The sequence below is a fragment of the Leopardus geoffroyi genome, chromosome D3, assembly GCF_018350155.1.
Source record: "Leopardus geoffroyi isolate Oge1 chromosome D3, O.geoffroyi_Oge1_pat1.0, whole genome shotgun sequence".
Lineage (NCBI taxonomy): Eukaryota > Metazoa > Chordata > Mammalia > Carnivora > Felidae > Leopardus > Leopardus geoffroyi.
Genome location: NC_059339.1, coordinates 11673211 through 11814479, shown reverse-complemented (window position 1 = coordinate 11814479; position 141269 = coordinate 11673211). Strand labels below are relative to the sequence as shown.

The window sequence follows — 141269 nt, the reverse complement described above, 5'->3', positions numbered from 1 at the left end:
TTGCTTTGTAGCCAGTAACAACCTAGGCATGTACTCTATGTACCAGAGTCATTTCAATTAAGCCACAGATCCTCAGGCTGACAGAGAAGGCTCTGGAAGTCCGGAGCCAGGGATGGGGGACGAAGCAGACAGAAAACATGAAAGGAGAGGCGAGGAAGAGAGAACGTCCTGATTCCGCCTCGAGTTCCAGGAAAAGGGGACCCAGTGATTAAAGCAGCGGTTATAAGCAGCGTTCCCTAGAGAGGGAACGGATGATTACTTCTTAATAGCCACTCATGTCTCTAGAGTATTTGTTGCTGAAGAGGAAACAGCTGTGGCATTATGAGTGAAGCAACTCTGTGTCCCACAGAAGCTGGGACACATCTCGTTTCATGGGACGTCTGCAGAGCAGAAGCCAAGAAAGTGATTAGACTTTCAGCTTTTCATATAAACCACGAAGGGAAGGCATTCGGGGGGAAGGTCCTAGATTCGGGGGTTCTAATTTTCGGTTCAAAAGACAAGGTCATCAGCGATCAGACGGGCAGCTGGAAATGGATGACCTATTAAAAAAAAATCTGAAACATTTTCCCCTGTTGCTAATGATAGTAATAACTTTGATTCATAGAGCGCTCGCTCTTAAGCACTTTTAAACACGTTTTCCCCTTGTCTTCGCCGCGTAGCTCTCTGTGATGGATTAGTGGGTCCTTTCACCTGGGAAGAAACCAAAGCACAGCAAGGTTAAGTGACTCGCTCAAGGTCACACAGCCAGTACAAGGAAAAGCTTAGATTCAACCAGACTTTTTGTTGAACCCCAGACGCCATGTTAAGACCCGTGCCAGGAACCTTTCGGCCCCCGGGCAAAGCTGAGGGAACATACCAAACATTTTGCAAGACTGTCCTGGGAGCCTCAGAGATTCCAAACACCAAAGAAATGCCAGACAGAGCTTTTGGAACCAGACTGAGAAAGTTCTCTCTGTCCCTTTTCCTGGACGGGAGGCAAGAGAGGAGGCATGTTCGGGGAGTTGAAAGTTGGACTGTTCTGAAGCATGGACCCGGGCAAGTGCTGAGGGGTGGACGGAGACTGCCTGAGAGATACTGTCCCCCAAACCAGATGCTGTATGAGATACATGGCCAGAAGAAAGAGACACGCTCATTCAATAACTTGTTGGAGCCAGAACTTAACAGAGCAGCCAACATTTGCTGGGGAATCTGCGAGCCACGTCCGTATCAACATGCTAAGAAAACACTTGGCAGGCCGTCTCAAACTTTCGCTTCCCAGCAATACAGGGAAGAATTCTCAGGCTGCTATGTACAGTTGTGTAGGTCATGCACTGCACAAAGGAGATGCCGTTCGCAGCCCCGCCTTTACCCGTTTGTATTTATTACAACAGCTTTCCAGCAGGTGGCAGTAAAGCGTCTTGTTTTACTGAAATCGGGATATTATGACAAATTTCCAACAAGGAAGTAGGGTCGCTTGAGGAAGGTGTGCCTTTTTCTAATTTTGTAGAGGCACAGTGTGAGCCAGAGTGGCCCCGGCTGTGATCAGCCCTTCCCCTCACAGGTGGGTACACTGAGGTTCAGAGGGGTAGAGTCCCCGGCTTGGCCACAGAGGGAGGTAAAGTCAACTTAAACATAGGACCGGCTGTAGTCTGGGCATCAACCCCTGCATTCGGGAGGTTGGGAAACAGGCAACCCAACAAGATGGGGAGTTACTTCCTGGGACAGTCTTCTGGTCGTCTTCTGGAAAGGAATGGAAGCCTGGCCAAAGGGTAAACTCTACTTTGGGTCTATAAGCCTGCTACCAGAGGCAGCACCAACTCCCCCCCCCCCCCCCCCCCCCCATAAGAGATCTTCCAAAAACTCACTTAGGTGCTTCTTTGGGCTGCCCTTCATGTCAACCATGTCGTGCAGGGATGAGCTCTCATCATGCATCCCTGCGTCAGATTCGCAGGCCTGCCTTCCGGATTTGAAAATCTGTGCAAACCGAGGGACGCAGCCCATCTGGGTCATATAGCATCGCGGTTAAGGGAATGGGCTCCAGAGGCATCCAGATCCGGGCTGGACCTAACTTCTCCTGCGTAAAGCTGTCGTCGCCTTGAGCGAGCGCTTTATGCCCTCTGAGCCTCCGTTTCCACATCTGTAAAATGGGAGCGATAACAGTCCCTACCACAGGAAAAGCGGGATAATACGAGTGAAGCACACAGCTCCGTATCCCACGTACGAACGTTGGCTGGCGTTACTGTGAATCGTGCCTGGATCCGTCGCTTCGATCTCTATGTCGCATGGATCTCAGACCAGACCCTACAGTCCCGCACCCAGGTTTGCCCGTTCGGGGCGCTTTAACATGCTTTCTGATGGGGCGCCTGGGTGGCGCAGTCGGTTAAGCGTCCGACTTCAGCCAGGTCACGATCTCGCGGTCTGGGAGTTCGAGCCCCGCGTCGGGCTCTGGGCTGGTGGCTCGGAGCCTGGAGCCTGTTTCCGATTCTGTGTCTCCCTCTCTCTCTGCCCCTCCCGCGTTCATGCTCTGTCTCTCTCTGTCCCAAAAATAAATAAACGTTGAAAAAAAAAAAATAAAAAAAAAAAACAAAAACATGCTTTCTGAGTCGTCGGGGCTTCCTGGAAGGGTCTCTTGGTTGGGGACATGCTGTCATTCCTTTTTTTTTTTTTTTCCAGCCCCCTTTCTCTTCCGTCTGCAGCTGGACGTGGAGAAATTATTGGGGGAGGGGGCACTGAGATAATTTGTGCAGCTGTGGTTGCCTTGGGCTCCCTTATGGGGGGAGAAGATGGGGGGGGGGGAAGGGAGGAAAGAGGGAAGGTGGAAGAGAGAGAGGGTCAATCCAGAAACTTCCCTGAACCCCTAAATTTATTTTGCAAGCAAGGACTTTAATAATCCAAGCCCTGCAACCTCAGCTGAGAAAGTCTAACGCCACCTCATTCAGCACCTCGGTGACATTTGGAATTTAGAAGCCTGTCCTCTCCAGCCTGATGATGTCACCAGATGCAGACGATGGAATTTCCACACCCCCTCCCCCCCACCCCGGCCCTCTCCCCACCGAAAAGACGTTGGGGAACTTAACAATTTTTAACATTTATTATATAATTGTTATGATTATTACCACTCTAATTTATTTCCCTACTTAAAAACGTTCTGGCAACTGTAACTCATTTTAGGCCAGTCCTCGCAAACCAGGAGACCTTGGGTTATTTACAGAGAGAGAGAGAGAGAGCATTTAGCCAGGTGCACGAGTCTCAGATTTCCTCGAAACTACCGCACGGCCTCACTCAATAGAGAAATAAGCGAAGAACAGTCTGTGCATTATATCAATATTATGATAATGTGCACAGAACGCAGATCATAAGTGATTAATTCGGTCGTTTTCCAAGTGTGTCCCCCCCCGGGGGGTTTCGATCCCAACGAGCCCGTGAATGAACGCATGCACACACATCATCCCATCGTCCTAGGGCTCCGTGGAAAAACACCTCGATGCAAACGGGGTAGAGACAGTGAGAAAAGCAGCTTGTTCATTGTGGGCTCGGTCTTGTCTCTCACCTGCATGGGGGAAGGGGGAGAGAGAGGAGAGACTCTGGAGGCACAGAGCCAATAAAAATGGCCAAATCCATTTCAATATGACACACATGAAATGCTCTTGTGGGGGGAAGTTTCCGTCTGAGGTGGACCGGGAGTATTGGGTCTGAAAAGCCTCTGAACAGACAAAGAAATCGGACTCCTTCGTGGACAGTTAAAATACCAGCGGGTGTGTATTTTTGTATGAATTGAGCCATTGAATGCTTTATGTTCAGTAAAGGTGCTACCCTGTCATAATGATGATAATATGAAGGCGAGTTCACTCAGCATCCTTTGGGGGAGGATGTGGCTGTGTTTGGGACTTTTGCCTGGGGGCGGGGGTCCTACCGGCGTCTAGTGGGTTGAGACCAGGAGGCCGCTAAGAATCCTGCAACACACAGGACGACTCCCCACAGCAAAGAGTTATCCAGCCAGGGCGCCAGTGGTGCCGAGGTGGGGAAGCAGTGTGCTAGGGGCTCCGCGGGTCTGAACGCATTTCATATTGGCGACAATTCTTCAGGCCCAAGGGTGCTCCGTTTACAGATGGGGACATGGGGTTTGGAGACCTTCCAAGGGCCATCCGAGGTCGCTCAAGGACTTGCTGGAACCGAGAGGCACACTCAGGACACTTCCCTCCGGCCATGTGAGAAACCACCTGTCGGCCCGGGTCCCACCAAACCCGGTATGTGCATTTACACGTGTAGCCCGTGCACCGAGCAGATCCCGGAAGGACGTACCCCCGTCTATCAGTGCTTCTCTCTAGGTTCGGAAGAGAGGACGGGAGACTTTATACTTCGCTTCATTCGTATACGGTGCCTGTATCAATTCCACGATCGGAACCAAACGGTGACGTTCAAAAATACTATGCGTGAAGTCTGTGTAGCTGTGTGGGAGAGAATCTACTATTATTTGCTAAATGGAACAAACAGAATAACAAAATGTATCCACCAATGGCTACTCTTGGCTTTGGGAGAATGTGAGCTGGGGATATGAGCCTATCCACGCGGATGGAGGAAATTTTCGAGCTGGAAACCGCATCTCTGGCGTGAGCTAGGAAACAAACGTTTCCCCCTCTTGTCCACACTGTCTGTTAAATGGTACTCTAGACCCATAGGGGGTTTTAAGTGTTTATTTAGTTTTGAGAGAGAGGGACGGAGCAGGAGCAGGGAAGGGGCAGAGAGAGAGGGAGCCACAGAATCTGAAGCAGGTTCCAGGCTCCAAGCTGTCAGCACAGAACCCAAAGCGGGGCTCAAACCCACGAACCCTGAGATCATGACCTGAGCCAAACTCAGATGCTTAACCTACTGAGCCACCCAGGCACCCCTAATTATTTTTTTTAACATAAAAGAATGTATGTTTTCCTGATGGGTCTTCATAGCTTTTTATAGATTCTCAAAGAAAATCTCGAAGACGCTGACCACCCAAATAATTACTGCACCCAGCGAGTATGAAGCACTTAGTTTGTTCCAAGAGTTATGCCACATGCTTCACAGACATTAGCTCGCTTACTGTCTCAACAACCCTATGAGGTCCATACTATTTTTATTCCTATTTGACAGATAAGAGACACAGGCTCAGAGAGGGTAAGTCACTTCTCTAAGATCCACCGCAGCCGAGGCAGATTTTGAACCCAGATCCACCTGACTCTTAGGGCTTTAATCATGCACCTCGTTAAGTCAAGAAGCAGGGAGCCACGGGTGGCTCAGTTGGTTAAGCGACCGACTTTGGCTCAGGTCCTGATCTCACGGCTCATGCGTTCAAGCCCCGCGTCAAGCTCTGTGCTGACAGCTCAGAGCCTGGAACCTGCTTCGGATTCTGTGTCTCCCTCTCTCTCTGCCCCTCCCCTGCTTGTTCTCTCTCTCTCTCTCTCTCTCTCTCAAAAATAAATAAGCATTAAAAAATTAAAAAAAAAAAAAAGAGTTAAGCACAGGATTCAGTTATTCCTTAGGGCTCTTCGCAGTGTGACATTTTATTCTTTTCCAAGGCGGTCTTAGAAACACGCAGAATCATCACACTTAGGAGGTAGGGACTATCAGTGTGTGCATGGTCAGAAAAAGATGCAAATCTTGTCTCTTTCCTGCCAGGAACCGGGTGGAGAAACAATCCCGGGGGGTCCCTAAGGTGCCCACCTGGAGCTGGCAGTGGTAACAGAGCAAGGCAGCTTCTATCAGGTTAGAAGGAGGTGGGGAAGGAACTCAAAGAGTAAACAGTGGAGATGAGCATTTGGAACGGCTGTGGATATTTTAAAGCTGCTTTAAAAACACTAGCAAAACTCAAGGCAGCCTCGAAGTGTGAACCTGTAAATTAAGGCCAGGGTTGTAAATAGTGTGTTCCCTGTTGGCGAGACTCCTAATTAACCACAAGCCACCATCTCCTAAAGTTGGACCACGTCTTCTATGGTGGCTCCTTGAAGGGTGGAAGAGGGTGTTAAATATGTCGGTGTGGTGAGAGCGGATGGTGGGAAAGCCTTCAGCGGGTTATTAACCTGGAAAATCGTGACCAGCTCTGGTTATCCTGAGGCAGGGTGACCCCAAGGCAAAGCAGTAAGATGACTGAATTTGGATGTGGTGCCAGGACTAACATTTCACTACCGCAGATTTGGAGGGGAGGCACCAAAAAAAACTTCAGTAATCGAGATAAAGGGTCGTTTAATGCCATCTTTTTTTAAAAAATCAAAATTAATGGAAAGTAATCTATGATTTTATATTTTATTTGAATTGCAAATGAAAACAAGATCTGACAGGTCCAGGATTAAGGTGAGAAGTAAGGGCAGGGCCAGACCCTGATTTTGTTTAAAATCATTGCCGAAGAATTTAAAAGAAATCCCAGCCATCGTGCTATGTTACCCTTACATACTTCTGTGGGCATCTCTAAAGAACATGGACGTTTTTCTTACATAACTTCGACGCTATTATCACATTAACAGATTTTGTTTTTTCAGATTTTATTTTTTTAGGGGTGCCTGCGTGGCTCAGTCGGCTAAGCGTCGGACTTCGGCTCAGGTCATGATCTCACACTCTGTGAGTTCAAGCCTCGCGTCGGGCTCTGTGCCCACAGCTCCGAGCCTGGAGCCTGCTTCGGATTCTGTGCCTCCCTCTCTGTCTATGCTCCTCCCCCGCTCGTGCTCTGTCTCTCTCCCTCAAAAATAAATAAACGTTAAAAAACTTATTTTTAAGATTTTATTTTTTCTTGAGTAATCTCTACACCCAATGTGGGGCTCATACTCACAACCCTAAGATCAAGAGTCACATGCCTACTGACTAAGCCAGACAGGCACCCCCACGTTAACAAATTTAACAAAAATTCTTTACTATCATCTAATACAAATTTGAGAATCAAATTTGCCTGGTTGTCTTAAAAGAAGTCTTTTAGAGTTGTTTTGTTCTGATTAGGGTCCAAACAAAGCACACATTGACCCTTGGTTGATATATACCTTGGGTATCCTTCCTAGATACGTAGATATCTTTCCTAGATATATATACCTAGAGTACTCTCTGCCCAAGTCATTGACTCGTTGCAATAATAAGTCAGACAAGATAGACAAGGTCCCACATTCCTGATTTGTCTGGTTTTTTTTCCTGTGCATCATTTGGTTTCATTTACTTTCTCTGTTGATCTCCTGTTGTGCATTTCACTGAGTATTGCTTTCAGGTTTATTTTTTCTTTCGCTCTAACGACTTTGGAATCATTTTATTCTTCTAGTTTCCTCAGGTGGAAGCTTAGATTGTTGATATTAGATCTTTCTTCTGTTTTAATATATGCATTCAATGCTACAAATTTCCCTCTGAGCCTGCTTCCATTGCATCCCACACAGTTTGATAAATTCTGCTTAGATTTTCATTTAGTTGAAATATTTCTTAATTCCTCTTGAGACTCCTTTGACTCATGTGTTATTTAGAGGTGCTGTTTAATAGACTCTTAGATTAATCTATTGATCTATTAATGTGCTATTTAGAATGTGTTGTTTAATCTCCACGTATTTGGGGATTTTTCTAGCTATCTTTCTATTATTGATTCCATTGTGGTGTAAGAACATCGATCGTATGGTTTCTATTCTTTCATGCATGCTGAGGCATGTTTTATGGCACAGATTGTGATTTGTCTTCATGAATGTTCCATGTAAGGTTGAGAAGAATGTGTATTTCACTGCTGCTGGATAAAATAGCCTATAGATGTCAATTATATCCACTTGGTTGATGGTGTTGTTGAGTTCAGCTAAGTCCTTTAAGATTTTCTGCCTGCTGGATCTGATCGAGGGTGCTGAATTCTCCAACTGCAACAGTGGATTTGTCTATTTCTCCCTGCAGTTCTATCATTGTTTGCCTTATGTATTTGGAGTCTCTGTTGTTAGGTGCATACATGTTGGGGATTGCTATGACTTTTTGGAGAATTGACCCCTTTATCATTATGTGATGCCCCTGTGGTGCTATTTAATTTGTTCTCCAGTCCCTTGTGTTCCTAGTAAATATGAGCTCTAGAGACTTGTAGTGGATACTGCCTTGGCCCTATTCCTGTCCTCTTGCCCATATCACTTTAGCATGAACTGGGAGTGCTGGCATTTCTGTGCCTGGAGGCTCTCTCAGCTACCAGAGTCCAGTGGCCAGAAGTGCTGGAGGTTCAAGCCCCCACCCTCAGGAATAGCCTGTAACCAAGGACTTACAGGAATTGCTATGTAAATACTCCAGCCGTGTCATCCTTTTGGTGGGATGACTCTGTGGGGCATAGTTTACCCTGACCCCATGGGCTGGAAGGTGGCAGAGCCCATGTTGAAACCCAACTTGACTTTACCTAATGCCTCTATTCTACTGCCTGCAAACCCAGATCAGCTTCCCTAGTCTAGGGATGAATTAGGACGCTTTCAGCACAAGTACCAAAGCCCAGACTGGTGCCAACAATGAAGGTGTTATTTCACCCAATGAGAAGTCCAAGGTAAGGTGGGTTTCAGGGCTGGTTGATCCAGCAGTGCTCCAAGGCCGTCAATGACTCAAATTCTTTCCTTCTCTTTGTTCTGCCATTCCCAGTGCGTGGAACTTGCCTTCAACAACTAGCTTTTGTGTTCCCAAGTTCTCAAGTCGTTGAGACCTGATGTGTCCAGAGGAAAGAAGGTGTTGGAGGCATCTTTCTCTATATCTCTTTCTTAGAAGTAAGGAGAATTTTCGAGAAGTTTCTCTTTCATGCTTCCTTGATTTGGCTGGGTTCAATGGGCCGGTTCTCACTTGGGGTCTCTCATGGAGATTGCAGTCAGAGGACCATTGGGGAGGTATCATTTGAGTGCCACTTGCCCTCAGTGTCCAAAATAGTTTCTTGCCTAGTACTCCGGTCAGGATCGGGGAAGAGCTGGAGATTGGTCAGGCAGCTCTCTCTCTCTCTCTCTGCACAGCCTCTCCATATGGCTCACTTGGGCTTCCCCACAGCATGGCGGTCCCAGGGAAATCAGACTTCACGCGGCAGCTGGCTTCCCCCGGAATAAGAGACGTGGTTGGGAGCTACAAGGATGCTTATGACCTAGGCCGTCCCCTCAAGTCACACAGCATCACTGTTGCTGTATCCTATCAGTCAAAATTAAGTCCCAGGGCCAGTCCAGGTTCAAGGAAAGAAGACAACATAAGGGCAATAAACCAGACCTTCCAGACTGGAAGGTCTGGTTTATTGGTGCGGGAGGCATCTTTGGAAACTAGCCCCCTCCCTCCCCAGAAAACTTCTGCTTATATGTCATTGGCCACAATTGTGCCACAGATCCGTCCTACGACCACCCATCAGTGGCAAGGACAATGGATTTGAGGGAAGCACCACGATGAGGGGTCAACATTATTGTATTAGGAGAAATCACCAGGGCAGGCTGACCCTCGCTTACTACTCCTCAGTGTTGTGAATTCGTTGTGGTTAGTTCTTACAATGATCCCTTCCCCCAAGGTCCAAACACCTCCTTATCTTCCCCAAGACAGAGCAGAGAGAATCAAGAGCTTAGCCCAGTTCCGGACTGTTGTCAATCCCCTGCTGTAAATCACGTGAAGGCCACAGCGAGGTTCTCTTCGGTGCTTTTTTATTTTTTTTTTATTTTTTTTTTAACTTTTATTTATTTTTGAGACAGAGAGAGACAGAGCATGAATGGGGAGGGTCAGAGAGAGGGAGACACAGAATCTGAAACAGGCTCCAGGCTCTGAGCTGTCAGCCCAGAGCCCGACGCGGGGCTCGAACTCACGGACCGCAAGATCATGACCTGAGCCGAAGTCGGCCGCTTAACCGACCGAGCCACCCAGGCGCCCCACTTCGGTGCTTTTTTAAAGTGCAAGGTGTCCTCTAAGTGGCATGGGCCAGCTGACCGTCAAGGACCATTTAAAGAAAATTTTTTAATGTTTATTTATTTTTGAGAGAGGGAGAGACTGAGTGTGAGCAGGGGAGGGGCAGAGAGAGAGAGAGACAGAATCTGAAGCAGGCTCCAGGCTCCGAGCTGTCAGCACAGAGCCCGACGTGGGGCTGGAACCCACGAACTGTGAGATCGTGACCTGAGCCGAAGCCGGACGCTCAGCTTCCTGAGCCACCCGGGCACCCCTGGCAAGGACTATTTAATAATTTGTTTGGTTCCTGGACCAGAAGTCAGAAGACCCCTTCTTAGCCACGTGATCTTAGCCAAGTGGCCCTGTCTTCATAAACAGTAATGATGAGGGCAATCGAATACACAGTCGTTGAGAAGTCTGAACGAGCTATTATCCAGAAAAATATGCAATGATATATAACCGGGAGCCACTCTTCAGAGAGGTGGCAGATAGTCTCACGGTCTGAGGGCGGGCGGTAGAATCAGCAGCCCAGGATTTGGGCTCTGCCCCTCCCTCGCCGTGTGTGTCCTCGGGCAAATGACACCACCCCGCTCATTCTCAGTTGCCTTATCTGTAAAAGGAAGGGGCGGGGTATGATGTTCGGATCTGTCTCACAGACCTGGGGGGAGTGCCGATGAGATAAGAGATGTGAAGGAGATTAGAAACCCATCAAATCCTCTGCTGATGGCAGTTGTCCCGCAAGAGGAAGCACCAGAGAGAAGCAGGGCTGTTTTTAAAAGGGCGTGCGATGGGGTTGCGGCAGATGTCTTAGGCTGGGTCCCCAGACGCGGAGCCTGAGACAAGGCTTTAAGTGCAAGCCGTTGATCTGGGAGGCGATCCCAGGAAAAGTTGCAGGGAGGGGAGGAGAGCGTGGTGGGGAGGGGAGAAAGTCAGTGCGGGGGGTTCGGAGTCCAGCGGGTTACTCCTATGAGCTCTGGAGCTCGTGGGAATCAGTGTAGACAACACTCCACAGAGGAGCCCGCCCCGGGGGCAAGAAAGCTACGGTATTATATACTGTGTTCCCTTGGTACTTGATTAAGAGCGCCCTGGGGGTGCGGTTGGGGCATGAATTCCCTGGCGATTCCAGTTTGCCTCTGAGCAGCCAGAGCAGACTCCGGAGGCAAGAGAAATCCTTCAGCCAAGAATTTCAGGTCCCGGTACTTGGAAATTCAACCAGCAAGCTGAAAATGAACACGGGAACACATACGAAGAGTGCCTCTGTACATAGATGACCACAGCGGCCTCTAAGATCTACCCTACTGGCAAGACAGTATAGAGAATGTAGCCATGGTCGGTTCCAAGGGTTGTCTACTGCTCAAGGGGTGTTATCTCGTTTTATCCTCACAACAACCTGCGAGGTTAAATAAGATAATGTGCAGAGAGTGTTTTGCCCAGGGTATGGCATGGGTAAGCGTTTAAATGCGATTAGACATTCTTCTTGTCGTCACGATCATTGCAAACGAAGGAGCTCTCACCTTCGTTTCCCCTGAGTGGGGAAACTCAGACTCTCTCCTCCCTGGTCATAGGTAACCCTTGAGGGGCCTCATTCAACATCTGACCTTCTTCATCCTTGAAAGGGGATCCTGACTGCTTCTCTCCTCTCTCCCTTTTCTCACTTTTCTCCTTTTTTTTTTTTTTAACACACATTCACACATACTAGACCCACCGCTAAGGGTCTCAGCTTTTTCTTTAGCAACATGTCTCATACTTGCCCCCTTTCTCCTTTGAATGGCTACATAGTATTCCTCCACAGGGATTAAACCCTGATCTATCTGACCAGGTCCCTACAGTTGGTTATTTAAAATGTTTCCAATTTTATCTTATTCTAAACAATGAATGCTGCAGTCACTCCGGGTGTAGATACATCCTTGTGCAAGTTTGCAGGCGTGTCTGGATAGGAAATTGCTGGGTCAGAGTTCATGTGTGCTTGTCATTGTGCTAGAACATTTGGATACTTTGAAGAAAATACAATCAAACTATTTTTTTTTTAACGTTTATTTATTTTTTAAATTTTTTTTTCAACGTTTATTTATTTTTGGGACAGAGAGAGACAGAGCATGAACGGGGGAGGGGCAGAGAGAGAGGGAGACACAGAATCAGAAACAGGCTCCAGGCTCTGAGCCATCAGCCCAGAGCCTGACGCGGGGCTCGAACTCCCGGACCGCGAGATCGTGACCTGGCTGAAGTCGGACGCTTAACCGACTGCGCCACCCAGGCGCCCCTAACGTTTATTTATTTTTGAGACAGAGAGAGACAGAGCATGAACGGGGGAGGGTCAGAGAGAGGGAGACACAGAACTGGAAGCAGGCTCCAGGCTCTGAGCCATCAGCCCAGAGCCTGACGCGGGGATCGAACTCACGGACTGTGAGATCGTGACCTGAGCTGAAGTCGGACGCTTCACCGACTGAGCCACCTAGGCGCCCCTCAAACTATTTTGTAAAACCTGTTTGTATTCCCTTTAGGATACTTGTGTATGTATGTATGTATGTATGTATATGAGAGAGAGAGAGAGACAGAAGGAGAGAGAGAGGGAAAGAGGGAGACAGAGAATATGGATGAATGATGTTTTACAACATCAGGGGTGTTAGGCATACCCCACTTTGCAGATGTATCATTGTTTATTTAAGCCGCCTTCGTTTTGGGAACGGTAAGCCTGCTTCCAACTTTTACAGAATTAAAAATCACCAGGGAATCGGGGCGCCTGGTTGGCTCAGTCGGTTAAGCATCTGACTTCAGCTCCGGTCATGATCTTGAGGTTCACAAGTTTGAGTCCCTTGTCGGGCTCTGTGCTGACAGCTCAGAGACTGGAGCCTGCTTCAGGTTCTGTGTCTCCCTCTCTCTCTGCCCTTCCCCGCTCACTCTCTCTCTCTCTCTCTCTCTCTCTCTCTCAAAAAGAAACAAACATAAGACATTTTAAAAATTAAGGACAAATAAATAAAAATCATCAGGGAATTAAAACTGCCTTGTGGCAAGTGAGAAAGCCATTGCCATTCGCGAGATTCAGTTGGAAATAGAACAATGAATCAGAATGCCTCTAAATCCGGCATTAAGGAGACCGAACAGGGGGAGAAAATCCCACGTACAGGGACTCGAGGTTTCATTTCTGTTTATTTTTAAATCAATAAAGTATGAGAGCCGCTTTCTGGTTCTTGTTTTTCCAGTAAGGACCCCCTGCTTTAGCTCACACCGTGCACATAAATTATTTATAAATTACATCCCCTGCTCCCAAAAATAAACACCGCTCCTCCAGAAATTTAGATAAATAAAACGTCATCTATTTATCAAATTGACTCTTCATGCCTAATAACCCGTGGCCTAGCTAAAGGAATTGTTATCTAACAGCCAGGTCAAAAGTGCGAGTCCAGACTTATTAATTCTAAGCCGAGCCAGGCCATTGATTAGCTCTGTTGAGGGAAGAGTGGGAGAGAGCGGCCCGTGGTCACTTCGGTTCTCTGGGTGTTCTCCCCTCGAAGATGATACCATGGTCGCTGGCCTCGGCTTGGGCGTTTAACAATGTTTGTGTAGTGCTCAGATAAAAGGCGCAGGGTGAGACTTAAGTGGTTGTTAAAATTGTCAGCCCCAAAGTCATCAGAATTCCGATTGATAACCCGCACTTACAGTGAGAGGAGAATTTGGGGTGTGTGTGTGTGTGTGTGTGTGTGTGTGTGTGTGTGTTTCTTTTTCTTTTCTTTTCTTTTTTTTTTTTTTTTTTAAGGAGGTTGATTTTTCCCTTTTCTTTTTTCTTTTTTCTTTTTTTTTTTAATTTTTTTTTTTCAACGTTTATTTATTTTTGGGACAGAGAGAGACAGAGCATGAACGGGGGAGGGGCAGAGAGAGAGGGAGACACAGAATCGGAAACAGGCTCCAGGCTCCGAGCCACCAGCCCAGAGCCCGACGCGGGGCTCGAACTCACGGACCGCGAGATCGTGACCTGGCTGAAGTCGGACGCTTAACCGACTGCGCCACCCAGGTGCCCCTCCCTTTTCAATGGCTGGGAAAATGCCCGAGTCCACTCGCACTTTGGGGAGCTGTTGTCACCAGCACCCTAGATTTTATTAATCTGTTGTTATTCCCTTCTTATGACAAGAACCAAGCCTCTGAGCTCGCAGAAGGGGCTCATAGACCGTCTGAACTGGAAGATTAGGAGAGGTAGGGTTCAGGAACACGGGGTCTCAGAGTGGCGTAGGGGCGTGGAAACTGAGGCCCAGGCGGGGCCCGTGAGTTGGGGTCAGCTCTAGGATCGGGACCTGGTTTCTTCACTCTTGGCCCATCGTTCTGGCCCTTGGCGGTTCCATCAGGGGCCCATTTCACAGATGGATTAACGGAGGAAGAGATAACCTCATAAAAATTCCAGGCAAGCATCCAGAATGCCCACTCTTTGCTCTGTATCACCTCTGCTCCTCAGAAACCTTGCAGCCTATTTCCATACTCCACCAGACCAAAGGTCAGTCTAGGGTTTACAACTTTCTGGCTACATAAGAGAGAGTTCTGGGCTATGGCTGGAGAGTGGCCTGAATCCCACATCACATCCCGGAGGCGGTAGGAGCCGTGACTCGGGGTCCGATCCTGCCGTCCCGGCTTCTTGGCTCTGTGGCCATGGGAAACGAATCTCCCTGGACCTCAGTTTCCTCATCCATAAAAGGGGGATAATAATGGTGCTTACCTTATCAAGTTGTGGGAATGAAGTTAAATAACCCGCGTCAAGTTAAATTACATGGATTCGATTTAAAAAATGTTAAAAGTCTATGCTTCGCACGGTGTTTGGCTCCCGGGGTGCCCTGAGTAAATGGGACCTGTTACCGTTAGGGTGGCTGTGGTTGTCATTGTTGTCGAAAGGTGTAAGCCTTTGGACAAGTCACAACTCTCCGTTCCCTGGTCAGGTCTACTGCCTCCTCGAAGGGACTGTTTGAGGATGAAATGAGTTAACACACACATTTCTCAACACCGCGTCTGACACCTAACAAAGCTGAAATAAATGGTAAGTGTAATATTTACCTAGGACATCTCCTATACTAAACACAAAATACACTTGACCTTAGCCAAAAGGCCGAGAAGCGATTATAATACACACAAAATAAACGGTGGTGATAATGTTTATGGCGACACGGCTTTGGGCAGCTTGCTTCTCTCCGCACGCGTCCGGATCTTCTAGAAGCGAGCAACAGTGATGCCTACGGCGGTGTTCTGATTGCGGGGAGCATGAGAGCGATCCGGTGTGACTGTGAAAATTGCACCGGTGCTGCAGCTCGGAGATTCTGATTCGGAAGTTTGGGGCGGGCCCTAGGAATCAATGCGGCCCACCCATCAGGTGACGGGATGCCAGATGCACACTTGGAGCCACGTGACAATAAAGGTGGGACCATTTTGCACAAAGAATAGGGATCACTATGTTTGTACCTCGAGTAGTTAACTGGCGGCCACATGTTCTAGGCACTAACTAGCCACGTAGAACGGGGGGGGGCTTACAGGCTGCCGTTCTGGCTGCTGAGCGAACGGGCTCCGTTTCTAGCCGTGAAAACTTCCCCCTTCTCTCGAACGAACGCCAGCCTGCGGGTTCCTGCAGCTAATGGGTGCGAACGTCTGTGTCTGGTGGTTCCTTTAAGGATGCCGGCAAGAGAGGGCAATAATTAACTTGCTTTAAAATGGCTCAATGCCTAGAACCTCAGCCCCTTTGTAATGGGACCTCTGCCCACCCCCCTCTCCCATTGCCCCCGGGTCTCAGTGGCCCGACTGTCAGAGCTTTCAAAGACCATTTGGAATTACTTAGCCCCAGGGTCATTGGGCCTCTCTCCAGCCCACTGAGATGTCCGACTTTGCCATTTTCCTGTTTCAGCTTTACCGGGTTTGTTCATTCATAATAGCAACCAAATGTCCCCCGGGCCTAAAAGGCCCTGGACACTCTCCTTGCCACGAGCCTCTCCTAGGTTAACTCCCGGCCTCTCAGAATAACCTCTTAGTGCAAACCCACCTAATTGACTTTGCCAGACTCTGCCCCTTCTCCAGTCCCTGCCGGGTCATCCTGGCCCGCTCATTACCGAAGCGCAAGTCTGAGTAGGCGGCTGCCTCCTGCTCCAGCCACGGCCCCGCTCAAGGTTAGCAGGGGGTAATTGGGTTTACGAACCCCCCCCCCCCCTCGAATCCGGAGTCCCGGCTGCCACGGGAAAGGAAGTTCTGGGGAAGTCCTCAAACAAGAGCCCCAGAGGAAAACTGAACTCGAACTACGTCTCTTTCTCGGTTGGCCACACTTAGGGAAAACATTGCATCCCTATCAACACAGAAAGTATCTTATTACGGAAAAACTTCAAACCTATGCAGAAATAGAAAGGACAGCATTATATAAACCACCATAATTGCATCAGGCAACTTCAGGCAGCCATTTGGAGGCACAAACTCTCCCAAACTCTGTAATCCTACCCCTCACTGTTAAACATCTTGAGGAACACACACCACCTTTGTGAAATCGAAGGGTAACTGACACATGCCGAACATTCTGTGTCAGGTGTACAATGTAACGACTTGAAATCTATCTACACACCGTCAGATGATCACCCCTGGTAAATCAGTTACCATCCGTCACCACAGGGAGTCACAAACGTTTTGTTCCCAGGGTAAGAAGTTCAAGATCTCCTCCTGCAACAGTTTGCCGACACGCAAACCAATGCTGTCGACTATATTCGCCGCGCTGCACAGAACATCCCCGTGACCTAATTTTTTTATATATATGCAACTGGAAGTTTGTACCGCTTGACCCGGTCACCATTTTACCCACACTCCACTCCCCGACCCTCTGGTAGCCACCAATCTGTCCTCCGTATTTATGAGTTTTGTTTTGTTTGCTTGTTTTGTTCTTCGATCGCACGTGTAAGTGCAATCGTCCATACGTCATCTTCTTAATGCCCGTGTAATTCACACACGCAGATGCACACACACAAAGAAGATGGAATCGTAAAGATACATACGACCCTACGTCTGTTTTTCTCACTGAAACTTGGATTTTTGGCAACTATGTGGTATTCTATCTATAGATACAACATGATTTTACCCAACTCCTGCTTTTGCACACCTAAGCTCTTAACTATTTTTGTCGTGACCTATTTCACTGCTATGGACAGTCTTTTTTTTATTGTTTTCAAGCTTTATTTTTGAGAGAGAGAGACAGTGAGCGAGCAGGGGAGGAACAGAGAAAGAGAGGGAGACTCTGAATCCGAAGCAGGCTCCAGGCTCCGAGCCGTCAGCACAGAGCCCGACGCGAGGCTCAAACCCATGAACCAGGAGATCATGACCTGAGCCAAAGTCGGACGTTCAACCGACTGAGCCACTCAGGCGCCCCTGCTACAGACATTCTTACAGATAGTTGCTCACATTTCTGGTTATTTCTTTAGAAAACATTTCTAGAAATGAAACAGCCATGCATGCACTTTTAAGGTAAACTACAAGCTGCCCACACCCCTCCAGTAGGGCTGTTTCAATTTACAGTCTCCCTCATATAGTGAAAGAGACTCACTGTTTCAGTTAGGATCAGCTCCCCAAAGCCCCTGAGTTGGAAGGCCCCAGAAGCTTGGCATGCATTTCTCATTATAATTCTCCCTCCCCCAAAAAGGGAGCTCCGAGGACGGAAGGAAAGAGGGAATGAGAAAGGGGATGGCTGGACAGGGAAGACAGGATGGCAGGTAGGTGGAGGCAGGAAGGTAAGAAGGGAGGGAGGAGGGAAGGAAGGAGGGAGAAAGGATCACACAGGGGCAGAGAAAGAGACAGTATGAATAAGAGGCCGTAGGGGCAGGAGAAGGCCAGGAGAAAGGGGACATCACTATTCTTTTGTTCCTTTTTCTTTTAGAGAGGCAGAGAGAGAGAGAGAGAGAGAGCATGAGCGGGATGCAGGGGCAGAGAGAGAGAGGGAGAGAGAATCTTAAGCAGGTTCCACGCTAAGTGCATAGAGCCCGATGCAGGGCTCGATCTCACAACCCTGGGATCACGACCTGAGCCGAAGTCCCGAGTCAGATGCTCAACCAACTGAGCCACCCAGGCGCCCCCAGGATGTCACTATGCTTGACCAGCGAGCTACAAACTGTGGGGCAGGAGACAGGGATGGGCAGACAAAAGCAAAGCTCATTACTAAAGGGACGGGGCGCCCGGGTGGTGGCTCAGTCGGTTGAGCGTCCGACTTCGGCTCAGGTCACGATCTCACGGTTCGTGGGTTCGAGCCCCCGCCTTGGGCTCTGTGCTGACAGCTCCGAGCCTGGAGCCTGCTTCGGATTCTGTGTCTCCCTCTCTCTGCGCCCCTCCCCCACTCACGCTCTGTCTCTCTCTCTCCTTCAAAAATAAACAAACATTAAAAAACAAATTTACAGATACTGAGGGTCCAGCAACTCTTCACCACGGTGTCACCCTTTGCCTTGTATTCTGGCCACTCCAGCTTCTCTGAATGGGTTCCAGGAAGGCACCGGCCCTTCCTGCCCTCCTGCCGCCTGGGGGACAGCCTGGAGGCGGGCAGCTGGGGCTGCACGGGTTTGTCAGGAAGATGCTCTGTGTTTATACACCCGGAAGAATGAAAACACAAACACCGTTTGGGAAAATAGCTTTGCACGGGCGATTTGAGCCAAAATGCAGACAAGGGGGATTTATAAAAAAAAAAAAAAGGAGATGGTGAGCGTGCTGGGGATGGGCGGGAGGAATGGAATGAACATGCTGAGGATGCCTTAAACTTGCCTGTTCCCAAGCGGGAAGGTCACATGGGAAGCCAGACCCAAAGAGGCAAGCCTTATCCCCCCGCCCTGCGCCTGTCGCCCTGCTGGTCTGAGGGCCCTTAGTCCCTCCACCCAAAACAGACAGTGGATATGGCTCTGCCCTGTCTCTCAGAGACCATTTAAGGCTTTGAAAATCTCCCGCTCTGAGATGCTAGTCCAGTGACACCCGCGTGCCAAGAGCGGATGAGCATATTTTGTTCCTGGGACATCTGCTATCTCCCACTGGAATGTCAGAGATGTCAGAGCGTTCCAGAACCTCCCTCCGGTCTCTCCATTGTCTCCCTCCCTCTCTCCTCCTCTCTCCCTCCCTCCATTTCTGTCCCTAAGCAGCTGAAATGACCCTGAGCAGAACTTGACCCTGCTCTGTCCCCCCAGGAAACCAGCCCCACCAGTGCCCTTTTCCGTCTGCTTGTTTGGAACATTCTCCTTTGATGTGCAGTGATTAGCGATCGGAAGCCCCTACTTTAAAAAAAAAAAACAAAAAACAAGACACGCACCCTCAAGTTAACCAGATAATAAAAATACGAAGGGAACAACAGTTGATACCGCGAGGTCCGTTCGCAGTTTACGAAAAGGAGGCAGAATAGAAAGAGGCAAAAACACACACGTGGGTATCAGCAGCTGGGAACGGGGGTATTAGTCGTTGATTTTTGCCTCATGTGCATTTATCTCTTAAAACCCAATTACGGGGGTGCCTGGGGGGTGCAGTCGGTGACGCACCCAACTCTTGATCTCAGCTCAGGTCATGATCTCAAGGTTCGTGGGTTCGAGCCCCACATGGGGCTCTGTGTTGGTGGTGCGGGGCCTGCTTGGGATTCTCTCTCTCCCTCTCTCTCTGCCCCTCCCCTGCTTATGCTCTTTCTCTCTCTCTCCGGATTAATAACCTTAAAAAAATAGGGGCGCCTGGGTGGCGCAGTCGGTTAAGCGTCCGACTTCAGCCAGGTCACGATCTCGCGGTCCGTGAGTTCGAGCCCCACGTCAGGCTCTGGGCTGATGGCTCAGAGCCTGGAGCCTGCTTCCGATTCTGTGTCTCCCTCTCTCTCTGCCCCTCCCCCGTTCATGCTCTGTCTCTCTCTGTCCCAAAAATAAATAAACGTTGAAAAAAAAAATTAAAAAAAAAAAAAAAATAACCTTAAAAAAATAAAATAAAAATCCATTTAGTGTTATTATTGTGATCCTAGTTATTATTTTAAAAGCCGGGGGGATCTGGTCCAAATCCTGCCCTGCCCACTAGCTGCGAGGATATGGGGTACGTGACCTCGGTAGTCCTTGGCTGTGAAATGGGGCGATTGTACTGACCGCCCGGCGGGAGTTGCTGCAAGGAACAGCAGGATGAGTCAGTGCGCCAAACTCTTAGCGCTGTGCGGCGCGTGTAGCCAATAAACGTTCGCCATCACCATCATCATCATCATTATCCTTAGTGTTAGTGTCTCCGGCTGTTATTCGGCCCCCAAAGAACCTGGCTGATGGTTGGTTTGTCTCCGGAAAGTCAGGGAGCCTCTCCAATATCACCAACTGGCCGTTCTTTGAAGTAGGGCCGCGTCGTCCGCGGGGGAGGGAAGGAGCCATGTGTTAAGGGCCTGAAGCATATACGTCTTCCTCCGCAGATCATTAGGCTCACGTTTGTCACATTTATTTTAAGGAAACTGGTAGGCAGAGGGTGGGTGAGGTTAATGGCTCTGTGGATCTGGGGCGGCCCTGTTCTCCAGATGGGGGGAGGCTCAGCAGAGCCTCGAGTGACCCCGGAGGCCTGGCTCAGGCCCCAGCCCCTAGGCCTGACCAAGCAGGAACCAGAGCCAGCCTGGAGCGGGGTGGCCGGGATCTAAGCTTTCACCCCTGGGACACGTGGCTAGCAGGACCCCCCGAATGGTCTGGCTGCAGTTTGTTACCAAACCGTGGGAAAGCACCAGGCTTTCTCCTACCCGGAGCGGGTCAGGAGGGACTCCTGAGCCACCCTGCCCAGACAAGGCGAGGGCCGTTCCTTCTGGAATTCTTTTCCGGCCTGAATAGCTCAGAGGGCTGGGGGGAGAAATGGTATGGGGCCTCCGGGGGGGGGGGGGGGGTCTGACTGCAGGTCTTTTAGGTGGCAGACGGCTCCCCAAGACAGAGCAGCGAGGGCATCTCTGCCTTCCATCGCCAACGTTCAGACTTCCCACACTTTTTATCCCAGACCTACTGTGCCGTGGTAGCTGGAAGGCCGTCTGGGGCTGGTTCTCCTACGGCCGTGTGACTCGGGGATGTCGCCTCACCTCTTCAAACCTCCAGCTATCCACGGGCACGACGAGGAAAGGAGCGGTTCCTACCTCACAGGCCTTTCTGAGGGATTCGAGCACAAAAGCACACCATAAATGCTAGCCACGCTAAAAAAAGCTAGTACTGAAATCAAGGCCAGCTTCTCGGTGAGGATGATGATTAATTTTTCAGACCACGTAAGAGCCAAGATTAGCCTTCTCCTGAGAATCTGTGCGTATCTCTTAAGCCCTCCGTTATCCGAAAGAGAAAACAAACCAATCCATTAAACGGTTTGCCTCGGCCCTCCCAGAAAATCATCAGGAACACACGGCGACCGTGGATAAACGGGTGGGAAACTCCTGGTGCGTAGACACAGGCGATATGCCCACTCGATGTTGATTTTCCGACCACCAAAAGATTCCTTTTTACGGACCTGCTGGAGTTCTGCGGATTAACAACTCCGGGCGGGGCGCTCAAGGCACTCGAGGCCCCCAGCCCGGCCAAGCTTCCCCAGGCCCGGAGAAGGTGTGATTTCAGACATAATGGTAAGGATGGGGAGGGGGGGGGGCGGGGGCGGAATGCAGGCCTGTGTGTGAGGTGATTGTAACCAGAAACACCTCGGCAGGCATCTCGCTGCTGTCCTGAGTGCTGCTGGCAGGCAGCCGGGCCCCCGGAGCCGGGAGCCGGCCAGAGGTGCCCCGGCTGGCCGCTCACCGCCCCTCCGGGGCCCGGCCCGGGTGATAGCTTATCGGGCGCACTCGGGGTGGGGGTGGGGGGGCGCCCAGCGCTACAACCGGAAACGCGGCTCAAGGCCAGTGGATGCCTGATGGAAAGGTTTGCGCCAGGGTGCGCGCAAGCCCGCGCTTAGGCTCCCGGTGCAGGCCTGCGTCCCTGCGCGACCAGGTAAGGCGGCAGGTGGGTGGGGAGCGATGTTCCCTATGGGCCTGGCGAAGGCTGGTATTTTATAAGAACCAGAGGGGTGGGAAGGGGGGGGGGGGGGGGGGGGGGAGGAAAGCAGAGAAGGCAGGGGTCAGGGCTTCAGGGCAGGGATGCGGTGGGGCGCACCCCAAGTTGTCGGTGAGGGGGTGCGACTGCGAGAGGTGTGTCTGACCCCTGATGCGCCTTGTCACCTTCCCACAGCGGGGCTCGACACTCCCGGCCTCCGGCCACACGTGGGTGCCCTCCGTTCCTCTGAGACGCCAGCATGCATATTGGGGCGTTTTGGGAGGGGGGCGAGCCTGTTGGGGTTGAGGGCCCGTAGTCAGAAGGTCGTTGTAGTACGTTAGAACATGAGGGGGATTTGGAGCCCGAAGCCCTGAGTTTGACTCCAGGCTTTCCAAGTTTTACTGTGCACTCTTGGGCCAGTAGCTTAACATCTCTGGGCCCAGCCTCCTCATCTTGCAGGGACGAATCCTAATAACAACTCGGCGGGCTGTCGGGCTTCAGTAAGGTGATAATTTGAAAGATCGTTTTAAAATAGAGCCTTATTTTGGGTGGTCTATTATGAGAAAGTTCTGGCACCGTCTAGAGAGAGTCAACCAGCAGCCGACTGGGATGTGCGTTTCCCCTGGAAGGGGACCCGCGTGGGATCGAACAGGTTGAAGCATGGCCTGCGTCTGCCCTGAGCAGGTGTCCCCGGTCCCAGGGAAAGACGTTTGGGAGGAAGAGCACCCGAGGCAGTGACCTGCAGACAGGGTTGCAGAGCCCAAGCCAAGAGTGTTTCCAAGGCCTTTCACTGCAGGGCCCCCAATGAGATGCTCACTGGGCCCTGGGAGATCGCGGCCAGATCCTGCCCCACCCCCCCAGCGGGGCCTCTCCAGGGCGCGCCCTCGAGCTGGTCCAGCCGTGCTCCCAGCGCTCTTACAGCTCACTGGGACAGCCGGGACCCGCGGGCAGACGCGCAGACAGACAGACGCCTCGGTGCCGGTGCCGGCCGGTCTCCGGGTGCGCCCGGGTCTGCGAATCAAAGGAGGAGCCTCCTCCGGTCACCCTCTCCCCCTGCTCTGCTCCGCTCACCCAGGAGCGCCTAGCGGTCTCGAACTAGTCAGCTCTGGTGGCCCTAGCCCCTTTCTCAGGCACCGGTCGGGGTTTACGCCCCATCTCCTCGCTTTAAGCAGGGGGCCTCCACCTATCCAGCAGGGACTCCGGAAAATTATATGCAAAATCGACTATTGAAGTGCGTTTTCCCTTCTTTGGTGCAGAGAAGAGCCTTCTTGTTATCATCGTCTCCGTAAGATCTGCATTGCCCCAAAGGCTACCAAGCCCTCTTCCCCACCAGGTCCTGGGGGCCTTATCCTTGGTGCAGGGTGGAACGTTCGGGTTGTGTGTTCTTCTCCTGCATCTACCTCGAGGTGGTTGACTGTGCAAGACAGCACGTCAGCGCGTACACATCTCAAAAAGGTTCCTTCCAAAAGCTTCAGGGGAAACTGAGGCCCAGAGGCCGAGACAGCCAGTTAGAGGCCGAGGGCAAAGCTCGGGTCCCTGGGCTCTGAATCTAACACTGGTGAGAATTCCCAAATATCGTGAGTCCAAAACGGGGCCCGAGGCAACCTCCAAAATGCCCTAGGTTAAGGTGGTGGTTACCCTTTAGTGACACACGCTGAGCCGGTCTGAAGGACAAACACTTGAATGGAGTGTGGACCTGCCAACGTGGGAAGGTAAAGGGCCTCGCTTGGCTCTTTGCTAAGTTAGTGGGGTTTTGGCCTTTTAGATGACAAGGTGTCCTCGGAGAAGCTGACGAAAACGATGGCTTTTCTCCACAAAAATTCACCAGCGTCCCCAGTTTTGCAAACAGCATCCAGTGCTCTGCAGGCCCTGGAGGGCCATCCACAGCAATCACGTGAAAGTCACTTCCCTTGGAAGGGAAGATCCAAAACCCAGGCAGAGGCTGGTTTGGGGAACGCCCCGGGGTACCACGTCCCCGAAGAGGCTTGTCCCCAGGAGTGTGGGCGATTCTCTTGCCCACACCTCCGCCATCATTGGTGTGGCCTCGCATCCGCAGCCAGGCTGCGGGGTAGCAGGGAGAAAAGTTCAAGTCTCCAGCCCAGGCTCCGCTGAAATGGTCCTTAACGCCCCAGCCCCTTCGGCCTCATTGTTTATCCATCTGAACGACGCCCCTTCCCCGGCCCACTCCCACCCCCACTTTTCCGAGGTCGACTATAAAAATAAACTATTTTTCCTTGTTAATAAATCTCCGCCCGGCGCCCTCTTTTAAAGAACTCAAAAAAAAAAAAAAAAAACAAAAAAAACCCACTGCGCCCCGCGCGAGCGAGCAGAGAGATTAATCTTGAAGCAGGATTTATGTGGCGCGGGCATCCTCAAACAATTGGAGTCATAAAGTGAAATGAGATTCGGAGGCGGGTGGGGGAGGGGGAGGACCTCGGGAACCACAAACACATTTGTGTAGCTAAACAATGTGGAAACTCTTAAAGACCCTTTTTCTGCAGACATCTTGCAGCAACGACGCTTCCCTGTCAGCCCGCGGGAAAGGGAGAGAGATATATTAACTGAAGACACAATCTAAAATTACTTAGGGGTTTTAAACATGCGGGCAATGGGGGCGGGGGCGCTGATAAACTGTTGTCCATATTTCCTTCTCTCGGTGTATTATTTCCAAGATATTTCACCCCCCCCCCCCCCCCCCCGTCACAGTGTCCCCTCCCTCCCCACTCCTTCTTTTCTCTCTCCATTCATTACGTTGACTAGCGTGCAGGGGCCGAAGCCTGGGGGGACTGGAGCCCAGCGGGGCAGGATCTTGGTTTGAGCCAACGCGTCCGGGCGCAATTGCGCCAGTGCGTAAAGACGCGGGTGGGGCGCACGGCGCGAAGGGGAACGCGCAGGGGCTTAGCTGGGTCACATCTGCCTCTGGGTGACCTTTCTCGGAGCCCTTTTCGTTGCTCTCTAGGCTCTTCGGGGCTTTAGAAATTCCAAGCCTTGGGCAGGAATTATGTGCGGCCCTGGGGAGGATGGCAGAAAGCCCTTTTCTTCTGCCCCGAGAGTTAGCGCTCGCGAACACACTAGCCCAAGACGTCAGGGGTCCCCGCCCTGATGTGTAAGTTTAGAGCTGGTTACAGCCTCCTTCAAACGTCTGGGCTTGGGTTTAGGCTGGCTGGACTCCCCGGGCTTGGGAGGACGCATAGAGTTGTCTTAAAAGTCTGGAGAAATGGGGAGCCCCGGGGCCGAGCGCTCATCGTACCCTAGATGTGGCATCTAGAGCAGCCCTCACACAGTCAGGACGACTGTTCGTCCCCGTGTGAACCGGGTGGTCGAGTTGATTAGCGTCGCGGTGCGCCTGGTTGCTCATCTGTAAAATGGGGATATAACGGTACCTATCCCTACCGATTGTTGGTCGAGTAGAAGAATATAAAGCTTGATGAAAAGCATAGGTGGTCCATGAGTTCCAGATGTTTTTATGGTTATCACTTATTATGACCGAGTTGTGAGAGCCTAGCAGGGGCCACAAGACGGCCCTGTTCCTCTACGGAGGGGACGCAGGCCACAGAGAGACACTCAGTGTCCCAGAGGGGATAAGGATACAGTGAAGATTGAAATCCCGATTTCTGGATCCATTCATTGGTTCGATAAATACTCCGTTGTTGTCAGGCTCCGTTCTGGGCCCTGGGGACCCAGCGGTGACCAGGACGGTCCTCTGCCCCGTGCAGCCCGCCCATCACTGGGAGAGGCCGAGGTTGAAACTAACAGCGCCTCGTTCTGGTGCCAAATTCTTGCCTGCGCGATTCCTTAACGCCTTTCTGGTCACAGCTGGGGCGTTGCAGACGGACCCCTGCCGCCAGGGGGGCACACAAATGCGGAGGACAAGGGTAAAAAAAAAAAAAGGGGGGGGGGCAACCACGGAGGACGCCACAGCGGCCGCCGCTCAGCGCCAGCCTACGACCAGCGACGCGGCCTCGTCCAGGCCGCCGGCTGCGGCTGTCGCCCTTGCGGGGCGGGCGGCCAGCAAAACATTTCCAAACGTGTCTGGACCCGATTCCGGAGTGTGAGGCAATCCCTCTGGCCCACGCTGCCGGCGGACCCTTTATTTAGGCGCGTTTCAGCCGGGCAGCGCCTCTTAGGTCATCTTTTCTGGGTCTGCGCGGGGAAATCGGCTGTGAGCGCACCCGGCGACCCTCCGCTCTGAGTGGCCCCCACGCCGGCTGTCCCCCCGCCCCCGCGCCGACAGCCAGGGATTTGCTTGGGGGCGGCGGCGGGGGCAGGGGCAGGGGCCATGCCGCCGGGGCGATGCGGCTCTCGGTGCCTGGCGAGTGTGGCCGTGGCCGAGGTGGAAATTCCAGCCCCAGCGCGCATCTTCAAATAAAACAAAACGGAAAAACCCTGCTAGACTTTTTACCAAAAATGCCACCTTGTTATAAATCCCCCCCATCGGATGTCGCTCGCCTTATCCGAGTGGAATTGTCACATTCTCCGGACGTTATATGGAATCGTTCAACATTTCCTGAATTTGCCAGCCGGCCCAAATCTGCTCCGATGGGGACAACTGTCCGGGTTGTATTAGCAGGGGTGAAATGTTCCACCCTCCAGCCTTGACTCTGAAGGATATACCGTCTCCTGAAATTTCCAGATACTTCTGGTGGTTTTTCCTTTGCCAAATGTCCCCATGCCCCCGGGCTTGGGATGGAGGGAGAAGAATGGGGTTTGGTGACGCAGGTGGTGCGGGGGGGGGGGGGGGGGACTGTCACCTTGGCCTCCTCTCCGAGGAGATGTTCTCACTTTCATAGCCTAGGGAAGAGCCTCAGATTCATCCCCAGGTTTCCCACCTGGAGGCACACACATCCCTCCTACTCGCCCACATACCCACAGAAATAGAAAATTAAAGCACTTCTATCAACCATCCAGATGCTCGATCTCTAAACTACCCCCCCTCCCGCCCTGCCAAAGATCCAGATAATTAAGTATACATGGGAGAGGGGAAGCTCAGCCCCAAATTTCTGGATCATTTTCCAGTTTTTTTCATCCGCATATTCTCCAGGAAAGTGTAGATACACGTTTTATCTCGAAAGGCAAACACAACACGATGAAACAAAAAATCCTGTATTTGTGTGTTCGGTTTGAACAGCCCTCTCCCGGTACTTAGCAGCTGCACAAGCCTCAAACCCAGCGGGGGCAGGGGACAGCCGGGACGGTCCGTTGGCCTGGGTTGGGGGACAATCCCGTTGACTTTTTCAGCTTCGGAAATGTCCGTCAGATCTCACCCTCTAGCGGATACCGCTCTGTGCCCGGACGCCAATTTCTGACCCTGGCATTTCCTGTAGGGCCGCTCCAGGGGAGAGGGTCCCTCTGGCATCTTGTGCTTGTGGCAGAGCCCGAGGGTGGGGGTTCAGGCTACACGTCCAAACGCCGGTGACAAAGCTTCCCCAGCAATTTGGGTATCAGCGTGTTTGGAAAGAAAGCCCGGCGGGGGCCGGGGGTTGGATTAATCCAGGCGGGCTGGGTCTGGATTCTTTCCCTGGCTTTCATTTCCCAGGGTATAGAGCTCCGCCTGGAAGCAGAAAAGTCTGAAAAGCGAGGTGGAAAAGTCCCCTCCTCCAGGAGCTGCTGGGAGACCTGGCTTGGCTATTGCCCTCTGGTCTTGGGGGACATTCTGGAGGGCGCAGTGACCCCTTGGCTTTTGCAATTGGAGGGAGGGGATGAATCGGGGTCCTGTGGCTGTATTCCCGTGAGGGCCCCTGCAACTTCGTGCAAAAAGGAGGTTAGGATTTGTGAAGGACTCATCCTCTGCTCTTTGGTCTCCCAAGGACGACTGTGGAACTGTACCTGAGTCACCGGCAAGGTCCTGGACCCCACTCACGTTCCCCAAAACTTTCCTTAGCTCATAGACCTCCTTCCTCTTGGAGAGGACATCCAGAGTTTTTATTACCTCGAACAATCCTCTCACTAAAACCTGTTCTCTACCATGGGTCCCCCACCTACCTTTGGACTCCGATTAAACGGGGATGCCTGGGGAGGGAGCGGGGTTGGGAATGTCGTTATCAAAATCAGAATCGTTCTGGAGTCCGAATGCCTGAGCTGAAACTCTCCCCTCACTTGCCCAGTGGCATTGGGCAAATTATCTAACCTCTCTGAACCCCCTCTTCCTCCTCTGCGAACCGTGATGATAACCATCCTTCCCTCATAGGGTGGTTAGGAGAAGAGAGGCAGGTCGGCACGAGTTCTCAGCCAGAGGGTTGTGGAGCGCAGGCAGCCACGGGGTGCTAATGCAATACATGTACATCCATGCGTCGTGGGTCTAGTCCAGAAAGGGCAGTGTGCATGTAGGATACCTTCCCGTGGAGCGGTGTGGGTAGATGTCCCCTTCTCACCCCTACTGCCAGTTTTCAGGCTCTGGGTTCCAATCCAAGCCCTGCCCCCTTTCTAGCTGGGTAACGCTGGGCAAATGTTTTCCCTCTCTGTACCTCTAGGGCGCAGAGGGAGAAAGGAGTCTGGCCTCCGGGGTCTTTGTGGGGATCAAATAAGCCGGTAGGTGCGCGGCACATAGCAGTGAGATTGAAAGATACAATATCACAGCACGTCGTAACAAACACATAAGCACAGCCTAACACAATATACACATCCTAATGGAAGGTAAACGCGGTATAATATCCGATATTACGATGTGTTATATTGTATTATAATTCTGGGCACACGTGTGCGCACTGGGAGGGACTGACTGCCTTAGCCAGGACGTGCTTCGCCACTGCAGTGCCCGTGGGGGACACAGGGGCTTGCTAACCCACTGTTTCCCCAGTGGTTGCCGACTGGGGTTTCGCAGCGCGCACGAGCCGCTGGCAAAAACGCGAGGACTTTCGCTTTCTCCCGGTGGCGCTGCCCCGGGCGGGTTGCACCCGGCCCGGGGAAGGTTTTAGGAGGCTCCCGGGCACTAGAAAGCCCAGGCAGGCTCCGGCGACTCCGTGGCGGCAGCCAGTTAACCCGCGGACACCTAGGAGACCGTGCGTCCGAGGAAACTCGTGACAGCGCAGCGCGGGGCGAGGGCAAAGGCGCGCCGCTCCTGGAGAACGTCGACCCCGCGGAGCTGGAAGCTTGGGCCAGGCAGAGGGAGGACCTGCAAACATCTACCCTCTCTTCTTTCCCTTCCGCACCAGAAGGCAGAGCCGGCAGGGAGAGGGCACGGTGGGAAGCAGGGCAGGTTTTCTTTTACGCGCTGCTTCTCAGGACTTAGGCGGTCCGGACGATGCGACGTCTACCTAACCGCCCAGAAACGATTTTTTGGAGCCCTTTCTTTGGCTCTGTAAAGGCACCACACACCAGCACGATCGTGTGCAGCGGTGGAAATCATTGGCGCGAACCCCAGCTCACTTGCACGCGGAACAACTTGCCCACTGAAGCATATGCACGGAGAGGTACTAGCTGCACCCCAAGTCGCTGGCACGTCGGCATTATTTGCACACCGATCATCGCTGGCATATGCTGTTTGCAGATCCCGAGCCACGCTTAATTTGCGCATAACCGTCTGCAGACCGGATCGTCTTTGCGCGCCCAGTTGTCTGCACGCGCTAGCGAGCGTACGCTTCATCGCACACACGCAAATTAGGGTGCATCGCCGCCATTGCACTTTCGCACGGCCCTAGACACGCACCCACACGCTCGGACCTCGGGGTGTTAACGAGGGGCACGAGGTTGAGATCTCCCATCTAATCGGGAAAGTTTCGGAGTTTAGAGGAGAAAACTCTCCCTCCAGTCCGTGTTGGGTCTTTTTCTTCGTTGTTCGTTTTTTTTTTTTTTTTTTTTTTTTTTTCCGGACAGAGGTCGGAAGCCAGACAATTTTCCCGCTAGGAGAGACGGCGGGACAAAGGCCAGCCGGTGGGTCCCCAGTTTTGAGTAGTTCAGTTACGGTTCCGGAGTTCCAGGCAGCGCTCGGAGCGCAGAGCTCTCGGCACGGCCTCCGCGCCTCCCCCGAGCCCCCGAGCCAGGTGGGGCCGGGAGGGAGACCCAGGGCCTGCGCTCAGAGGCCGGGGAGTTGTGTTTATTTTCCAGTTATTCTTGGCCGCCGTCCACGCGATTATTTGGAGCAGCGCAGGGACCTTCGGGGAGAGCTGGGGCCTTGGGGGGTGGGGTGGGGGTCCCTTTGCCAGGCCCCACGAGTTTTATGGCGCCGGAGCTCGGAGGGCGAAATTACAGGCGGAATCAAAATGTGTAAATTATAGGTTTGTGTTGTAAAGAGGCCTGAGCGCGCCCGCTGGAGAAAGGCGGTTGTGGGTTCCCGGCGGACCCGCGCCAGCGCCGCGCGCGCCTCTGCGCGCTGAGCTTTTGCCGGCTCCACCCCCAGGCGCGGGGAGCCTGGACCCCGGGGCGCGGGGACACAGGGCCGCCACGCAGGCCCCCGGGCTCCGGCCCGCACCGCGTGGCCTCCCCGGCCGGCCGGAGAGAGAGGCAGCAGGCCGACTCCCGGCCTCCGGCGCGCCAGGCTCGACGACCAGCAGTCAGGACCGCGGGAGCCGGGGCGCTGTCGCCCTCCTGCCGTCCCCGCCGCGCTGGCCTTTTAGCCGCAGCTCGCCAATTAGCTTTCGTCGGAAATGCCTTTATGTGCCCAGCCGCGAGCGGAGCGAAAGCTCATTGAAGAGTTTAGACGCGTGTGCCTTGGCGGGTCGCCGGAGCGCGTTGGAAAGAATTTCAGAAACATCGCCGTTCAAAGCTCTCCTGACTTAATTTTAAATTATTTGGCTTTTCCTGGGTTTCTTCTGCATTCCCTTCGCCGTCTTATCTCTTCTTTAACCCCCTTTCAAAAAAAATTTTCCCCTTACCTTCGCTTCCTTTCCCCTCTCCCCCTCCGGGCTGGCCTCCCGCCTGCCTGCCTCCCTGCCTGCCTTCCCTCCCTCCTGGATCCCGTCTTTCCCATTACATGTTCGATTTTCTTTCTTCTTTGTCTCCTTTTTCTCCTCACAGTTGCGGGATTTCAAAACCCCCTTCTTGAGGGCGTCTTTCCCCTTATTTATTTACACCATTTTGCATCCCTCCACGCTCCCTTGTTCCTTTCTACTTTGACTCTCTCCACTTCTTGGCCTAGGATGTGTTGCCATTGAACGTCAACGTTCTCCGTTACAGAAAACCAACTGCAGCCGGTCACACTGGCCTGAAGAAAACCAGAAAGGGGAGGAGAACATTTTAAGAACCTTCCAGAAGTCCTGCGTTGGGTTAGCACCAGCCCTTCCAGGACTGGGTGTGTTGGAGAGGCGGAGGGGCTGGAAGGTTACTAAGAGCTCAGATGTTCCATAGTCAGTGGGACTGTCCATTGGGATGGGTGACATACCCGTCTACCAGCTGTCCCTCCTATGTGTTACTACTGCCTGCCTGTGCATACCAGGCTCTGTCCCCGTCTGAGGCCCATTTGATTCCCACCTCCGTTCTGAGAGCCCAGGCGACCGCCTTGCCAATGGTTGGCGAGAATTTCAAGAAGGCAAAAAACCCATCCGATGTTAAAATCCTTCTCAGACCACCTAGCTCCCTTCCAGGATGACAGATGTCTATTTCCCAGCCCCACCACCCAGCCCACGCCTCCCCCTTCTCAACAGCTGTTCATCCATTGTTATATTTATTAGGTAAATATAAATCCCATAAATACACCTGCATGAAAAGCGTCATGTTCCATAATTTGCTGTTCAGAGCCACCAACATCCATCTTCCCGCCAGTCCCGGTCTTGGGTTTGACAAGGAGGGTCCACACTCTGGCCCCTTCTGCTAAGTGATGAGAATATTAACATCTGACCACGCTGCCCCCGTAAGTAGCCTCTACCCCATCTACCTTTCCAAAGCTTCCTTATTAATAAGAGGTCATTTCCTCCCCAGGCCTTAAACTCAGCCTGCAGTGCGGACCAGACGGGGAGAAAATGTTGACATCTCCCGGCTCTGTGGCGATACCTGGGTGATCATAGCCTCCTTCGGGGAGAGGCTGGCTGGGGACCCATGCTGGGGGCTTCTGGAAGCAGAGACACAGGTGCTTCTGTGTGGAGATCCCCGAGGGGACTTCAGGGACAGAAACACTGGTAGCCCCTTCACAGTTCATTTTCCCCCCGAGCACATGCTCTTTATGTCTGGCTTTCTGGAATGACCCAAGCAGCTGGCTGATGAGCCCTATTTCTTTCAGTCGTTCCTGCCTGGCTCTCTTAAAGCTCAGACACCATGAAGAAGATGGGTAAAGATGGAAATATGTAATTAACACACGGTGCTGGCGAGGGCGTGGGGAACAGGAAATCCCGGAAGCCAGGAGCAGGGAGAAGATAGATGGTTACAGCCAATACGGGGAGGGGGGATTTGATGTACCCGCCAAAACCGGGAGAGCACTATCCTTTGACTCAGCGACTCCTCCCCCCACCCCAGATGTTGCCCCTACAGATGTGATCCTACAACCCGCAAACTGCAAATGTGTAAAGATGTTCAATGTGGCACTTCTTTGATAGGAAAAAAAATTGATAGCTTGGTCCGTTTTAATGGGGTTCTGGTTAAATTAACTGTGGGGAAAGAACGCTGCACCCACTGAGCTCCACCCAGGCACGCCAGAAGTCATTTTTAAGTGAACTGGTAAAATACTAGAAAAAGGGTTGTTGTCCTCGTGGTTCTTTTCTTAGGACTCCCCCCTCCCCTGCCCGCCCCCCCCCCATGTCCCCCCATCACCCCCTTCTCTCTCCCAGCTTCAGCACAGCGATCAGCACCTGATGAACGCTCACTGTGGGCAGAGGTTGGGCCAAGCCCTTCCAAAAATATCTCATTTTATCCCCACATCGCTGTGCCAGAGAGGCCCCATCTTACAGGTGGTTAAACGGAGGCTCTAGGAACAAACTTCCTGCCCAGACTCCTGTACTTAGTAGGATGCTCTCCAACCCAGATCATCTGTTTCGGCAGCCTGATAGCTGCCATTGAATTGACCCCTATTTCAGCTTCCTCCTCCTCTTTCTGCTTTTTTTTTTTTTCCTTTTCCCAACCGCGGGAGCCCCTCTCCCACCCTTCATTTCCACCCTACCTCCCCACCACCATTCACAACGGGTAAATGAAAGAAGTGTTTGCAAGGGGACAGCTAAGTCCAGACCAAAGTGAGTCATCAGGCCCTGCTACACATCCAAAGACGATTGGCCAGGACACACGGTGGCAGATGGCACCGAGGTGGGCCTGACAGAGACCCAAGGGAGCCAGGCGTGCCCCTTAGCCGTTCACAGGAAACTCACCCGTGGTCTCCGTGCTTCCAAAGGATTTGGTCCCAAGCCTGCCCTTCTCCCCTGCAGTTCCCATAAATCCTAGCAGGCCTCCCTTCCCGGAGCCGGCGCTAAGCCCTGAAAGGTAATGGGGTGTGAGAATACGGCTTCGAAAATTGCTCGGTTAAGATCCGGATGTAGGGCTAGGATTCCTGTGGGGATCCCTTAAACATAGGAGCTAGGGCTGTTACCGACATTCCTCTTATCTGAGGATTGGGCTTCTGCAAGTAATGCCTTCAGACTTCAAATGCATTCCTTGGCTACCAGAGCAACGCCCCGGGAAGATACGAGGAATCCTAGTTTTTTGGCAGATGGGGCTGAGGCATGGCCAGGCCAGCGAATAGCTCTTGAGAAGCGAAGATGTCTAAGGCGCTGCGCGACCGTCCGAGATGCTGAGATGTGTGTTCCAGCCACATGTGCTTGTATATTGTAAAGATTCCACTTCCCATGTTTCCTTCTGGGCCCCTCCTGCCACAGTCCTTTTCCTTGTTCCCAGGCAGTTCCAGCTGTGGCCCCTTTCTTGTATATTTCCTGGACACAACCTATGCACCATTAACTTCTTCTGATTTGAATGGTTACCTTTGATATTCAACATATAGCCGTGGCCCGGTGGGTGAGAGCCCGGTGCCTGATCCACATCTGGAGCCGTGACTTTTTAGCTCTGTGTCCTTGGGCAACTTCCTTAACTTCTCTGGCTTGGTGTTCCCACCTTTACATTTTTTTTTTTTTTAATGTTTATTTATTTTTGAGAGACAGAGTGTGAGTGGGGGAGGGGCAGAGAGAGAGAGAGAGAGAGACACACACACAGAATCTGAAGCAGCCTCCAGGCGCTGAGCTGTCAGCACAGAGCCCAACTTGGGGCTCAAACCCACAAACTGTGAGATCATGACCTGAGCTGAAGTCGGAGGCTTAACTGACTGAGCCACCCAGGCGCCTCTTGGTTTTCCCATCTTTAACATGGGATTGATACTATTACCTGCCTTAAAGGTTTCCTATGAGGATCAAATGTGACAAAACATGTCAAGCATCTAGGATTTTGCCTGCCACCAAAAAAAAAAAAAAAAAAAAAAAAAAAAAAAAAAAAGGCAACAAAAAACCCACCATGCAATGAATATTAGTTTTTAACGTTAATTATTAATAGCTAAATAATAAATAATTATGCTCTGTTCCCTCCGTGTTGCTGTCCCTTCCTCCTTTACCAGTTCCTTTCGGATGGAGGTCGTGGTCTCTTAGCCCATTGCCAGAAAAATAACTGAGGAATGAAGTTTCTATGTAAGTTACGAATGTTACAAGCTGCAACATTTGAAAAAGGAGGAGGATGCTAAAATTCTGGAATCCTGACTTCCTCCTAATGGAGAGTCTTCGTCAGTGGTGTACAAAGTAGAATTCGGATTTCTGTTACTACTCCGTGTGTGTGTGTGTGTGTGTGTGTGTGTGTGTGTGTGTGATATCAGCGGCTGAGGCAAATGCCTGAACCCAGAATCTGGCCACTTTGAATGTGGGCAGACCTCAGTAAGGAAGGAAGTTTGCATTAAACTTGAAAATGTTTGTGGTCATATTAAAAAGTAGGGTGGCATTTACAAATTTAAGGCTGCCGCACAAATAGAAAAGATCTGTTGACTTTTGAAATGAATTCTTCTGGATAAAAATGCATTCCCTTTCCTAAGTGTGTTGGAGCACTGTTTACTTAAATTAATCCTATCTTTGCACAACATATTGGCGTGGCCTTGGAAGCAAGGGTTTCCTCTGCATTCCTTGGAGAGAACTTGCTGGCTGGCCAAGGAGGGGCGGCTGTGGTTTAGGGAGTGGCGGAAGGTCTCTGTACCTTATGGAGACAACCGCAAAGGCTGGGTTCTTCCCTGGAGGTGTGTTTTTTTGAAAACGACCTTATAATTCTTTGCAAAGATCATTATACAGTTGGATGGTAAATGATGCTTTTCTTTCTTTCTTTCTTTCCTTCTTTCTTTCTTTCCTTCTTTCTTTCATCATTAGTAAGTAAAATCTGTCCCTCTCCCCTGCCAGGAAAGAAGCCAAAAAAATAAGAGGGAAGCAAGCAAAATCATAAATATGCTGAGTCTGAGCTTTTCATAGAAACAGGAACAAAGACTTTGTGGGCCTTTTCTTCACGCTTGGAAAAAAAATTCTCACATACACAAAAGTACACTGATTATTATATCAAGTGTCTGTGTGCTTAACACCCAGAAAAAACAACAACAACAACAACAACAACAACACAGATTAACCTGTGGTCATACCTGCTGCAAAGCTTTTTGTAAATAGCAGAAGCAAAATATTATAAAGGTAAAGTGGTTTCCCCTTTTCTGATACCATACCTCCTGTCTCTTCCTCTCCTCAAATATAACCACTATCAGAATTTTGGCAAATATCTGCCGCCCAGTTTTATACTTTTATGAAAAACACACTTCTCTAGAAGTGATACAAAATATGAGTTTGTGGGGGTTTAAAACTTTTTTTATGTTTATTTATTTTGGGGGGGAGAGAGAGAGCGCGCGCGCGCGCGCGCACACACACACGCACGCACACACACAGGGGGCGGAGGGGGAGAGGGAGAGAGAGAATCCCAAGCAGGCTCTGCACTGTCATGGCAGAGCCTGACACAGGGCTCGATCTCACGCACCGTGAGATCTCACGACCTGAGCTGAAATCAAGAGTGGGACACTTAAAAGACTGAACCACCCAGGCGCCCCTGTGGCTTTTTTGTTTTTTAATTTGCATGAATCTTATGCTGTGTATGTAGTTCTACGATTTGCTCTTTTCCTCTCAACATCATCTTTCTAACAGTTGTGTTCAATTTGTTTTGATAAATAGATATAATTGCAAATATTATAAATACATTTCACTCATCCTGATTGCTACGCAGCAGTTTATTATATAATAATAATTGTAGCTAATGCATGCATAGCAATTTCCAGGTACCAAGCAGTCTATTTAATGAATTCAGTAAATGAAATTTTCTCTTAAGATGTATTTATTTTAGAGAGAGAGAGCAAGCAGGGAAGGGGCAGACGGAGGGCGGGGGGGGACAGAAGGTCCGAAGTGGGCCCTGTGCTGTCATCACAGAGCCCGACGCGGGGCTCGAACTCACACCCCGTGAGATCATGACCTGAGCTCAAGTGGGACGATCAACCAACTGAGCCAGCCAGGCGCCCCAATGAATTTTTTTTCCTTTTCAAATTTTTATTTAAATTCTTTAGTTAACATATGGTGGTTTCAGGAGTAGAATTCGGCGTCTTATCAGTTACATGTAACACCCAGTGCTCATCACAAGTGCCCTCCTTAATGCCCGTCACCCGTCTAGCCCATCCCCCACCCATTTCCCTCCATTAACCCTGTTTGTTCTCTCTTGTTAAGAGTCTCCTATGATTTGTTTCCCTCTCTGTTTTCATTAAGTGAACTTATTTAATGAATTCTCCCACCTATAGGTGCTATTGTTGCCTCCTCATTACTTAGAGAAGAAAACTGAGGCATCCAGATGGAGTGCCTTGGCTGACTCAGTTGGTAAAGCACGACCCTCGATCTCGGGGTCATGGGTTCAAGCCTCACATTGGGTGTAGAGATCACTTTAAAAAAAATCTCCAAAAAAACCAAACCAAAACAAAACAAAAAACAGGCATGCGGAATTAAGTAACCAGCCCAAGGTCACTTTCTCTGCTGACAGACATCTAGATTTTTCCCTGTTTTTTTTTCACCGTGATAAACAATGATACAGCGAACATCTTTGTGCCTGCTTCATCACGGATGCCGGTTAGTATTCTCTGGGCAAGAGTTTCCAGCAAGCAGATACCCCAAGGAATTGCTGACCCTGAGAGTAAATACGTTGCGGATTTTCACTAAACATTTGCGATGTCACATTGGCATGTGTGATCTTGGGCAACCTTCACCTTGCGGATCCTTGGTTTCTTCCTCTGTAAAATGGGTTTCCTCAGGGCTGGCTTATAAAGGCTGAGGCAGAGATGAAAAGGGATGTCCAGGGTTCAGCAGGTGGCAGACTGGCAACTGTTACAGTCACTAATAAGAACGTTGCTGTCGCATCGGGCTGTGGGCTATATGTTGGCCAGGTTCTAACCCAGGGTACATTTGCCAAAGTTGAACAGTGATCTTTAGGACCGAACTGGAAAACTCTTCTTGGTTGCGGTCTCATTTTAAAGGATTGAAAATAAGGAACAGGAACGTCTGTTAAATGTTTTATTTATTTATGTATCTATTTATTTATTTTGAGCATTTATTCATTTTTGAGAAAGAGAGACAGACTGCGAGCAGGGGAGGGGCAGAGAGAGAGAGAGAGAGAGAGAGAGGGAGGGAGACACAAAATCCGAAGCAGGTTCCAGGCGCTGAGCTGTCAGCAGCAGAGCCTGACGTGGGGCTCGAACTCACCAACTGTGAGGTCATGACCTGAGACAAAGTCGGAGGCTTCACTGATTGAGCCACCCAAGGGCGCCCCAAATGTTTATATCAAACCACACCAAACAACCCAGAGGGGGCACAATGAAGCAGAGACTCAAAGTACAGAACTGGGCCATCCCGGGCCAGCGGATGGCTGCTGTGTGACCTTAGGCAGACCACTCCACCTTTCTGTTTGTCTATTTCTCCAGATCTCAGGAAAAAATAATTCTGCTTTCTTGCCTTGCAACTTAAGGCTGCTATGAGCAAACATAGATGGGCAGGCGGGGGTGGTGGATTGAATGAATCCTTTTTGGATTATTGAAAATAAAAGATATCGGGAGTAGATTTGATTTTATTTACTTATTTATTTTAGAGAGAGAGAGAGAGGGAGGGGCAGAAGAAGGGGGAGAGAGAGAGAGAGAGAGAATCTTTTTTTAAAAAATATATTTATTTTTGAGAGAGAGAGAGAGAGAGAGCACGAGCGGGAAAAGGGCAGAGAGAGGGGGAGACACAGGATATGAAGCAAGCTTCATGAACCCATGGGGTTTGAACCCATGAACTGTGAGATTATGATCTGAGAGAGAGAGAGAGAGAGAGAGAGAGAGAGAGGATCTTAAGCAGGTTCCACGTCCAGCACAGAGCCCGATGCAGGTCCTGATCCCAAGACCCTGGGATCGCGAACTGAGCTGAAATCAAGAGTCGGATGCTAAACGACTAAGCCATCCAGGCATCCCTGGAGTATATTAAAGACATTATTTTCTGTACCTTAGGTTTGGCCGGGCCTCCAGAAGCCATTTTCCTGTTGCGTACGTATCTAGAACGTTTCAGAAAATGTTATCTTCACTTCTGAAATTCGTTTTCCTTAGGAGATAGAGAGAACACGTTAGATGAGTGTGCTATCGAGTTCTTTCTCATTGCCATACCAACCTCTGGCTCAGGAAAACGTTAAGGCTTTGTCTCCCCACTTACACCGAGGTGGCGGAAAGATGCTGGGGAGGAGAAGGCACCCAGACCGCAGCTCAGTCAGTTGTTTTGCCAACAATTGATGGAATTCAGTTAGTTTTCCAAACCAGGTGGCTGATGGAATTGAGTCCCTTGTCTTCCCGCCCCCCCCCCCCACCTCGTTGTGTTTAAGATTTCTCCAATCGGTTATCAGCTAAATTCAGCTTCTTTTTTATGTCAAAAATAGCTCACTGGTAGCTTGAGTAAAGCCAACTGGCACCTCTTCAAACTGGTTTGTCTGAGTCTTCCAGCCACAGGAAACGCTCCGGCCCTGTTCCTAGCTGGGACGGCATTGACGTTGGTTGGAGTGGGGCCATTTTCATTTGCTAATAAAGCCCCAGAAACCACGGTGAAGAAGCGGATGAAAGATCCTGGCTGCTGCTGGTTGCTGGGAAACGGTACAGCGCCCCCCCCCCGCCCCCCCGGGGGAAGGGAGAGGGTCAGAAGGAAACTCACCCAGAGGCAGAGGTGCTCTCCCAGCCAAGGGCGAGGAGTGTGCTGGCTCCCTTACTCCTCCAGGAGGATGGTGTGGGAAAAACAGGGCTGCAAAGAGACAGGGGGTGGGTGAGAGAGAGAGAGAGAGAGAGATCGAAAGCAAGGAGGACGAGGGAATGCAAATGTTTTCCTTGCGTAAATCAGCTGGGAGATGAATGGAGAATGGGTGTCCTTGAAACACAAATGACTCTGGGCGGGGGGCAGGGCGGGGCGGGGGTGGGTGGGGCATTACATAGGTGATTGTTATTGTTATTGTTATTGTGGTGGGTAGTTTTGGAGGATACAATTTCGCCCAGAACAGGCTTTTGCTTACTTGTTAAGAACCTCCCGGGCCAGGCACTGATGAGGCAATTGAGGCTCAGAGTGGTTTTAAGATATGTTTTACGGAGATGCGTGTATGGGTGTCCAGCTGACAGGGGGTGGCTCTGTGATGTGCTTGTATGAATTTGCAGATCAGGGAAGTCACTCCTTCCCAAAGTTCGGTCATTGTCAAACTCACTCGGGATTTTTGCCATTTTCAAGCACCGTCCGTTCCATTTTCTCTTTCTTTCTTTCTTTCTTCTTTCTTTCATCTCCACTTTTCTAAACCTGAATATCCACTTTGGTCTCATCCTAAGCAATCACGAGTTTGGTGGGTTGGTCTATTTTTTTCTCAATAATAATCATTTTTTAAAAACATTTTATATATTTTTGAGAGAGAGAGAGAGAGTGCAAGTGGGGGAGGGGCAGAGAGAGAGGGGGACAGAGGATCCAAAGCAGGCCCCCCCGCTGACAGCGGTGAGCCTGATGAGGCGCTCGAACCCGCGAACCACGAGATTATGACCTGGGATGACCCGTCAGATGCTCCACCGACTGAGCCACCCCGGCGCCTCTTGAATAATCATTAAAGTGAATATATAAGTATTAACCGTTTCTCCTGAAGTTCGTCTTTGTTGTACCTAAAGTCACGTCGAGAATGGCCACCAGACATTTTTGGGTCAGGGTGAAAAACCCACGGCTTGGTGACCGCCAGATCGGATTTAAACACCAGAGCTCACACTGAGCAGCTGTGTAACTTGGTTTGAGTTAGTGAGCCACTCTGAGCCTCAGTTTCCTCATCAGTAGAATGGGGCTAATAGTGCCATCCTTATGGGGCTATTGGGAAGGATGAAATGAGACAAGGCCTGTAAAGTGTGTGCACAGTGCCTGGCCTGCGAGGTCCTTAACATGTAAGTCAAAACCTGTTAGGGGCTACACTGTGTCCTCCAAAAATTCGTATGCTGGATTTCTAACCCCTGGTAGCTCAGAAGGTGCCTGGATTTGGAGAGAAGCCTTTTTTTTTTAATGTTTATTTCTTTTTGAAGGAGAGAGAGACAGAGCATGAGTTGGGGAGGGGCAGAGAGAGAGGGAGACACAGAGACACAGAATCGGAAACAGGCTCCAGGCTCTGAGCCGTCAGCATAGAGCCTGACGCAGGGCTCGAACTCATGAGCCAAAGTCGGAGGCTTAACCGACTGCACCGCCCCGGTGCCCCAGAGATAAGTCTTTCAAAGAGGTAATTCAGGTAAAATGAGATTATTCAGGTGGGCCCAGGGCGTGATGCCTGGTGCCCCGGAAGAAGAGGTTAGGACATAGGCACAAACACACGGACAGGGGCGACCCCACGACGACCAGGGAGAGGGAGACCATCCACAAGCCAAGGAGAGAGGACTCAGAATGAACCAAAGCTTGCCAACGCCTTGGCCTTGGCCTTCCAGCCTCCAGAGCTGTGGGAAAATAAACTTCTGCCGTTTCAGCCCTACAGTAGGTCGTTTGGGTGGCTCTGGCCTACGAGTCTCAAGCAGACAGCATACAAATGCACAGAATACAAATGGTCCCAGTGATTAGCCATCTACACGCATGGACCCAGGCTCTATTTCGATTCAAGGTGATGACGCAAACCACAAGAAATAATAGCGGAAACTAGAGTGAGGCTGCGCCTTCTTGGCACTTTCATCGGAATGCTGTCATCCAGGAATGTGGTTGTCGCACGAGGAGGGTGACTAAGCTCCAGGGATTGGAACCCCCTGTGATCTTTAGGTATAGATCCTAGGCCTCGGTGAACTGCAATCATTTTTCATCAGGGTGACGCGTTCTAAGGAGCTTCTGGCCCGGATTTACAGTTCGAGACTCAGTGTGTGTTGTCAGATGTTTCCAATGGTCTCACAGGCCCGCGGAAGGGATGCTCATCTAAGAATGTCTTTCCAGCTATTCTCTCTTGGTGCGCGTCACTCAGCCCCCACCTCACCACCGTATGCCCTTCCCGTCGCCGACGAGACTACTTATATGATTTAATGAAGTCCCAAAACGTTTACTGATGATTATCACGTACCAGTGTTAACACACGCCAGCCCCCACAAGCTAGGGTGTGCAGTTGGCAAGCTAGGGTATGCAGTTGGCGAACTAGGGTATGCAGTTGGCGAGCTAGGGTATGCAGTTGGCGAGCTAGGGTATGCAGTTGGCAAGCTAGGGTATGCAGTTGGCGTATACCTTTCCTCACCCAGGTGGATGCGTCCGGGCATGATCCCCTTGGAAACAGTCGCCAATGAAGGAGGGTGCACTTGGCCCCTTCAGGCCACGGTGAGATGAGAATTTGGATGGGAGGAGAGGTTGAGAAAAATCAGATGGCATTGTATTGTGACTGTCACCTGTCCGTTTTATTAGACCATCGTGAGACCATTAAGAGTGGGGGCTGGGTCTTACCCCCTGCTGTATACCTGTTGCCCAGCATGGAGCCCACAACAGAGTGGTCATACGATATAGCGTAGCAGTAATTGTCGGGACCCGTGTGATTCTCCACTCACTTCGCTTAATGGCTGGCATAAGCATACACATTTAAAAGGGGCGTACTTCATTGGCCCATTAAACTGGGAAGTTCGAGGGCATGTTGGTTTCAGGCAGATGTGGATCAAGGACCTCAGTAACGCGTCCGTGCTCAAATAGGTTTTGGTATCTCCAACGATGTATTCGTATGTACCTCTATTTACCTCTCCATGTGGGTAGATTCCACCCTTTCCTTTGAAAAGAAAGACCTGCAGGTTCCTTTCCAGACCGGCATTTGAGAGAGAGCTAGCGATGATGTGGTTGACACTGAGTTGTGCAAGCCCCCCAGTCGTTTGTGGCAGATCGGCATGACAATGAGCTTCTTGAGGACAGAGATGCTTAGGGATTTGGGTCACTGCTGTAACATCAGCTCCAAGAATAGTGCTGGACACACAGTAGACACTCAGCCAATATTTATTTAAATCACAAGCCCCTGGGGGGCCCTGGGGGGCTCAGTTGGTTAAGCACCCCACTCTGGATTTCGGTCCAGGTCATGATCTCACAGTTCGTGAGATCGAGTCCCACGTCGAGCTCCGAGCTAGCAGCGCAGAGGCTGCTTGGGATTCTCTCTCCCTCTCTCTGCCCCTGCCCCCCCCCAAATAAATAAATAAACATTAAAAAAAATTTTACAAGCCCCTGTTGGGTGGCCTTGGAGGTTGAGTTTAGAATAATGCGGGGTTAGAACTTTAAGTGAGTTCCAAGTACAGCTCAGATGTACATCTATGAAATGTCTTTTGGTGGGTCCAGAGAAACAGATGGAAAAGAAAACTCTCAGCCTTACACCTGTGGGACAACAACTGAGTGCCAACCTTTGAGCTAAAGGTGGGGAGGTGTTATGGAAAATAAATAAATTAATTAATTAAAAATGGGGGGGGTGTTAAAGAATAGCCATGAAGTAAGGCTTGGCAAATTCAGTCCCATAGACTCCTTGGTCTGATTCGCCACTTGGGATTTCGATTGTACCCAATTTTGTAGCAATCGTGCTCATCCGCGGTGCCAGGCACTCACAGCCTTACCTGTAACCCCTGCATTAGCCCTACAAGCGGGATATTCCCTGCTTCATCTCAGATAAAGTCGTGGAGGCTGAGGAACAACCTATTCAGTATCGGTTTTCTTTTCCTCTTCGAGGCCAGACCCCGTTGTTGTGGGTTAAGGGAAGCAGGTTTTCTCAGTTCTACACATGGACCACAGAGAGGAAGGACGGCAATTTTGTTACATCTGGTAGCCCTCTGTCAATGGTGTGTTAAGTGTTATACATGAATATCTTATTTAATCCACTTGGCAGTCCTGGAAGGGAGGTATTAGCGTGTCTATTTTGCAGAAGAGGAAACTGAGGCACAGAGAAGTTTAGTAACTTACCCGTGGTCACTCAAGTCGGCCTGTCTATGCTTTGGACCGTGGCACACGAATGCCTTTCACAGGGGATCTGACTACTGAGCCCTCTTGCAAACATGCTTTGGCATTAAGAGTCTCTTTCCCGCCCCTGCCGTCCCTCAACAAGCCCTTGGCCAGGAGGTCCTTGGGTTGTTTTCACATCAACCTCTTGCTATCCCTCTTCCTTAATGTCCATGAAAGGAGACATTAGGTAGTGCGTGGAAGCATTGCCATATTGGAGTCTAAAGCAATGTCCGCTGAATCCATGAGTGGTCACGTGAATGTGCCTTCCAGGCAACTGTCCAGGGCTACCGAGATGTGGAAATCGGGCTGTGGCTGGTGTGAGCGACTGACTCCCAGCTCGACCCTCTGGCCACCCAGCCCCATTTCAGATTTCCCCACCGTGAAGCGAGCCGCTTTGGCTCTCGGGCCACGCTTTGATCTGCCTTCATAATCCGGCGGCAGAAGAACCGTGAAGTCAGCTCCGAACAAGGCTGCCCCCTTCCTGCTTCTTAACCTCCTGGGGGCCTCTTGGTCTACTGGACCCCTCTACTGTTTGCTTTCTTTTTAGGGGTGTGGAAGAGGATAGAGCGCTTTGATAGAAATAAACAGAGACATTTAATATCTGGGGAAAAGAGGATGTTGTCCTTGTGACCTATGCAGGCTGCACAAACATCTTCTTTCGTTAAAATGTAAGTTGCTCCCAGCGCATTACGGATGTCTCACGGGAGATGGGTCAGCACAGATTCACTCACTGTCTCCTCATATAAATCGAGGCATGGGAATGGGGGGTGGGTGGGTGATAGAACAGCTCAACCGGGGCAGCATATAGCGGCGGTGTCATTAAACAGCACCTAGGTATCTCCGGGTGTTTGTTGAACCCACACCCTCGCTTTTGGGCTTTGACATTTTACACTCTCAGCTTGGGTCACCGCCCCTTTACAGACACTTCCTTTGGGAATGCTGCACGAGCTGATGTCTCGTCTGGAAGTCGCCTCCTTCCAAAGAAATGTGTCCAACTGTTCCCTCGAGACTGGAGTCGAGCGGCCTGCAACAAATTTTGGGTAATTTGCCCGGCGCAACAGGGCTCTGAGGATGAATGCCATAGTGGACGCGTACATAAGCTGTTCTGCAAAACTGAAATTGGAGGAAGCCTTAAGGGGGAAAAATGGGGCGACAGGAATCACTAACGATTATTGAGCATTCAGTGGGTTGAGGGAATGTAGGTGATATGTATTACTTAGCTGTGTGCAGGTGACACATATTTTTTAAATTTTATTGTTGGGGGGGAGGGGCAGGAAGAGAGAGAGAGAGAGAGAGAGAATCCCAAGATAGCTCCATGCTGTCAGTGCAGAGCCCTAGGTGGGGCTTGATCTCACAAACTGTGAGATCATGACCTGAGCTGAAATCAAGAGTCAGATGCTTAACTGACCGAGGCACCCTGGTGCCCCTGTAGGTGACACATAGTATTTAGATAGTCATTTAACTAGCTCCTTAATATGATAAGGTGAATCCTGAAATTACTTTTTTTCTAAAATTTTTTAAATGCTTATTTATTTTTGAGAGAGAGAGAAAGAGAGAGCGAGCGTGAGCGGGGGAGGGGCAGAGAGAGAGGGAGACACAGAATCCGAAGCAGGCTCCGGGTTCTGAGCTTGTCAGCACAGAACCCGACGAGGGGGGGGGGGCCCAAACCCACAAACCCTGAGATTGTGACCTTGGTTCCCCAACCCCCATTCGGATGCTTAACTGACAGCCACCCAGGAGGCCCTGGAGGGAAGTCTTTATGGTGGTAATTAAGTTAAAAGAGGTCATTAGGGCGGGCCCTAATGCAATATGACTGATATCCATACAAAAAGGGGAAATTTGGACACAGAAACACCACAGAAGGCAAACACCATTGCTGGCACCTTGATTTCAGAGGAGCCTCCAGAACTGGGAAATGATAAATTTCGGTTGTTTGAGCCACTCGGTCCGTGGTGCTTCGTTACAGGAGCCGTAGGAAACGAATCCAGCCTTGGAGAAGGGTCGAGGGCAGTGACTCCTTCAGGGACCACATGTGTGCCTTTGGTGGCCAGGGAGAGTCCAGGGTGACTCATTTCAAACTCCCGTCCCGAGAGCCAGCCAAAGAACACGCCTGATGAGGGTCGGGGTTCTCTCGGCTTGGAAAGACGGCCTTGCGTTTTTACTGGCGCTTCTGGGAGGAAATGCTGTACAAGACGGTTACCGGCATCCACGTGCGCATGGAAAGCGTCACAGAGACACGTCTGGGTATCTGCTCATTTTTCGTTGCTGGTTAAATATCAGACACTGATCGGGCCCAGTGACTGCACCAAAGTAATCACAACAGCTAACGTTTCCAGATCCCTCGCCTGGTGCTTTTCATCGAGGATCTCCCTAACCCCTCGCAACAATTCCATGAGGGGGACGCAATAATTATCCGCTTTTCACACGCGAGAAAACGGAGGCCCGGAGATGTCAGGGCAGTTGCCCCTCTGGGCAGGCTCTCGTCCGGTGGTGATCGCGGGCAGTAGGGTTCCACCCTCGCACCTGCCAGTGGGTAGAAATAGGCCTCCTCCCTGTCTTTCCGGCAAAAGCCCTCTGATTGGATAGAATTTGGACACGTGCCTGTTGCTGAACCAATCATTGTGGTTGACGGCTGGAAGATGCTGATTGGCCGCCTCTGGGGTAAGAGGCGTGAAGAAGGGGGTTATTTCCCAGAGAAATCCAAGGGCCTGGAGCCAGAGGAGGGGGATGCCGCTCTCTGTGGCCCAGCAAGCTGTGCTAGGGAGCACCTGCCATTGTTTTCCTCCCAAGCGGCTCACGGCTGCTGCCTCACTCAGCCCAGGTCTGTGTGTTTATTTATTTATTTTAAACGTTTATTTATTTTTGAGACAGAGAGAGACAGAGCAAGAACAGGGGAGGGGCAGAGAGAGAGGGAGACACAGAATCTGAAACAGGCTCCAGGCTCTGAGCGGTCAGCATAGAGCCCGACGCGGGGCTCGAACTCACGGACCGTGAGATCATGACCTGAGCCGAAGTCGGACGCTTAACCGACCGAGCCACCCAGGCGCCCCAGGTCTGTGTGTTTTTGATGAACCAGGAAGTTGGTTCGATCTCCACCTGGCCTTAAGGAATTCTCCCTCACTCTTTGTCCACACCAGTCTCCCTGCTTTGAAGCCAGAAGCGCCAATCTATTTCTGATGCTTTAAATAACCACCCCTGGGCGTTGAACCCGGGACCTGAAACTGTGCAGCCGGAACCTTAAAACTCCTTTCCTGGGCAAAAACGGGAAGGTGGGGATAGTCGGGGCTGGATTCAGATCGGGGCTGTGTATCAGGTACCTATTGCCACGATAAGGCCACGTAAGAAGGGAGCACCACGCCGGAGGCTTCTGTGACTCTGGGTTAGCTAGATGGGTGGTCTGCCGGGTGGGGCTGGCGCAGGTGTTTGTGGTCAGTGGCAGCCGACGAGGTGGCTTTCCTGGTCTGGGCTGGGTTGTCTTACTCATGTAGGGCCCCGGCTGGGACAGCTGGCTAACTTAGCGGTGCATCTCATCCTCCATCAGGCAAGCCCTGCCTTTGCACGGAGATGGCAGGGGGACAAGAGAGCAGAAACCCACAAGGTGTCCATTGTGTTGCTGTGCCATTGGCCTCAGCAGGTTGCAGAGGCCACGTCCGGAGCCAGTGCGGGAGGCAGCCATGCAAAGGTGTGAATACAGGACGGTGCGCTAAATTGGGTCATTAGGGGCACCTGGGTGGCTCAGTGGGTTGGGCGTCTGACTGCAGCTCGGGTCATGATCTCATGGGTTCGCGGGTTCGAGCCCCGTGTCGGGCTCTGGGCTGACAGCTCGGAGCCTGGAGCCTGCTTCGGATTCTGTGTCTCCCTCTCTCTCTGCCCCTCCCTCCCTCGCTCTCTCTGCAAAATAAACATTAAAAAAAAAAAAATATGTTGGGTCATTAAATGCAATCAAGCTTCCATAAGCTCCCAATCTCTTCTAGTTTCCTGATGAGGGGGCCCCCAGGAAGCAAGCATTGTACCCCAGCTATCCGAGAAATGGGACACCCTCAATCCCAACCCCAGGGCCCTGGTCTTCATCGACACCCAAACTAGGACCATAAAGCCAGAGGGTCCGGCTGCATCCAGTCTCTCGGCCGTTCACAGTGGACGTTTCTTCCTGTTCTGGGAGCTGGGGGATGAACAGAAGGGCTCTCTCCTAGGGGAACCGGGCCTGGAAGTCAATGGTTACGATGGGGGTCCTTAGCGGAGTTACAGGGGGTGCTGGAGTAGCACAGGGAGGGCCCCCGCCTCACGAATACTCAAGTCACCAAAGAACGACCGCTGTCTTTCCCCCCCCCTCCCCCCGGGGACTGAGGCCAGGGCTCTCTGGGCCCTTCAGGCCAGGCCCAGAGCCGTCCTTACCTCGTTCCCCTGCCCTGGCCCTGCGTCCTGTGCCCCAGAAACCTCGGTGTCCTCCAGACGTTTCTCTATATCATTTCTTTTTCCCTCATAACAACCACCGAGGCTGGTATTCTTATGAGACCCGTTGCACAGTCGGAGACACTGAGGCTGGGGGAGGCGAAGAGGCTTGCTCAGTTCACACGACTCCAAAGAGGCAGGGTCGGGACCTCTGGAGGCCTTTTCCACCCCAGATCTTTGCTGTCTCCTCAACTCCAGTCCCTGTTCCTCCTTGTTCTATAACACGAGAAAGTCCTTCTCCAGGAGCCCAAGAGAGAAATGGAGAGATGGGTCTGGAAACACGGGTCTGAGAGAAGCCCGGCATATGTTTCTTTTAAGTGGACGTTTCCCTCGGCTTCTTCACTCTGTCCCACGAGGACCCCGGCTCTCCTCCTCCCTGCCCCTGGGAGCCTCCCCACCCCCATCACCGCCCTGCCCTGAAAAACAGGAGGTCAGAGGGTGGGCGACCGGCCAGCAAGGTCAGCTAGAAACGGTTCTTTCTTTTCTGTCGGTGACGGCCCCGCACCCTGGCTACATAAATCCTTTCTTTTATTTTTATTATTATTATAGCCCAGGGTCTAGCATGGGCCGTAAACGGATTTAAGAGGCTGCTAGAGTATAGGATTTAATATATTTGGCATCATTAAATAGTGGCATAGCAAACCCACTTGGAGAAGTCCGGACCCCTCCCCCGACAGCATCCCTGGTCCCCATCTCCTCTCGCCCACCCCCTGATCCCACAAAAGTCCTCCTGACAGAGGTCTCCTGTGAGGCATCCCTCACTGAAGGGAAGGGCAGTGGGGAGCGGGGCAGAGGCCAGAAGGCAGGGAGGGTGTCTGCAGCCCCAGTGGGGAGGGCATTGGGGACCAATTAGGGACACTTGGGGAGACAGGACAAAGCTTTCTAGATAAGCCTGGTTTTTATCAGCCTATAAAAAGACCACTTTCACTCTACTGGCTCCTTCTCCAGGCTCCTGGGAACAGATAGAAGGGTGGACAAAAGGAAGGCCCAGAGGACAAGGGAGGGATGGGTCAGTGTGGGGGGCACTTGGAGCAGGGGGGAGAAGAAGCATTTTGGGGCTTCAAGCCTCAGAAAAAGCCAAGAATATGTTGCAGGCTTTATTCCACCTGTAAACTTACCACCCTTCAGACATCTATCCTTATTTGAAAAATTTTTTTAACGTTTATTCATTTTTTTGATAGAAAGAGACAGAGCGCAAGTGGGGGAGGGGCAGAGAGAGCGGGAGATACAGAATCCCAAGCAGGCTCCAGGCTCCGAGCTGTCAGCCCAGAGCCCGACGCGGGGCTCGAACTCACAGATGGCGAGATCGTGACCTGAGCCGAAGTCGGACGCTCAACCGACTGAGCCACTCAGGCACCCCATCCTTATTTTATGGCATGGAGCAGACGGTCCTGTGCCCTTCACTGATACCTTGTATATTTTCTGTCTATGCCTCCACATCTTTGACCCTGGGTCTGCTTAATACCTTCATATACTTTACTCAGCAAGTATTTATCTAGCATCGACTATGTGAATGGGATGGGCGCCGTGATCTCTGTCCTCAGCAGCTTAGAGTCTAAGGTGAAGACAGATAATGAACAGGCACATAACAAAAATGATAGGAGGCATAACCTTGAGCCAGCTGGGGGCAGAGGGAATAGTATGTGCAAAGGCCCTGAGGGAATAGTATGTGCAAAGGCCCTGCGGTGGAAACAAAGGTTGGTACAAATGGAGAACAAAGAAGAAGGGGGATGGAATGTGGAGGAAGAAAGGGGGCCAGGAGGTGAGGTGAGAGGGGCAGGCAGGGGTAGGCTTGTGCAAGGCCTTAAATATATGAGGAGTTGGGGTTTTATCCTCAGACTTTCTTTTAATGTTTATTTGTTCTTGAGAGAGAGAGAGCGAGAGCGTGCGTGTGCAAGTGGAGAGGGGCAGAGAGAAAGAGGGGGGGCGGACAGAGGATCTGAAGTGGGCTCCGAGCTGCTGGCAGAGAGCCTGATGCGGGGCTCGGACTCGCAAACAGTGAAATCGTGACCTGAGCCGAAGTCCGACGCTTAACTGACTGAGCCACCCGGGAGCCCCCGATCCTCGGTTTCCCCACGTGTAAAATTAGCGCTGGACTAGTTAGCAGGAAGGGCCCACTAGAGAGGGTCCAGAGGGCGGGACCGTGATGGGTCTGTGGCAAAGCCCTTGGGGGCTCTGCGGAGGGTGGCTGGGAAAGAGGCAGGTTGCAGATGGGTTTCTTACCCCACCCCCAACCCGCCTGCTTCAAGACCTGCCCGTCCTTCCTCCTCCGGAACTGGTGACGCAGCTTGGGTGGGGCTGTTGGATCAAGGGCTCCCTCCAGTGGAGCCTCCCCAGGCCTCAGAGAATGATCCATGGTGGTGCCCGCCCAAGTATGTCTTCCGGCCGGGGGTGGGGGGCTGGGGTGGGGGGCAGCCTCTGAGTGCTCCCGTTTTGGAGACCGAGAACGACCGCAGTAGAGGAGACGCGAGGGTCCAGACTGCGGGGCGGGGGTGGGGGGTGGGGGGGTGGGTGGGGGGGGAAGCGGGGTGGGCTGTGGACGTGGGGACCGGGTGCGAATCCTGGACGAGCGGAGGTAAAATGCATTTGTGGGTGAGAGCAGGCGCGCCCCGGCCCCGCGGGCTGGTGTGTGTGACTCAGGGGGGAAGGACTGCCATCGCGTGTGTGGCTTTCTGGGCGCGACCGTGGGCCCCGTTTGCCGTCGTACGTGCGGCTGAGTTCCGGTCCGCGCAGGGGCAGACGTGCGCTCGCGGGGGGGTGGTGGGTGACCGACCACGAGCGTGTGTGTGTGCGCGTGGCAACGAGCGGGAGACTGGGCCCGTGTGACGGAACAGGCGTGTGTGTGTGTGTGTGCGCGCGCGTGTGTGAGATGGAACCGGTGAGGATGTGCACGTGAATGTGTGATGGCAGATATGACGAGGGCCATGTGTGCGACCGTCGCTGGCCCCAGGTGCGAGGCGGATGGCTCTGCCCGCCCCCCGTGATCCTGTGGGTGTGTGTGCACGGGAGAGAACGGCCTTACCTGTACCCGCAGTAACTGGCCATGCAAGGCCGTGTGTGTGTGTGTGTGTGTGTGTGTGTGTGTGCGCGCTGTGAGTGACTCCCAAGTGGCCGGGCCTGGGACACCTTATGCGTGACCTCTTGAAGATGGCATACCCTGCCAGTGAGTGGTATCACTGAGGGGCCAGGCCACTGGGCTGGGGCGGGGGGAGCTGAATCCCCTCCGGGCACCATGGAGCAGAAGTGGCTTTTAGGGCCAGAAACTACGTTTAGGACTGGAGGGGGATGGGGCCCTTAGAAGGCCTGGCTCAGCAGCCCCGGTGAGCGCTGTGCTCCCGCCCCAGGCCCCCAGGCCCCCAGGCCCCCAGGTCCCCAGGCCCGGGAGGGTTTGGGCAAGCCACCCTGCCACCCTTTCCAGTCCGCCCGGTGTCCGCAGGGCTATGCCCGGTTCCCAGGAAACGCCTGTGGGATTTGCTTCCAAATATAGACTCTGGTGGCCCAGCCACCTTGTGGCGGGGGCCCCTCTGGCCTCCTGGCTGAATGGCGGAACTTCAGCTGCCTTCCAGGGGGCCCAGGCCCGCAGGCCTCCACTTAGAGCTGTTGGTAAAAATAATAATCATAAAAGTGGTCAATAAAAATGGAGGGGAGCTGAACGTCGCCTGGGTTATGGGCCCAGGACACCACTTGACCCGTCGTGATGTTTGACACAACAGCAGAGAGATGCACACGCTTTCTCCTCAAGTGACACACGGTCGTGCAGAGAGACTGGAGGGTGACGTCCTATTCAGTCACACGGAGGGAGACACACAGCCCGTGCCCTCAGGTGGACCCTCGAACCTCCAGCTTTGCTCCAGGAGGTGGAGCCTGGGAAGGGGGTTGGGAATTCAGGAGGATCCGTCCTGGGTCCTGGCCGTCCTGGCCGGTGCTCAGATTCAGGTGCTCTGGGGTCAGGCCCTCACTCCTGGGTCCTGGGCACTCACCAAGATGCACCAGGAGCCCGCAAATGGGGCCCCTGGGAAAGCTGTTGGTGGCGAGCACCTGGCCTCTGAGTGGTCTGGGAGGAACTGGGAACGACCCAGTCTGTCTGCCGGCATCCTGGGGTGGGGGAGACAGGGGGGTCTGGAGAGGTGGCAATCTCCCAGGTGGAGGAAACTGAAGAGTGACAGCTGGAGAGTGGGGACCCCTTGAGCCTCCCTTTGGGGCGCTCCTCTCAGGCTTTGGCTCTCCGAGTCCCTACCTTCTAGAGAAGTCCTTCCCTTCCTAACTTGGGGCAGCCAGCGCTGCACCAGGGGCTTGCCTGGGAGGAGTGGGCACAGGGGCAAGCAGGTGGCAAGAAGAAGAAGGAAAAGCGAAAGGCCACCTCTGGGGAGGCCTCAGGACTGACATCAGGTCTCGGGGTCTGGGATCTGGAGCCCCTGAAAGGGCTTGGGACCTTCCTGAGACCCGCCGGTGGGACCCCGAAGGTGCGGGACTCTGTGGACGCCCAGAGGTGCAGCGGGGAAGACGCATAGAGGGAAGGGAGGGCTGAGCGCCTGGGAGGGGACCCCAGGCACCTGCAGTCCCCGCGCCCTTGCCTTCGAGGGGCGCCCTTGGCCGCCCCGCACTCGCGGTCGGGCGCCGCTTCGTGTGCACTGGGGAAGCGACTGGGGTTCCCTTTCGGGCTCCATTTGAAAGCACAGAGCCTAGACACTGGCGAGGAGCTGAGTGCATTTCGGCAAAGGCTGTGTGACCCGAGCAAGCCTTCACCCTCTCTGAACCTAATTCTTCGTTTTCGTTTTTTTTTTAAACGGAGTCGTGCTCATCTCTTCCCCTCCCCACTCCCCCATATCCCGCGCACCCCTATTTCCCTCCAGTGGGTCCTGGCTTGAGGCTACGGGGCCACGGTCTGGGGACAGAACAGGACGGAGAACAGAACGCTGAGGTTTAAGGAGGAGACTGTTCGCACCTCTACGTGCTTTCTCTTCCACCCTGCTCAGTTCTGGGGAATCTGGGTCTGATGCCCACACAGACCCTCTTCTGCTTCCTCCGAGGGAGGGAGGAGAGAGGGTGGAGACGTGCCGGAGATCAGAGCCATTACCCCAAAGGCTAAGCCTTCCGCAGCCGCCTTAGTTTGACTGAATGTGTTTTCAGATGCGTCAAAATGCTCCCACAACGTAACGGGCCTCCTCCCTTCCCCCTGTCTCGTAAGAGAGTCGCTCCCGGCTTCTGGAGTCACACTGCCTGGGTTCAAATCCCACCAGAGGGACGCTGTGGCCAGACCCCCAGGAGTCACCTCCTCACTGAGCTTTTTAGAGATAATGTGTGAGTGAAACCACCTTACGACAGCTCCTGGCCTGCTGTAAATGTTAGCTACTGTCAACACCTCAAATGCTAGATTTTTGAGCCTCAAATACCCACATTTTTCTCATCGTGGCTACGGGACAGGGGCGGGGGTTGGGGGACTCGAGCAGGACTTTCCTGAAAATATTAACACAAGATGCTGGAGAGGAAAGAGAGGCAGCCGCCTGGGGCTCAGCCTGGAAAGGGGCGGATGGGGGCATTGACGAGCCAGCCAGGAGCTTTGGGGGACATTAGATGCCCCCCGTGGAAGCCGAGAGACAGGAGTTAAGTTTTGTCTTTCCTGACCAGCCTGGAGACGGGTGGCGTCCCCTGCAGAGAGCGAACCAAGAAGGGAGGACCCCAGAGGAGGAGTCACCGAGACCCAAACCCACGGCCCTAGGTGTCAGCACCCCCCCCCCCCCAGGCCTGTAGTGCTTCTCCTTGAGGCCTTCTCTCTCCCTCTAGCTCCCTCCATGGCCTCCAAGCCGGTCAGTGCCCTGGATCTTTCTCGGCGGAGCTTGCTGCCTGAAAAATGGAGCCGGAAAAGTCGCCTGTATCGTGCACTGCCCGCCCCCAGAAGAAAGATGGGTATTTCCCGCTGCAGGTTCAAGCAGAAAGCAATGCAGGCCAACGTGCTATTTTAATGTTGTTTATATTACACCCACAATGGAAAATGTTCCCTCTAAAAGGAGTATAATGTCTTCTTTCTCTCAGTAAGGCCTTGCCCACCCGAAAGCCACAAATTTCTAGTTCCTGACTTTCCTCCTTCCACTGAGACGTTAATCCAGGCAGGCGATAGGGTGGTGTGCATGTATGCGGGGAGCCTCGAAAACAGAGTTCGGGGTGAATAGTATATGTGAAGAGACAGAGACTCAGCACTCCTGGTCGCTGACCCGGTCCCACGTCGCTGGCTGAAAATCTGGGCTTGCGGGCTTGGGCGAAAGCATCCCTGTACGCACCCCTCGGAGGTCACGGTCGTCAACTCCAAGTGGGGGCTTTTGCTCCAGACCTGGGCCCACCCGCAGAGACGGCACTAAATCTCGATTTTCTCCTCCGTTTCCAAAAGGGGGTGGTTTTTCACTCCCTGCCGTGTTGAATCTGTGGAAGAGGCTCCGGAAAGCCAAGAGCCCCAGAGTGATGGGTGGGAGAAGAACCTCGAAGACCTCGGAACATCCCGATGGTCCTGCAGATGCCCCATTGTTGAGAGTGTTGGACGGGACTCCTGGGTCGCCATGGCGACCAGGAAGACAAGCCCCACCCCCCAGCAAAACGGTCGCCAGGAAGTTTTCTTTGCCACCAACCTCTGTCTGTTGCACCCCATGACAAGCCGTGGTCAGTTTCACCCCAGGGTTTTCCGGGTGTGATGGCACGGCAGCAGCTAGGCGTCTGGAGTCCCCTGCTTCCGGATCCTTCTGTCAAGGCTGCCCCCAAAGACCAGAAACCCAGCACCAAGAGGCCAGGGGGGACCCGCTGCGGCGCTCAAGGCCCGGGGCTGAAAGGGAAGAAAAATTAGAGGTCTTGACCAAGCAATCGTTTTGGTGACGGATCCTTCCAGTTTGGGGTCTGGCCCCCCCTTGTCACCCCGCACCCCCACACGCGTCCCTTCACCTCCTCAAGGTCATTACTAGAGTTTTCACTCGCAGCTCCCCGGCGGCGTGGCCGCTCTGTCCTTCACCCCCACCTCCCCTGCACCGGGTGCGAGCTCCTCCCGGGGCTGGGGCCTGTGGTCGCTGCCCTGGCAAGTTTCTCGGCCAAAGAGAGAAGCAAGGCATGTGAGGTGTCGCCATGCAGATGATCAAACTGGCTGTTCCAGGGTCAGTAAAACAACGGTTTAGGTTCTCTTGACCCAGGTAGGTCCAAGTCTGAAAGCCGGGTCAGACCCCAGGGATTTCCAAAATCACTGGCCTGGCTCATTTTGGCTCTAAAGTCAATGTTGCCTGAATCACTGGCTTGACTAGGGGGTATCTAGTTGAACTTTCCTAAAGGGGTGTGTGTGTGTGGGGGTGTTAGTGTCCCAACTACTATCTCCTTTGTTTGCTTTGCGGCTCCCAAGTTCTGCCTCTGCAGCGTAGACAGGAACCATGCCCCTTCCCCCTTAAAGAAAGCGCTTTATGAAACATCAGACTGAGTCCTCTCGGCGTGGACGTCTTGCTCTGTGAGGCCCGGGCTGGCTGGAAGGAGGCCCACGGGCAGCCAGCACTGGAGTCGTGGTTTCGTCTCTGGTTTTGAATCCGGCCCTTTGAGCAAGCTTAACACGTGTGGATTTAATTTCCCTTTCTTTCTCGCTTTCTTTTCTCCCCCCCCCCCCTTGTGAGGGAACAAGAAAAATAGTCTGCCTTGTCGACAGCACGACACCGTTCCCTTTGCCAAAGAAAATTTGTCTTTCCAGAGCCCTGGAGAGCAGCGGGTTCCCAAGTTTCCACAGCACCCTCCGGTTGAAGGAGGGGGGTATCCAGACAGGCTCCCCGCCAGACCTGGAGGTATTAGCCCGAGTCTCTATCTTACTGGGTCAGAGCCCTGGAATTTAGTATATATTTCCCCCATGGCTTTTGGGGCTGTGGGCACATGCGGACTGCCCGGGGTGGGGTGGGGGGCTTTCTACAGGTTCTAGGCTGCAGGGACAGATGGGAGTTCTCAGGCGCAGTGCAGCCCATTGGGGTAAGAGGGGGTTCCAGGCCCCCCTCAGTTCGAGACTCACCCTTCTCCTCCACCGAAGACTGCTTAAATTGGAGGGGCCAGAACAAGATGCCCCTTTTATACCCCAATCACCTTCTCTGCTCCTTGGGAGCTTGCAAATCTCTAGCATCGAGATCTCACCTTCTAGATCTCATTTTATTGCCCTGATGGGGTGGGGCAGGGGGCTTCATCCGCCAAATTGGGGGGAGCGGTGGGGGGAGGGAATGTTTCCAAAGCACAGGGAGCAGTGGCAGTAATAATTCTCGGGGAAAATATTGGAGGAGAATATGGGATATTAAAATAATAGCCATAGCCAGTATGCTTCCCAGATGCTTCCGGTCAGAAGGGAAGAAAGGCAGGAATGGGCTAAAACACGGGGAAGGGAGATACCGCGAGGTCCTGGAAAAAATACAGCAGAGCCAGATTTAACTAGGCGAGAGGGGAAATGACCCCCTGAGTAAACGAGGGAATTTCTCCCCTGTAGACCGACTCCCTTTTTTTGCAAAATGAGTCGGCCCAAGTTTGGTTTGTCGTTATCTGTCGTTGCTGGAATCCTTCCTCATTTTCCCAGCCTTTTCTGCTCTTCTCCCTCCTGTTTTGACTCCGGTAGAGACGAGACCCGAGTCAGGCAGGGACGCGTTGGGAAAAAAAGCGGAAAAGATGGTGTCTTCGTAAGCCAGGTCATTTTTTTGAGAGGAAAGAGACGGTGGTCTGTCTTTCCTTCAGAAACACTCAACTTTCCTAAAACAGAGAGGCAGGAGCGAGAAAAGAGCAACAGCGGTCTCCCCTTGTTGGTTTTGTTTCGGGCTTTTTTTTTTTTTTTAAGTGGGACCCTCTACTCCTCTACCCACGGTGGTATTAAAAACAGGGCCAGAAGTTTGCAAAATTGAGGAAAATGCATTTGGCGGGGTGGGCGCGGGGGGCGGTGGAGACCGTGCTGGGAGCAGGTCGAGGAAAGCGCGGATCCTCCCGAAGAGGGAAAGGGAGGCTGCTTGGGGCAGCTGCTCTTTGGAACTTAACCGCCCAACGGCCGGGGGAAAGAATGGAGATGCTCAAAACTGGGGGAGGTCTTTAGTGTATGCGGTCCGCGCTCCGGGCCTCCCCAGTGTCTGGGACGGCGGGTCCCGGAAGCCGCGGCTGCGGGATCCTTTGCGAGCGCGTCCGAGGGGCTGCGGGGACCCGCGCCGGGAACGCGGGGGAAGGGAGCCACAAGGAAAGGAACTCTCGCCCAGCTCAGAGCTTCGCCTTCTCCTTCCAGCTCCGGCGGGGCCCAGGCCTCCGTTTCCGGCCCATCTAAGCCTGGAGATCAAATGGGAACCCATCCGCAGGCCTCGGGCGAAGGGCTTTAGCTTGCACTCTGGGCAACTGGGAGCAAACGCTTCGCCCCCAAGGGCCTCGGACTGGGGAAAAGATAATAGCTAGTAATCTGGGAGACGAAAGAGAATCTGGGGGAAGTCACTGCGGCCTGGCCCAGAGGAGAGACGCGGGTCCTGCTGGCTGGAAACAGCAGAGTCTGCGGCCCGGCCGGCCCCGGGCGCCCGCGTCCAGAGCTGGAAACCACTGCCCGTTCTCCCCGCGGGCCTGACCTTAGCTCCCGGGGCCGCTCGGTCAGCTGCGTTCCTGACTTTTCGCTGCCGCTCCAGCCCCAGACGGACCGGACCTGGAGACAGGCCGCGCTTCGGAAAGCCAGGGGGGCTAGGGGCCAGCGAAACGCGGGATGGAACCCCCGAAGCTGGGGGCAAGGCCAGATCCCGACATCCGCTTCCCTCTGGGCCCCTTGGCGGGGAGCTTACCCTTGCGGAAGGCCCGACGCTCGCTCGCTCGCTCCCGGGCAGGCCTAGCTCTTCCCTCGGCGCCGCCGGGGGCGTCTACGCAGTTCGTTTCCCAACTGCACCCAGCGCGTTTCCAGCTGCCCGCGAAAGCTCGAGCGCATATCCTCCACGGGGCGCTTAGGAGTTATGCCCATTGAGGAGACCAAGAATAATGATAATCGTTATTCCAGAACAAGACAGAGCGCCTCACCCTTTGCAGGCCCGGTCGCTGTACTTTTTCTGTGCAGAAATCACCCCCTCCACCCCGACCCCTGCACCTACTCGCACCCCGCCCCCGCCGGGCCGCGCTGGGACGAGTTGCGTCCCCGACCCGGCTAGAGGTGCTCCCGCAGAATGGACTTTTTTTCTCAGTAAGATACATTGCGGACGAGCCTCTTTCTGCCCTCCAACGCCCTGGTCTCATTTCCCCTGCGCGATAACCCGGTAATTACTTGTATGCAGGTCTGCGAGCAGGCACTGAGTTATCGCGTCCCAAACATAACCAGCTAGAGCGGCGCCTGGATATTCGTTTGCCGAGAGCTCCTCCTCGGAAAAAAATAATTTTTAAATAATAAGAGGACTCTCGTGCCTCCTCCAAGGGACTTCGTTCCACCTCGGAACAATTTGATTTCTTCCCAATCGTGGGCTGAGATTGGCTCCCACCTCCCTTCGCCAAGAGCCCCCCTCCCCCTCCCTAAGAAAATCGATCTCGGTTCTATTTGTGCCTGATGTTCGCCACCCCCATTTCCCCCAGAGAGCGCTGGGTTTGTTTATTTCTTTATTTATTCCCGCGGCCCAGGCGTCTGGGACTTGTGGCTGCTCAGACCCGGGGCTGATAGGCGAAGACGGACAGAAATTAACCTCCCGCCGCTGCCCCCCAGTCGAGCGTGACAGCGCGCGCGGGCCGGTTGCGTGACTCGTGACGTCTCCAAGTCCTATAGGCGCAGCGGCTGGTGAGATAGTCCGTATCGCCTGGTTGCCTCTTTATTTTATTGGGGTATGCCTGGTAATAAATAGTAATATTTAATTTGTCGAAGACCACAAACCAGCCTCGAGCTGGGAGGTACCTAGTACTCTTGACAGACGCTGGAAGAAGGCTTGGCCTCAAAGGGGTCTCTTTTGGGGGTCCTTTGCAAAGTCTTCACCTGAACCCCCCCACTCCCCAGCAAGGCGCCACTGCTGGCTTCTGCGCTGGAAAGAAGAGGTGGGATTTTTGGAGGTGAGTGTCCCCTTGGACAGCTATGGGGGGGGGTAGGTTTCTCTCAGCACCTGACCTGCCTCCGGCCCCCTGCCTTCCCGCCCCAACTCAGCCCTGCTGAACCCCCCTCCCAGAGATGCTGTTTTTCACCGTGGAAATGAGAATGCACTCTTTGCATTTTGCCTTGGAGTGTCACCTGGCAAGAACAGATTCCCTTTGGAGGTTTCAAACTCCCAGTTTCACAAACTGCACTCCACCGACTAAGTGAGTCTGGCTAGGCAGTTACTTGGGGGAGTTCAGATTTGCCCTCCCGGGAGGGGCCTCCGAATTATTTATGGGAAATTCTTTTATCCGCAAATCTCTGAGAATTTAAAAGGATTGGAGAGGTCTTTCTAGATTTCCCCTTCCTTTTGCCAGAGATGCGGAGATTTAGGCTCATCCTGAAACCACGTTTGTTTTCCATCTTTGGCCAGGGGTCCCCTCCTTAGCAAGCCCAAAGTCCTCTGAGCTGACATTTTGGAAGGGTGAGGGTGTGTTTATAAATAAATAAACCGCCTTGGTGAAAGGTTGTTTGCAAACAAACCCGGAAGGCGGAGTGAGAACCGTAGCAAATGCTGGGCTTGGTCCTTCTCTCCCCCCCACCCAACCCCTTGTAGCCCCACTTCTAGGGATGGACTGTCCACTTTGTAATCTGGCAACGATGCGTTACACCCAGATGGCCGCTGATCTCTCCAGAGCGTTTCTCCCCTCTCCGTGCCTCTCCCCAGACCTTGGCCTGCAGGCCCAAGTCTCGAACCAGAGCCCCAGAAAAGAATAAGGCGAGGGGGTACAGGAGACGAGGGTGGGAAACTAAGGGAACCCTGACATTTATTCGGAGCCTCAATGGTTGGTGCTCCAGACTGGGTCTGCTCAGGCTAAGACCTGCTCGCTGTGTTTACGCTTCTATTGACCTCTTCAACCCTCAAAATAATACATTTCAGAGACGGGGAGGGCAGGGAGAGGGGCCCAGTGGAGATGAAAACCCCAGCCAGTCTCCAATGACTGTTTGATTATTTTAATAAAACTGGGTACTGCCGCGTACATCTCCAGCCCGGGAGGTCTGGTGGCCCCGGGGGTGGGAGCCCCAGGCAATTTCTTGGCATCTTTGATCTCAGTCCCCATCCCCAATGCACCTTCACCCTGCCTTCACCCTGGAGTCGCTGAGAGCCCGGGTGGTGAGTGGGGAGGGGGAGAGATGTCAGGGCGGCCGTCGGCGGCCAGCCTGGCCAGGCGGGGTCACGCAGCTCTGTCTTGAGGTCAGCGTTGGAGAGAGAACGCGGGCCAGGCTTCAGAGGAGGCGCAAGGCGTGTGTGTGTGTGTGTGTGTGTGTGTGTGTGTGTGCGCGTGTGCAGCGTAGCGTTCAGACTCCGTTCTCTGCACAGCCGTGTCACCGAGATTACTTCCCGGGCAGAAGCCGACCGGGTTTGCGATGATTTGTGCAGGATTTTTTTGCAGCCACCGAGCCGAGCTCAGAGAAGCAGAGATGGATGGAGGTTGGGAAGGGGGTGGAGAGGAGGGGTGATCTCGAGGTCTGGGTTTGAGACTAGTGCTGTGATTTGAGTGTTCGGGAAATCTAGTGGAAAAGGTGGTTGGGGGAGGGAGTGGGAAGAGAGAGGGAGGGAGGGAGAGAGAGAGAGGGTGGGGGGGCGGGAAAGAGGCAGAGGCAGGCTGCATGCAATGGCAATTTCAGTACTTTGTAAGCATCAAGGCAGCCCAACGTCACTGAGCTCAGCTGAGTCGGCTTGTATTTCTGAGAGAGAGAGAGAGAGAGGGAGAGAGGCCCTTTTTCTTTGGATTCCAGAACTTTAACCCTGAAAGCGGCGCTCAGAAAGGACCTTGGCCATTCCCAACTTCCCAGCTCCCTCCCGTCTCCCAACTCTCCCTCCCGAGGGGTGCAAGTGAGCAGGGGGCCCTGAGGTTCTACCCTCGAGGGTGCTCCCGGAGGCTGCCGCTCGCGTTCCTTGGAGCCCTTCTGGCGCCGGACAACTTGGAAGTCTTTAGGGAGAGCGAGCGAGCGCAAAGCGGAGGAGGTGTGTGTTGGAGGTGGGCAGGCTCCAGCGGTGGCCGATCCTTTGTAGGCAGCGGTAGCCGCTAGTCTGGGCGAGCCGTCCCCGGCATAGACCCCCACCCCGCACCCCCCACCCGGAGCCACCATGCCCGCGCCCCCGCCTCGCCGCCAGCTTCCCTGCTAGGAGCAAGAAGGGATGTGGTGAATGCACCGGCTTCACCGAGCGAGGTAACCGTCCCTGCAGATGGCCCGGGAGGCTCGGGAGGGAGCCCGCCGGCCGAGCGGGCTCCGGGAGGCGCGAAACGGCGGCGGGACTCCGGCCCCGCCCGGGACTGCGCCGAGCCCGGCGTTGCGGGGGATGTGGCGCGGCCCGGGGCTCCCCGGCGCGTGGAGCCAGGCGGGGAGGCGCGCGGCCCGGCGAGCGGCGGGGAGGTTTGCAGGACGCGCGGCCTGGTTCTGTCACAGCGCATCTAGCTTGCCTCCGCCAGCCCCGAGCTGCCGCCGACCGCGACCGGGGCGCGCGAGGGGACGGTCCCCGCGGCCCCCGGCGGAAGGCAGCGCACGTGGGCGACGCCAGCCCCGCGTTCTTTTGTTGCCAGCCGGCCGCGGGGCTCCCATCACCGCCTCGCCCAAGCCCCAAGGGTGTGGTGAGGGAAGCTGCTGGGGAGTCGGGCCTCGCGAGCCGTCCTCGTCGGCCCCACTCCGGGTCTCCGGCCACCGCAGACCTGGGTGGGACCCAGCCTTTCGCTTCAGCGGCTGCGAAGCTTTGGGAGGGGGGCATCCTTGGCGCCCCCTTCCCAGTGCAGCCCGGTGTGGGGGGAGGAGATCCCTACTTGGAAACGTGGAGGAGATTGGAAAGCGATCAGAGCGGGGAGGCAGGCTCATCCGGGCTTGAACAGTTCTGCAGCTGTTCCTTTACGCGCTTGCAACCCCGGCCTGTTCTCCCCGTTGCGTCGGACCTCCGAGTTGGATCCAGCGCCTGCCGCCCAGGATTTGTCCGGGACCCATTTTGTCCTCCTCGCCCGAGCTTGGGCCTGCATTTCCAGCGAGCCAGGCCCGGCTGAAGCTCGGAGAAACTCCCCTCGGCCTGGCCGCTCGTCAAAATGCCCGTCCGGGGCTGGAGAGCCGAGAAAGCCTGGAGATCGCGCAGCCCCGGCGGCCTGCAGAGCGCTGGCCTGCCGCGCCCAGCAGCGCGACTCCCTGCCCACTGCTGCGCGGCTGCTCTCCTGCCTTTTCTGTTCGGCTACTTTTAATTTTTACCGTTGCTGAAGGTGGCGGGAAAGGGGAGGACTCTTACTGTTAAGGGACTTTTCATTTTAAGGCCTGTAACTGATAAAGGATGAACGCGAATTCTCCTTGGGGCTGGGTCTCTTGATCTGCGTATCTTTCCCCCTCTAGGTTCTTGGTTTTGCAAGAGGCGGGTTACTGTAGACGTTTTGCCTGCTGCAGGAGAATATGCCTCCTGTGACTTTTAATACACAGAGCCGTGATGTCCTTCTGTAAGTCTGACGGAGAAAAACAGTTCTCCAAAGGACACTAGGTTTTTGTTTTGTTTTTGGTTCGTGCCCAATGGCTTCCAAAAATACCCAGGCCTTATCTTTATTGGCCCTTCCAGAAGTCCAGACAAATTTGACGGGCAGCTGGCTTATCGTGGGGGAGCCTGCGCAGGGGAGATGCGAGCCTCGCCGCCTCCTCTCAGCCTGACCCGGGTCTTTTGCAAGAGGTTGTGCGTGGTCATAGAGTAATAACAACGATAATAATAACGGGACCTTCCACAGCCTCCTTCAGCTGAGAACGGAGGTGCTGGAAGCTGGACACTGGGGCCCAGCTGCGCCCTCCTGTCACTAGAATTGTACTTCCAACCTCTCTCTCTCTCTCTCTCTCTCTCTCTCTCTCTCTCTCTCTCTGTTTCCTGGCCTCAGAGCAGGACCCTGCTCGGGCACAGGGCGCCAGGCACACCATGGCCGACGCAGACGAGGGCTTTGGCCTGGCACACACTCCCCTGGAACCTGATTCGAAGGATCTACCCTGTGACTCCAAGCCCGAGAGCACGCTAGGGGCTCCCAACAAGTCTCCGTCATCCCCGCAGGCCGCCTTCACCCAGCAGGTAAGAAGACAGCTAGCCTAGAAGCCCTTCGCAAAAACCGAAGGCCCTCCTGTGGGGGAGGGGAGGAGGGTGGATTGCCCGTTGCTCATAATTGTCCCCTTTTCCTTTTTATCTCCACTCATTCCACTTTCCTATGCCCTGCATCACCCCCCCCCCCCATACCAGTATATTCCAATCCACTTTATTGTGACGATAATCTTTATGGCCAGAGGATTTTGGAAATACATTGAAGTTGTTATAGAGAAGCCTTCATTATCCGGCTATTTGGGGCCAGCTAACAATAGCCCAGATCATTCCTTTGCTGTTGCACTAGGTGTAGGCTCAGCCCTGAGCACCTCATTAAGGGCTGGGTCAGCGGCTGCTTCAGGCCGGCGTGAGCGATGGCTTGACCCTTCTTCAGATCTTCCTTAGCCTTCGCCTCCGCCCGCCTTCCCCGAGCCGCCGCCCAGACCCTCGAGTTGCACTATTTGTCTTGGGCCGGGCTCTGGAGGGCTGGCTCGCTCTGGCCGGTGGAGGGGAGCGCCGGGCAGTGCCAAGAGGTTGCAGGGAGCCGCAGGCTCCCTTGGATGGAAGCTGGGCCCCTGTTAGAGGGGGAGAGGCCTCCTAGGCCGTGTGCTCTGTGCCCTGTTCCCCCCAGCACTCTGGGTGCTCCAGGCGGCCCCTGGAGCCCTCCCATAATTTTAAATAAGGTGTCAGTTGGTGCAAAATGGGGCGACTTGGTCCGAAGAGATATTTGCACGTAGCTAAAGCCCTTCTTTGGGATTTCCATGGATGTCCTTCCTGGCTACCTCATTGACTCTCCTTTTTCCCCTTCCCGGCTCAGGAAAAGGCATGAATAGTTGTCGAGCACAGTGGGTACACGGTTTGGGGGACTTCGATTTTCTTTCCGGAAAGGCAAATCTGCTTATTAAGACAGTTGCGGATTATTGCAAAACGAAGGTTTCGTCTAGAAATTTTTCTGCGTCGCTTCAGTAAAATAACTTTGAGCTGCGTAGCGGAAACGTTAACCGGTTTCGGCTGCTCCCGTAATCAAAAAACAGCTCGAAGCGAATGAAGTTGGGTGTGAGAACCTAGGAGGTTTGTTAATAGAGGCATCAGAGGATTAACTTTTTGGACCGTGGGAACCTCTTATACGATCTGCACAGTTTTAAGTTTACATTTTCTCTTACGGCCATATTTGCACCACCGCGAGACTCAACACGCATATATGCACTATTTGCACCCCATGGGAGTGGCTACGTGAGAATGTTCTGAGTGGGCCTTTTGAGGTGGAGTGTTTTTGTTTTTGCTTTTGTCTTTTAGTTGCATCTTGGCTAAAAGGGTTTGCGATTGGCCCCAGTTTTTTTGTTTTTTGTTTTTTTTTTTTTGGTTTTGGTTTTTTAAAGTCTGTTCTCATGGACGCACTAGAGGACCCTGATGGTTGGGGACTTTTCTCTAGCCTTGTGTTGGTGGCGTTAGGAGACAACAGGGCATCGTGGGGAGGTACACGGAGCTTGTACAGGGATTCCTGGGCAGGGCTGCTGGTGCTCCAGAGCTGGCTGGGGGCAGTTCTCAGCCTCAGAGCCCAGAGGCTCCGGAGGGAAGGAGAAGTCTGTGTTTGGGGGGAAGGGAAGGCCCACTGCTCCTGGGGCCAGTCCGTATGACTTTTCTCTCCTCTCTCTAGGGCATGGAAGGGATCAAGGTGTTTCTCCACGAAAGAGAACTGTGGCTGAAATTTCACGAAGTCGGCACAGAAATGATCATAACCAAGGCCGGAAGGTGAGCTGGCCATCTCTGCTGGGGTGGGTGGGGTGGGGGGCGCCTGGGCAACTTGTGGGGGAGACAAAGGAGGGAAGGTCTCGGAGATGCGAAAGACAGAGACGGGGGCAGAGAAAAAAGAGACTAGAGCAGAGCAGAGAGAGAGAGAGAGAGAGAACGAATGTGTTTTGTTTGACCCGATTTTGCATAAAGATGCTTGGAGAATTCCTCCATTGACCTGCATCGCTGGTGGAGGAAATGCCTGTTGGATTCACCCCCGAAACAGGGCATTTCTCCCACCTCGTATAGGAGAAGAATCCAGAGCTTTGGGGGCCATACTAAGTGGACGGGTTGGTCGTGGGAGAAAGTGGGACGGGCAAGGAGAGAGAACGGGGAACCGGGGAGGTGCGGAGTCGGCACGGAGATGAGACCCGCTCTCAGCCTTGACTCCTGGCCCCCACCCTCCGTCCCACCCTCCCTGACCTTGGAGCGGCTCCAGAGTCCCACCCGATTGCCAAACTCCGAATCGCTGAATGTATTCGCTACCTCTTTCATTGTTTATAGAAAGCGGGAGAAGCCTTTGAAACTGAACCGGGGCTCGGCCGGGCTCTATATATACAGACACCGATAAACACGGCAGTTTGGCCAAGACACTCACCCCAGAGTTCCTCTTAAAAGCTCGCAGGGTTTTTTTTTTTTTTTTTTTTTTTTTGCTAGAAACGCTAAACTTCTGGGGGAAGCTATTTGGAGGGTCATGCAACTCTGTATCCCAGGGGCGACTGTGTGTGCACGAGCCCGGGCCTGGGGACGTCCTCACCACAGGCCTCCCGGTGCCGCAGGGGCCCTCCGTGTCCCAAGGGCAGAAAGTCCGGAGTCAGTCCCGGACAGGCTCGTGAAGCCGGCCACCGAGTGTGTGAAGGGGGGGAGGGGGGAGCCGCCTCACCAGACGCCCCCGGTTCTCCAGCCCGAGCCTCCCGCAATAAACTGACAACAGTGACATTTATTATTATTTGAAATTAAACAACGTTTGCTCCCCCGCTCGGCCTGAGTGAACCAGGAGGCGCGTTCTGTTTACACTGAAGAACTGAGTTCTTCTTCCCAATCTGCTCTGGAAGGAAAGACACGGCCGGGCCCCCTCTCCCCCTCAGCCTGAGCTGAGGGGATTTAACTATAAAAGGCCTGGGAAGCCTCCCTCGAGCTTGTCTGCAGGCGCGGAGCTCAGGCAGATAAACACCACCAGGCTTCGGCTCCAAGGCCTCCCTTCACTCACCCCTTCCTGCCATCCCTGGGTGAGCCAGGATCCAGCAGCCCGTCCTTCTGCCCCGGCCAGCCTCGAACCCGCCTTCTGGCTTTCTGGGGAGCGCTCCATCCCCCTCCGCGGGAGGGCTGGGAATCTGGAACCCGGCCCGTGCGCGCTGAGGGGAGCGGGGGTACAGCGCCTTGCAGACCCAGAAGCAGCCGCTTGCCCCTGAGCCCATCCTGGTTCAGGCCCCGGTGTCTCCAAAACCCATTTTGAGTTTCTTTGCCGGGGGGCCGGAGGGCTTAGACTCTCCCAAGGAAGAGCACCAGGTGCCTTGGAGAAGTTGGGGGGCGGGGGAGTGGTGGGATTGAGGAATAAATGTCGGCTGGAGGCTCGTGGCAAGGTCACCAGCTGAGCTCTACGCTGGGGGTGGAGGACCGAAGCCAGGACAGAAGGTACACGGGTGCCCACGGGTGTGCACCCACCTCGGTGCCCGCATGTGGGTGCATAGCGGCCAACGCACCTGCCTGCACGGAGGAGGCCAGCTTTTCGCCTAAGAAGGCTCCTTCTGCCCCTAGATAAAAAAGTAGGTCTCTGGCTCTGAAAAGAGCATTTACAAAGAGCAGAAATGGAGGCCCTGGTTCTCTCTAGAAGCCCTCGCCTCCAGGTTTCTATTTTCCTCCTGGTTACAAATAATCACCAGCCTCCAGCTCACCTCTGGGCCTTTCTCCTCCCCAGAACTCGCAGGGAAACCCGGAGTGGATTTTGGCAGGAGCGGAGCGGGGGTCACTTCTCTCCTGAGCGCTTCTCAAACTGTAGCTTCTTCCGTTAAAATGTGGGGACGTGCTCTTTAAAACGTTGGCATTAATTCTCTCTTTCTCTCTCTCTGTGTCTCTGTCTCCGTCTCTGACTTTCTGGGTCTCCCTCCTTTTCTCCCCTAGGCGGATGTTTCCCAGTTACAAAGTGAAGGTGACGGGCCTTAACCCCAAAACGAAATACATCCTCCTCATGGACATCGTTCCCGCGGATGACCACAGATACAAGTTCGCAGACAATAAATGGTAGGCACCGGCGGCGTGGGCAGTTGCGGGGGAGCAGGGAGGAAAGTGGGGGGAAAAAAAAACCTCCTCCCCTCCCCTGCACCGAACGCAGCAACATCTTCTGAACTCCTACTGTTTGCTGCTATCCCCACGCATCCTCCGGACCACCCCGAGAAGAAGAAACAGCAGCCCTTAGCCCCCATTTTATAGACAAGAAAACTGAGGCTCACGGGAGGTAAAGGGCTTGTTATCTGTTGCTGCAGCCGCGGGTTGTGGACTTTTCAAAAGGGTATTGTTTCCAAGCGCTGGAGGTATTTCTGGGGGCATAAAACCATTTACAGTTATTTTTTATGAGTTACCTGCTTTGAACATGCCTTTTTATGAAATTGCAAAGTCGGGCCGTGGTATTTGAGTCAAACAGGCAAGAGAGGAGAGGTCCATTCCTTGGGTGGATTGCTCCCCGTGGCTGCCCAGCGAACGGAGGCTCCAAGAGGAAGGCCCGTTTGAAAGCCCTCAAGGATTTTTCTTAGACTTTTTTTTTTTTTTTTTTTTTTGGTCCAGAGGCTTCCAGAACCCACCGATTGTTTGAGGGCCGCCAGGCTGCATGCCCCTGGTGCAGGGGAAGGAACGAGGTGGAAGAAAAGAGAGCCGGGTGGGGGCTCGCCTGGCTGCAGGCATTCCGGGCGCCTGGGCTTGTAGATGCCGGGGGAGGGTCAGGACATTTCCAGATCGTTCTCTTAGCTGCCCTCGCCAGCACCACCGGGCGCTAAGTCTGGGTGGGTTTCCGCCCCATCTCGGTCTAGGTCTGTGACGGGCAAAGCAGAGCCCGCTATGCCGGGCCGCCTTTACGTGCACCCAGACTCGCCGGCCACTGGGGCACACTGGATGCGGCAGCTGGTCTCCTTCCAGAAACTCAAGCTCACCAACAACCACCTGGACCCATTCGGGCACGTAAGTACCAGGAGGGCTCCTCCGGTCCACCCCTGCTCCCAGTCTCTCTCTGTCTGTCTCTCTTGTCCCCGCTTCTCTCCTCCCAGAGTTTCTCTCTCTTCTTGCCTCGTCACAGTTCCAGCCTCTCCTTTCCTTGCTCCACTCCACCCGCCTGAGTCTTTTCCTCCAGGCTCCGGCCTTCCCTTCTCTTCCTTTTCCTCTGATTTCTCTCACCTTCTTCCCCTCTGGCTCCACCTCTCTCCTGTGCGGTCCTCTCTGTGGTCTGCTGTCCCATGCTCTGGGGCCACCTTTCCCGGGGAACTGGAGAACCGGGGTCTTGGGGAGAGGGAAGCGCGCACCCCTGGCCTGGCCCCCAGTCCCGTCTGTGATTAGGGGTGGCGGCTGCGTTTCAGATCTTCAGAAAACACGGTCCTTCTAGCCCAGAGGGTACGCAGCACCCGCTGCCCCAAGGCTGGACCGTGGTGGGAGCCATAGATACCTTCCCTACTCGCTTCCAGATCTTGCCTTATTATTGAGACATTCTGGCTGAGAGGGAGACCCCAGGCCACCTGCTCCCTCTTTTACGGATGGGGAAGCCAAGCTGCCAGAGACCAACCCTGATATCCCTTTTAGCTGATACTTGAGGGTTTATGTTTTCCCCCCAACTTCTAGCCTTCCTCACCCCCAGTTCCCAGGATGGGCTGGGCACCAGTTCCCACAGCAGGCACACCTAGACCAGGGTCCTAAGCCTGGAGTCTGGTTGGAGAGAGCAGCCTTGGTGAACCCCCTGAATCTGCATGCAGGACATTGCATGTGCTGCCCCCCTCCCCACTTTCCAAGAGAATTGTGTAGCTTTTTGGATTCTCTAGCTTTGAGTAGATTTCTCTTCACCAACGAAAAGCAAATGAAGAACAAAACGCCGATTTGGGGGGGAAATGTCTCTAGGTCTTTTCATTGGCAATAATTAATCACCAAGACAGAACACGGTCTCCGGATTCAGTGTTCAAAACCCTTAGCTTGCTGATTCCACCATAAAGTGGGCTGGTTGGTCTTAGGACACTTGACCCTCATGGCAGCCTAGAAACGAGGACAGAAATATGGGAGGGGAGGGGAGTTGCCCAAGGTCATGCAGCTTGTATGTGGGAGCAGAGATCTGAGGCTTGGTCTAATTCCAGGGGTGGTCTCTGTCCTGTCATGTGGTCTCTTTAGGGAAGATCAACAAACACATGGTGCCCCGTTGAGGGAGCTGGGTTTGCAAGGATTTGATCCAGAGGGGAGACAGTTTGGGAAGCTCCAAATGGGAGACTCTGGTCCCGTGGGGCCTTAGGGCTAAAACACTGAGCCCCCAGGGTCTGGGGTGGGGAGGGGACATTGAGTGCCTGCACCTCTGGCCGCTGGCCGCTGGCCACTGGGAAAGAGGGAAGGCAGGCCCATTCCCTTCCTGTGCGGTGGGAAGGGTCAGGGGGTGCAGAGGGGCGTCTCTAGACAAAACGCCCGGCCTCCTTTCCGCTTCAACCAGGCAGTTTGCCCGCAGCGGCCCGGAGGCCGGAGCGTGCACTGCACAGAAATGCCGTCGAGCGTGCGTGGGCGGTCAGCTGGCCAGGGTGACGCGCACCTGCGGGCACCGGACCGAGACTTTAGCTTAAGCGCTGGGGAGAAGCGGGACGGTTTTGTAAGCGTCCCGCGTGCTACTCCCGCCTGGCTGGCGGCCTCCCGCGGGCCGGGTGCGGGGGACCCTTTTGTGGGGGGTCTCCGTGGAACCCTGGTGCGCGGCTGCGGGACCGTGCTCCGGCCCCACGTGGGCTCCTAGCTTTTCCACCTGCGGTGCCTTCTGTGGGCGCGATGGGCTGGGCGCCCGGGGAAGGCTCGCAGCCCCGCAGCCAGGCTCCCGCACCCTGGAGCGTTTCTGGTCCTCCCGAGGGCACCGAAGAGGGAGGGTGCTCGGGGCTGCCCTGGACTGCCCTTCGCAGCCCTCCCCCACCCCCCAACTCCGGACTTGGGGTCCGGAGCCGCTCTAATGAAATTAGGAGTCATTAGATCGCCCTCGCGCTGATGTCTCGACACTGTCCCCGGCCGTCAAAGCAATTTGGCTAAGCCGGGACGATGGCCGCGCCGGCCGGGGGCTGCGGCGGCGCGCGGGGCCCCGCTGCGTCTCTCTGTCGCCACGCCGCCCCAGCCCGGCGTCGCTATCGGCCAGGGAGGCGGCCGGACCGCGGCGGGCCGGAGATTAGAGCCGCGCAGCCCGGGGTCGGGGAGCCGCGGGGGCCCCGGGTTCGCGCCCCTTCCCCGCTTCCCCTCCCCCTCCTCCGGGCGGGTCTCAAGGGTTGGCCCAAGGACCCTGCCCCAGGGTCATCAACGCAAATAATCCAAGACACCGGGACAGCCTCCGGCCGCTCCAGTTGGCTGTCCTGGGGAGAAAGCAGGCCCGAGTTCCATCCTGCCCGTTGAGCGCGGCGATTGGCCGGTTCGGCGGGTTTCTCTCCGAGGGTCCTGATGCGTGTTGGCTTTCACAGCCTCCCGAAATCATCAAAAACCCGGCGTCCTCAAAGCAGTCAGGCCGGTTTTCCAAGTAAAGATGCTCATCTCCTAGGAATAGCCCTGTTCCAGCAGAGGCCCCCCCCCCCCCCCAACCCCATACTGACTATAGTAGCTGGATTCACGGTACAGCTACCGCGGTAAGACCCTGTCTGCCCCCCCCCTCCACCCCCCGGGGGCGTTCCCCAAACACGCAGAAGGCAGAAAGGAAGGAGAAAGAGCGCATTCCCCCCAAAAGGCAGATGAAGCCGTTCTGTGTCCCGCCAAATCTGGAGATCAGGCTCGTGGATCCTGAAATGTTGCTGACCTTATAGAAAGGGAGCCTGGAAGGAAGCAGGCCCTCCTCTGCTGGGGGGGTGAGATGGGGGGGGGTGACAAGGAGATGCTTCCTCCCCCCCATCTCGCCATCCGTGGAGGTCCCCCCCCCCCCGTTCCATTATCCTTTTTTTTTTTTTTTTCCATTGACGCTCCTTTGCACAGTCTGCAAACAAAAGGTGATTTTTATTCCAGTTCTAAGAAATCTTGGCCTCTTCTTTTTCCATCTCTCGCAGGTTTATGGGGGGTGGGGCAGGGCGGAGGATGTTTGTTTGTTTGTGTCTTCTCCCCTTTCACTCCAAAATTGATGCTTAGACATCTCCCCCCACCCCCGCCCCAACTCCGGGCACAAGTTCCCTGCTCCTGACTTGCTTTCCTCCCATTTGTGTGGGTGGGGGGGAAGTACCTTATGCAGGAGTTAATTTATTAAGCAAACTTTATTAAGAATTCTGATTTACTGCCGTGTGTGCTTTGGGTAGATTCCTGGAATATTACCCGGGCTTTTTTGGTTGCAAATTGTCATTTTTGAAATGTTTCTTTTTAATGAAATCACTGGCCCCTTTTCAAAACAGGAGGGAAAAAAATCAGACATATTTTTTTTTTTTTTTGAGAGCCCGTATAAGGAGGCGAATTTTAGGGGTGGAAAGTGGGGTTTTATCTGGAAACAAAGGGGTTTTGATTGTTCTTACAATTTCATTTTCTTTATGATTTTTAGATTATTCTAAATTCCATGCACAAGTACCAGCCCAGATTACACATCGTGAAAGCAGATGAAAATAATGGATTTGGCTCAAAAAATACTGCGTTCTGCACCCACGTCTTTCCTGAGACCGCCTTTATTGCGGTGACTTCCTACCAGAACCACAAGGTAAGCTGAAACCTGGGAGCTAGCTCTGGGACTGTCTGTTCGTTTGCATGAAAACAATTGTGCAGGGGTCTCGTGCTGGAACCTTTAGACTTTAAGGGATTCTTCGTTCCCTCGCTGCGGGCTGAGGCGGGACAAAGCTACAGATCGAGGACTGCAGCTGTTTGTACTATGTTCACGTGTTTTGTATCACTCTCTCTGTCTCTGTCTCTGTGTGTCCCTCTCACACATAGGCACACACACACACGCACACACACACACACACACATGCACACACCAGTCAGACACAAGTTTATCAAACTGCAGGTGCCCATGCGTCCAAATGCAACAAGAAAGCATCTCTCTGGTCTCATGAAGTGATCACCAAGGAGAAAGGTCACTTTTGTACGTGGCTCCCTGCTCTTGGGTGGGGGCCCGGTGGTACCCTTCATGGAGCTTTTTTTTTGGTGGTGGGGGAGGGTTGGGGGTCTCTCCTCCAGTCTGTCTTTTGGATGCATTTCAACTTGAATTGGGACAAAGTTGTCAGAAGCCTTGGGCTTGGGTTTGCAAGATGCCTTCTCTAGTTAGACAAGACCCTGCACAACCACCGCTTGGGGAGGGGAGGGATACCTTGTTTTCAGGAAGCCGGCTGTAGTGTGGTGTAGACAGGGAAGGGTGCACGTGGGTCCTGTCAATGACAGACCCCACGCTGTTCAAAATCCGGGCCCCGATTCGGCTATTTCCAAGCTGGACAATGATATGTGAACAGGGCACCCCATAACCGCAGGTTGGGGGAGTATCTTTTATTCTCTCCCAGGGGAAAGGGCTTGTCTTGACTTGTCTTGGGTCATTTCTGTTCTTTAGACACTTGAGTGCCTCTGGATTCATTTTATTGGCCGGAGGGCAGGACTGAATGATTCTTAAACCTACTTATGAAAAGGCATAGAATCTGGGGGGGGGGGGGGGAGGCACCGTGGGGGTGCAGGTTGTTAGCATTAAGTAGTGGTTTGAATTGGAGGACTGGCAAAGGGGAAATTAGCAGGTCCCGTAGGGGATCAGTGAAGGCAGGTCACTGGGGCAACAGGAGGAGATAGTACATGGGGGCATGGTAATGTCCTCCCTCTCCACAGCTCCTGTCCCCACTTGCCAGGAAGGGTGGCAGGAAGTTACAGGGACTGGGAAGAGGTGGGAGAGGACAGGGCAGGGTGAAGGGTGGGTTTAGCACCCTAAAGCCTCCGGTCACCCCGGGAAGGTCAGTCCAGTACGTGCCAGGTGTCAGAAAGTGTCCCCCCACCCGCCCCAGTGAAGCCAGGGCACTTACAAGATAGTAATCTCCAAATTCAGATTGTCAGTCACCAGGCCAAGCTGTGATGGATGGTCCCTTCTAGACCACAAGGCCTGCCTCGGGGCCCCAGGTCTCGAGAGAGCTTCCCTCCAGAAAGAAAACTCACTCTCCCCAAAGTGCAATGACTTTTTAAAGGGGAAAAAGGATTTTTTTCTGGGATCCAAGCCCCGACTCGTCAAACCAGCAAGAGCAAAAACATTAAGGCCAAATACCCTGAAAATTGCAAAATTGTTTCAGGCTAATTTGAGTCTGGCTGTTAGAAACCTGTTTCCTCTATGGCTGCTGTCAATCTATGTTTAACTTTGCGGTGACAGTCACAGGGGAAAAAAATTGGAAAAAATAGTAGCAAGGACGTTCAGTCTCCCTCCCTCCCTCCCTCCCTCCCTCTCATACATATGCACGCACAGCCATGTATTACACATACGTATCTACACACACACACACACACACACACACACACACACCTGACAGAGGGTCCAAACATGTATCAGATCTTCTTTTCTTTCCTTTCTTTTCCTCTAAGAAAGCCCAGGCTCCTACAGAAAGGACAGGAAGTGTTAGACTCACCCTGCTGGAGAGTAGATCCTGTGGGGGAGATCCCTAAGCTCTGCGTAGTTAGGATCTTAGGGCCCATCCAGCCTGGCTAGATCTGGGGAACATGAGCACACTCTTGTCTCTGTCCTTCTTTCCGTCTCTTTCTTTGCTTTATTGAGGCATAACCGTCCAACAATAAACTGCGATATGTGAAGCATACAGTTTGGCCAATTTGACAGGTATGTTATACCCACAAGACTATCATCGTGACCTCTTGTGAATCGACCTGACACACTCAGGTTTCTGTTATTTCTTTCTTTCTTTTCTTTTCTTTTTTTTTTTTTTTTAAGTCTGTTCATTTATATTGAGAGAGGGAGAGAGAGCATGAGGAGAGGAGGGGCAGAGAGAGGGAGAGAGAGAGAGAGAGAATCCCAAGCATGCTCAGTGCTGACGGTGTGACGCGGGGCTCAAACTCACCAACTGAGGTGATGACCCAAGCCGAAACCAAGAGTTGGATGCTGAAACGACTGAGCCACCCAGGCGCCCCCCCCCCCAATTTTTTTTTTCCAGATTTCTGTTTTTAAAAAGGTATCTTCCCCAGTGAATATATTCAGTGATCCGTGCGCTTGAAGGAGTGTCTGCCCAACGGGGTGTGTACTTTGTGAGGTTTCAGCACAATCTAGGGGACTGTGTATCTAAATGCTCATGGGTCTAAAAATGTGTGTCTCCAAATTTGAATCTGGATGGATAGGGTTCACATGTGGGAATTAAAAAAAAATTTTTTTTAAATGTTTATTAATTTTGGGAGCGGGGGGCACAGCATGAGTGGGAGAGGGGCAGAGAGAGAGGAGAGAGAATCCCAGCAGGAGGTAGTCTAAAGCAGTACATTTTTCCAGTCCAGTCCAGGGCCCCTCCAGACATTCCCTGCATGGATGTATGACGTGTGACTTGACTAAGAGGGCCAACCTGCGTGTGGTTTGTGGACTCTGCCTTGTTCCCTTATGGTCCCACCTGGGCGAGGAGTTGAGACCTCTTGGGCAGGAGCCACCTAAGCTGCTGCTCATCGCTGCATAAGGTTAAGGTGGGACTCTGGAGGCAGGCTGCCTGGGTTGAAGTCCATTCGATTGGGCATAGTTACTGGACTCAGTTTTCCTCCTCTGTGCCATGGGGATAACACAAGCATTGTTTTTATCACTCTGAGGACCAAACGAGACAATCCTCGGAAAATTCGTAGTGCTGAGCCTGGCAAAGAGTACGCACGGTTAGTGATGAAGTCACTGACTTACTGCTCAACCGATCCGTTTGCAACAGGGCAGCTCCTTCCAGAACACACGCTCGGAAACCCTTCGCCCTGCCCTGGCTACGTTGGGTTCCGAAAAACTGAGATTTTAAAGAAGTTCCTCTTACTGTGGTTGCACAACAGCTACAAACATTAGTCTTTGTGGTTGAGTCGGTTCGTTCCCCGAACATGCCATCCATTCAAGGGCTCTTTGCCCCACATTATGCTTTGGAAAAATGAGCAAGGACAGAAAAGCCATCCGCGTGATTAAATCGCCAGGACAGTTCGGGACACCGACGAGCCGCTGATTTTTGGTGTCAAGGGCCCCGGTGCCTTCACGATGCCCTCTCTCTGCTTGGATGCGGGTACCAGGCGGAGGCAGGTGCGTGGCAGGGTTCGCGCGTTGGGCTGCAGTCACGCACCCGCACGCCGCCGGGCTCCTAATGACACGACGTATTTCCTCAGCCCAGCTGTGATCCCCAAGCTGGATTTGGGAGTTATTTCCCCAGATGGTTGACAGCTTGGAAAAGATATTTAAAAACTCGACTCGTCCAGAACGACGTTTGCTCTGTGAAACACGTTTTTGTAAGGTTTTCACTGAAGCTGTCAGCAGCGTCCAGAGCGATCCCTAGAAATATTTAGGTGTTAAAAAAAGGTCACGTGGGCATTTCATTTCTCTGCTCGTGCAACAATGGCTGTGTTTGCAAGCGGCCGTCCCCCCGATATTAACTTACCTCGCCATTAAGAGGCATTTTTTCTTCCTGCTTAAATCATTGTGTAAGGAGCCTGTATTTATGAGGTATGAGCTTTCTGGTTGGGACCAGGAAATGAACCCCTAATAGAGAGACATAATTAAGATTTTTGGCCCTCGCGAGGGTGTTTTTTTTTTTTTTTTTTTTCAAAAGCAAGAATTCCCAACAATTATTCTCATTAATTTTTACAACCTCTGTCTCACTGGTCCGAGCTGGCATTTATATTTGTTTTTTTTTCCCCCACCGCCCCCCCCTCCCCCGGATATCCGGTTTTATGCTGACTTTGGAGGGAAGTCAGTTTCAGTGGAGCCTTTTTAGTGGAACTCAGACGTCTGACTCTATCAGCCTGTGTGCCCGTGAGTGAGCGAGCCACAGCACACGGCGGTGTGTCAGGAAGGACGTATCCTGGAGGCGGTTATAGGGAACAAGGCAGACTTTGCCACCTTTAGCTAAGCTTGTAGGTTAACGTTTCTCCAGGGTGATAATTCTTAATAACCTACGGGCGTCTGGACTCAGTCTACAAAGCCAGATGTGTGTAAGATCAACCTACCTAGGGGTACGTGTAGCAGATGGTGTTTGTCCTATGCGATCATACTTTTGGAAGCACAAAAAGTAGGTAAGCAGTAAACCTTTTGGTAAGGAGTGGTGTCAGGGAAAAAGATTTTTGCTGATAAGACTTCCTTCCCCCCTCCCCCCGCCCCTGCATAATAATTGTTTGTCCTGAGCGCTTGGAGGAACAGTGACATCATGGACCAGGCATTAATTCAGCCCCGATACCACACCCTGACTGTCTTCAATATTTCCAGAGACTGGCTTCAGTCACTTGAAGGTGGGGGGGAGGATTGGGGGCGTGGAGTGCACCAAGGATTCCCTCCCTCCCTTCTTAAATGATCGAATATTTACTTAGCATATCGAGAATCTCTTCCCCTCCTTTAAAAAAACAAAAACAAAAACATGGTTTATGGTCAGTTGGGTTGCATTTTATTGTGACAAAGCCTGAGTGGGAAAAAAAAAAAAGCTCCAGGAGGGGATGGGTCTTTGGACTCCAAAACAGAAGTGGCTTCGGGAGTGCACATGTTAAAGACTGTTTTCCTAAGAGATTTTATGGACTTTTCTACTCGTTCTGAAGAGTCAAGTCAAGATCAGGAAGTTGTAGGAATGGGCATGGTTTAAAAAAAAAAAGAAACGAGGGGGGAAGGAATGTGTATACACATAAATACCCACACCTACTTTAAAAGTTTTAAAATAGATTTTGTTTTTATAAGAGAAGTTTTAGGTTTACAGCAAAGTTAAGTGGAAAGTACAGAGAGTTCCCATAGACCCCTTGCCCCCCACCCTTCGCAAAGGCTCCCTCACCATCAACATCCCCCACCAGAGTGAGACATTATTACAATCGATGAATGCACATTGACACATCGTTATCACCCGGAGTCTAATTTAGGGTTCACTTGTGGTGTCGTACATCCTGTGGGTTTGGACAAACATATGAGGACGTGTGTCCGCCGTTAAGTATCACACAGAATAGTTTCACTAAATGTCCTCCGGGCTCTGCCTTTTCATCCGTCCCTCCCCACACAACTTCTGGCCACCATTGACCTTTGCCTTTCTAAAATGTCCTATGGTCGGATTCATACACCAGATCTTAAAAACGTTAACTTTGTATGTTTTTTTTTTCATTGCAAACGCACGCACATGTACACATACACAATATAGTAATTTCACGCTCGTTATAGAGTCTTGGGGTGGGAAGGAAACCTTATAAAGCCATCTCTTCTGGAAAACGGAACATACCAGAATGCCTGCCCCCCCGGATGTGCCACGGATGAATTATGGGTGCATTCACTAATTACTCCTGGTTTCTCAAAGAAACTTGCTCAGTTTCTCAAAGTCTGCAGCGCTACTACGGGGGGTAGATGAGGTGTTTTTCGTGTGTACTGGGCATATGATGTGACCACAAAGAGAAAAGTGTTCTCGCTTTGATTATCTTTCCGTTCATCTATCAGGGAGAGAGTGCAGAACCAATTTGTGTAAGTTCGTCTCGAAAAGTGCCTCGTCTCCCCTCGCAACAAAGTGAGGGCGGGCCTTGGATTTAGAACTTTCTGTGGGTGCCAGCAGAGAGAATTTGATACAATAGTTTTCCTCTTATTGAATAGCTGGTGATTCTGGTTTGACGCGTAGAGAAGGTTACATGTATAAAATAAACGTAAACAAGAAGTGCTTTGACTGAGATCACGATACTAAGCAGACTGGAGTGCTGTATAGATAGGGTACAATCATGATAACGAAGGTGAAGCTAGTGTCACTGAATCTGCCCTGCTGGCTGTAACGGTGATTTGATGAGGGCACCTGGGTGGCTCAGTCGGTTGAGCGTCCGGCTTCAGCTCAGGTCATGATCTCGCAGTTCCTGAGTTCGAGCCCCGCGTCGGGCTCTGTGCTGACAGCTCAGAGCCGGGAGCCTGCTTCGGATTCTGTGTCTCCCTCTCTCTCTGCCCCTCCCCGCTCCTGCTCTCTCTCTCTCTCTCTCAAAAATAAACATAGGGGCGCATGGGTGCCTCAGTTAAGCATCTGATTTTGGCTCAGGTCATGATCTCGCGGTTCTTGGGTTCAAACCCCGCTTTGGGCTCTGCGCTGACAGCTCAGAGCCTGGAGCCTGCTTCGGATTCTGTGTCTCCCTCTCCCGCTCACACTCTGTCTATCTCAAAAACAAATCAAAACATTTTTTATCAACGTTTATTTTTTTTTTTTTATTTTGGGGACAGAGAGAGACAGAGCATGAACGGGGGAGGGGCAGAGAGAGAGGGAGACACAGAATCGGAAACAGGCTCCAGGCTCTGAGCCATCAGCCCAGACCCCGACGCGGGGCTCGAACTCACGGACCGCGAGATCGTGACCTGGCTCAAGTCGGACGCTTAACCGACTGCGCCACCCAGGCGCCCCCAAAACATTTTTTAAAAAGTAAACACATAAACATAAAAAAAGAATCCTTTAAAAAAAAGTGATTTGATGCATAAACATGCGATTCACACACAGCTTTTAGGAAATACTTCTAGCAAAGTCCATACGGTTGGACTGTTTCCCCTGTTCTGTTACTGAGTATCGTACGTTACAACCGAAATTTCCAAGAACAGGGATCGCTCTTTATCTAGAAGATTGAAGGGGTTTGGAGCGGTCTGACAGGTATCATGTATGTTACCATTCCGTATTTTGGTATTGATTTAATTAGACACCGTCTTCTACCTGGGTTGGCTATAACCCTTGTCTGTGAAGCTGAATGAACCCGGCATGAGGCAGAGCAGAATTTTGGAAGCAGTCGAGTTTTTCCAAACGGCGATCGCCACGCTGCGGGGGGGGGGGGGGGGGGGAGCGACACCGTGTCAACGCGCAGAACTTTCCAGGCGGGGTGGGGGGGGGTCGGCGCACCGAGTGTCGGGGGCCTAGATCGTGTGTGTGGCACAACATGGCAGGATTAAAAAACAAACGCAGCTAGAGTGATGCGGGGTATGAGTCCACTTAATGGGCAAACCGAAACCAGGTTTTTTCCCCTTTTCCAAGCGGTCTGATCTAGGACATTTTTCAAAGTCTCCTCTCGAATGAAGTGGTGGGCTCCGTTGACGTGACTGGCTTCATTTGCTGCCTTTGGTTGCCAGAGGCTGCGTTTCCAGCCATCAAGTGAAAACCCAAGTTTCTCCCTCCCTCTCTCTCTCCTTCCTTCCTTCAGATCACCCAATTAAAGATTGAGAATAATCCCTTCGCCAAAGGATTCCGGGGCAGTGACGACATGGACCTACACAGAATGTCAAGAATGCAAAGGTAAGAAGCTGGAAGTCTGAGCTCCTTTGTCCCCACCGAGAAAAGGGAGAAGCGGCCACCCACGGCTTCAACCTTAAAGGATGGGACAGCCTGGGGGGAGGGGCGTGTGCCCCCTTGGGGGGCAGGACGGGGAGGAGGCACGAGGGAACTTGACGTTCTCCATCTGCCCCGGGGAGGGTGGGAGGGACAAAAGCGAGAACGTTCTCTCCCCTCTTTCTTTGCTGTCGCCCACCTTCCCGTGAAGTCAGTCCTTTCTCTTTCTTCCCATAAGTCACAGCCGATGAATGATTTTCTTTTTGGCAACAGCTCTCCGTAAATGAAAGGGAAGTTAATGACTTGATTTCCTGGGGGTGAAATACAGACAAACCTGACACCATGTGGTGGTCCGAGGCACTGGGGGGATTGGAAGCTGGTGATAAAAATTGCTCGGTATTTTTACATATCCTGTGGTCACGGTCGCTGATATGATGAATAGAAGGGGCTATAGCAAATGTACATAGTGGGAATTTGGTCTGATTTGAAAGGGTTGTACAAGCCTTGCCAAGTTTCTCAAACGTCCTCTTACCTCATGATACGCTTCCAAAATAACTTACCATATGGCGAGAGAATTAGAAATACATCTTGATTCCTTTGACCAGGAAGGGGTTTCTGTCCCCGCCCTCCCCCCCCCTCCCCCCCCCCCCCACCGCCGCACCCCTTCTGGTGGGTTTAGTGTTTCAAAATAAAATGAGGTCATTTAGGAAGTTTTTCCTTATCCTCTCTGGAAGACAAGAGAAGGGTGAGTCAGGCAGATGGACAGACAAACCCATTCAAAGAAGCAGAAGGGATCTAAGAAAGGAAGAGGGAAAACCCGCAGTGCTGGGGTTTTAACATGCGTTTGGAAATACGTGCCACGGAAACCGTGTTTAGCTGGTGGGGTCACCTGCTGTGATTTTGCACGCTTTTAAAAAGTGAGTAACACCGATACCTTCAGATGCGCACACGTCCGCCCCGCTTTATCATTCGGGTCCTTCACGATCGCGGGGGTAGTGAGATTTTTTGTGGTTGTGGCTAAGAGAACCCAGTTCTTACATTGTTAGAAAACGTTGGCGTCGAGCGTCTGCATTTTGGAAATTGGAGTTGGGTGAAGTCCACGGTCAGTGGAAAAGTTGACAGTAAGCACCTCATAAGGCCCGGAGGGGTCAACCTGTTTGTGGCCCTGGGCTCACAGCGCCAAGCTGTCGTTTGCACGGGGACCACACTCCCTCGCCATCCTGTCGGCTTCCTTTAAGGCGTTGTAGCCTTTGATGGAGTCTCACCTCAGGCCTGCGGGTGAGGCTCTAGGCCGTGCAGGTAGGGACTGGATGTGAGCCACCCCGCTCCGGCCTGCACACCAAGGGTTTTTCCCTCACAGCTTTCCTCCTTCCCACAAGGTCAAGAGCAGATGGGATGATGGACTGAAGGTGTTGCAAATCACCCCCGCACACGCACCCAGTCACCGGGTCCCGTCGATGCAGCCTGCTTAACGTGTGTCCAAATTGACCCCCCACTTTCTCCTGCCAGGCTGTTGGTTCCAGCAGCCACAGCCTCCTGAGTTGTTTAGACCCTTCTAGGACATTCTCCAGGCAGCTGCCAAAGACATCTGTATAAAACACGAATCAGACGAGGTTACTCCACAGCCTAGAACACTCCCAGGCTTCCTGATGCCCTCAGGATGAGGTCGTCCAGACTCCTCGTGGAGGGCCACGCCCTTCCTGTCCGACCTGGCCACTCCTCCCTAGCTCTGTCCCCCTCCGGTGCCCCCGCTCTGTCTCAATCATGCGGAAGGGGATGCTCGACACCTGTATTCTTCCCATTATTTTTGGCCCCTCGAACAGCACGTCTGGTCTGCCTCAGGCTTTCTCCCTTCCTCCCCACTTGACCCTCTCCCGCCCATCACTAGGTCTCCTTGGAGCTGTCCCTTCCTCCAAGAGGTGTCCCCTGGCCACAGACCGTGTATGTCTGTCCCCAGGACCCCTCACCGCTTTCCTGTGTCGGACCAGGGCCCTGCGCTTTGGAAGCTGATTGGCTGGATGGTAGACGTGGAAGGAGAGACAGGTGGGGAAGCACAGACGTCTGAGAGCTTCACTGTCAGTGACCCCAGGGGACTCTGTCCTGGAGTTCTAAACACAGCTGGTTAGATATTTAGGCAGATGACTCTACTTTGGTCTGGGTTGGCTGTCCCTTTCATCCCTTAGTTACTGCAGATTCGCCGAGGGGTCGTCCCAGGGTCCTTTTTGGGGAAGCACTTGCAGAAGAGGTGGGAAAGGGTGGCCCGTAGTCAGCAGGCACTCAGTAGCTGACATGTTGGATCGGAACTCTCAGCCTAAGAACCGCGTGCGTCTTTGTGGCCGTGTTAGGAACCGCACCGGGGAACCAGGCTGGGAGAGTGGACACGGTCATGGGCCCAGTACTGTGGACGTGGTCCCTGAGAAGGAGACAGAGTAGGGCAGAGCGGGTCCAACAGAAGGCTTTGGGAGTCGGACGAACCCGGGTTCGATCCTCGCTCTGCATTTATCAGCATGCGCCCTCAGGCGAGTGACTTAACCTCGCAGAGCCTCAGTGTCTTCATCTGTAAAATGGGTTTAAATAAATACAGCTTCCATTTTCCAGGGCTCTTGTAAGTGTTATATGAGAGGCTGTCAACAGGGTACTTGGTTCTTAGTCCACGCTCGATATAACGTATCTGATTTGGGGGAAGACTCGCCATTACTCCCAGTTTTGCCCTCGTTAAGCAGTTATTCTGGGCTGTGGTCCCAACTCCCAGTGACAAGTGGGGAAGATGGCTGTCCGGAGTCGGCTGTGATAATAGCCAGGCCGGAACGGCAGGCTCCCTGTTCGTCTTGTAATCCTGTTTCCTGTCCCCTGCACACCCGGTGACAGCTGGCTTGGGGTGGGGGGGGGTGGGGGGAAAGCAGGAGGAATGACATTTCCTCTAATTCCAGCAGTTGGAAGAAGGGAGAGGGCCGGACATTGACTCACAGTTAGCCCGCATAAATATCGTCCGCGTTCGCTTGGCAAATGTCTGGGCACTCACCCCGCTGTCTCTTCTCACCCAGCTCTCGGTGTTTTTTGAAAACGCAGATGGTCTTAGTTGTTTTGCAACGTCCGTGTACGATTTCTAATTCCAGAAAGAAGACCGCTTACTATAAAAAAATGGGAGAGCTGTGGCAAAAGCACAAAGAGGACGATAAAATTATTTTAAAATCCTGTCTTCTAGCAGGCTGATTAAAATATGCCAAGGTTATTTTGCAAGGTTAATCTGCGGCTTAAACAACATCTTCCCCTAAAAACCAATATTTCCCCAATTGCAGGACCCCTCCCCTGGTGACAGATGGATGATTTTAGAAGGTCTACGGACGCAAGCACATCAGGCTGATTTTATAGTTGCTGTTGCTTAGAATGAGGCTGCTTCTAAAGAAGGAGGCAGGGGGGAGGGAAGGGGGATGGCGAAGGCTGATTACTTAAGGGAAAGTATTAACTAAATAGCAGTACAGCTGGAGTAAACGTTTATCGTTTGTCGAACTTGTCAAGGTCCTATGCAAATGGCCGAAATTTGGGAAATACCCCTAAATGCGCATCCTAACAAGAAAGGTGTGGGAGCGTCACTGCTGTTTGAAATGATCTAGAGCCTGGTTTTCCATAGAACATGGCTTTCTTTGAACTTTGCTCCAGTCTTTAAGATGTGTTCAGGCAGGTTGTGAACTTCCTAAGAGTCAGCAGGTGCTGGGGACCAAGGCCAAGGCCGCTGGGGCAGGAGGCGGGGGCCCTGGGGGGAGGGGAGATGGGGGAAGGAGCGGGTGGGAGTCAGGCTTTGTGGGAAGAGTGGCGTTTGCCCTGTTGGGAACAAGGGTTTTCTGGGTTGGATCAGGGTAGAAGTGGGCAGTGATCTACAAGTCTTGGGGTCTAGAGTAGGGGTCACATTCTGAAGCTCTCTGAAAGCCAGCCGGGGTGGCCCAGTGACATGGTGGCATTAGGGGGCACAGCTGCTCCAAGAAGCATAAGATGCTCCAGACAGAAGGGACCACAGGAGACAGCCTGTCCCCCAGTGTCCTCCCTTTTGCAGAAGGGGAAACTGAGGACCAGAGACTCATTAATCCATGCAGTTTCTGATCTGTCGATCCGTTATTCAGCGAACACACGTTTGTGAAGGGCTCGGTCGACGCCGGGTCCTGAGGATGCAAAGGTGAATCTCCCGGGGAACGGGGTCCACTGGGGGAAAGTTCTGGAGTTGGGATCGGGGCCACCCCATGGAGTGGCTCCAGGGCTCCCCTACTCCACTGAGCCTCGGCTGCCTCATCTGTAAAATGGGGGATGACTATAGAACCCACCTCCAGGGCTGTTGCCTGGGTGAATGAGATAATGGGCCCATCCTGATTGCTATTGCAAGGTAACAGGTGACACCCAGGCTTCGCTGGGACGGGCTGGAAGGCTATGCCTTCTGTTCCGTGTGCGTGACTAAATCCGGGACAGCTGGAGCGCTAGACCCCGCTTGCTCTGTGCCACCACGGCCCGCTAAAGGGCCAAGGAAGTGCAGGCGACCTCAGAGTGCCCATCTGCTGGCCCTCGCTCGGTGCTGCTGCTCGTCAGAAGCACTGATGCTGAAAAGACCAGGCGTTGCTGGCCGCCACGTGTGCCAGGTGAAGCAGGAAGTCACCCCGCTCGTCTCGTTCGTGATTTGCGGGTCGGGAACTTGGAAAGGGCTCGTCTGGGCACTTCTCGCCTGCAGCCAGGTGTTGGCCGGGGCAGCAGGTAGCCGAAGTCATGCGTCCGGGCGTCCGGGATGGCACGCAGCTGTGATCGCCAGCTGGTGCTGCCTTTCGGCTGGGACCTCAGCCGGTGCGTGCGGCCCGCCCCGCGTGGCGGACTCCGCGGAGTCAGACTCCTCCCGGGGCTGCCGGCTGCTCCCAAGAGGACCAGGAGGGAGCCGTGAGACTCTTGCTTACCGGGTCTTGAAAACACGTAGTGTTACTCCTGCCGCATCCCGTGGCTTGCACGGGACTCACTGGAGTGGGGCCTGATCTGAGGCGCAGGGATCCCCCCTCTAGGGAGGAGAGTCGAAGAGGGTGTCCACGTGTTTCAAGCCCACCCCGACATGCACAGAGGCATCTGGCAGGGGATGGGGCCCAGACTGAGGCTGGATTGATGTCAGGCCGACGTTGAGACGGGGTCCGTGCCCTCGTGAAGCCAGACGCCGGCTTGGCCAGCCCAGGGCCCCACGGCGAGTCAGGGCGCAGAGGCCTGGCTGTGAGCTCGGCCCCTTGAGGGTGGAGAGACTCCCCCTTGCTCCCCACCGCTTCCCCCACACTTCTTGGGTCACCTTGCACAGAGGGCCATTTATGCAGCGTCATTGGGGTTTGTCACACTCGATGGACAGTGGTGGCTTCAGAGCCTGTCTGGAGCCGGGACACCCTGAGGCTCTGCTTCACTGGCCTGGATTTGGAGCCCCCCGCCCCCCAGCCAGCCAGCGGCTAGGAAAGCTTAGGGCCCAGGATGTCCCAGCTCCACCCAGTAGGTTCCTGTTGTCTCTCCCAGGCCGGCTCCGCCCACCCACGCTGGAAACTGACGTTTCACCTGCCTCTGCGCTCCTTAGAGTCCCCTCCATCTTTTTCTCCAGGGCTGGGCTTCTTAATCAGGGTCCCTTTTGAAAATCCGATGAAAGCCAGGGACTCTCTGAACAACTCACAAGATACAAATAGGAAAAAAAAAAAACATTTGCAAACGATTTTGAAGGATTCAGGGGTCCACCCCCTCCCCCCCCACCGCCGCCCTAAAAGGTTAAAGCCCTTCCGTTGGCACCTTCCCTCCTTCTCCAGCCCCGGCTTCCTGATTTTAAATGAATGTTGAGCCCTTAACCTCAAACGGTCACTTTTCAAACGGCTTAGCGCTCTTGTAGCCCCGTGCTTGTGGTTAAAGGTAATCGGAATGCCCGGTTAATGAGGAGTGATTTGCAAGACAACATTCCGGAGATGGCATGAACTCCCCACTCCTTGCCGTACTTTTGGCTAGCCACACGGCTTCCACCAGAGAAGTGTGAACTTATGGAAAATAAGAGGGGGTTGTGTTGGGGAAGCCAAGCCGGCCTAAGTTGTGAAATTGAGGTTTGTCCCAAGGGGGTCCCATGTTGGCTCCTGGTTGACCCGCAGGGATATGGATGCTGAGAACACCCCCCCTCGACCTTTTCCCGCTCATCTGCAGCACTGTCCCCCCCCCCCCCCCAGCATACCTTCTCTTCAGGGACAGTGTCTGTGGGCACATCACTCATTCACGTGCGAATAGCGCTTCTCAGACTTTTGGCAGACATCAAAATTACCTGGGGGTGGGGAGCTTGTTAAGAAAAGCATATTTCTGGGTTTCCTCCTCAGAGGTTCTGAATCGGTGGCTCTAGGGAGGGCTCAGAAACGGCCCTTTGGCACGTTTTCTGATGGAGGGGTCCCCTGCTCGCACCTGGGTAATCCCCTGGCTCTACAGAACGGGCACGGGTGTTCAGGTAAATGTGTGAAATAGATCTGGAAATAGATGCCGTGTGCTGGGCTGTTGTGTAAAACCTAACCCATTGCTGTAAGCGCTCAACTTTGGCTGAACGTGAGAAGTACCCGCAGTGCTTCCCCAGTGTTTTGTTATGAAAACTGTAAAACATACAGAAAACGTGGAAGAAGGGTACGGCGAGCACCCACAAATCTGCTGCTTACATTCTACAGTTAATATTTTGTTACATATTTGCCCTATCAGCCATCTGACCACCCATCCATCCATCTGTCCATCCACCCACCCATCCTCCCATCAATCCATTGACCAGTCCATCTTTCCATCCATCCATCGGCCAGTCCATCTATCCACCTACCCATCCGCCCACCCACCCATCCATCCATCTATCATCCACCATCCATCCGTCCATCTATCCATCCATCCATCCACCCATCCATCCATTGACCAGTCTGTCCTTCCATCCATCCATCCATCCATCCATCCATCGGCCAGTCCATCTATCCACCCACCATCCACCCATCCACCCATCCCTCCATCTACCATCCACCATCCACCAGTCCATCTATCCATCCATTCATCCATCCATCCATCCACCCATCCATCCATTGACCAGTCTGTCTTTCCATCCATCCATCCACCCATCCACCCCTCCATTCATTGACCAGTCCGTCTTTCCATCCATCATCCATCCATCCATCCATCCATCCACCCATCCATCCATTGACCAGTCCGTCTTTCCATCCATCCATCCATCCATCCATCCATCCATCCATTGACCAGTCTGTCTTTCCATCCATCCATCCATCCATCCATCCATCCATCCACCCATTCATCCATTGACCAGTCCGTCTTTCCATCCATCCATCCATTCATCCATCCATCGGCCAGTCCATCTATCCACCCACCATCCACCCATCCACCCATCCCTCCATCTACCACCCACCATCCACCAGTCCATCTATCCATCCATCCATCCATCCATCCACCCACCAATCTATCTGTCCATCAATCCACCACCCCACCCATCCATCCATTTTATTTTTTTGTGCATTTCATACTGAGTGGCAGTGGCAGACACGAGTATATTCCACTCCTCTATGCTTCATGTGTATCATTAACTAAGACTCCATTTTTGCTCACAAATCTCTATTTTAGGTAAAGTTACATACAGTGAAATGCACAAACCATAAGGGCACCGTTCGCTTTTTGACAAACGCACATTCCTGTGAAACCCAAGCCCCCGTCGTAATATAGAACATTCCCTACCCCAGAAACTTCCCTCATGCCCCATCCCAATTAATTCCTGCCCCCACGTCCCCACCAGAAGCAATTCGACTTTTATTTCCTTTCTATTGTAGGTTTTTTCTGTTACAGAATTTAGTATAAATGGATGCTTCTAGCATGCACTCTTTTGCATATGGCTTCTTTCTCCTGGGGAGCTTTTTAAGATCGCCAAGTCTAGGCTGCACCACGGAACAATGACATCAGACTCTTGCGGGGGTGGGGGGTGGGGTGGACTCAGGAGTCAGTATTTCTTTTCTTTGCTGAAATATTTTTTTTTAAATTGAAGCATAATTAATACATGGTGTTCTATTAGTTTCAGGTGTACAGGATAGTGATTCAACAATTCGATATATTGTTCAGTGCTCATCAAAATAAGTGCATTCATTTTTTTTAATGTTTATTTTTGTTTTTGAGAGAGACAGAGACAGAATGCGAGTGGGTTAGGGGCAGAGAGAGAGGGAGACACAGAATCCGAAGCAGGCTCAGGGATCTGAGCTGTCAGCACAGAGCCCGACGCAGGGCTCGAACCCACGAGCTGCAAGATCATGACCTGAGCCGAAGTCGGACGCTCAACCGACTGAGCCACCCAGGCGCCCCCACAGTGAATGCATTCTTAATCTCCTTTAACTATTTCACCCGGAGTGAACATTTGTTTCCCTTTAATTCTCCCAGGTGGTTGTACTATGCAGCCAAGCTTGAAATCCACTCCAATCTCTAGCCATCCTCACTCTAAACCCTGTATCTCAGCTGCCCCATCCCAGTCATGTTCTCACGTTAGAAGTTTGTCTCCCTGGAGACCCGTTCCCTCATAGGTGTTTGTGTCTGTTTTTAGGGGGAGAGACAGATTTTTATATTAGTACACAGGCCATTTAGCATTCTTGCAGAAGTGGTTGCTTTTGGGTGGCTTTGCCAAGGTCGTTGTTCGAACTGAAGGTCACCAGCAGCTCCTTGACTTACTTCTTTCTGTATGACCGAGGGGCCCCCGCGTGCGTCCCCTCGAAACAAAAGCCTCAAAACAATCCCCTCTGGTATAGGAAGCAGTTTGAGGAAGATCTGTTAGTCCGGGCCCTCCCAGTCTTCCGGCTTCCAGAAAGACCGAGGCTGGACCTCCGAAAGTCCCTTCCACCTTCCCATCCTCTGTCCAAAATCATTAAAAAAAAAAAAAAAAAAAAAAAAAAAAAGGTAGTAAAACAAAGACATGGTTAAACTTGTTGAAACTGATAGTTTTAGGAGACTGAACCAAGGCGGATTGTACCCTTACCATGAGCCCCATCGAAAGTTTCGTTTGCACTGACCTTTCCTGTCTGTAGCCTCACATCCTAGCTCTTACTTTGGGGGCTCACAGCTATGCTATGTGACGTGGGCCTTGGTAGTCCTGTTCTGTGAGTGGAGAAACTGAGGCAAAGCTTGATGTCATCAGCGGTCCATGAAACTATTCAGCGCTTTCTCTGTGATCCCAGAGCTGTCTCTGGACCGCTTTTGAGGAGGTGATAACAAGAATGGCCCTCTCCCTGGAAACATTGACAAGTTCTAAATATCTGATGTTTGGGCAGAGTAGGGGGGGTTCCTAGACCAATCAGAGCCCGGGCAAGGGAGGTATCTCTGCTTCGGAATCGAGTAACGGGCGATTTGTAAGCTGGTGCTCATCGAGCTGTGTGTCCGCCTACGGGCTCAGCCTTTCCACGCATCGTGTTGTTTTACAATCCCAAGAGGCAGTGGATTTTACTGTTCCCATTTTGCAGACAGAAAACTGAGGCTCAGAGAAAGGTGGAAGCTAGCCAGCTCCACCGTGGCCACGTTTGTGGCTGGTGAGGCACATCCGCGAGGCCTGACTTCAGAGCCCCGACTCCACACGACCACCCTGATATTCAGTTACCCGGAGATTCAGCCGGGGAGCCCCGAGTTCTCAAACCGAAGTGCCGTAAGTGGTGGGGGCTCACAGCCACAGAGGGAGAGGCGCCTTTGAATTTCTTGGTGCCCCCTCGAATCCTGCAGCCCCGGTTGTTGAACCAGCGGTGGGAGAGGGTGTCCAACTTCTTAGCGCGCCCGGTTCTCACCGCGCCTTCTGCAGCGTGCTGGTGCGGCATGAACTGAGTCACGAAAACAATGGCAAAGCCCTCCGTGCGCTGAGCTCCGTCCTGCCTGGGCTGAGCTGTCCCCGGTCCCCCCAAGCGTCCACGCACGTGAGATCAGAAGAGCGTCCCTGAGCGTACTAGAGAGTGAATAAATCGCCAAGGCCCTTGTGGGATGGTGGGAATTTTAATCACAGATTAAGGTACCAGCAGAGGAGGAATTTGCTCCGCGGGGACAGGGATTTTGCAATCCCAGTCTTGCCCCAGCAAGCTGCTTCGGTTGTTTGAGAAGGGCTCGCTGGGCTTGGCGGGGGTTGGGGGCTGGGGGGGGGGGAGCGACAACACCCCTCCCCCCCCCAGCACCCAGCACCCCTGCCACCTGCTCTCGTGAAAAGGCCGATTCAGTTGGCTGCAGTGGAAGACCTTCTCGGGGGCGTTCATTAGCTGGCGGCGGGCAGTTTGGCCGCGGATCGCAGTATTCCCTTGTAACGTTTTACAGCCCAGACCCGGCGACAATGGCGTCATTCACTGCACTCGCTCACGTGGAACAGAATGTGAGCGGGGGCCCGAGCCGGGGAGAAGCTGCTCTGCGGGGCGCCGGCACCCAGGGCGAGCGGAGGGGCTGAGGACCCCGGCTTGTGTCGGGCGAGCCCGGACTGAGCACAGCCTGTCCTTGAGGATGTGGCCGCGGCTGGCAGAGAGCAGGGGTGCGGGCGGGGGGTGACCTTCGGTAAACTCAAGGCCGCTCAAACGGTAGGATTGACAGGTTGACCAGTAGAACTTGATGTTGCCCGATGCAGCCCATCTCCAGCTGCTGCCACCAGGATGCCTTATGCGACAGGGCATGTTGCCCAGGCTGTTGCTGTGAAGGCAACAATTCCCTGCGATCAAGTGTAAGTGAGCTGGCAAGAGCTTTGGAATAGCACTGAGCCCGGGCGAAGCTCGGCTTTATCCTCTGCTGTGCCATCTGGGGAAAGTTGCTTGACCTCTCTGAGCCTCAGCTTCTTTACAAACTCTGAAGTGCATGTAATCCTACCGGTGAGGTGGGCATAGCGCCCGGATCAAATGAGGGTAAGGCTTCAGTTCATCGCCCGGAAGACGAGGGTAAGGCTGGAACAAAACAAAACAAAACCCCCAGCACTTTGTTGCTGCCCCGGATTCTTTCTTCTTGTTTTTTTAACGTTTATTCGTTTTTTGAGAGACAGAGACAGAGCGTGAGCGGGGGTGGGGCGGGGAGAGAGGGAGACGCAGAATCCGAGCTGTGGGCCCAGAGCCCGACGCGGGGCTCGAACCTATGGGATCGTGACCTGAGCTGAAGTCAGACGCTCAATGGACTGAGCCGCCCAGGCGCCCCTCCTGATCCTGATTTTTTTTCTAATTTATTATTATTATTTTTTTTTCATTTTATTTATTTTTGACATAGAGAGAGAGACAGAGCGCAAGTGGGGGTGGGGCGGGGAGAGAGGGAGACGCAGAATCCGAAGCGGGCTCCAGGCTCCGAGCTGTCGGCCCAGAGCCCGACGCGGGGCTCGAACCCACAAACGGCGAGATCGTGACCTGAGCCGCAGTCGGAGGCTAACCCAGGCGCCCCAAGCGCGCTGGATTCCTCACTGCCGCTCTCGAGCTGTAGAGGAAGACAGTTTGTCTTCCCCGCTGCAAGGACGTTAGACGCTGTCTTGTTGCTACTGACCGCGTTCCTTTGGTGCGTTGGGGAGCCCGGGGAAAATCCCACCCCGCCCCGTGTTGGTGGATTGCCGACGCTTTCCCCCCTTTGTGTCAACCCCGTACCGATGGAGGGGACGCTTCGCCGTTGCACGCTCCTGTTTTGACACCTGTCAGATGGACTTGGGGACGTTGCACGGCAGGCACCGAGAGGGAGGTGTTCCTGATTGACGGTGGGGATGATGTCTCAAGCGCCTTGCAGAGAAACAAGCTGTGAGGGACAAGCGGCTGTTGGGATAACGTGGCTCTCCCACTTCTGGGAGTGTTAGTAATCAAAAGCAGGGTTTGGCCTTTGGAGAGAGTTGTTTTGCAAGTTGGCAGCACTGGAGGGGAGAATTCCACGGAGTCCATTGATACATTCTCTTGTAAAATCCCTCGGCCAACATTTTTTGGGAGTTGTTTTCTTTAATTAAAAAAAAATAACCTTCCCCATTAAGAACATACGACTGAAAGAGATTTCCCCCTTCCTGTCGGAGCTCTGGCAGCCCAACTCTGGAACTAAGCAGACCCGAATAGAATTGCCAGCAAGAGTTGACAACTTTTGTAATGTTTTATTATTATTCTAATTTTTCTTCTTCTTCTTTTTCTTCTTCTTCTTCTTCTTCTTCTTCTTCTTTTTCCATTACGTAGCTGGAACCTCAAAGAGAGGACCGTAAAGCTAATTCTATTCCTTTCAAGCCTCTGGCCCCAGGGGGGAGTTCTGAGTGTTGTGGCTGCTCAGGACGGCTCCAGCTTGGGTTCTGAGATGGCCCATAGCACGGGAAAGCTCCGCCAGGGGACCCCCGGGTGTCGTGAGGGTTCTGTGCCCTCATGGAAACTTGGCGGACGCTCTGCGTCCCCTGCCTGGCTACTCTGACGTGCTTTCGCGTGACAAACAAAGTCCGGGGCCAGGGTGGAGATCATTCCAGCCCCCGAGGGGTGGGAGAAGCGGGAGAGGAATCTTGGGCCCTGGGCCCTGCTCTCCTAAAAGTATACTGTGTTCTGAGAATGGAAAGACACGATCAGGAGCCTGCGGAGAAGTTGTTAGGGGACGCCTGGGGTAGAGTCCTGGTGGTGGGTCTTTCTAGCTCTGTGACCAGGGGCGGCAAGTTGCTTCTTCTCCCAGGGCCTTGGTTTCCTAATCTGTAAAGTGGGGACAAAACCAGTCCCTACTTCCTAAGAGTCACAGAAAGGATGGAGAGGGCCAATGCAGCGCACCCTTCAGAATGTGCTAGATGCAGCGCTCTTTGGACGTGACATGATTTCACGTGTGCTCTTTTTAAATGTAGATTTATTTTTATTTTTAAGTTTTTAAAAAAATTTTAATTGTTTTTATTTTATTAAAAAAAATTTTTTTTTAACGTTTATTTATTTTTGAGACAGAGAGAGACAGAGCATGAACGGGGGAGGGGCAGAGAGACAGGGAGACACAGAATCGGAAGCAGGCTCCAGGCTCTGAGCCGTCAGCACAGAGCCCGACGCGGGCCTCGAACCCACAAACCGTGAGATCATGACCTGAGCCGAAGTCGGACGCTCAACCGACTGAGCCACCCAGGCGCCCCTTTAATTTGTTTTTAAATGTTTGTGTATATTTCAGAGAGACAGTGTCAGTGGGGGAGGAAGAGAGAGAGCGGGAGACACAGAGTCGGAAGCAGGCTCCAGGCTCCGAGCTGTCGGCACAGAAGTCGGCCGAAGTCGGCCGCTTAACCGACTGAGCCACCCAGGCGCCCCTCTTTGAGTTCAATGAGTATTTATTTCAGTTGCTCTACAGTTGCCGTCGCTTTGCAGATCTCGTCGCTCAGAGTGAGGCTAAACGCACTCGGCGAAAAACGGATTGAAAAACGTGATTCGTAAAAGAAGAGGGTGGTTCATGGCAAAAATCACAGCTGAGTTTGGGATTTACTGATACGTATTTCTTCTCGGGAGGCGGTCGTAGCCTGTTTGGTGGCATGGGCCTCTCTGGTGGCCTCGTGAAACTGACGTGTCACTTCTCAGAGTAACACGATTCGACGCATCGTAGCAATTGTGTGGATTGCAGAAGAACACCAGCTGTATTAAAATACAGTGATGGAAGTATTTTTATTATTTATTAATTCTTTAAGAGAGAGCGTGAGTGAGCGAGGGGCAGAGAGAGAGAGGGGGGAGAGAGAGAGAGAATCCCGAAGTGGGGCTTGAGCTCAGCTGAAGCAGGGCTCAAACTCACGGACCGCGAGATCGTGACCTGAGCCGAAAGCCAAAGCCGGACGCTTAACCGACCGAGCCACCCAGGTGCCCCTCCTCATTCTTTTTCAATTCTGTGTAATATTCCATTGCTCGGCTCTGTCAGAGTTTACTTAGCCATTAATGAGGGCATTTCAGCCATTTCTAGTTTTTCCCTGGGCTGCAGGGAAAAGCCTCAGGCTTATGTCTTTGTGCACTGACCCGGTCAACTTCTTAGGGAAATTCGTCATAATTGGATTGCTGGATCTGCATTATTGTATATTAAAAAAAAAAAAAAAAAAAAAAGGGATGCTATCCAGTCGCCTTCCAGTAAGGATGGGATAGATCACCCCTCCATCAGCCTGCACACTGATTGTGGTTTTCCTGTCCCCGATTTCCTCTCCCCACTCCAGATGTCAGCAGCCCCCTTCCCTGCATGGATGAGCACACGTTGGGGGTCAGACTAGAATCTTCTTATGAGCACAGATGCTCCTCTCAGTTCTCCCTGTTTTGAAAGTAATTATCGGGGCGCCTGGGTGGCTCAGTCGGTTAAACATCCGACTTCGGCTCGGGTCACGATCTCGCGGTTGGTGAGTTCGAGCCCCGCATCCGGCTCTGTGCTGACAGCTCGGAGCCTGGAGCCTGCTTTGGATTTTGTGTCTCCCCCTCTCTCTGCCCCTCCCCTGCTCATGCTTTGTCTCTCTCTCTCTCTCTCAAAAATGAATCAACGTTAAAAAGTTAAAATTATTTATTTATTAAAATAAAAAAAAGAGTTTCATTTATTTATTTATTTTGAGAGACAGAGAGAGCATGAGCAGGGGAGGGGCAGAGAGAGGGAGAGAGAGAATCCCCAGCAGGCTCGGTGCGGTCAGCATGGACCCCGGGGTGGGGCTCGAACTCACGAACCTTGAGATCGTGAGCTGAGCTGAAATCAAGAGTCGGACGCTTAACTGACTGAGCCGCCCAGGCGCCCCTCACTTCTCCCTTTTATCGTAGAGCCACCCCTCCTCCCGACTCCTCTGCAGACTCTTCTTCTGACCCTCCTCACCCACCCGGCTTCCTGTGGGGCTCCCTCCTTCCCGGGGGGAGGTTCCTGGTGACATTCCCAAGCTCTTATGAGGAAAGGAGTGGGAATTCCTGGTGTGAAAGCCGAAGGCAAGGGAATGTGGCGCGTGCGAGCCGGACGAGTGCGAGAAACCAGATTCTGAGCACCTGGGAGGAGGCTCTTCCTAGGATGTCACTGGATTTTCTTCTGCTCGGTTTCCCCGTGGGACGCCTGAGGCTCAGAGGGGCACACGGTCTATAAGTGATGGCGGGGGGGCCTGAATCTGGGCCTGCCCAGTCCTAGATCCTGTGCTCTGTTCTCTGTTTCCTTTGGCCCTGTTCTGCCTTCCCTCCTTTCTCTCTCTCTCCTTACTCCCTCAAAACGACCACAGTAATGATGACGGCCGTCGTTTGTTGAACGCTCGCTCTGTGCCCGCTACTGTTCCGTCTTTCACACGTATGAATTTCTTTTTTTTCCCCTCAACGATCCTTTGGACTGGGGATTTTTACTATCCTTGTTTCACAGATGGAACAACCCAGGCACGGAGGAGAAGTTGAAATATGATGTCAGTGGTGACCAGTAGAACAGCTCAAAAGGAAATTGTAAGGCACAGATTAGGGTAGCCGGGGACCGTTCCTGACTATTCTAGAGGGTCAACTACCTTTTTCCTAATGTTGACCAAAGACCTGAGCGCCGTTTGAAAGATGGAAACCCAGGAGTTAAGCCTAAGTGACCCCGACTACTCAGCTCTTTTAGCTTTTGAATTAGGGAATTCAAAGACATACGCAACAGATTGAAGTATTTCAAGATGCTGTGTGTTCATTGATCATGAAGAGGGTTCCTCAGCGGTGGAGCTCATTTAACTTTCAGTATACATACAGAACTATACGTAAACCCACTTGCCTAACGTATAAGGCATGAGCAGTTAGTGCCTAAATATATATGTCTGTTTATTTGATGCACTTGAGTACAAGTGGATCGCTTCACTCATCAAAGACGCTTTTGTTTCTTATGCTGTGGCACATTTCTGGTGGATTCTCTGATCCCGTGGCTCAGCCAGCGGGGGCATCTGTATGGGGGGCACTGATCCACAGTATTTCTCACCTTCTCTCTTTCAGTAAAGAATATCCCGTGGTTCCCAGGAGCACAGTAAGACAGAAAGTAGCCTCCAACCACAGTCCTTTCAGCAGTGAGCCTCGAGCTCTGTCCTCCTCGTCCAACTTGGGGTCCCAGTACCAGTGCGAGAATGGTGTATCCGGCCCCTCCCAGGATCTCCTGCCCCCGCCCAACCCATACCCACTGCCCCAGGAGCACAGCCAGATTTATCACTGCACCAAGAGGAAAGGTGAGTGTGATACTCCCTGCCCACCTGGCCTTTCTGTTTTTCCTTCCTTTCCTTGGGGGAAAAAAAGTACACACAACTACATTTGTTTATTTAAAAAACGTAAGCAATATAAAAACTCACGGAGGTTGTAAGAAACTCAAACCATTATCTGCAGAACTTGACATGTCTCCTCCAGTTCTGGCCCCTTCCTTGGGGAAAATGTATTGGAAACGTCCAGTCTTATTTGATTCGTTTACACCCGCACGCGCAAGCACATAAAAATGGTTTTGTTTTTGCTTTTAACGGCTGATATTATGCCGTCTGAATATCGCAACTTGCATTTCTTAAACTTGAGACTATGCCGCGGAGGGTCTTTTCACGAGCCTAGAGCTGCCTCGTGCTTTTTAGTTGCCGAAGGGAGAGCGTTGCCCCCAAAGGGTGAAGCCGCGTCTGCCTTTCCACCCCCACTGGCAGACACGGCGGTTGCTTCCAGCATTTTCGTTGCCTCCCGCGAGCCATGCTGCAGGGAGCTTTCTTACAGTTGGATGTGCTTTGGTTTATGTGCTACGGTTTCTCTTGGGTGGGTGGATCCCGAGCTCGTCTTCTTGCCTTTCTAGATCAAAACCAACCAACACCCAAAAAAGAAAGAAAGGAGAAAAATCACAGCGGGTTGTTTTTCTCCCCTTTGCGTTTTGTCTTTAAATCTGGTTTGAACTCTGTCTGAGACGCTGCGTAGTTTTCTTGGCCGAATGAGAAATGGGGACTTTTCCTGAGTCATCTGAGTCTAGGGCTATCATACCGAAGGGAATTTCTGGTGGCATATTTTTCGAGCCAGAATCAAAGTGGTTGACATGGGGGTGGGGGGTGTGCGGCTGAGTTCAGCTTTACTGGAACCGTTGCTTGTGTGAGTGGCAGACAGGCACGGTGGGGACAGCGTGGGCAACGGGGCTGGAGGACCCAGGCTCGAGTCTCAGCTCTGCCGCCAGCTTCTTGTGTGGCCTTAGCCAGGTGTCCTGGCGTCTCTGTGCCTCAGTTTCTCACTTTGTAAATGGTGCCGAGTTCCCGAGAGCACCTGATACTTGGTGAGCACCCGGCAAGTGTTGGCTCTGGTTACAGCTGTCGCTCTAGGAAGTGTGTCCGTGGAGGGGGAGGTGGTAAGGCTCCTGTCCCAGTGAAGCTTCGAGAAAGATACGGGACGGAGGGGACTACATACAATTGGGATGAATCCTACCTTTGCCAGTTGCAAATTTTTATGATTAGGGGCAAGTTACTTAACTGTTCTGAGCCTTATTTTTTCTAATCTATAGATTTGGGCTCACGATTAGACCTATAGGCTTGGTGTGAGGATGTCATGAAATTGGGCTTGTCGTATATACATATTGTTTAAGTTTTATTTTATTTATTTGAGAGAGACAGAGACCGTGCAAGTCGGGGAGGGGCAGAGAGAGAGGGAGACACAGAATCCGAAGCAGGCTCCAGGCTCCGGGCTGTCAGCACAGAGCCTGACGCGGGGCTCGAACTCACGGACTTCGAGATCGTGACCCGAGCCGAAGTCGGACGTTTAACCGACTGAGCCACCCAGGCGTCCCTCGTGCTTGTCATATTTAGCACAAGGTGGACCCAATAAGCAGTCACTGGTTTGCTCCGGCGGGCCCAGTGTGGCCTGATGTGTCTCCCAGCCTCAGTAGCCAACTCAATGCCTTTGGAATTCCAGTGCCCAGCGTCTGGAACATCTTTAAAAAAAAAAAAAATATATCAACTCACTAACAACTGATGGAAACAGATGCTTTGGCAGTGTTCTCTGAGCTGAGGTTACTTGAGGAAAGTCGCACGGTTTGACTATTTGACGGGTACCGATCTCGCAGCTTGACAGAGAGAAAGGCCGTCGTTGGTTCAAGCCCGGGGCTGGGGTGCTGATCTGGGTGAGGCTGTTTTCCAGGCTGAACCTGAAGCCCGTCCACGCTCCTTGGATCCCAAAGGGTGGAACAATGATATCACCCCAACAGACCCCCTGGCCCGGCTCCCAGCGTGTCCGCTGCTGCGTGGCCTGGAGACCAGATGCGTGCAAAAATGTCTGCCTCTCCAGGCCCCAGCAGGGGTTGAGGATGTCACCTGGGGCACAGGACCCTTGTTCTGCACAGAGATCTTGTTCTGTGTTCTGTGTAAGGGTGCCCCGCCCAAGCTCTCCACCACAACCTTTCAACAATGCTGCTAGGTAGGTGCAGTTATTCACCCGCTTTACAGGTGGGGAAACTGAGGCCCAGAAAGGTAAACGCACGTGCCGAAGGCTCCCCGGGGGGGGCAGAATTTGAACCCATGCGGAGGAAGAAGTTAAAAAGAATCAAGGCACTTTTTTAAGGCTCGATATTTACAGCGGCATCCGTGTCAATGCTTTGTTCTCCTGGAGGCGGCGGGGGAGAGTCGGAAGGCTTTGAATGCCGGGGGAATGGACCCCCTCCCGTGATGGGAGCAGGTGACCCGCACAGGGCACTCGGCGGGTCCTCAGGTGAGCTCAGGGTCAGCTTGAGATGGCCACGGGCGAAGCCAGTGGGGTGGCGGCCAGTCTGTGGCAGGAGGTCACAGCAGCTGACGCTTTCCGGCTGCGGGCAAGCCCCCCGCTTTCTCAGCCCTAACTCCCTCTTCTGCAAAACGATGAGTGTGATAACAGCACCTCCCCCGTAGGGTTGCGGTGAGATGGAACGAGATGGTCTAAGGGCGCAGTGCCCGTTAGCTGGCCGCCGCTCTGCGCTTCTGAAGCTCACGGTGGCGAGGGGGTCGGATGTCGTCCCGCGTGGTGACATAACTGATGACCACGGTGGGCTAATGCTGCAGAGGAGATCTGCAAAGTGCTGGTGCCTGTGAAGCGGGGGTGGGGGGCGGGGGGGGGGGCGGGAAACCTCTGCCCTTCTCACCCCCTGCCACCCCCGCCCCAAAAGGGAGCTCCCAGGGACAGCATTCCAGCCAAGCTCTGTCTGTCCTGCGTGTCTCGGAGACGACAAAAAGCAATTCATCATCAGCCTCCATTGTAAGGTGATAAGGAATCAGCCAGGTTTCCTTCCAGTTTGGGAGTCCCGCGAAGTGGTGACTCCATGGGTGGCTTTCCCCGCCCCCCCCGGCCCCCTGCCTGCCCCACTATCTGACTTCCCCTCATTGTCTGTCTCCTTTCCAACGAGCCCAGGAGGCAGGCCCAATGAAATGTCAAAGGGCCAGGCCGGCCGGAGGGCTTCTTGTGTTTGGACCCAGCTGTCTCCCAACTATCTCTCCCGATGGATGGAACCAAAAGAGCTGGGAAGGTCTTTTATCAACGCCACTCAATCAAATCCAGGACCCCGGGGCCTGGGAGAACACTTGTCTGTCTCTTGTTCCCCCTCCCACCCTGACAGCCCCCCCCCCCCCCCACCGCCTTCCCACATTTAGATATCAGAGGCAACCCAAATAAAGATTTAAAGCAAAGCCATATACTGCCTTGGCCCTTCAAAGGCAAGTCAGAGGTGGGAGGAAGGGCGGGGAACATAGTTTTGCAGGGTGCATTTTGTCGGCGCTGTGTGCTTTTTCGAGGAATTTCACATCGCTTCCTTCCTTGGACCCGCGCTGTAGCCCCTGAGCCGGGGTGGGGGTGGGGGGCTCAACATTTTGCAGGGTCAACAGGGGACCAAGAGGTTGGGGTCGCTTCCCAAGGTCACGGGGCTGGTGAGTGGCAGATTGGGGACGCATTCGTCAAAGAAATATCGGTTGAGCTCTTACTGTGTCCGGGGCGCTGTGCTGAATATGGGGGATAAGCCGGGGGGGGGGCGGGGCAAGGTGGCTGGGGTCCCTGCTCTCCCGAAACCTGTACTCTCACTGGGGAGACAGATAGTAATCAAGTGGATGAATTTATGATTTTCAGGTGGTGGTTAAGTGAGGGGCAGACTGGGGTCTTTTGGTTCCCAGTTGAGGATCTCCCTACAGTACCATTCCAGTCCTTTCCACGTTGGGCTAAGAGCTAACATTACGGGTACACGCACCATTCTTCATCCATCCATCTGTCCATCCATCCGTCCAACCACCCACCCATCTATACCCATCCATCCACCCACCCATCCATCCAGGTCAAGGTTACCACCCTTTCGTATTTTCTGAACACAGCGGGTTTCGTGAAAGCTGAAACGCTAGGCCCTCTGTCTGAAAGAGCACGGTTTTGTGACCCGGAGGGACTGAACTATAGTTCCGTTTCTGACTTCCTAAAGGTCACTCAGCCGAGTGGCTGGTTACTGTGGTCTTTCATCTGAGTGAACCCAGTCAGCGAGGGAAGTGACCTGTTTGGGAATAGTGACAAATGTCCTTAACGGGAATAGCGATTTCAAAGCAGGCTTGTGGGTTTTCCGGCTCGAATCCACCCAGACACCCTCCAGCACGGGACAGCCTTCCCAGGGCCATCTGTCCCATCTTCCAGAGGGAAAGGAGAGTAGACCCGTCGTCCCTGGACAGCTAAGATTTGAACACATGATGGGCAAGGAAGATAGAAACTAAAGCACACTTCTTATGTGCATTCCTACAACAAAGTTAAGTATTAGCCTCCTATATAGTCAAAAACGGAAATTGGAATGGTAAAGTGGTTTGCCCAAGGTCACATAGCCGAGGGAGAGTCAGAGACGTGACCGCGCCCTAAAATCTGTGGTCTGGATTTATCATCAAAGCCACGTGGTCCAGAATCAAAAGCCGCTAGAAAGACGCAAGGGGCCGGGGATTTTCACGGGGCAACGAGGTGACGGGTGCTCAGCATCCCGTAAGAGCTTTCCCGTAATTCAGGAGACACTGCGGGGTTCAGGACAGGTGGACTACGACGGAGCATTCTTGTTCTTCAACTTCCTGAACCTGAGCTGTTGGACCCGTCTCACGGAAGACTTGATGGCTGACTACGGCGCGTTCCCGGGCCGTGGAAAGTAGGCTTGGCTGGGAAAGAGGTCTTTGCAGTTGACCGGTTGGTTATCAGGCTCCCAAGAAAGAGAAGGAAACCAAGCCACAACCCAAAAGGACACAGGGGTCACATCCAAACCATTTATCGCGACCCACTTGAAATCTGGATCCGTGCTTCGGAATTTCTTGACAGTGTGATGAGGTCCAAGAGGAATGTGAGAATGTTCAGGACCTGCTTTCATGAACAAGCCAGTGTTTTGCTTTTCCTTAGGACTCTGCATCAGATCTTTGGGTTATTAAAGACTGGAATGTGTAATTTTACGATTTTCCAAAATGCGCCTCGGCCTTTTTCATATTATTCTTCCTTTTTTTTTACTTGTAACAAATCTGGAAGGGGATCAGAAACTCGGGAATGGTTAGTTTGCCTTGTTTTTTTTTTCTCTTGCCAAGGGTACCCTGCAGCTGTACTTTTTATGATTGAAAACGGGAACGCCCTGGTTAAATGGAAAACCCAAAGGTTATGATTCTAGCAACAATGGAAACATTCAGATTTATGGATCCGGCGGCGGGGGTGGGGGTGGGGTTGGAAGGAAGCATGGAGGCACGATGGGACCAAGGGAGGAGGTGGGGAGGACAGAAAAGGTTGCGTGTAACAATGTCTTCAAGATGCCAGAAGAGATGCCCCGTGGAAAGGTGAGAAGTGTGGCCACCGGCTCATCTGGATGGCTTCGAACATTCGGATGGTTGGCATGATGTGGATGAAGCACCTGGGAAAGCGGCCGCGTTTTTTCCCTTTCTTTTGGACACAGGCGTGGGCGTCCTCTGGGGCCCAGATGTGTCCCAGAAAGAGTCTAGCTGACAATTAACGCGCTTGCTGTGAGGCGGCTACGATCCCAGCGTAGATGTGTTTTGATTGGGGAGATTTTTTTTTTTTTTTTTTTTTTTTTTTTTACTTACCTGTGAGGGTCACTCCCGAGCTGGATACCAGGGCAAGTGTTTGGTGGAACCTAAACTCAGGCCATCCTATCCGAGTTGGGGAGCTGTTTTAAAATCCAGTGCAAAACCAAAGGACTCCCTGTGGGGTGAATGAGTCACTTGGAGCTTTCTAGCAAGGACCACCCCCCCGTGCACAGGCTCACAGGCTGTTAGCCTCCCACCTTCGCTGTTCAGGGTGGGCTGGAGGGGGCCCCTCCCCCCCCACCCCCGCCATGTGTGCTGAGCAGGACCATGACTGTTTATTGACCTCTCTGTCCACCCACCGCCTGGCACTTGGTAGGGGCTCAGTACATCTCTGTTGGATGACTGGGTGAGTGGCCTTGGATATGAGAAATCTGGAGCGCTGGAAGCAAGGTGTGGTTGGCAAAGGAAGCCAGACCTGACCTCGAGTCCAGCCTCTGCCCCTTCCCTGCGTGACCTCGGGAAGGTCACTTCACCAAGCTTCGGTTTCCGCCGCTGAGACAGGCTGGAGAGCAGCCACCTTGAAGAATTACTGGGAGATTAGGGTAAGGTCACTTAGGAGGTGCTACATAAATAATAACTCGTATCTCCTCCCATTTTGTTCTTCGCCCTCCCCGCCAGGCCGTCGGCCATCACAGTGAGGGGGAGGAATGTTCCAGTGTTTCTTTCTTCTTCACACCCCCCAATGACAGACATATCTCTTTCTTTCTTTCTTTCTTTCTTTCTTTCTTTCTTTCTTTCTTTCTTTTTTTAACATTTAATTTTGAGAGAGAGAGAGAGACAGAGCGTGAGCAGGGGAGGGGCAGAGAGAGAGAGGGAGACACAGAATCCGAAACAGGCTCCAGGCTCCGAGCTGTCAGCACAGAGCCCGACGCGGGGCTCGAACCCACGAACCGTGAGGTCACGACCTGAGCCGAAGTCGGACGCTCAGCCGACTGAGCCGCCCAGGCGCCCCACGACAGACAGATTTCTTAACATTTATTGATTTGAAAGAGATTGGAAGAGGAGGACGGAAAATCTCCGGGCTGGGGGCTGAAATTCCAGCTAAGGAATGAATGAATCTGTGTTGGGGTTTACACCTTGGTAGAAGTTCTCAAATATTGCCTCCCTAAAGGAAACACCTGGAGGCGTGTTAATCTACATCAGGTCTGCCGAGGGACCAACTGGTGGTGTTACCGTTGCAACAAGAGCTGCTCTTGACGAAAGCTATCGGGAGATTTACATGCTTGATTTTATTTAATTCTTAGCTGCCTGATGAGGTAAGTAGCATTAACTCGGATTCAGAGACGCTAAAAACGAGTCTCCGAGAGGGCAGGCGCCCTGCTGGTGTCTCACAGGCATTAAGCAGAAGAACGAGATCGAAACTCACATACGTCTCCGCTCCTTAACTCGGGGTCCGGATTTTAGGGGATCCGTGAGCTCCGCAAACTGCACGCGAAGCTGTGCCAGGCACGTGCCGTTTTCCAAACTTTGTATTTCAGTGGATTTTTCCAGGACACAGCCCTGCACTTTTGTTCCCAAACGAGGCAGTGACCCCAGAGTCACGAAGGGAGACCCTCTTCCAGGGACAGAAGTACCTCCGCTGCCCTACGCCGGGGACTAGTGTCTGGGGAAGGGAGTGGACTGACGTTACGTTGTAGCAGCTCTGCAGATGTTAACTGAGCCTTGCTCACGGAGGCATCGGGAGAGGAGCTGGGGCGGCGTCCGAGCGCCCAGCCCTGTGTGCACGACGTGTCCGTCTGTCCTTCCCATCTGTCGCACGGGTATTTTAGCGCATGGCTTTTTGGGTAGTGTAGTACCGCAGGGCAGAGACTTGCAATAAGCTCCCTTGAATTGCAACCCTCGCTCCCCTGTTGATCAGCCACGCGCGTGAGGCCTCGGGCGAGTTTCCGAACCCCTGCGTGCTTCCTTCTTGCCATCTGCAACATGAGGATAATCCCAGAACCCACGTCACGGGGTACTTTCCGGAGACAGCTTGGAACAGCACCAGGCAGGGGAAACGCGGCTGGCGTTTGTTTTTACTGTTGTTGTTGACGGTGTTATTACTGTTTTGCGCACGCAGAATGTACCGGAATCTGGGAATATCGTGATGGGTAGGACAGTGTCCCGCCTTCATGGAACATACGTGCCCGAGCGGAGGGAAGGAAAGAGGGATAGTTGTTACTTATTGGGTGTGTTTTTTTTTTTTTTCTTTTTTCTTTCTTGTACCAAGCTCTGGACTAAGTTGCTTAATCTGTATTTTTCTGTCTCCTTCTCAACACCTCCCTTCACCATGAAAAGTGGAAAAGCAGAAGCATGTCGTTACTGTCCTTTCCATGTTATAGATGAAACTGAGCTCAGAAAGGTCAGCCTGTTTGCTCGAGGTCTCTACCCTCTTTATTTTGTTTTGTTTTGTTTTGTTTTGTTTTGTTTTGTTTTATTTTGTTTTATTTTATTTTATTTTATTTTATTTTATTTTATCATTCTTATTTACTTAAAACAACTTATTTAATGTTTATTTATTTTTGAGAGGGAGAGAGAGAGAGAGACAGAGACGGACTCCGAAGCAGGCTCCAGGCTCCGAGCCCTCAGCCCAGAGCCCGACGCGGGGCTCGAACTCACAGACCGTGAGATCGTGACCCGAGCCGAAGTCGGATGCTTAACCGACTGAGCCACCCAGGCACCTCCCCTCCCTCTTTTCTTTTTTCTTTCCTTTCTTTTCTTTTCTTTTCTTTTCTTTTCTTCTCTTTTCTTTTCTCTTCTTTCCTTTCCTTTCCTTTCTTTCCTTTCCTTTCCTTTCCTTTCCTTGTGTTTTCTTTTCTTTCTTTTCTTTATTTCTTTTTTTTTTTAATCAGAGAGGAGGTTGGAGCTGAGTCTCCCGGACTTGATTCTTCACGCCTTGGGCCCGAGGTCCCCCTCCGCCTTCAGAATGAGGGGTGGCTGGTCCCGGGGCCTCACTGGTCTCTCTCCTCCTGTCTTAGCAGATGAAGAATGTTCTACCACGGACCACCCGTATAAGAAGCCCTACATGGAGACGTCGCCCAGCCCCGAGGACCCTTTCTACCGCTCCGGCTACCCCCAGCAGCAGGCCCTGAGTGCCTCCTACAGGACAGAGTCGGCCCAGCGGCACGCCTGCATGTACGCCAGCTCCGTGCCCCCCAGCGAGCCGGTGCCCAGCCTGGAGGACATCAGCTGCAACACGTGGTCCGGCATGCCTTCCTACAGCAGCTGCACGGTCACCACGGTGCAGCCCATGGACCGGCTGCCCTACCAGCCCTTCTCCGCTCACTTCACCTCGGGGCCCCTGGTCCCCCGGCTGGCTGGCGTGGCCAACCACGGCTCCCCGCAGCTCGGAGAGGGAATGTTCCAGCACCAGCCCTCCGCGGCCCACCAGCCCGCGGTCAGGCAGTGCGGGCCTCAGACTGGCCTCCAGTCGCCCGGCAGCCTTCAGCCGTCCGAGTTCCTGTATCCTCACGGCGTGCCGAGGACCCTGTCCCCACATCAATACCACCCTGTGCACGGGGTTGGCATGGTGCCAGAGTGGAGTGAGAACAGCTAAAGGGAGGGCTGCTTCGTCACAGACGTTGGCCGGGGAGAGAGAGAGAGAGAGAGAGAGGCGGAGACAGACGGAAGCAGAGAGGACCCCCGCGGGAGGCGTTTCTCCTCCGCAGTGTTCACGTCTGCCCTCGAGAGCCCTGGACGCTGATCTAATCAGTAGCTCGAAACCACAATTCAAAAAAGGTGACTTTGTCGTTTCAACACTTAAAAAAAAAAAAAAAAGACAAAACAAACAAACAAACAAACAAAAAAAAAACCCAAGATGCACCCCACCTGCCACGACCACTCCACGCGTCGGCCGGCCATGTTCACACCACCTCCGGGAGTCCTCCGTGATTCCTTCTTTGGGCCTCCAAAAGGCCTTTGCCTTATCGAGGGTTTTAGCCTAAAGGTGTGGCTGGAGTCTTTCCTGTCTCAGTGTTAATGTTGACGTTGTTATATAATAAATAATAATATATTTTTTCTTTCAATTTTCTTAACGGGACCCAGTCCCTTATGGGGGGGGAGGGGGGGAGGTCTGAGGCAAGTGTGTTTCCTATATGTACTTGTGGGGGTTCCCCTCACGTACACCACGGCCGGAACCGGAGATTCGCCACCCTGCCCTTGACTAAGAAATTACCTACCTCTGCCACGTGATGTTCTCGAGAAAGTTCCCTACGTCCTGGCCTTTGTCCGACTTTTCCCACCTTGCCGGGCCTCGCGGAGCCCCGCTTGGCCCTTCTTCTTTGCCAGCGGGGTCAGCATAGCGTTGCACTCCGTCTGGCCTCCTATCTTACTCAGCCCTCCCGTCGTCCCAGCTCTGTGTCTTTCCAGCCGTCTGTCGCTAAGACGTGGCCTATAGCTTCCCGGCCGGAAAGCTTGCTTTGAAAAACTTAAAAAGCCTTGGGTTACACGCGGGCAGAACTGTGATAAGCCAGGAGCAAGCTCTGTGCCGACAAGCGTTGCAAAAAGGCCAAAGCAAATATTCGTCCTGATAAAACACAAAGCCAGCCCCAAGCTTCCAAATGGCCGTCACCGTCGACCCGGCCCGGACGCCACGCGAGGCCCGCCGTTCCTAGAGAAAGGGCGAGACGTGCTCGCCGATTGGTTTTCTCCAAAGCGATCATACCAATGCCAGATGCCGACACCAAACTGTGGTTATTGAAAGCAGAAAACAGTATTAAAAAAAAAAAAAAATAAGCGTGTAAGTAAAATGTTATTGCAGGGTTCTTCAGATGTAATATTTTACTGGTACTATTTATTTATAAATAGGAATTCTAATTAAGTAATAACATGAAATGAAATCCAGCATGGGAGCTGGCCAAGAGCTTTTAATTTTATGAATACTCAAAACCAAGTTTGCGTTTTTTTTTTTTCTTTCGAATGTGCTTTGCTTTCTTGATTAAAAAAAAAATTTTTTTTTTTTTTTTAAACTGACCCTAATAAAGAGAACAGGGTAATATGTGAGGCTAAGTATGTCCAAGTATGAGCGAGTGTGTATGTTTGTACGTGAGTGTCTTCATGCGATCACGTCTTTTGATGTTGCTACGGGGGTGGGGTGAGAATTAAGTAACCATTTCGTGTATTTGTGCGCCAATTAATGCCTAATAAATACCACGTGCTTAAAAAAGTATAAGGGACTTGGATCCCCCCCTTTTATTTTCCTTGTTCTCTCTGCTGATTGAATAGAGGGGAAGTTAGGTGGAGGAAATAGGAAGAAATTCTCTTGCAGGTGCATTTTTCGTCCCGTTTTCTTTGTCCTCCTGCTCTCAGGAAGTGTGTGGGATCCCGTACGTGTGTGTGGTGGAGCTGTGAATGTATTTATCCACTGGCCTGTGTCCCTGGAGTGGGGTTAATTGGTTTTCACCGAATTCGTGCCGGCATCGGACAAGAAAAACCGTCAGGAATCTCAACTGATCAAAAGATGTATCGGTCGTACCGCATAGAACACCCCGTGCTGCAGTTTTCTGAAGGATCTCTTTCTTTGACCTTAACTGTTGGAAGTGAGTGTTCTGGAGGTCCCGATGCAAGCGACCTTGTGGGCCTTCCACGGATATTTATTTTCAACGCACACATTGAGGTTTTGTGAGTTCTTCCTGTAGAATACCTATAAGGCAGAACAGAGCTACAAACTCGTGAGTGAATTCATGGCGCGATGTTTAAAAACGTTTATAATTTCCGTGCCTGCGCCTTTCAAATGATCAAGAACCATCAAAGAGATCACATCCCCTTGAAACAGGAACAATTAGATTGTTGATTACAAATTATTCATTTAATTATACTCCCCCCCCCCCCCCCCCCCCGCCCCGAACCTTTCCTAGGCAGAGAACTCCCAAGAAGCGTGAATTAACTATACAGAAATGACAATTCAGCTTCTTTTAGGTACAGTGGAGAAACTAGGTCAGTGGCATTCGTGTCCCTGCAGAGAATGAATTAGTGAAGTTTCGCCGAATAAATTCTGATTGTGCTCTAAATAGGTATTTCTTCTGAAGAAAGAGAGAAAGAAAGAAAAAAAAAGGTTGCCTTTGGAAAAATTAGCTTCCCGAACTAATTCCCCAACTGTACAAGGCAGTCAGTCAGTCTTATTTCTTCCCAAGGACGTCACAAGAGTACTGAATTAACACCCCCCCCCCCCCCCCCCCTCTGGGCACAGCACTCAGATAGTTGCTGGCGTTGGAAAATCACTAAAACCATGTTCAGGGCAAGTTTCATAAATCAGAGAAGGGACATCTCATTCCATAACGGATGCAAGTGAACCGCTTTGGGTTCCAAACAATGGTTACCAAGGATCTTCTCACCGAATTGGTAGGGTTAAGGTTGTCCTATCTAAATATTCACGTAGTTTTATCATTATGTAGATGTCAGGAGACACGATGTAAATTGCTCTGTTCCTGTAATGTATTTGGTGGATACTTGCTCTGGACTGGACATGTGCAATTACTGAGGACACAGTAGTGAACAAGATGATAGAGGTTGTATCCTTCTGGAACTTCCGGTCTAGTGAGAGAAACAGCCCTTAGGTGATCATCTGCAAAACCAGTGGATTGCAGACGCAGGGAGACCGATGAAGGCAGCATGCGTGAGGTCACAAAAGGGTAAGATGAGGGGTCCTAACTTGGCCTGGAGGAGGGGACTTCTGAGCAGAGCCCTGAACGCCGAGTAGGAATTAACCAGGTAAAAAGTTGGGAGGAGGAGCATTTCAGGCAGAGGGGACTTCCGGCTTGTGCAAAGGTCCTGAGGCAGAAATGGCGATGGAGGAAGGAGCCGTGGGATCATGAGTGGGTCGTGATGACCTTCTTTATATTCATTAATTCAACGAGCATTTGCTAAGGTCCCGCCCTATGTGGGAGACACCCTTCCTCGTTGAGGGCCTACTCATGGTGTTAGGCTCTTTTCCAGCTCGTTCCCAGAGGACAGTCTCGATCTGTGAGCTGGTGGGGCTTCCTTGTACTTGAGAGAGGAGTGGGACAGCGTCCTCCTGGCTTTCTGGTCCAACACGGGGTATGTGAGCGTGGGACTCAAAGTTCTGGGATCACCGGAAGGATCGCCAGGACTTGCAGAGATTCAGAACGTTAGTATTCTTGAGCTCAGAGAGGTTGGGAACACCCCCCAGCCTCACTGCTGGTGTGTGGCCGAGCTCAGCAGGGACCCTCAGTTTACCCGAGCCTCCGCTTCCTCGTTCACTGAAAGGGGATAAGGGCACCTGCCTCAAAGGACTGTTGGGAACTTTAAGTGGGTGGTATCTATAGAAATGTCCAGTAAAGTACTTACTGTAGTAGGTGCTAAATAAATGCCTGGAAAGACAGACTTCCCTCAATGAAATGCAAGTGAGACGTAACTTTTATTCATTGAGTTAGCAAATGTATATTTAGCGAATAATGATACCGATTTTCTAATGAGAAGGCAAGAAATCCCAGAAACTGTTGGCTGGAACGAACGTGGATAAATCTCTTTTTTTAAGTTAATTAATTTATTTATTTAGAGAGAGAGAGAGAGAAAGAACCAGTGGGGAAGGGGCAGAGAGAGACGGGGGGACCGAGGAGCTGAAGCAGGCTCAGAGCTGACAGCACAGAGCCGGACGCGGGGCTCGAACTCACAAACCATGAGATCATGACCTGAGCCGAAGTCGGATGCTTAACTGAGCCACCCAGGCACCCCCCCCCGCCCCCAAATAGATACACCTTTTAAGAGGGGAACTTGGCAAAGTATATCAGAAGCCCTAAAATTGTGCCAATCAGTTAATCTGATGATTCCACTTTGAGGAATTTGGTCCTAAGGAAATAATCGGGAATGTGCATCGTACTTATTTTCTGGGACGTTCATCATGATTTTTTAAAATTCTGCAAAACTGAAGGGGCGCCTGGATGGCTCAGTCGGTTGAGGTCTGACTTCGGCTCGGGTCATGATCTCACGGTTTGTGAGTTCGAGCCCCGCGTCGGGCTCTGTGCTCACAGCTCAGAGCCTGGAGCCTGCTTCGGATTCTGTGTCTCCCTCTCTCTGCCCCAAGGGGTATTTAAGATATAAGTCAAAGACGCTGACGACAACCGCCATGCCCAGCGGCTTCTCGGTCGTCTTGAATGCGACGGCCTTCATTCAAGCATAGAGGGGAACGAAAACCACTGTTCGTGTGCACGACACAGGATTGTGAGTGCCTACGTTTTCTTTGTGTTTTCGGATACGTCTCCATTCTCCTGTGTGACGAAGACGAATTATCTTTGCAACTGGGAACAGAACTAGTGAAATATAATCTAGTTTCTTTGGGGGCGCATTGTCCAATCGAGTTTGTGAGGAAGGCGGGGCACCTGGTGTCTGTGTGCTTCGAGGGCGAAGGGGCTGGAGATCCGTCGAGGAGTGCCCTTGGCCCGGTCGGTGACAGAGCTGGACGCCGGTCCCAGCCGGCCGACTGCTAATCACGGAACATTCTACCTCGGAAACAAGGAGACACCTGGGTGCTTCTCTGTTGCCACTTTCTGGGGTTGGCCCTTGCTGGCTTGTTCCTCTCGGTGGGGTAGGATGTTGTCCTGGTCCGAATTATCATTCGCTTGTTAACAAATACAGCACACACGCGCACACACACACGCAGACACGCACAATATACACATACACGAACACGTGCGCAACATATACATACGAACACACACAGGCCGTTGTGAGAATCGCACCTTTGTTCCCTACCTGACCTGGCTCGTAAAAGTCACCTTGCCGCTTACTGCTTCCGTGACCTTGCGCAAGTCACTTAACCTCTTTGACCCTCCATTTAATCATCTGCGGCATGAGGATAAGGGTCCGTTCCCCCCCCCCCCCCCGGGACGTTCGAGCCAGCATTCGGTGGGACAGTGGGTATCGAGGGTGCTGGGCACAGAGCCCCGTGTAAGGCAATGGCTGTCAGCTGATAAAAAGATGAATTCGGGGGCGCCTGGGTGGCGCAGTCGGTTGAGCGTCCGACTTCAGCCAGGCCACGATCTTACACTCCGTGAGTTCGAGCCCCGCGTCAGGCTCTGGGCTGATGGCTCAGAGCCTGGAGCCTGTTTCCGATTCTGTGTCTCCCTCTCTCTCTGCCCCTCCCCCGTTCATGCTCTGTCTCTCTCTGTCCCAAAAATAAATAAACGTTGAAAAAAAAAATTTAAAAGATGAATTCGTATTGATTATCCTTGTTGCTATTAGCCCCTCTCCTCCCCGTCCTCCCCTCCCCCTCCCACCCCCTCCCCCTCCTTCGCTTGGGAAATTCGCCCCTTGCGAGGTGCGATGAGTTTTACAGCGCACCTCAGCTCGGTGAGGGTTGGGAAAACGTCACCACCCTCGCCATCGCCACTGTCGTCACTTAGGACGAGAATTCAAACACAGGTTTTCCACCCAGGCCCCACCCACCTCAACCCCGGATCCCCTGCGGCAACCACGAGCGACCAGAAATCTCGACGCCCCAAAAGGCTGACAACCCCACGCCTTCTGTCTTCTGACCTCAGAACTGCATTCTTCTGCCTGTTAATGAAGGAGAGAGAAACCCCATCAAAAGAATGGGGTGCCCCCTCCAAAAAAGGAGTAATGGAGGCAAGGAGGTCGAAAAAAACCGAATACCCATCCCACGAGGAATCCAGCACAAATAGGGTTTTGCCCAAGTGTTCACCCCACTACATAGCCCCGTGGCCTTGAGCAAGCCTCCTTGCCTTCCTGGTCTCGCCCACACAGACCGCTGCGCCCAAATGCTATTGTCAGGGGCTGCTTTGAGGGAGCCCTAGAGTAAGAGAGTAAGGCTGCTCATCCAACAGCTCCCCAGCCCCTCAGACAAGGGGTAGGAGTGCTTGACCCGAGAAAGGCTCCCTGTCTCTGCCTCTGTCTCTCCCAGCGTCGGAATCTGGAGTAGAGAAATAAACGGACTGACGTTGCTCGTGCTCACTCGCTCACTCTGGTCCCTAACCAAACTCTCTTCGAGTTCCTTCCACCTAGATCCCCAAGATTGTCCCTTTCTTATAATTGTGGTTCTCCAATCTTCCCTTCACCTCTGTGAGTTCCCTTTCAGAGCTGTCACCCACACTTGTATAGGTTGAACGTGGCACAACCCTCGGAAGGCAGCTTTCACAGGGGTAGTCGACCTGAGTGGTGCCTCTTGGAGTGGTGCAGTGCACAGCCTGCCCAGCTGTCCCTGGCAGCTCTGTACCACGACTCCTGTCATTACGTTCTTTTCTTTAAGGTTGTACCCTAGCTGATAAAAATCTTGATGTGGAAATCGCGTAGAGATCTTCTGTCCCAGCCCTCTGCCTCCGGAGACGTCAATGTCTAAAAACCATGGGCATAAGATAGTTGCCGTAGGGTTGAATCCTGCTCAAACCCAATTCAGGTATTCTGCGGGTTGAATTTTGTCCCTACGGCAAAAATCCAGAGGAGAAAAGAAATCAGCCATCACAAGGGACGCTTGAGGCAGAAAAGCTGACTTGGCTTTCTCAATATCAGTTGTATGTAGGAGGTGAGTCTTATTTTCCTGTTCTGTGTATCTGCTTGAAGTAACGTAAGCTGGAAGTCTAGCCATTGGCAGTGGCCTTGCCCAGCTCTCTCTGCTACCTGCCTTCTTTCCCTGGAGAAAAATGCAGTGGAAGGGAAAAAAGGAGGAGGGAGAGAGAGAGACAGAGAAGGAGAGAGAGAGAAACCCCAGGAAAGCTTTTACATTGCTCTAATTTCTGAAACATAAAAGCTATTCTTTTAGAGTAAATCCATTTTTTCCCTGTGGCATTAAGGACAGAGAAATTCCTATGAAAATAATTTGTCAAGTCCCGACTGATCAAAGATACATATGAAAGGACCCCACTTTTTTTCTTCCCAATGCAGAAACCAGCCCCCATCCCAGCTCAGAATGAATTGGCAATTCATTTACTGACTGTCAGTCCAAGTAGCACAATCCCCACCACATCTTTAACTGGGACGGGACCAGAAGGAAGCAATTCTGTGCCCACCGAGTGTACAAGCTGGGGGTATGTTAGTGATTAAGGGATCCTGGCCTGGGGGAGGCAGAGAGATATGACTCAGATTCACAAATGCACCATAAATCTCCCTCTTTTATTCAAAATGTGTGTTTTATAGTCGTTTCCTGGCCAATTGCTGCCTTGAATAAATATATAACATATCTGGACCTAGCTTTTTAGGCCGAGAGCTGGGGTTTGTCTTGAGGGGCCAGGCATTCTTGATATTTCCAAGAGCTAGCAAAAGAAGTGAATGGTGAAGCTCTCCTTTCTTCCTGACGCCCCAGCCACATTCTACGCGGAAGAGAAAAGTGGAGGTGGGCGCTGATCGGGCCGACAGAGACAGGGCAGCAACCGGGTCTGCGGAGCTGAAAAGGCCGCCAGCCCGCCTTCCCACCCGGCGCCCCCTGACCAGGCACCCGCCCGCGAGGCTGCAGCCTCAGAAGGTCATTGGCTGCATCTGTTCAGATCCATTGACGCAGGCACTGGCCAAAGAGCTTGGCTTAAAGGATCAGGGGTTTAGGGGGAAAAAAAAAAAAAAAAGAAAAGAAAAGAACATGGGAGATTTCTGTTCATTCCCGAAGCATCAGGTCCCCGGCTTGCATCCCATTCCCTCAAGGCTGCCGTTTCCAGAGGTGGGAGAACCGGAGGCCCGATGACTTTTACCCACGCTCCTCCTCCCGCTTGCCATCACCCTGAGGTTGAGGTTAGATCAAGCCCCAGAGAGCACCCCCCTACCCCCAGCCCTGGATACTGAGGGCTGGTTGTCTGCTGGGCATTCTACGGGATGACGGGGCACAGGCCCCAAACTCGCCTTTGAGCCCCTTAGAAGCCAGCAAAAAAAAAAAAACAAAACGGAGAACCTACTTTGTTACAAGGTTTCTGACACAGCCCTGTGGGGGAGTGCCGGGACCAGTCTCATCCCCATTTTACAGGTGAGCAAATGGAGGCTCAGAGAGGGGGTCACTCGCCCCAGGCTCCGTTGCTACCGCAGACAGACAAGCGCTTCCCCCTTCTCCCTTCGGGGCGCTAGGCGCTCGCAGGGTGCCCAGCGACAAAGCCGCGGCGGCATGGTCCCCGTCCTCGAACGGATCTCAGCCCAGTGTGACGTTCCAGACCTTGCGTCTGGATTCCTGAGAGTCAGCTCAGGGCCCGGCAGGAAGTGGGTGCTCAGAAACTTTCTGCCAAATCCCCCCGACTTCCCACAGGCTGGCTGATCTAAGTTGGAGGGAATGTTAATCTTGATGTATACGCAGGGGTCAGCGAGTACTTTCTTATTTCTCAGAGAGAGTTGCGCGTAAGAACGCTCTGGGGTCAGGGGAGACATTCGGGGGGAAGGGAGGGCTAAATCTGGCATAGCCTGTAGGTTACAACCTCAAGGGCAGGAGCTTGGTGCTGAGTGGGGCTCAAAGGCCGGGAACGAAGGTGCGGGGTGGCAGGGGGGTGGGTCTCCACCGGGGGCAGAGCTGAATCCGACAGCCCAGGATGGAGTCCCACCGTTGCCACTTCTCCAAGATGCGGGGTCTGGTGACCTTCGTCCGCTTCCTGTGTCTTTACTCGTGCGGTAAAGAAAGATGGGAGGATTGTCTGTGAATGAAAACCGGGAGGGGGAGAAAGAAGGACCTATTTGCATGGTGCCAGGCATGTGAAAAACACTCAGAGAGCAGAGCCATTTCAGCTACTGTCTCTGCACCCGCCCGGTCGTGCAAAGAATCTGGGACTGCAAACTTCCGCGTCGTCCGCGGAGGACGATCAATGAGGGGACAGAGGCCGGAATCCCGAGCACACATCAGTGAGCTCTATCTGGTCCCGTGTGGGCAGGCTGTGTTTTCCCAAAGTGGCCACGGCAGTAACTGCGTCCCCCGGTGGCTTCTAGAACCTTCGCGCTTCTCCCATCAAGAGGTGGAGTCTGATTCTCCCCCTTGAGTGCGAGCTGCACCTCGTGGTAGCTTCCTTCTGGCAAACGCCGTGTGAGAGGGCGTGATGGTCCCCAGCACCAAGGGCCGAGCTGAAAGCGGGTCAGGCCAAGGGTGGGGGACGGGGAGTGACCTCCTCAGTCGGAGAACCTCCCAAGGCGAGGTCATGAAAAGCGGGTGCCGTTTCTGTCTTACTTGCCCCTGCCCCCGGGAGACTCACTCTCGAAAGCCAGCCGGCCTTCTGTGAAGGGATAGCTGCCTACCGGGAGAGCCCCCAAGGGGAGGTCCGCGTGGAGAGACATAGAAGCCCCAGCCTGCCAGCACTACCCCCAGACACGTGAATGAAGAGCCTTCAGTTCATCCTGCAACCCCCTTACCCCCCTCCCAACCCCCTCCCACCCTGCCCTTGACCCGGTAGGTGGAGAGGCTCGGGGTTCCGGCCACACACTGTCTGGATCACGTAGGAAAGCGTCGTCTCAGCCCTCAGAGCTGGAACATCCTGTGTAGTTGGTAGAAACGTACGTGGCTCTGAACTTCCCAGCTGCCAAAACGAGGAGAGAATGAATCGTTTGTGACAGTAGTCCGAGAGGTTGTAAGAGACCAACAGATCGCCATGTTTGCTAAAAACCGGGAGGGAGTTTTCTCTTGGGTTCCTGGAAAGATGACGCAGTGGGGGCCCCCCGGGTGGCCCAGTGGGTGGAGCGTCCGACTCCGGCTCAGGTCACGGTTTCAGGGTTTGTGAGTTCCAGCCTCGCATCAGGCAGCTCAGAGCCCGGAGCCCGCTTCGGATTCGGTGTCTCCCTCTCTCTCTGCCCCTCCCCTGCTCACGCTCTCTCTCTCTCTCTCTTTCAAAAATAAAGAAACATTAAAAAAAAAATTTTTTTTAAAGTATTTGTTGAATGAATAAATAATAAATGGCTGTACAGTCATTCCAACAGGTCCTCCATCAACAGGATCTCTCATAACAAAAGGGGGCAAGGAACACCCTGGTTTAAAGAGGTAAGAAGTCAGCTTGGGAACTTGAGAGCCATCTAGGCTCAAGTCCCATCGATGCCTCTGACTGGCTGTGTGACCCTAGGTGAGTTAGTCAACGTCTCTGGGTCTGCTTGCCTGCTCTCCGAGACAGGGAGTCTCCCCGCGGGGGTTTCACGGTGCAGCGAGAACCACGGTGATTTTGAAAGGATCCCGGGGCAGGGCTGAGGTCAGATGGAGCCGCAGACCTTTCCCTTTTCCTCTCACTCTCTCTTTCCTGTGCTTCACACTCTCCCCCAGCCACTTGAGAAGAACAAGCTTGGGTTTCAAGTGGTTCCCCTGGGAATGGGGCCCCAGGAAGGGGGTGGGGGCAGGACCATCCCCCCCGGCACTCAGGGCCGATCTAAAAACAGGCCGGGGGAGGGAAGACCTCCTCCCTCTGCTCACCCTCCCCGCTCTTTGGGGAAGCAGGCCAGCCAGGGCGCCCTGTCCTAAGTGTCTCCTGTTCCCCTCCCCCCTCCCCCCCCCCCCACGTCAAGCTTCTCCTCTCTCGAGGAGGGAACTGTAAGTACTTTAGACAACAGGCTGATAGTGTCAATGAGATGGATGAGACAGGCAGCTTATCTCGCTTAAAGAGACATGACTGGCTGGGCCTGTGGCCTCCCCCCCCACCCCTTCTCTTCCTTCCCAGCCTGTGAATTTAATTTTCTTTCAGATGCACATTCGCAAGCACGCCTGCACCCAGACCCGGGGAAGCTTCTTCAGCTTACCTTACGTCTTTCTCCCTCTTGTTCACTACGCTCATTGCTTGTGAAACTCAGGCAGCCACCAGGACGCCGATTGGGCCCTTAAGGAGACCGAGAGGACTCTGGAAATTTGAGGTGGGGGGAGGGGCAGGATGGAGTATCCTCCCCTCCCCTCAGCAGAATTAACTAAAAGGAAAGGAAAGAAAAAAAAAAAAAAAAGAAATAAAACCCCAAAACAAAAAAACAACAAAATCCTTATTTGTACTCCAGACCTTTAGGCTCTCGAGTCTAGATTCTAGAAGCTTGAATTGTATTCCCAGGCATGACAGCGTTCCTGAGCTTTGGGGCTACAGGTGGCAGCGTGAAAATTGGAGGTGCTCAGGGCTGTGGCCCCACTTCTAGATCCAGACACAGGGACAAAGGGGTAGAATGTTTGCCGGAAGGATAGTCCCAGAAAATGAGAGGTTGAGGATCAGTCCCCAAAGGGTGCGCCCCCTATAATCCAACCACTCTCCTTCTGGGTTCCTCTCCCAAAGCAGTTGTTCTTAACCTGGGGTGATTTTGCTCCCCAGAATGCAGCCGTGTCCGGAGACATTTTTTTTTTTAATTGAAGTGTAGCTGATATACAATATCCTATCAGTTTGAGGCGTGCAACATGGTGACTCAATATTTTTATACATTTCAGAGCGACCCCCACGGGAAACGTCGGAACCATCTGTCACCACGCGGAGTCATTACATTATCGTGGACTGTATCCCCTGTGCTGTAAGCTACAGCCCCAGGACTTAGTTACTTTACACTCGGAAGTTTGTATCACTTAATCCCCTTTACCTGCCTCTGGAGACATTTCTGGTTGTGACGTGTGTGTGTGTGTGTGTGTGTGTATGTTGCTGGACATCCTATAGTGCCCAGGACAGCCCTCCACAAAAAAGGACTTATGAAGCCCCAAATGTCGGAGGTAGACCCCACCCTAGAGAAATATCAGGGCAGAGGCACAGAGAAGAAATGTACAAAGAAGTGCTCGGCAGCCTTTTTTTGTTTTTTTTTTTTCTTGAACAGAACAGACTTGGAAACAATATGCATTAATAGGAGACTGACTCCATGAATAAGGCTTGACCCTGGCTGCAAGCTATAATCATTCAGAGTTGTAACATCTGCTGCCTAGACCCTGCCCTCAGAGTTCTCATTAGGTTTGTTTGGGGGGGGGGGGACCCAGGCATCCCTATTTTAATTTTTTTTTTCAACGTTTATTTATTTTTGGGACAGAGAGAGACAGAGCATGAACGGGGGAGGGGCAGAGAGAGAGGGAGACACAGAATCGGAAACAGGCTCCAGGCTCTGAGCCATCAGCCCAGAGCCCGACGCGGGGCTCGAACTCACGGACCGCGAGATCGTGACCTGGCTGAAGTCGGACGCTTAACCGACTGCGCCACCCAGGCGCCCCCAGGCATCCCTATTTTAAAAGGGACCTTCCTACACACCTATACTTCGGTGTTTTGTTTGTTTGTTTTTTATTTTTTTAATGTTTATTATTTTATTTTTGAGAGAGAGAGAGAGTGCGAGTAGGGGAGGAGCAGAGAGGGAGACACAGAATCGGAAGCAGGCTCCAGGCTCTGAGCTGTCAGCACAGAGCCCGACGCGGGGCTCGAACCCACGGACCGCGAGATCACGACCTGAGCCGAAGTTGGACGCTTAACCGACTGGGCCACCCAGGTGCCCCCCACTTTGGCGTTTTAATATGCAGCCAGAGCGGAATAAACTCGGTTGTATCTACTTTTAGGAATGCTATGTCGTTATGAAAAAAACCAGGTTGATCTGTGTGCACCTACACGGCAAGACCCCCCAGACACATCATCGAATGGAAGAAGCCACTTGCCGAATCAGAGGTTCGAGGAGATGCCATTTGGAAACAAAACAAACCAACCCCCCCCCCCCCACTTCCCCCCGGGAAAAGTCTACGTACCAATAGCTACGCAAAATACGACTAGCCAACGCGGGAGGTACATGTGTGTGTCAAGCATGAAACGGGTTCTGGAAAGATACACCCACCCCCCACAATGCTGTCAGTGGTTAGTTCCTGGGAGACGCTAAAGGGGCCAAGACAGGAGGGGAAGGGGGTCCCTGTGGCTTTATCTGCAAGGTTAATTTTTTTTGAGCAAGGAGAACTTATTCATGATTTTATAAGTAAACCCTAACTGCTGTAGGCAAACAGGAGAACATTGGGGATACAGTCAGTGAAAATCAGTGGGGTCGGACATGGCTCGGGGCACCAGACCTTTCTCAGCCGAGGCTTGGGCTTTTTTATGCATTTAATATCTGGAGGCAGCGGCTTCTTGCGCCCTCCCCTGCCACAGCTACCCACGCCCCCCCCAGCTTTGGGGCTGCCCCAAGCCTCCACGTGTGCCCCCCAGCAATGGACAGCTGATTGGAGGGGAGGCTGACAGCCGCTCGTTTCATTAATAAGGGTCCTGTCCAGGGAGCTTAAAGCGCCAGATTTCTCGCTCCCTCTCTCTTTCTTCCCAGAAGTCTCCTGTTAGTGATCAAAGCCATTCCGTGTCTCCGGGCGGCGTGGGGGAGAATGGAGGGGCCGGCCCTGGAGGCTGTCCCACCACGAGGGGCTGGAGGTCCCCACCTGCACTGGAGAAGGGAGAGGGGAAGGGGTTTGGAGCAGGAGGGCCGGGCGGGCGGGGGACTCCCTGGGGAGCCCTCCTACCTGCACGCGCTCCGTTATTTCCCATTTGTTGCACACCTATCACACGCCAGGTCCTGTGTCGAGCGGTGACAAGCTCACTCCGGCTGCAGCGAGGACGGGCGTGGGGGGTTTCGGTAGCGTACATGCGAAGGTGGGCACAGACAGAGGGCACGCAGCCCAGCCGGAGAAAGCAAGGGGTCAGGATCTCCTTTCTCTTCATGCTCGTTCCCTTCCCACCCCTGATTCCTCTGGCCTCTGCACTCCTCTAGCTGCAGCCCAAATATCCAGACCCCGTCAGCGCTCGGGAGCTCTGTTTTTGCCCTGTTGTTGTTATTGTTGTTGTTTTTGATACGTGCAAAGACAGGTGGCCACGAATTGTTTCATGCACGGCTGTCGTGTCTCTCTGAGATCGGGTGCCCACCTTTGAGGCCTCTGGGACAGATCTCATCAGTCCCTTCCCTCAAAGACGTATCCTTTCCGCCTTGCCCTGATCAAGGCAGCAATATGCCCATGGCGATCGCATTCTTTTTTTTTTTTTTTGGTCAAGTACTTGCTTGCAGCCAGAAGGGTCCCTGTGATTCATGGCCAGAAAATCAGGAGGAATCACGTTGGAGGGGGCGGTTTCTAGGAAAAGTTCTCCTTTTTGTTAAAAGGGAATACCTTTCTGTTGGCCCCTTTCTCCTGGGTTTGGACACTGGAGTGAAGTGCGATATTCGGTGCTCTGGCAGCGCTCAGGGGACCATGAGACAACAGGGACAAGATTGGAGGCCAGCCTGTTAAATATAGTGAGGAGAAAGGATTGAAAAAGTCTGCACGTGGATAAACTGGTTGAGGAGCTGCACAAAACGTCACTTTGGTTAAGTGACTTATTAATGTAGGATATATTTCAATATTGTTATGGTTTACTTGACTCTTACGTGTAACTGAGCACATCCTAAAGGATGGGAGGTCCAGAGACCATCTCATTCAGTCCCCGTCTTGGACAGATGACGAAACTGAAGCTCAGAGAGGGAAGGGGCTGGTGCAAGGTCACACAGCAAGTCACTGGCAGAGCTGAAGGCAGGAGTTTTTGCCTCACCGGTCCAAATGGGAACCTAGGATCTCCCAGTCTGGCACTCCTGTTTGTGATTCCATAGGGAGGTCTCAGTGGATGACAGGAACATTCATGAAACGTACGTTTTCACTCCACTTCCCATTTACAGAGATGTCAGGCACATTAGGGAAGAAGTGAGGGAGGCCTCAGATTTCTTGTTGCTATTGACATAAAGGAAATAAAAAGTCCTAAAACAAGCAAGTATATTAGCTTAGGCCTGTGGGCTAGGGTTTGAGAAACTTCAGATCTGGCTTTAAAGGCATCAGTTGGCAAAGAAAGAAGTGTTGTCATACATTGATTCATCCGTCCGTCTGTCCATCCACCTACCTGTCCACCAATCCTTCTGTCATCCATCCATCCATCATCCATCCATCCATCCATCCATCTACCCATCAATCCATCCATGCATCCATCCATCCATCCATCCATCCATCCACCCATCCACCTATCCATCCATCTATCCATCCACCTATCCATCCACACATCCATCCATCCATCCATCCATCATCATCCATCCATCCATCCATCACCCATCCATCCACCCATCCATCCATCATCCACCCATCCATCTATCCATCTATCCACCTATCCATCCACACATTCATCCATCCACATATCCATCCACTTATCCATCCATCCATCCATCCATCCATCATCCACCCATCCATCCATCCATCCATCCATCCACCTATCCATCCACCTATCCATCCACACATCCATCTATCCATCCATCTATCCATCCATCCATCCATCCATCTATCTATCCGTCCATCCATCCACCCATCCATCATCCATCCATCCACCCCGCCCATCCATCTATCATCCACCCATCCATCTATCCATCTATCCACCTATCCATCCACACATTCATCCATCCACATATCCATCCACTTATACATCCATCCATCCATCATCCACCTATCCATCCACCTATCCATCCACACATCCATCTATCCATCCATCCATCCATCCATCCATCATCCACCTATCCATCCACCCATCCATCATCCATCATCCATCCATCCACCCATCCATCTATCCATCTATCCACCTATCCATCCACACATTCATCCATCCACATATCCATCCACTTATCCATCCATCCATCCATCCATCATCCACCCATCCATCCATCCATCCATCCATCCACCTATCCATCCACCTATCCATCCACACATCCATCTATCCATCCATCTATCCATCCATCCATCCATCCATCCATCTATCTATCCGTCCATCCATCCACCCATCCATCATCCATCCATCCACCCCGCCCATCCATCTATCATCCACCCATCCATCTATCCATCTATCCACCTATCCATCCACACATTCATCCATCCACATATCCATCCACTTATACATCCATCCATCCATCCATCCATCATCCACCTATCCATCCACCTATCCATCCACACATCCATCTATCCATCCATCCATCCATCCATCCATCATCCACCTATCCATCCACCCATCCATCATCCATCCATCCACCCATCCATCTATCCATCTATCCACCTATCCATCCACACATTCATCCATCCACATATCCATCCACTTATCCATCCATCCATCCATCCATCCATCCATCCATCATCCACCCACCCATCCATCCATCCATCCATCCATCCACCTATCCATCCACACATCCATCTATCCATCCACACATCCATCTATCCATCCATCCATCCATCCATCCATCTATCCGTCCATCCATCCATCCATCATCCATCCATCCATCATCCATCCATCCATCTATCCATCTATCCACCTATCCATCCACACATTCATCCATCCACATATCCATCCACACATTTATCCATCTACATATCCATCCACACATTCATCCATCCACATATCCATCCACTTATCCATCCACACATCCATCCATCCATCCATCTATCCGTCCATCCATCCATCCATCCATCCATCTATCATCCACCCATCCACCTATCCATCCACCTATCCATCCACACATCCATCCATCCATCCATCCACCCATCCATCCACCCATCCATCCATCATCCATCCATCCATCCATCATCCATCCATCCACCCATCCATCCACCCATCCATCCATCATCCACCCATCCATCTATCCATCTATCCACCTATCCATCCACACATTCATCCATGCACATATCCATCCACTTATCCATCCATCCAGTCATTCATTAAAAAATATTTATGAAGTATTACTTTGTGCCAGGCACTGTGCTAGACATGAGGAGTAAATGTTGAGTGGGACACAACAGCAGCAGCTATGACCACTATTTGTTAAATGCAAATTCTACACTAAGCTCATCTGTGCTTGTCTGGATCCTTTGGGAAGACACTAAGATGAGACAGAACCTTCAAGAGGCTTATTGAGGGAAACATCTTGGAGGGCAAATGGGGAGGGAGATGGAGGAGCTGAAGGGTCACTGGATCTGATTCAGGTCTGTCCCCTGTGAGGGAGTAGGGGGAGGGAGGGAAGGAGGGGAGGGAGGAAGGGAGGGGGGAAGGGAGGGACAGAAAGGAGGGAGGGAGGAAAGAAGGGAGGAAGGGAGGGAGGGGAGGAAGGAGGGAAGAGGGAAGGAAGGAAGGAAGCAGGAAGGAAGGAAGGAAAGAAGGAGGGAGGGAGGGAAGGAGGGAGGGAAGGAAGGAAGGAAGAAGGGAATGGAGCAAGGGAGGGGAATGGAGGGAGGAAGGAGGGAGGGAGGGAAGGAAGGAAGAAAGGAAGAAAGGGAGGGAGGCTACTTGGTTTGGTAGGAAGAGTCCCAGACTGCCGTGCAGTTCTAAGGAAGGTTCAGCAAGGCCAATGGCAAGTCCTTGTGCCAAAGTCATCCATCAGAGAAATCCCAGGTCTCCAAGGAACACGCCCATCTTAGTATCCCTGCTGGGCTGAGTCCTTAGCTAGAAGCGGCCCAAGGGAAGTGTGGCCCAAACTTGGTGATGGGTTGCAAAATACAGCCACTGGAGCCCTTGGTCAATTACCCCTCCCGTGGCTGGTGGGGGGGTTCCCGCAAGGTGTGCTTCATGGCGACGACAGCATCGTTGCATTCAGTTCTCCAGTCCACCCTTTGTAAGCGGCCACCTAAACTGATTCCATCAGAATGCATTCAGCTGCCCTAGACGGAAGTTGTGTCCTGTGGTAGAGTCTCCAGGCAGCGCAACACCAGGGCCGATTACTTCCACGACGCCGATCTAATGAAAGACGCAGCCCCCTTCCAACTTCTTGCGCTGCCGTCCGGGTCCCGAGCCTTCTGGCCGTGGGTGTCACCTGACTTCCGCGTTCCCAGCTCCTACGATCAGGTCTAGCAGTGCTCAGGGGCAGTGGAGGGACTGCCCCTCCCGGGTCTATTTCCTCAAAGCCCCTGACAGACTCCCCTTCTCGAAGCTCCTTGGTCACAACTGGCCCAGGGGCTTCTTCCTAAAAAGCTCCACGCAAGAAGAATGGGATTTTCCTGGCAGGCTTAGTCTAAGTAGGACTCAGCCAGCCAAGGGGCTGGCGCCTGCCTCTGTCGAAGCACGGAGTCACTTCGAGGGGGGATCGAGTCAGCAGGATCAGAGCTTTGCCAGCAAAGTGGAGAAGAACAATGAGTATCCAATGCACGTCCCAGGTTGGGTTCTCTGAGAAGCAGACCCTGGGACGGAATTTAGGGGGCTGGGGGTTTTTTAGGGAGTGCTCTTGGGATCGACACTTGTGGAAGGGAAGGAAAGGCAGCAAAATGGGCAGAGATGAAGCCTCTTAAAATAAAAATGTTTTTATATGTTTGTTTATTTTTGGCAGAGAGAGAGAGAGAGAGAGAGAGACAGTACATGAGTGGGGGAGGGGCAGAGAGAGGGGGAGACACAGGATCTGAAGCGGGCTCCAGGCTCTGAGCTGTCGGCACAGAGCCCGATGCGGGGCTTGAACTCACGGACCGGGAGATCGTGACCTGAGCCGAAACCAAGAGTCAGATGTTTAACTGGCTGAGCCACCCAGGCGCCACCCCAAAGGGTCTATTTCTAAGCCCGTATGGCTGTTGGCAGAGTTCCGTTTTGTATAGGTTGTGGGACAGATGACAGTGGTTTCTTGTTGGCTGTTGGCAGGAAACCACTCTGGTTCTTGGCCCCGGGGCTGGCCACTGGCTTCATCACAGTCAGCAAGGGACAGAGTGTGACGGCAAGACCGACAGTGAAGTCTTACACGACAGAGCCGCAGAAGCGACGTTCCCTCACCTTTGCCGTGTTCATCTGTTAGAGGCAAGTTACGGCTTCTACCCACGTTCCCGGGGAGGGCACTATACAAGGGTGCAAGACACAAGAGGCGGGGATCACCGGGGGGTCACCTAAGAGTCTCTGCCCCCCCACAACATCTGAAGCTGGCATGACCCTTCGGAGTTGTCTCGAGCCGTGTCACGGGCATCAGGTCTTTATGCCTCGTCATCCACCCATCATTGGATGCGGGTTGTGACCTTGGGTGAGACGGCTCTCTATTGACGAGGCCATGTCTGGCAGCCGAGGAGCCACAGTGACCGCAACACGGCCACCAGCGTCTGCTACAAATCTTATCCCTATTTACAGATGAGGCAGTGACGTTTAACCTCGACCAAGTCCACACGGCAGGACGGGATTAAGCCAAAGCCTGACCCCCTTTGGCCTGACTTCGGCAGCCTCAAGCTTCATCATGGCTGTGTGAGGACCTGCCAGAATTGAAAGCCCAATTGGGATACGCTGATTTCCAGCCATCTAGGTATAATCCCCATGGCGGATGGTCCCTGCCACCAGATTTGCTGCTCAGCACGGCCTCTGCGGCATTTACAAGTGAAGTCGGTCACAGAAGGTGACACGTAAGCAGGCCGCCGTCGTATCCCGCAAGCCGGTAGACTTTTTGGAACCTAGTTGCATTGGTCAGGGTAGGCCAGGCGATGCTGGAGTGACACATCCTTGAAACTCAGTCGCTTGTCACACTCACTGTCATCACAGGCTCGTGTGCGCTGGGCAGCTGTTTGGACCGTTCTCCAGGTGGTGACTCAGGGCTCCGGGCTCCTTCTGTCTTATGCACGGGGCGCCCTAGATCATCGTGGAGAGCAGAAGAAGATTCTAGATGTACAGGGAGTCTCATGGCTGAACCTGGAAGTTGTGGGTATATTTCTGTCCATCTCTCCCGGGCCAGGATCGGGCCGTATGTCTTCGACAGACGAAATAACCAGGGTTTATAATGAGGTCGACGGGGAATCTTACGAACATCCAGCATTATCTCTGCCACGCCCACCAGTGTGCCCAAAGGTGGGGGGGTGGGCAGGCAGTGTGGGATGACAAGTCTCTAAAACGAACCGATGTTAACAGTTGTGGGTTTTTTAATGTTTATTTTTGAGAGACAGAGAGAGACAGAGCATGAGTGAGAGGGGGGCAGAGAGAGAGAGAGAGGGAGACACGGCATCCGAAGCAGGCTCCGGGCTCCGAGCTGTCAGCACAGAGCCCGACGCGGGGCTCGAACCCACCGACCGCGAGATCATGACCCGAGCCGAAGTCCGACGCTCAACCGGCTGAGCCACCCAGGCGCCCCACCAATATTAACAACTGTCCTGGGAAGACCACGCTTTCGGCTTCGAGCCCGGGGCTTCGGGGTTCAGATCCCCCATGCGGAATGTTTGCTGGCGGAAAAAAAACCTCAAATGGTCCAGATTTACCCAGCCTTCGCGCATTGAGAAAGACCAGCCTCACGCTCCGGGGTACGTCTGACCCTCTCCTGGGTTTCTTGAAGCCGTCTGCAGTCTGTGGATCCTGGGGGTCTGCAGCCTGAGCCTGGAGACCCTGAGAAGGAAGGGAAGCTATCTGGCTTTAAACCGTTCCCAGACGACGGGGCTCTTAGCGCCTAAGCCTCGAGGGGAGAGACGTTTTCTCCTTGAGAGACTGTCTAAGCCAACACCTGGAAGAGATTGATTGAGAGACAGTTAATATGGCTGTGTGATTTATGAGGAGGAGATATTGTAGCCAAGGTGCACGGGGCCGGGGGGCGGGCGGGCAGGGTGAGTGCAGGCGGTGTTAGGTACTTACTGCAGGGCGGGAAACACTGGATAAGTTTCCAGGGCCAGCTCAGTTGCTGGGGGAGGAGGGGGGAAGGGCCAGATGGACGGGGTTGGAGACCGGGGGGGGGGGGGGCTTGGGAGATCTGGCTCCAAAATCTGGGCGTGGAGGGGGCTGTGGCACGTGGGGTGCGTCTCCCAGGGGTGCCGGTTTCGCTGGGACCCCGGGCTCAGCCTCGCTGCCTCACGTCCATCGCGCGGACGAGGGGTCCCGCGTGAAACATCACACGAGTCAGCAGCCCTCCTTGCGGGCGTCCGTGGAGTCCGCTTCGGCTCCCGGCCATCCGGCGGTGCCTGCTCAGTGCCAAGCGCTTCGCCCGGACACAGCCAGACATCGCGGGGAGAGCGAGCGTCCCTCGGGCCTGCTGCTTTCGGAACCTCGCTCCCTTTTTCTGCGTTAGCAGGAACCCCCTCTTTCGGGAGCTTAGCGGCTCTTTGTGCCCTCCGTGTGGACATCCTAGTGACTTCCTGTGACTATTCTATGTACCGTCTGCACCTCGGGCTTCCACGCTGTGAAGTGGGCATAAGCTGGTCTCCTTCCTTGGCCGGGCTTGTCAGAATGCAAGCGTAATTCTACTCTGATGCTTCCGATCGAGGGTTTTCGAGCCAAGCGGACTCTAAACCCCAGTGGGTTGGAGTCCCGGCCCCACCCCTGCTGGCCGTGGAACCTTAAGCCAGTCACTCTCTTGGAGAGAGACTCAGGGCACTCACCTATGAAAGAAAATAAGCGACGGCTGCCTCCCAATGTCATAGGCGATCCCTATGATCCTGTAGGTCAACTGCCAGCCTCGGGGGCTGGTGTACAGCATGAACTCACAAGCGAGACGCCCAACAATGAATGACTACTGACAGTAATAATATTGAGGACGGATAGAAAGCATGCACGAGAAAGTGTTTAGAAACATCAGCCATTGTTACCATTGATTACCCACCGGGTAACCCTGCCCAGTCCTGTCAAGGAGAGTTCTGGAATCCCCTCCGACCTCTGTCATGCTTCCTTTAGCCGATTTCGCAAGCCTTGGCCAAGCTTCTTTCAGCCAGTCGGAGAACGAGGCTGAATACATTCATAGGCAGTTTCTGCTGTCTGAAAGACATTTTCCGGAAAGCTCCATCGTGTAGATCTTCATAGGTCAGCGGGGGAGACATTTAACTAAACCAAGAGAGGAAAATATAGTGTGATAAGGACACCTGGGGGGGTGGGGGCAGGGCTGAGGTAACCTTGAAGTGAGTGATCCAAAAATCATCTTCTGGAACGGTCCAGGAGAGAATTCTAGGGGGTTGCGACAAGGGCTGTCCCGACGAGGCTGGCAGCTACGGGCCATCAGCCGGCCACGCTCCCGGCAGGCGAGGGAACGTAGCCTTCTGTCCTAAGGGGGAGTCTGGACATACCAGCACAGCATCCACTGGAACACAGACTCCACTCTCAACCACTCAGCATCCCAGGTTGTGCCTTTCTCGGGGGATGTGCCCGGCACCCTCGGCTTCGCACGCTCTGTAAATGTCTGCCGCTGGGAGTCGAAGCACATGGGAGAAGGCAGAGGGCTTGCGGGGGGAATGGAGTCAAGTTCTCAGGCAGGAAAAGGTACAGCTGGCCACGCAGAGGCCCCACGAGGGCAAGACTCTGTTCCTCGGCTCACTGAGCTGTCCCCGGTCCCTGGCACATAGTAGGTGCTCAAGAAATATGTGCTGCCTTCCTGAAACTGATGTCACACCGTATGCCCGTTACACCGGAATTAAAAACAAAGTTACCAAATAAAGAATTCTTCCTTTTTAAAACAGGCAAAGAAATAGATGCCTCCTTGATAAACCTCCTATACCCTCTCATGTTTAGCTCTCCTCATGGACCTATGAGGGGGCTGGGTTGGCCGGGTCTCATTTTGCAAACAGAGGCTTAGAGAGGCAGGTAGCGGGGGGCGGGGGGGTCAGGATTTGAACCCTGGTCTGTCTGACTTCAAAGGGCTTCTCGGTGCTGCCCTGTCGTATGGATGCTCACTGCAGACCCATCTACAAGGAAAGGAGCGTGTTTGAGAATAGAAACAGAAATAGAGCCACTGGAGTCCAAGTTCCAGAGTTCAAGTGCTCTGTCTTCAGGGGTAGATGGGGTGAGGTGAGAACGAGACAGAGAGAGAGAAAAGCGTCCATTTTGAACGATGTATTTATTCAGCAAATCTTTGAGAACAATACGTTTAAAATGGAAAGTTCCCAGCCATACATTTTAAACACGAAAGCCATCCATGACAATATCTTTAAAGCATTAAAATACTTAACTGTAAGAATAATACATCTAGAACATTCAAACGTTTCAAAATAATATATTTAAAGCATTTGCATAATCTTTATACATATTAAGACACTTAGTGATAATACATTTAAGATGTTAAAACGTTTTGGCAGTAATAATAATTCGTATTATAATTGTCAGCCTCTGCCTAGACTATGCACAGCTGTCTCATTTAATCCTCGCACTGTTCTATGAAGAAAGTTCTGTTACAATTCATGTTTACTGATGAGGAAGCTGAGGTTCAGAGGACACAAGTGAATTGTCTGAAATCACACGAGGACGAGGTTTTTTTAAATTTATATTAAAAATTAAAAAAGTTTTTTTTTTTTTTACATTTATTTACTTTGGGGGGACAGAGTGAGACAGAGCATGAGCGGGGGACGGGCAGAGAGAAAGGGAGACACAGAATCTGAAACAGGTTCCAGGCTCTGAGCTGTCAGCACAGAGCCCGACGTGGGGCCCGAACCCATGAACCGCGAGATCATGACCCGAGCCAAAGTCGGATACTCAACCAACTGAGCCACCCAGGCACCCCTAAAATTTTTTTTAACGTTTATTCATTTCTGAGAGACAGAGAGACAGAGGGTGAGTGGGGGAGGGGCAGAGAGAGAAGGAGACACAGAATCCCAAACAGGATCCAGGCTCTGAGCTGTCAGCACAGAGCCTGATGTGGGGCTCGAACTCACAAACTGAGATCACGACCTGAGCCCAAGTCGGATGCTTCACCGACCAAGCCACCCGGGAGCCCCAAGGATACGGTATTTAAACCCAGAGAGTCGGGGCACCTGGGTGAAACTGATGGTTGAGCGTCTGACACTTGGTTTCGGCTCAGGTCACGACCTCATGTTTCGTGAGTTCGAGCCCCGCGTCAGGCTCTGCGCTGACAGTGGGGAACCTGCTTGGGATTCTCTCTCCCTACCCCTCTCTGCCCCTCCGCCACTCGCGCTGTCTCTGTCTCTCTCAAAATAAATAAACCTAAAACAAATTTAAAGCCAGAGGGTCTGTTGCCCCAGCCTGCTCTCTCCCCGTGAGGAGCCCGGACCTATGAGACCTCGGGGATAAAAGCCAAATGACACAGGGCGCCTTCTCGCCAGGGGCTAAGGGCCTGGCCAGCAGGCACAGAGGAAAGGGCCAGGGGTGGGTGGCAGGAAGCAGGCAGAGTTCTGGAAGCCCACAGGACTGCTGGCGTGTCTATTCGGCTTTGTCTTCACCAGGCCTCCCTCTCCTCGAACGTGGAACATTCTCGAACGTGGAACAGAAACAGGTGTTCATCCTCCATCTGTCATTCGGTCAGTTATTCCTCTGTGGAATTTGTTCCTTCATCCAACAAGTTTTGTTTACAAGCCAAGCGGTCTAGATTCTGGAAATGCAGACGAAAACGAGGCAGAAAAAGACCCTGCCCGCTTGTGGCTTATATTCTCGCGAGGGGGCCATCCAACAGCTCGACACAGAAGGTAATTTCTGCTAGCGAGAAGGAACTCAGTTGGGTGATGTAGCCGAGCCTACTCTAGGTCACGGCGGTCAGGGAAGGCTTCTTGGAGGAGGGCGCAACTGGGTTGAGATTCGACGGTTGGGAAGAGGCACCCCTGGCAAGGTCTAGTGGAGACTTCTGGCTGTAAGACCACCCATTTGCCATGTCTTCCTTGCAGGAGAGACCGATGAAGGCATCAGACTCTTGGCCCCAAGACTGTCTTTACTGACCAGCCCAAGAGCCCAAGGGATTGGATCTACCCAGCAGGGGCTCTGGGGCGCTCTTTCCAGCCGGACGTCCGAGGTCCTGGCAGCTGGTTGTTCCGGGGGCCAGCCTGGAACTTTCCAGAGGGCCTTGGGGACACGTCAGCACTGGATCCAAGATGGAGCCCACCATGCACTGGGCAGGGGGCGGGGGGAGAATTAAGTCACCCGTTGCTCACCCCGGGGTCTTTCACAGAGGGACGGCCAACCCAGGCCAGGTCCCAAGAGGGCTACCAAAAGCTTTTCCTTGCCTCCAGATAAGGAAGACGGCTGCTTGAAACCCGGTTTGGCTCCTCTGTTTTCACAGGGGAATGAGCTGGCACAGAGCTCCAAGGGATCAGAAGGTCACAGAAAGGCACAGACGCTGCATTATGAGCCCTTGGGCGGAGCCGACGATAACGCGCATTGAATCCCGGTCACCGCCTGTTTGGGCTGCGGGGGCTGCTAGTCACCAGGGTAATCTGATCTTACAAAAGAAATAATAGGAGGAAAAGACAAGCCCCAGGCCCTCCCACGTGCGCCTATCTTGCTCGATGGGTTGTTTCTCACTGGATTCTCTATCAATATGGGAACAGCTCTGAGGGGTGGGTTGTGGGGGTGATGAAAGTTTCGAGTTCTTCTTGACTTGAGTCCAGATCCTGGCTCAGGGGCGCCCGGGCGGCTCAGTCGGTTCAGCGTCGGACCCTGGGTTTCAGGCCAGGTCACGATCTCACCGTTTGCGAGTCCGAGCCCCGCGTCGGGCCCTGTGCTTGACAGCGTGGAGCCTGCTTGGGAATTCTCTCTCCCTCTCTCTCTGCCCCTCCCCTGCTCGCTCCCTATCTCTCTCAGAGAAGTAAAGAAAGAAACTGAAAAGAAAAACAATCCTGGCTCCGCCTCCTACTACCTTATAACCTTGATTAGGTTTATGTAACCCGTCTATACCTCAGTTTCCTCGGCTGAGTAATGGGAACGAGCATGATGACCCACATCTCATAGGGTTGGTCATGGGAGACAGGAACGAGGCAAAACGCCCAGCGTGGTGCCTGGAACATCAGCAATTGGGATGGGTTGTTAGTCGCAGCGTTTTTACTAATGGTATTAGGAAGTATTCAGTATCACATAATTAGTAACAGCAGTCATGCCCTAATTCCAGATGGGGACACTGAGGCATTGAACGATAAGGTGACTCACTTCGGGCAAACCTGCCCAACTGCCATGTCAATAATGGGCTTTGCAGACCCAAAGAGTGGGATTTTTAAAAGTCTTCCCCATAAATAAGGGGGCGGAAAGCAATCTCTCGGCTCTGGAGACAATTTCCTAGCTGAGGATCAGCCAGTAAGATATTTACGACGGAGCCTCAATAGAAGGATATTGTTCTGGGTGAACTGAGCCTCTAAAACGCTTCCACTGGTTTTGTGCGGGGCTGTCTTTTTCATAAAGAAAGATCTCACTGCCTCACGTCGGGGCCACGGGGATCATTCGGGGGGTGGCAGCACTCTGGGAAGACCCCAGGAGACTATTCCAAGTGAGGAAGGATTTGGGAGGGAGCTGGATCAATCACTTACCCTGGTTTGCAAAGAAAGGAGAGGGAAACATAAAAACGGGATCAAGGTCAGCGAGGGAAATCGGCCAAGGCGACGCGTTCGTAACAGGAGCAGCCAGAGGTTTGCAGTCGTGCAGCTCTGCGCTCATGGGCGCTTGATTTTCCCTTTTCCCATTTCTCCTTAAAACATCCTGGTTGGAAAGAGAGTGATTTGTTTTTTTTTTTTTCACTTTACAAATGGGCAAAGTCAGGCCTAGAGAAGTAGAGACATGCTCTACTAAGCCCTGGATTCCAGTTCAAGCCTGGCTGGCTGCTCTCAAAGCCCGTTCGCCCCCTCGTTAGCAAACTGCCAAACCAGGGTAACAGATGTGGGGTGCGGGGATCCACGCCGAGGAAAGGGAGGCCTGGAGGCTGGTGCGTGCGGGGCTCCTCCTTGCTAGCTGGGGAAATTCTGGCCCCTGCAACAGCCCTCCTTCCTTGCCAAGAGCCAGAGGCTGGAGCCCTGCTTACTCCCACCTCCTGCCGCGCCCCCCCCTCGCCCCCCAACCCCGGGTCCCTTCGAAGGGTGGAGAAGCCTTTGAAGTGACCGGTGACGCCGTGGAAAGCAAGGCGTCAGGGACTGAGGAAGAGGTGAACACGGGGCCAGCAGATAAGCAACCTAAACAATCATGAGCGCCCTCCCCGTCACAGAATGAGGGATTTCCGACAGCGGGTCCTTGCCTGGGTTTTGCTTAGTCTAGTTTTTGGAGCTTTGAAGGATGATGTTCCCAGACTCAGCTAAGCCAGAGACCAAAGGAGCACGAGCTCAGCATTTCGTTCCCACCGGCTTTCTGCAGAGCTGGGGCTCTGGGCTCTGTCGCCCGGAGGTTGGCTCACGCGTGGCTTCCCCTCTCCCTGCCTCCGTGTCCAATGCATCCACCTGGGGCCCACAGAGTTCTGGAAGGTGCGCCGGGCATCAATGTGCATTTTGCGCTTGGGAGCATCCATTGCCTGTATCAGAGCCTCTGTGATCCCTCCCTGAAAAGAGGAACATCTTTCACAATAAATGTGCCAAAAAATGCAAGTAGTTACCAAGTAGGTAAAGAATGCCAACTGTTTTTTTTCGTTACTAATATTCTATGGTCTTAGGTAGCGATTCCCCTAGAAACAGAGGAGAATCTGGGTGCCTGTAACTTTTCTTTTGTTTTGTTCTGCTTCTGGAGGTGGTCCCAGTAAGCACCCGGAAGGGTGCAGAGGAATTTGAAGGAGAGCAGCCCGTACAGAATGTGACGGGGGCGGCCGGGTGGCCCGGTCGGTGGAGCCTCCGACTTCAGCTCAGGTCAGGATCTCACGGTTTGTGGGTTCGAGCCCCGTGTCGGGCTCTGGGCCGGCAGCTCAGAGCCTGGAGCCTTCTTCGGATTCTGTGTCCCCCTCTCCCCTCTGCTCCTCCCCTGCTCTCACCCTCTCTCTCTCTCTCTCTCTCTGTCTCTCAAAAATAAACATTTTAAAAAATCAAAAGAAAAAACAGAGTGTGTTTGTGAGCAGGTTACTGCTGGAGGAAACTGAGGCTCAGTCCCGCTGGGGACCTCTGAGAGACAATACAGAACACGCTGTGGGGTTCTCCACCCGGGGGACAAAAGCTGGAGTCTGTATCGTCCAAATCCGGTCTGCCACTGCCTGTGACTCCAGGGCCACCGCGGGAGGCTCCAGCTCCCCAGGACTGCTGGTCTACCCCGGGAGCTAAGGCCAAGGGCACCTCTCAGGTGCAGTTGCAACACTGGCACCAGGAATCCATCAAGGTGCATAGGAAGGATGCGTGCTCGGAGCACAGGGGTGAACTCCCCGCGGTATCTACTGCATCCATAAATTCCCATTTCCTGGTTTCATCGCCGAGTGCGCTTTCTCCCCGCGGGAGACCAAGTTCTAAAGATGACAACCTTGGGTTTTGCAGTAAATTAAGAACAGGGCTCATGTAATATTTATAATATAAGTATTTACATAAATGCGGCGGGCTTAGAGGTGAGCTTCTGGGCCAAAGCGTCATAAAACATGTCACTGCGTCGAAAATACGTATGTGTGAACGTGGCAGAAAGTACCACGGGGAACATGAGGTGAAGGAACATCGAGGTCAAATGGGACTTCCGTAGCTAGCCCCAAGTTTAACAGCTGGGGTCGGGACTCACAGAGTTCAAGTCCCACCTCTGACTATGACCTCCAGCGACTCGCTTAACCTTTGAGCTTTAGTTTTTGTCTTTATTCCCCCTTGTCCAATGGATGCTCGTCTTGATTTTTTTTTTTTAACCTGTCCAATGATATAAATACTGTGCACGGCTGTCGTGAGAAATAAATGAGGGAGGGCACAGAGGCAGTAGCTAGCAACTGTATTATTTGCTTGGAATCCTTTCTTCCCCACCCTTGCTGTGGCTTTCTGCCTCGGGGATATACGTGCCCGTTCCATTGACTGTCGGCTTGGCCACGTGGCTCACTTTGGCCGATGGGTGGGAGTAGATGTAACACGTATTCCATCGGAGACTTTAAATGTGCTTATATATCGTTCCGGAACCATGAGAAGAGCAATCCCTGGGTGGTTGATGAGGCTTTAACTGGGGTCCCAGAGTTCTAGACACTATAGAGCAGCATCGAATCGACCCACAGCCAGAAGCAGAGGCATATGAGCGAATCACAGGCCAACGACTGAGAAAGGATGTTATTTGTGTATGCCGGGGAGATTTCGGTGGGGGGGGGCTGTTCATTCTGCAGCATTATCCCACTATTAGCTGACTGTTACACAACGTGTACCATTTGCCATAAGATCTAACACATTGTATTGCTATTACTGTCATTGTTCTTACTGTTACTATTAGAAAGAGGGGTTGTTAGGCAAATGCATCCAGGCACACTATATGTGATACCTCCCCCCCCCCCCCCATGGAAGATTTAGAAATATCATTAGCATATTAAAGGCTCTGACAAGTCCCGTAGTTTTTTAAACATTGGAGATTTTTCTGTAATAGACACGCATTTATGTAGTTTAAAGCATTGGGGGACATTTGGGACATGCAGGCTTCATGTTCCAGCTCAGGAATTGGTTACTCCCCATCCCTTGTCTGATGGGATCCGAGAAGCCTCAGAGCCTACCGGCTACAGCAGCTGCTCACACTTTCCAGCATCCTGTTAGCCAGCGAGGGGAGCACCTTCTTCCTCACGGCTGTTTGCAGGCTGAGGATCTGGCAGCCACACGTGCTCCTGGCAGGGAGCAGAGATGCTCTCTAACACTCAGAGCTATCATTTCACGTGTTCTTGTCGTGTACTAAGCATTTTACACGTTCCATTCTCCCAGAGCTCCACAAGGCAAGAATTTTGTTCGCCTCCCGTGACAGAGGAGGAAACTGAGGTTCAGAGGAATCGAATAGACTCGCCAAAGGTGACCCAGCTGAAAAGGGTGGCGTCAGCAGGCCAATGCAAACCTGTCCGATGCTAACTGGCTGCAAGCCTTCGAGCACACTACGTGCTGACAGAGAAGGCAGAAGGAGAATGCTTCATTCTCTTTGTCCCATCCCCGCCACACCAAGGGGGTGGGCAGTCGCGGAACTAAACTTTCCAGGCATGTGCCAGGACCTGGAAGTAGTCGGGCATGAGCTAGATGGACGCGGGGAGGGAAGGTGTTGTGGGAGCCAGAGGATCAACGGTGTGTTGCCCAAGGTCACGTAGCCAACTAGGGTCAAAGTGGAGATGAGAACCTGGGCCTTCTGTCTCTCTCTCTCTCTCTTTTTTTAATGTTTATTTTTGAAAGAGACAAGAGCATGAGCAGGGGAGGGGCAGAGAGAGAGGGAGACACAGAATCCGAAGCGGGCTCCAGGCTCCCAGCCGTCAGCACAGAGCCCGACGCGGGACTCGAACTCACGAACCGCGAGATCGTGACCTGAGCCGAAGTCGGACGCTCAACCGACTGAGCCACCCCGGCGCCCCATGACCCACGAGTCAGTACTTAACCGAGGAAGAACCAATAAAATAACCACTTTCTCTCTACTGTCTGGTGAAAGTCCCCCGTGTGGCTGGAAGCAGGATTCTTCTGAGTCAAAAAGAAATTCGTCTGCAAGACGCCGTGCGGGTAGGAATGTTAAAGAAGACACATCTAAGCAGCAACGAGCGGGTGGAGCACCAGAGAGCTCTTGCCCTGCTTTCTTTCCTTTCCCCTCCCCGGCAGGATGCCTGGGGCTCCAGCGGCCGCCTGTGATCATGGGACAGCCAGCCGTGAGGACCGTGGCGCAGAAAGACACGAGCCACCTGGGGTACCGGTGACATCACGGGGTCACCTCTCAGCCCTGGTTGCTCAGCTCCAGGGGGCGCCACTCACACTTTCCGCTGCGAATGGTGCTCCCTGCGGTCACGTGACATGGTCGCCCTCGCTGGCCCCTCCCCCCCAGTATTTTTCCACGAGAGAAGGTAAGAAATGTCTGTCTTGCTCATTCCATGTGTCTCTGACGTGCAGCGGAGTGCCATGCGATTGCATACGTCCTTCGCCTAGTTTCACGTGCCGGGGGCAAGTGACTTACCCACGGCCACACGGGCGAGGGAGTGGGATAGCTGGGCTTCGAACCCCGGAGTATCCAACTCTGACCTGGTGTGAATGCTCCACGTGATGCTGTCTTGTCTCTGGCTTGAATGTAAATGTAACCACGACCACAGCTGTCATGCTTAGCTCATACACCTTAGGACATTCCCAGGCGAGGGTGTCACACGGGCCAGGGTGCAGAGGGGACCAACAGCGTTTCCTAAGGGTGCAGAGGGGACCTGGCCTCTCTTTCACCCCCAGTTGGGACTACAGATCTGCCAACAGACACCTTTAGGCACAAACACTCTCACACACTCTCGTACGCACACCCACACGGGTTCACACTCGCACGCCCACATGCGTTCATCCAGGCACGCACGCACTCACACGCCCACGCACTCCTGCACGCCTCTCCGTGTGCGCCCGGCCCCAGAACCTCCCCTGGGGATCCTGGGCGGGCGGAAGACGCCCGAGCTTGATTCTGCGGCAGGTGAGGACATTTCTGCTCGAGGCCCTTTTTGACTTACGACTTAAAAATAACCTCACCAGCTTTAGGCGCCTCGGCTCCACCAGTCTCCCCGAAGTTCACATGTGACGGCTTCCAAAGAAAATGTCACCGGGGGCCCAGGGAGGCCAGAACACCTGCTCTGCCGGCAGAGAGGCCAATGGAGACGCCCCCCCCGGGGTGTTTCGCCGGAACTGCCGTGTCTGGGGCCTTGGCTGCCACCTGCGTGGGTCCCGGGTCGGCAGGGCTGAGGGGTAGCAGGTCCCTTCTCTTTCCTCAAAGCCGGCTGGGCGTCAGAGTAATGAACCTGTTAACACGCACAATACGGGGTGGGGCTAAGAGGGGGCTCAGAATCCAAACCAAGGGCAAGCAGACCACGTGTTGCTTCCAAACCCGGGCTTTGAGTCAGATCTGCCTAGAATCAACTCTGGCCCCGACGTTGGCTCCCCTTGGCAGGCCATTGGCCCGTGAAAGCCTCGATTTCCTGGTCAGTTCACGGGCGGGAGGGGGCGGGGAGGTCGTAATAGCATCTTCTCGCGGTTTCTGTGGGAAGTCACTGAGATAGTGCCCGTGAAAAGTGGGTCCCAGTGTCTGCCACAGGCTCGTTCTCAGGGGCAGGGGCAAGTTATCTCTCAGAGAGAACAGACGAGAGAGGAACTCGGAATCCTAAGCGCAGGCCCCACATAGCTTTCACGTCCCCGAGGCCTAGAGACAGCAACGAGAAGCGACACGTCTCCGTGCACAGTTGCTTCGTGAATGCTGCCAGCGGGTCCCCGCGAGGCGGCTGCGGGCGTGGGAAGGACGGATCCCACCAGCCGGTTAACTGGGATGATGGAGGGAAGCGGGTAGGGTGCTCAGACATCACGTTTCAGCATCTCGTACCCGCCCCCCACCCTGCTCAGCCTTGGCCGGTTCTGGAACCCCGGCACCTTCCCTCAGCTCGCGTTTGGCCCGTGTGAATCTCCGTTCAGACGGTTTGCATCCGAATTGCTCGAATGGCGGCAAGATGAGGGCACCCAGCTGGGTTACCTGCCCCCTCTGCGGACTTTTGCGATTAAGCGTTCCCCTCTGTCTGTTGGAGGCTCAACTGACCGAGCCACCCAGGCGGCCCCACAACGAGTATTGAGAGACGTTCTGATGTGTTGTCCCAAACCCCGAAGGATGATTCTAGGCGCCCCGCTTTGTATCCCACAAAGTCTAGGTCCTTCTGTTATTCAAAGTGTGCTTCCGGGATCCACGCAGGGCTTGTGAGAGACAGGGAATGAATGTCACAGCTCACCTCGGACCCGCCCCCGCTGCGGCAGAATCTGCCTTTTAACAGGGCGCTGAGGGGACTGAATGTACCTTCCAGTTTGGGAGCCGCTGGTCTCAGGAATGTAACCGGGGGGAAAGCCCTCGATTTTCACTTTCCTTCTCTGTCTCGTACCTTCTCACCACCTGAGGTTGAACGGCTTCCGTCGACGTCCGGGGAAGAAGCTGGGCCCCCGGGGGTTCTGCGGATCTGCCTCGGAATAGAATGCCCCAAGCCAGGCTTGCTGAATATTTTCCATTTAGCCTATATTCAGCGGTGCCAGCCAATTTGGAGTCATCCCCAAAGACAGGGCTCCTGGTCTCCATAGTTTGAAATGTAATTGCCGGGCAATTCCATAAATCTGCTTCGAGAAGGCCCTGCGATTTTTTTTCTTTTTTTTGGAGGTAAAAAGCTAACAAAACTAATCCCTGGCCGTGCCTTGAAGTGGACTCAGATGGAAATAAAATCTTTCCACAAAGTGAGCTTTGGCCCCACTTCCTCATTTCAGGTCCAGAAATGACTTTCAGAGAGCATGTTAGCAAGAGCTCTGGCTGGAGCCGGGAAAGGCAGGCCCGCGGCAGAGGGGCGGAGGGGAGGGCTCCGTCACCGGGCAAGCACGCTAACGGGCAGGGCTGCACAAACATTATGTTTTAATTCTGAGGGTAGAAGTAACTGTTAGAGAATTCATCAGACGCTAGACAGGAACTGGCCTTGGAGTCTGCTGCCCCGATGCTGCCCAGAGTCTGAGGGGAGTGGAGTCTATGCCCGCTATTCGGGTCCCGGCCAAAGCCAGGCCTTTGGTTACCAGCAGGCCTGGTGGACTTTCTGAGAGCGGAAGGAGGGGAGCGGTGGCCAGGCCGTCGGCCCGGGCCGAAGACTGTAAAAAGAGCCACATGGTGAGTCCCTGCTGGAAGGCAGGATGTGCTGGGCCTCCACCGAGTTTGCCCCCTCGGACGCCATGTTGGAGACCAACAAGGGCGTTAAGGGGGGCAGATCGTGCAGAGGGACCACTCATCCCTTTGGCGCCAGTCGCTTGTGATGGCAGATGGCTGACTGCTGCAGACTATGATTCCCAGTGTCCTTTGCGTCTGGCTAGGATTAGCCAATGGGAGCCTCCACTGGGGGATCGCGGATACAGTGATGGGAGATGCTGAGGTCATCCTCCCATACTCCCCGCTCTCTCTGACTTGAGGGGCCTCTCCGGGCGGTGGCTCTATTTCCTAAATGGCTCTAGCTTTTTCGTTGTCCCTTCGAGGGGGGTAGCCCCGGCTACTGGACGCTGGTGACATCACCTCCTCCCTTGGTCTCTCCCGGCTTCCCACTCATGCTGATCTCTGAGCCGTGTCCCATGCCTGTTTGCCCTTGAAGCTCCTCCAACATCTTTGTAACTAATGACCTACGTTGAACCCTTTCTCTCGGACTACCTGGCTGGGTGGTCAGACTAGAGACTGACCAATAAATGCTTAGGGTCTGAAGGAGCAGCTTGAATGAGCTCAAATGAACAGGTACCTTGGGAGCGTTCCGTCAGTCAATAACTCGCTCGTCAGTCAATACATAAACAATGTATCACAAAGACACGGGTTATTCCAGGGATTTGGAAGAAAAGCACTGAACAACAGACCAAGAACAAATAGAAAGCAGAAAGCTTCCAATATCTAGATAACAAGAACTAATAAAGCAGCCTCCTTAGGATACAGCTTTCGAGATGAACCGGTTCCAACTGCTTTCCCTCCGCGTCTCGTGGCGCAGGCATAACCTTGTTTTTTTTTTTTTTTTTTAATGATTTTGAATTTTTTTACAAATGTATTTTGAGAGAGAGAGAGAGCAGAGGAGGGGCAGAGAGAGAGGGAGACAGAGAATCCCAAGCAGGCTCCGCACTGTCAGTGCAGAGCCTGATGCGGGACTAGATGTCATGAACCACTGGATTGTGACCTGAGCCGAAATCAAGAGTCAGACACTCAACCGACTGAGCCACCCAGGTGCCCCGGGCATACATTTGCTTTATTGAGTTTTGCAGACACTGCGATTGTCACAAATTAAGGGCTTATGGTGACCTTGCATCCAGCGAGCCTATGGCACCATTTTGCCAACAGCATTTGCTCACTTCGTGTCTCTGTGTCGCATTTTGATAATTCTTGCAACAGTTTCAACGTTTTCCTTATTATTGTTGGTGTGGTGATCGGCGATCGGTGATTACCACTCGCTGGAAGCTCGGATGACGCTCAACGTTTTTCAGCCAGAAAGCATTTTTTGATTACAGCTGTGCCCCTGGTGTTTTTTAGGCACAACCCTATTGCGCGCTTAATAGGCGACGGTAGAAACATGAGTCTGATAGGCACTGGGAAACGGAAACATTCACTTGACCCACTTTATTGTGATACCTGCTTTATTCCGGTGGCCCGGAACGGAACCGACGGTATGCCTGAGGTTTGCCTACACTCGTGGTTCAGTCTTTGGGAGAGAGGGGCTCCCGTGGCCTGGGTCCTGAGGCCACGAGTTGACGGGAAAGCCCAAGGCACCGTGACTGACAGTCCCACCCAAACTGCAAACATCTGGGAAAGGAGCTCGGGTTAGAGAACAGGGCAATTTGGTTGGGGTGGGGGTGCTATTCAGTATATAGCAGTTCCCTTACTTAATGTAGCAATAAGGGCATCCAGGATGAAACCGTAAACCCAGAGTACCCTGAATGCACCCTGGACTTGAGCTTCTACCTTCTTCTTCAGCTAGGAGCGCCTCGATTTCCCTTCGAATGACGTCCGTGTTAGACTGCTAGATTGTCACTCTGAGCGAGCTGGAGGCCACCGAGGTTTTGAGGAGAAGAGGAACACGATCAGATGTGTTTTAGGTCGGATCCCTCAGGCAGAGAACGGGTGAAGGTTGGAAGGGGAAGGAACAAATGGGTGTGGAGCGTTAGAGAAAAAGAGATTTAAGGAAGAATTCAAGGCAAGGTTGGCGGGGCACTCAGGCCCATGCCTGATCCGTTTCCGGTGTTGGGCATAGACAGGATTTGCCCTCCGTGCCACCATGGGAGTTCGTAGGCAGAGGGAGAGCTTGAGCCAGACGGGGTCTACCTGTTAGTTTCAGGCCAACCAGGATTATTAATCTATCCAGCTGTCGCGGGTGGGAGAGTGATGGATGGCTCTTGGCTCCATTGGCACCGGCTGGGTCTCTTTGTCATCCTCGGGAGCCTCTGAATCCCAGCCTCTCTGGCTGGCGGAGTCTGGGCTTCTAAGTGGAGAGTGAGTGGGTGAGGCAGAAGGGTCTACAGGAATGAATAAAACACGCAAGCCGCCTCCCCAAGGAGCTTACGTGTGAGCGAGAGAGTGAGGTATTAAGCAAGTGAAAAGGAGAAATGTATCATTGTAAATCCTGGCGAATGCCAGAATCGGGCAGGGAGAGGGTGGAGGGAAGTCCTCCTGGGGTGAAGTGGCATTTGGGCGGAGACCTGAAGAAGCCTCAGGTTTTGTGCAAACCGGGAGGGAAAAGCATTGGTGGCCGAAGGAACAGGGGATGCTAAGAGTTCGGGGCTAGAAAGGCTTTCCTGGATTCAAGGAAAGAAATGTAAGAATGCAAGTCTGGTGGGGGCAGCAGGTGCAAGAGGAATCCTGTTTATCCAATAAAGATTCTCCAGTCTTTTTTTTTTCTGTTTATTTGGCGGAAAAGTAGAGAAGGGTGCACAGGCAGGAACATGGAGTTTCGGGGGGAGGGGCGGTATTTTTTTTTTTTTAATTTTTTTTTTTTCAACGTTTATTTATTTTTGGGACAGAGAGAGACAGAGCATGAACGGGGGAGGGGCAGAGAGAGAGGGAGACACAGAATCGGAAACAGGCTCC

At 52.7% G+C, this 141269-nt stretch overlaps 1 protein-coding gene and 2 long non-coding RNA genes across 14 annotated transcripts; 1 reads left to right on the top strand and 2 right to left on the bottom strand.

Annotated features, from left to right (window-relative positions):
• The first annotated feature begins 21721 nt into the window (after positions 1-21721).
• On the top strand, positions 21722-106279 carry TBX5 (T-box transcription factor 5). Of its 12 annotated transcripts, none has more exons than XM_045456940.1 (10): positions 59953-60162; positions 60748-60905; positions 62600-62784; positions 64448-64542; positions 66703-66822; positions 67605-67752; positions 71297-71449; positions 79054-79145; positions 95072-95298; positions 104094-106279. In XM_045456940.1, exons 3-10 carry the CDS (start codon positions 62638-62640, stop codon positions 104666-104668), a joined length of 1557 nt encoding a protein of 518 aa, XP_045312896.1. In that variant the 5' UTR covers positions 59953-60162; positions 60748-60905; positions 62600-62637; the 3' UTR covers positions 104669-106279. The 12 variants fall into 12 exon arrangements, with proteins under 12 accessions (XP_045312890.1, XP_045312887.1, XP_045312893.1 ...); XM_045456930.1 differs by having other exon boundaries at positions 60058-60162; positions 104091-106279; XM_045456938.1 differs by having other exon boundaries at positions 60060-60162; positions 62605-62784.
• LOC123587312 lies at positions 26870-33473 on the bottom strand. The gene is made up of 2 exons (XR_006707226.1): positions 33008-33473; positions 26870-30921 (listed from the first exon to the last, which is right to left on the bottom strand). It is a non-coding gene; the product is annotated as an uncharacterized LOC123587312 (long non-coding RNA).
• LOC123587311 lies at positions 53579-58001 on the bottom strand. The gene is made up of 3 exons (XR_006707225.1): positions 57885-58001; positions 57415-57569; positions 53579-54437 (listed from the first exon to the last, which is right to left on the bottom strand). It is a non-coding gene; the product is annotated as an uncharacterized LOC123587311 (long non-coding RNA).
• Positions 106280-141269: the final 34990 nt, after the last annotated feature.

Excerpts from the sequence above, each read along its gene's own strand:
- TBX5 (XM_045456934.1), top strand. The coding sequence starts at position 62,638 with ATGGCCGACGCAGACGAGGGCTTTGGCCTGGCACACACTCCCCTGGAA. Across the intron at positions 62,785-64,447 it reads AGGCCGCCTTCACCCAGCAG|GGCATGGAAGGGATCAAGGT; the intron begins GTAAGAAGACAG and ends TCCTCTCTCTAG. Across the intron at positions 71,450-79,053 it reads CTTCCTACCAGAACCACAAG|ATCACCCAATTAAAGATTGA; the intron begins GTAAGCTGAAAC and ends TCCTTCCTTCAG.